The sequence below is a fragment of the Perissodus microlepis genome, chromosome 11, assembly GCF_051167445.1.
Source record: "Perissodus microlepis isolate ML-2025 ecotype Zambia chromosome 11, ASM5116744v1, whole genome shotgun sequence".
NCBI lineage: Eukaryota > Metazoa > Chordata > Actinopteri > Cichliformes > Cichlidae > Perissodus > Perissodus microlepis.
The window spans coordinates 32932261-33068491 of NC_140471.1; the positions used below are offsets into that span (position 1 = coordinate 32932261).

General features: G+C 40.1%; 1 protein-coding gene across 1 annotated transcript; it reads left to right on the forward strand.

Moving 5' to 3' along the window:
* Positions 1-15828: 15828 nt before the first annotated feature.
* znf385d (zinc finger protein 385D) lies at positions 15829-108463 on the forward strand. The gene is made up of 8 exons (XM_084944257.1): positions 15829-16124; positions 27297-27439; positions 58623-58730; positions 75342-75510; positions 96800-97147; positions 98650-98831; positions 102531-102632; positions 107320-108463. The coding sequence occupies exons 1-8, from the start codon at positions 16103-16105 to the stop codon at positions 107569-107571; spliced, it is 1326 nt and encodes a 441-aa protein (XP_084800383.1). The 5' UTR covers positions 15829-16102; the 3' UTR covers positions 107572-108463.
* Positions 108464-136231: the final 27768 nt, after the last annotated feature.

Consider the following 136231-nt stretch of genomic DNA (forward strand, 5'->3'; position numbering starts at 1 on the left):
GCTATGTTAGCATAAAATAAACAGTGAAGCTGGAGGATGAACGCTAACTTTTTCCCCCTCGATAGTATTTAGCGTGAGGGTTCCTGATGGTTAGGGACAAATGAAATTGTAAACAGACCAAAATGTCAGTCAGGAGAAAAACTGAGACAATCCATCCACAATACGAGGTTAGTCATTAATATACTGCAACAACATGGGAATAGATTAATGAATCAATGGTACGGAAGTGTAGGAAGCGCAGTTTTTGGCTTTTACTCATATTCCAAACGTGCTTCGTCTCTTCGCTATTACTGTTGCCCAGCATAATTTGCAGATGATATTGCTTGCAGCCGCTTGATAGCTTTTGACCAAAACGGGCACAGGTTGATGACATCATCAACATTCCCTATCGTGGTAGAGAGGTATAGTCAAAATCTCTACCATTGACCAAATCCATATCGTTTCTACTGTATACCGTTTATACCGCCCACCCCTAGCTGATTGTACCCACTCAAGACCACACTTGTGATTTGACCAGGCTCAGAAGTAACTCCTTACTCAAGCTGATTAAAAGGAAAAAGAATTAAACATTTGATGTGCATACAGCAGATGATTAGGGCAGTAATTTTGGTCAAGACCAAGTGCTGACTAAATGCTCCACTCAGAAACATTCTGAGTGTAAGACACAATGTAACAGAGACACACTCTGTGGATTCCTGGGTTAAGTAGTGAGTTTAAGGTAGTCATGGGTAGAAAATGGATTGGAAGTCAGAACAGTACCAGAGCATGGCAATAAGAAGTCATGGCCATGGGAAAAGAGTACCAACATGGAAAGAGTGAAATCCCAGGAGGAATGCCAGACTACCAATAATGTTTTGGCATATTTCAAGCTGACTATCTGCAGCATCATTCAAGAAATCACAATCAAGGAATTTTTTTTATCTGACATCCAAAAGCCTTAGTTTTAAATAAATAGCCTTGGTGTTGATGTACTCTGTGTAGAAAAGATTTAAATGAGATATGGGTGTGGAAAGTGACAAACTTGGGTATACCTAAAATTATTGGGCCATTTAATGGAAAAATGACTCAGAACTACTGAGTGTGCATTGTATTTAATGCAAACACCCAGACATTAACCTGTAGTGTAGCGCTGTCACTGATTATTGTTATTATAACAGAACGTTATTATACTGATACTGAAGGTAAGTGTTGGTTGTGCTCTTAAAGTAGAATAATTATAGTAAGTATCGTTTTAAACTTTCTTAAAGCTTTTCTTGTGTTTCCTTAAGTTCTCTAAAAATGTACACACTTTGATAACAAACAACTATACAACAATTCAAAATGACAGTTTACCGTCCGACAACCCTCAATCATCTCTAAAATACACAATGTGAAGGAAGGAGGAACTCTCATAACAGATACTGCACTTTAAAATGTGAAGACACAAATTATATGCAGGGAATCATACTTTGTATTTCAAAAACACACAGAAATATGCCCCAAAACAAACTGGACAATTTTTAATTAAAAAAAGGGGGATGATTTATCCGTTTACTGCTATCGTCACACCACCTGACTCGGGTATAAAGGCCGAGTAAAAAAAACACTTTTGCATTTGTGTCAGGATTCAGCTCCTATTCTCACACAGCAAAGGCACAATGAATATTTGTGTCAACTCATCCACCCCGACAAGTCAGTGTAATGCAATATGTTGTAACAATCTGCAACATCCATTTTGCCGCCACACCTATCGAGAGCTCCGACCTGAAATGTCATGACAACGGAGAGCTGAAAAAAATAAAACAAAAATTAATAAGCTGAAGCGTTTCATTTTTATTTGGAGCGATTATGAGTCATTCACGGAGAGAAATGTCATAACTGCAGTCGTGGAAACTCAACTCCAGATGAGAACGCTCTGGCTCACGTCGACTCCAGCACTAGTTTGCAGACCGAGTATTACGCTGACAGCGTATGACTGTGATAGAGGGTTTATGAACTGCATGGCTACATAAAACTGCACCATGTCAAATGTGGCTTGTGTGTAACCCACCGACATGTGCGCTGAAGGCATTGCGGCCTGCGTCCCTCCCACTAAGCCTGCTGGGATTGAATCTGGTTTCCCACCATTTCCTCCCCATGTGTTTTACATCATTACGTGAGCAGCAAACAGGGAGGAGACAACTGCTCGTACCTGCAGGGGCTAACCAAAACAGTTAGAGGAGCTTTTATTTTGGAATTTGATATATACCATCTAAAACAAGTGGCCATGCTTTGAAGGGAACGTGGCGTGAGAGTAAAGCACAAAACTGCTTCCAGTTACAGCAATGAGTCACACAAAGGCTTCTTTGCTCTGAATAATTGTATTTTTGAGGATGTCATCAATATTATATGAGGTATTGACCGAAGGTATGTGCTGTTTTTCTCCTCTGAGAGACGGCTTCGATGGATGTCAGCCTGCAGCAGTTAAGGAATAAAATGACACATGAAACTGCAGCGGCAACACTTACGGTTGCTGTAAGATTGGAAATGGAAAAGAAATGGGGCTTCAGGTAATCAGACTGAAAATGCTGCGTCTGCATACTCTCTAATGCTCGACCGCTTGCCAAACTGTTGATTCCATGTATTTTTTTTTTTTTTGCCTTCAAATTTCTCAGCAGAGAGGATCAAAGGGTCCTTGCAACGCCTTTCAAAATCCTCCACGACCAACCCCACACTTTTAACAATTGAAGTAATTGGAAACAGATAGTGTAGTTACAGAGTACTGCGTGGATACTGTGACTGTCAGCACGGAGGATTCAGAGATTCACAAAACAAGAAACAAAAAGAACACTGACCCTTGATTTCAACATCCTGCACATCATAATCAAAGGATGTTTACTCTGGGACATCGTGTACCCAATATTAACGTTTTAGGTTTTTATTGCAGCACGATTTAAAAAAAGTTCCCCATGTTCAATTCGGTCTATTTTATATGGTGTATGGTGTTTCCAAGCACTTTAAGCTGGTCTTAAACAAACAGAAGCTAAAACTGCTTGTTTCAGACGGTGGATGAACTAAGGGCCTGCATCAGCACAAAGTAAAAAACTAATAAATATAATAAATGCAAATCTGGCTTTCGGTGAAAGAGTGCTGACCTTAAATAGCACCGAAAACAACGTCTGATGTCATGAAAATCTCAAGACATGGATTGTTTCTGCTAAAATAAATAGAGTTTTAGAACAAATGGCCCAAACAAATTATAACAAATAACACACACATGGATTTAAGCTCTTGGCCGAAATATTCACTTACTAACTCAGTGTATGGCAAAATGTTTCTATTTAAGAGTCAGTTGGTTTCTCTGTGGCGCCACATGAGTCTATTCCCCACAAGACTTTGATTTGTTTGAGGCCAACACAATGAGAAGTCCTCCTTTGATTCAGTTGAGGTCTCATTCCTCTCCTTTCTGTTTCTACAGCTTCTCCCTCACTCCTCTCTTGGCTGTTGGTGGACGGCTTTGAAACGTCGAGAGTGCGCCTGTTGATCAGATACCCTTATGACTAATGAAAAGCGTCACGGAACTGACAGCAAGATTAATGAAGTATCCCAGGCTGCACTCGCATGCGGCGCACTGGGGCTTTTCCTGCAGGGCTGCTGCCGCTGCTTAACTGCTATTTATGGTGACAAATAATGCCCCATTCTGCCACCGACACCTGCGAGTCAAGGTTAAAAAACACATTCTCCACAGCCAGCGTGCGGTTGTGGATGACATGCTTAAAGGGGTGGAAGATAGAAGACAGGGGAGGGCAAAGATGAACAGAAAGGGAGAGCAGCAGCTTCAGATACAGAATACACTTATTTTCTGTAACTGGGCTCAGCAGGGGGATCAGGGAGATGGTGGGGGGGCGGACGGGGAGAAGGGGAATTCAGGATTAATTGAAAACATATGTGCTGTGCAAAATGGCTGCAGCAGTAGAGCCTGAAGGCAGTGATAGCAGGGAGGAATCTCTCACAGCACTCGAGAACATTTATTATATTTGATTCTGTTTTTATTTATTTATTTTTCACTCTTGAAGAGGCAGCTGATGATGTCACCAACCGTCTGTCTGTCTGGATAGATAGTGTGTGTGGGTGTGTGTGGGCAGATATCGCTTTGATCAAGGAAAGTGTCTCATTTGTAGTCGATACTGGCGGCCGGAGCTCAGGAGCGGTCAATGCCGTCTGACCTTCAGCAGCAGCAGCGTTACAGTGGGCCAGTCTGCGTTTGTGTGTCTGTGTGTGCCAGAGCAGAGCCAAAACCAGGCAGAGGTTAAGCATGTCTGGGAATAAGAAGCCACACTTACACTATGACATGCATAGTCACACACGTACACACTGGTACGATCCTGCTCAGACTGCAGGGAACATTTGAACTTCAGCTGTGAAGCCATACAAACACGACACATCTGTGAGGAAGCACAGGTGTAAATAAGCATGCTTCTTGTATACAGTATGAAGTCCATGCTCAAACACACAGCCACACGCATGCAAACATGCACATGTATATACAGTTTGTCTTTGCTGGCATGTTTTTACAGCTCAAAAAATTGTTTCCACATGAGTTTAGTGAGGCAAGTAAGTGAAACATATTACCGTAGCAGCAGTCACAAAGTATTTTATAAAGTCAATACCAAGCAACCTCTGGAGCTGGATAATGTAGACAACACAAATATAGGTTCCTGCGTTACCTGGATTGACCACTGAAGGTTGTCTCCGACAGTGAGTCAATCAAATTAGAACCACTAAAAAACATGTTTACAGCCTTTAAAAAAACAAAACTTCCCATCTGGATTTTGTTAAAGCTTAACGTTAAGGGCATGGACACTTTGATAGGTGCCAGCAACTCTGTAACACGTTTGTGATATGTTTTTTGTCTTTTGGAGCATTTAAATGGCAAGTAATATGATTTACCTGCCTGTCATTTACCACTAATTATCTGCTTTTTTTATGGTCTATTTGATTCACCTTTTATTGTTTATTTTATTTTATTTTCACTTGCTAAATACGGGACAGACTGGACTGGGGAAAAGAAAGGGGAGAAAGGAAGAGGGAAAGAAAAACAGCAAGGAAGAGGGACGGGGATAAAGGGCAAAAAACAAAAACCAACAAAATAAGCAGACAAAAAATACATATATCACTCACCTGGATCACCTGTTGAGAAAGAAAAAGGAGAAAACAAGCAGAAGAAAAAAAAAGAGCAACATAATAAACAACATCACGATGATCTATGGGAATATCACAGTAAATACTAAATATTAAACATTATTGTGCAGCACGTAAGATCGACAGCGCACAGTGTGCTTTGAGGTAGCAGCCAAAAAGGGTGTAGTTTGTGTGTGAGCACCCGTGTGTACACCCGTGAGTATGAGCGCACCAGTTGAAGAGCCCCCCAGGTGGCTCGATGCACTGGCGGCACCCTGCGCCAGGGCTGGGCCCCCATACACCCACCCGCCCACAACCCCGGCAACACACCAACCAGGACCCAAGCCCCCAAGACCCAGCCAGGGCCCCAGCCCAGAGATGGAGCACCCCCAGAACCCCACGCCCGTCCCGGACCCACCCAGGGGCAGCCAGGCTACCAGGTCAGTAACCCCCGTCCATCAGCACAGACCCTCCCCTAACCCCGCTGCACTCAGCCACGAGGAAACCGTCACCTAAGAGCCATTTTCAGCAGCGAGCATTTCCACCTGCTGCTGGCTGAACTCCAGGGATTCTCGCAAGGATTTAAATTCCCGGTGAATAATCTCCACCAAGGACAGCCTTGCATCGAAACTGGACAATCGTTTGTCAATTGACTCCAGTATGTCGGCAATATCTTTGCCGGCTGGCGATGTTGTGCCGGGGGAATCTGCCGGGCCACATCTTTTCGACGACGGCGTCTCAGATTTGGCCGGGGAAGATGCACTCTGAGCCTTCTTCATTACGAGATCCTGGAAGCACCGATCGATGTCATCTTGGAGAGCCTCTAAACTCTCCCCGTTGTTCTCCAGGGTGTTGGAGATGATTTAGACAAATATTGTTAGTTATAAGACAATTGATAAGTGTATTTGGTAATACTGAAGCTTAAAGGAATTTGTTCAATTCTAAACTACCATTCGCTTTAATTTTCCGCCAAAATCTCCGGAGTCTGACGTCAGTTACAACATGAGTCGCTTACCTTGTCCGTCACTTCCGTGTTAATTTTCTGGTAGCATGGTGTCCTTGACGTATCCTGTGTTAAATTGGCTGACGCTACTAAAAGTAGCGTATGGAGAGAAATAAAGCAAGCATGAGCAGAAGCACTGAAGCACACTCCCACCCCCCCACTAATTATCTGCTAATTTCATCTTACATTAGTGTCATGTTTTACCTCATCTAGGTGTGGAAGAAAAATAATTTGGCCACATCATAAACAAGTAAAAAATTTGTAAAATTTGTTTACAAATTTTGGGGAAATCTGCATCTAAAAGAAAAGAAAATATTGGCTGATATCACCAGATATCAGTAATAGTCTTAAAACTCTACTGACTTCTGCTGGAGGGAACATTTGTGTACGTGTGCAGGTACACAGGTATAGAAGGATACTCATTGGTAATATAGCATAGCATAGCATAGCATCTTTATTTATAACGCACTTTACATCCAACAATGTTGACCAAAGTGCTACAAATATAAAACAGAGAGGAAACAGTTTAAATTACATATAAAATATCTTAAAATTAAAAATAATATAATTAATAAGAAAATATATTAAGAGACATCAACAAGTCCTGCTGTGCTAAAAGCCAAGGTAAATAAATATGTTTTAAGACGTGATTTAAAAACAGATAAGGAAGGTACCTGTCTAACATGTAAAGGCAACTCATTCCACAATTTTGGTGCTGCCACAGCAAACGCCCGATCCCCTCTGAGCTTACGATTAGTCCTGGGCACACTCAGGAGGAGCTGGTCTGCCGACCTGAGGGACCGGGAAGGTATGTATGGATGAAGAAGCTCAAAGAGGTACAGAGGGGCAGCATTGGACAAACATTTAAAAACAAATAAAAGCAGCTTAAAACAAAATATAACAACAACAACAACAATAAAGGCCACTCAAAGAGCTAACAGTATCTGAAGAATGATGAAATATTACTCAGAGCCCTATGACATGCATGAATGAGTCATTTTGTTTGCTCAAACTGCAATCAGCAGTTCTCTTTCTTAATGTTGACATGCTTCACAGATCAGAATTAAGGCAGCTTGTGAAACTAATAACAGAGGCGCAAATTAAGTTGTTTTGCAGATCACAAATCCAATTAGGTGAGACTAACCTCTGGCTTCCATTGTGATATCACTAAGGCGTAACTGCATCATGTACATTTTTACACACTAGCAAGAAAAAAGGAAGATGAGTCCCACCTTATTCCACTAACACAGGCAGCAAAGCTATAAGTAGCAGCAGAAAGCGAATTAAAAGCAAACAATGTTCATTCACAAAGCTCGTCTCAGCCTGGGGACAGTCGTGTTTGTTAGTGTTGGAAAGCCCTGCCTAACTCTTTTACACATTGACATCAGGTGTAAAAGCAGGACCCATGAGTCAGATGCGCCAACCTTTTTCTCTTTTCCCAGCTTCCAAATGAGCTTGGCTCATCTGTGTAGTCTAACACAAACAAGTGGAAGGTTAATTTGCCTGAGGCAGTGTAAAGTAAGTTGTTGACGTTGTGGTGTAAAATGAATCTTGGGTTGAGAACAGATGTCTCGGAACCATTTTTCATTTTTGGTGTAACAGTCTGCTGCCACTTCCCCTATGAGGGGCTGATGACAAAAAGCCTACAACAGACAAATTTACAACATTTTATGACAGTAACCAAAAAAACAGAAAACACCCAAAAACATTTAAAGCAGCAATCACATGTTAAATTTTACCCCAGCCCTCAGCCTGTAGGGTGCACTGATGATTTCGTTTGAACCACACCAAAAATGCAAGGCAAAGTTTGAAAAGCTAGATACTTTGTTTGACAGGACTTACTGTTGTTTAGAAGAGATTTCTCATCACCTAACAGAGCCTTTTATGCTGCTGCTAAAGTAGAACTTTAACCAAACTGAATGTTACACAGAGTTTGACTACATGTTGTTTATGTATATTTTGGTCTGTGTGTGATGACAGTTCTTTTGTACACCTGTGTATATGTGTGTATGCATGTGTGTGCCTTACAGTAGCACACCTGGACTGCAGAAAAAAGGCTGTAAAAATGATACATATGAGTGTTTATAGGTTAGGCTGTAGTAAACAGAGCAGAGCCTGTTCTCAGGTCCACAGGGTCAGATACACCAGTTTTATTTAAGCTGCTGGCATCTCAGAAATAAGCACAGGGTGTCTGGTGTCGGTGCTGTGCAATCGTAAGATCAAGCTTTCTCACAGCTTGTCATAAATGGACACTCGGTCGGAACCCCTCTGTGGCACATTTAAGCCAGACTGTATGTGAAAGATGGGTGTAGCCTCTGGGTGTGAAAAGTGGAGCCAAGAAGAACCTTAAAGTTCTTTTCTTTCTAATGGCACCAAGAGGTGACTCCTCGGGTTGTACAAACACTTTCAGTTGTAGAGAAGTCTTTGAGAAAATGACCCTCAGCTCCCTCGATGTGTGACCTCAGTAAATGCTTTCCGTATGAGTTTATGGGCTCAGTCAAAACAGGACTTCATTAACTTTAAGTTAATATAGATATATTAATTGAGCATTCCTTTCAGTGCTCGGGGTTAATACTCTTTTTGTGACTGTCTGTGAAAAGCGCTTAATAAATAATCTTTACATACTTAATGGGTACATTTTAACCTAAACCACAATCTTCTATTAAACCTTACATCAACACAACTGATGCTCACAAGTGGATCATCCCAAGTATAAAATCAACCAAATCTGAAAAAGTTCTTAACTAACCCCCTCAAAATTAAAATTATCAGCATTAACATCAACATTATCATGGTTATTTTGTCACTTAAGAAATCAAAACTAGATGATGAATCTGATATCAAAGTGCAGATAAAAGGGAGGCATTTCATATAACTTGTTTTGACTGTCCACCTACCACCATGGTGATATGACTCTTGAAAGCTTACCCAAAAGGCAATTTTTGAAGTTTTCTCAACGGAATCATCATAAAATAGATACAACAGTCAAAGTACTGATGCTTGTTTCTGTTGTTTTACATCACAGACTTTAAATTGGTGGAGGTTTGAAACTGAAACTGATATTCAAAGTAGCAGGAGTAGCAGTAGCAGTAAAACTATTTGGTTGTGGTTTTCAGCAGGCCTTTAATGCACTTTTTCAGTCCTTTGTGTATGTAATAAGTTAACAGGGTTCAAAAACAGTGGAAATATAAGGTAGATTAAAAAGTCCAATTTCAACCCCTGACCTCAAAGGGACTTTTACTTGAAATATTGTCATGGTCTGCCTCCAAAAGGAGCCTTAGTTTTCCACTTTTAGTTTTCCGCTCTGCAGCTTACTTACAGCTACTTGTCACTAAACAAGGGATCAAAATGAGTTTCCTTCGTAGGGTGGCTGGGCTCAGCCTCAAGCTTTATTCAGACTTCTGCAGCAAATGTACGCACTAACTTTCGTAGTACCAGAAACTCCTTTTTTAATGTATTTATTTTTATTACAACCTGTCACGCCATCAAGTTGTTGTGGTATGTGTCAACCCGATGTGGACTTGTGGTGTAGGGTTAAAATCGGGTTCCTGTTATGGCGTTCCAACATTGATCTGATGAAGAAGTATAATTCACATTTCAGAAGCAGGGACAGAAGCTCGTACATCTGGAAAGAGCTTGGAGTAGAAATGTTGCTCCTCTGTGTTGAAAGCCACAAGTTGATGGGGTTTAGGCATCTTGAAGGATGGTTCCTGGGCGCCTCCTGGGTTCTACTCATGCCCAGGACACCCTGGAGAGATTATATATATATATATATATATATCCTGGCCTTGGAAGGACCCTTCAGGACCAACTGTAGATTTTTGGTTCCCTGCAACTACCGCCATTTCTCTAAAATGAATTTCAGTTCTAAGGTGCTCTGCAGAGGTACCCCTGCAATGAAAAGTCCGGTGAGAGATCTAAAAATACCAGTAGTGCTGGAAGTGGTCCAACAATGCACAAGGAGACGACCTTGAAGGGAACAAACTTAAATCTGGCAGGTTTTCTACTGTATAGGTGGAGACCTGGAACTTTCTGATTGCACCTTCTATATGTCACAGTGAGTCTGTTTTTATATTTGACTGTGGGTAGAGTAATCTATAGATTATTTTGTTCCTGTGTTTCATTTCTAGAGACCCTGTGTGTGGGGTTTTTTGTGTGTGGAGAGCAAAGAGGAAAGCAGCAGAGCAGCAGCCTCATATTACCTCCTGTTGAGTCTGATTACAACCAGCCAGAGAGAGAGAGAGAAGGGGAGAAGAAGAAAAAGACAAATCATGAAAAAAGTAATAGAGAGAGTGACTAAGTGAAAGGAAAACAAGAGAGAAGTGAGAGAAATGCAACAGAATGACTTTCTAGGAATGAGTGTGTAGGTATTTGAGAGAAAACAAAAGAGGAAAAAGAGGAGAGCGAGAAAGACAAACAATAATCAGTCTGGCTACTCAATGCACATAAGTAACTGTGATACTGTTGCCTCACTGCAGTGATTTCTTTAACATAACAAAAATAAACAGCCTGCAATTAAGGCAGGTGATTAGAGAAACCTGAATAACAGGAAATACAGTGGTGGGAAAAAGTCTTTGTCTCTTCCTGCTTTCCTGTGTTCTTATATGTTTGAGGAGCAGCACAGTGGTTATCACTGTTGCCTTACAGCAAGATGGTCCTGAGTTCAATTCCACCATCAGGCTAGGGTCTTTCTGTGTGAGTTTGCATGTTCCCACACTGTTTATGTGGGTTCTCTCGGCGTACTCTGGCTTTCTCCCACAGTCCAAAGACATGGGATTTGGTTAATTGGAAACTAAATAGCTGTGAATGAGAATGGTCTACGACAGCTGGGATGGGCTCCAGTGCCCCCTCACAACCCTGAAAAGAATACATGGAACAGAATGGATGGATAGATTCATATGTTTGGCACGCTTAAATGTTTCAAATCATCAAACAAATTTAAATATTAAACAAAGATAACACAAGTAAACACCAAATGCAGTTGCTAAATGAAGACGTTTATTATTAAGGAAAATCCAAACCTTCATGTCCCTGTTTGAAAAAGTGATTGTCTCCTAAACCCACATTTGGTTGGGTAACCCTTGATCACAGCAATGACTGCAATCAAGCATTTGCGATAACTGGCAATGAGTCTTTAACACCACTGTGGAGGAATTCTGGCCCTCATTATCTTGGCAGAATAGTTGTAATTTAGGGTTTTTGAGTGTGATCCACCTGTTTAAGGTCATGCCACAGCATCTCAATTGGATTCTGGTTAGGACTTTGACTAGGTCACTCCAAAGTCTTCATTTTGTTTTTCCTAAGTCATTCAAAGGTGGACTTGGTGGTGTGTTTTGGATCATTGTCCTGCTGCAGAACTCAAGTGTGCTTCACTTTGAGGTCACAAATGGATGGCCAGACATTCTCTTTCAAGATGTTTTGGTAGACAGCAGAATTCGTGGTTCCATTGACCACAGCAAGTCTTCCAAGTGATGAGGCAGCAAAACAGCCCCAGACCATCACACCATCATATTATACTGGTAGTATGATGTTTCGAAATGTTGTGTTGCTTTTACGCCAGATATAACGGGAACCAAACCTTCTGGAAAGTTAAACTTTTGTCTTGTCAACAGGATATTTTCCAGATGTTTTTTTTGGCAAATGTGAGATGACCCTTTAGGTTGCTTTTGGTCAGTAGTGGTTTTCTCCTTAAACTCTCCCATTGATGTCATTTTGATGCAATTTTGGCCCAGTCTCTTTCTTTTTGTTGAATCATGAACTCTGACCTTAAGTGAACCATGTGTGGGGCGATCGTGGTTCAAGAGTTGGGAGTTCGCCTAATCGGAAGGTTGCCGGTTCGAGCCCCGGCTTGGACAGTCTCGGTCGTTGTGTCCTTGGGCAAGACACTTCACCCGTTGCCTACTGGTGGTGGTCAGAGGGCCCGGTGGTACCAGTGTCCGGCAGCCTCGCCTCTGTCAGTGCGCCCCAGGGTGGCTACAATGTAGCTTGCCATCACCAGTGTGTGAATGGGTGGATGACAGGTTGTGTAAAGCGCTTTGGGGTCCTTAGGGACTAGAAAAGCACTATACAAATACAGGCCATTTATCATTTATGTGAAGTCTGCGGTTCTTTAATGTTGCTCTAGGTTCTTTTGTGACCTCCTGGTAAGCCACTGATGTGCTCTTTGGGTACTTTTGGTAGGGCAGTCACTCCTGGGAAGCTTCAATACTGTTAGATGTTAGTTATTGTCATAGATGTTTGTTTCTCCAGTGTTTCTTTGGCTCATGTCATGATGTTGAGATCTTTTAGCCTGCTTCACTTTGTCAGACAGGTTCTAGTTAAGTGATTTCTTGATTCAACAGGTCTGCCAGTAATCAGTCCCTAGTGTGTTTAGTGACACTGACCTCGGCTTTCCAAAAAATGTGGTAAATAACAGTTAATTCATGATTTAGCAAGAGGGGCAATTACCAGGTATGTTTGGATAACCTTTGTCCCTTAAACACTGAAATCATCATTTAAAAATTCCATTGTACATTTACTCAGATTATCTTTGTCTAATATTTGTTTGACGATTGTAAACACCTAAGTGTGACATATATGCAGAATACTAGGAAATCAGGAAATCAGACTTTTGGGACTTCAGAGTGGAGACATCATTAGAAGCAAGGCAAAATGTTTCAAAATCATTTATGCTCCATGTGAATAATAATGCTGAAATAGATACAAAGTGAAGTCTTTGAATCTTAGATGTTTGTAAAATTGAAAACTGAAAGCACTACTTTTGAGCTTTCTGTACCATTAGTCCAAATCATCCAAAAAAAGAAAACAATAGATCTAAGGATATGGAAAAAATCTAATTACTGACCTGCTGCATGCATGTGTGTTTTTAACTAATGGCCTGTCTACCTACGTTACTGCAAGGCCTCATATCCTTTTTAAATGAAAATTCAAACTAAAAATAAACACAGCACATGGGAGGTGTTGAGAATCCTAACAGTTACAAAAATACAAACTCTCCAGGTGGTAGCTAATCTTCCTTGGAACTTGGAGAGAAAAAACAAGAAGTGGAAAAAAAGTGCAGTGCACTCAGCTTGTGATTAAAATAAATTAGCCACCCATGGCAGCAATGAGCACTGCTGAGCCAGTCAGTGTGAGAGAAAGAAATCCCTTCCCACTGTCTTTGATTTGATAAGGTCTGACGTTAATGGAAGTCAGAATAAATAATGTTTTTTGCTGCTTTACATCAGCCAAACATTTTTATCCTGGTAATCCGGCATTAATTCATTCTTTCACTCGCGGGTCAAAACAAACAAGCTGTAAACATAGCATCAACATGTTATCACCTCATTAAGTTGCCATGGTAAACATGTTAGCACACAATGGCCTATTTAACATTAGACAGATATGAGGCAACTAAAACCCAGAGAAAAATCTCTGGATATTTAACCACCTGCAAATTTTGTTGTTGTTGTTGTGATTTTACAAAATTTCCAAAAAGTCTGGTACATTTTAAATCTTGAGTGCTGATATGTGTGTGCCTTTAGATCATGTGTCAACCTCAATGACTGGGCAATAAAGTTTAAAACAACTCTTGCCATTGAGTTTGGCTCCAAAAATGAATCATTCTTGATAGATGTCAATATTATAGTTATCGACTTTACAGCAGAAAAACAAAATGTGGTTACTGGTACAAAAGCTGTTTTATTTCGATAGCAAGATTTTATCTTTATAACTGTTCTGGGTATATTTATTTTATACCTCACCTCTTTAAACTTTAAAAATTAAAGTTTGCATTGTTAGGTGTTTGGCTGCTTTGAGTGGAAGCTAACCCTATTACTGGCTGAAGCAGTTAGCTGCCTGCTAAACTTAAGCACAGCTAACCTGGATCTGCGAACTGGACTCTCGATCGAGTTTTTTTGGTTTGTTGTGTGTGTTGGTGCCTTTTGAAGCATTTTTAATAATTAATATTATGGCCTGCTGTGCTCTTAACAGCTTGCCCAAGATGGCTGTGCATCAGTCTTGGTGAGTCACATAAAAGCATTTCATTTGCATGTTGCTTATTACTAATTAGCAGATGTCTGTGTTTGTGGCATGCACCCACACAGTTTATGGATGCAGCTTGCTAATGAAGCCTATTAATGTTATCTGATAACTTAGCACTCCATCTTCCCATTAAATGTAATGACTTATGACTCCAAAAAACAATGAAATAGTGTTAAAACCAATTTAGCACTTCAATAGGTCACCATGGCTTCATGATTAATAGATTAAAAAACAAAGTAGGAAGCTACCACATCTTTATAGAGTTGCAGAAATTAGTCCTAAAACTTGGATATTAATTAGTATTTTTTTCAGTTGTCTGTTGAACACAAGCTTTATATGTCTTCATGTTATGTTCGACATCATAATGCACAAGTAACTACTTCTTGCATCGCTCTATATAAAGTATTGTCACAGGAACTTTGTTGTAGTGACTGGTGTGAGTCCATGCACATGCCATCGTGCAGCAGGTGCAGTGCTGGAAAAAAAAAAATACTGCAGAAGTCCAGTTCCTTTATTTAGTGTGTATGACGTTTCATGCACACCTGCACTCTCATTTAGAGAAAGTGTTTTTTTTTTTAACTTACATGATTGTACTTACACATCAAGAATTATAAAATTACTTTATCTCTATTCTAGAAAAAAAATGTAAGTGGGCGCTCCGTCCAGGACACTATGGAAAATCCCACTGGCTGTGATATTGGTATCTTAAAATGGTTTATATACTGAATGTTTTGTGGTTGTTTTTACACAATTTGTATTCATGTATATGTTGGTATCTTTCAAAATACAGAAAAGAGTTTGCACTTGGCTCGTCTTGCTCTGCTGTGGAGTTACTTTGTTCACCAGCAGGGCAAAGAAACCAAAGATAATAAGAAAAAGATGGGAAAAAAAGCCAAAACATGAGCTAAAAGATACTAAAATGTTCTGCAGAGCTTTAATTCTGCCTTGACTGAAATATTTCCCATGCATTTTACTGTTGTTTATATGAAAAAAAATACTGTTGGTTTAACGAAATTTGACTGCCACAATTTAGTTCATATCGCAAAGTTTGTTCTTAATGCTTGAGTGCCTGAAACGCTTCCATGAAATGCTTATCGAGAAGTTTGATGCCTGACATTTTTGTCTGCTTCCGTGTTGCTAAATCTCCTTCATAACCTGATTTCTCCCAAGTTTTTTGTATGCATGCAAATGTGCGGTGTAAGAAAAAGATGTTGATAAAAGACAAAATGTGAAGAAAAGCAACAAGAAAGGGAAATAAAACAAAAAACAAGGGGCAAAGACATTAAAAGAGGTGGAAACACAGAGAGATATGAAGAGAAAGACAAAAGAGAGAGATGGGAAAAGTCAGAGTAAAGTAAAAGTAAATGGAGCGAGCTGGAGATGGAAGCATGGAAAGGAGAATACGATCAAATAAAGGAGTGACAGCGGGGAAAACCAGAAGTGAGAAAGCGCTGGAGAGGGAGAGGCTTGGTTGACACATAAAACAAAGATGAGACAACTACAGAAAGCGAAAGAGGCATTTGTGGAGAAGAAGCTGTTGCTGGAAAATGCAGATACACACCTCGGAGAGAGAAAAGAAAGAAGCGCAGGGATTTAGCTCGTGGAGGGGCCAGAGAGGAGAAGGAGGAGGAAGATAAGAGGAGGAGGAGGAGGGAAGGGAAGCGCTAAAGAGGAGGGGAGGGAACGAAAGAGGCAAGGGAGGACCAGTATGAGGAGAGAGGGAGAGAGAGGCAGATACGGAGGTCCACAGACAGCAGCGGCGTGCAGAGTGCAGCATGCAGACTGGCCACTGACGCTGCTGTTGGATTGAACACACATGCGGACACACACACACCCCTGAGGAGTGTATGAGACATGCCCAGGCTGCTGTCCATGGACACACACACACTGGCAGGGCACCAGAGAGGAAATACAGCAAACCCCCGAGCCTGAGGAGCTATGGAGAGCAGCATGTTCTTTGGTGAGTGTCTATATTTATGTGTGGTTGTGGAGTGTTTACACAGAGCACCTCCTCATCGTGTGTGAGAATCAGTGCAAAGTCCTTCCTTTAAAAGCATGGGAGTAAAAGCACAGGTTTCCTTTGCAGGAAAAGAGCGTGAAGTTACAAACCTAAGAGACCTCTTTTTGTCTGCGTGTGTGTTTTCGCTGCTTTATCACAGTCAAATGCAGAGTGAAAGTGCACATTTTCTCCTCTCCAAAATGTAAATATGTTACAACCTGCCTGTTACTTGTTCTGGAAACTAAAAAAAGGCGGCTAGGGGAGCTGCTCGCTGGAAGCGTGAAGTTGCTCACGGAGGGCTCCTAAAAATGTTGAATGAACCTGCTCATCAGGTAAACGCCTTCCTAAAGCTCATGTATGAGTTTATTGGACTCAATCCTGGGTGGCTGAGAATCCAAGCTTTGGATTTCATTGTGGATGTTTAACCAGCTGACACTCTGGAGGAATCTAAATAAGACTGGAGTCTCCTGGCTTGGGCGCCACTTGATATTCAGTGTAGGTTAGTTAGAGAAATTGACGAAAGGCCCCTTCCATTAGTTTTTATGGAGAAGACTGAAGGAGGCTTTGGAAGACTTAATGCGCGAGCGACTTCAAGTCAAGTGCTCTTCTCACGGCTGGCTTACAGTCACATCGGAGGAATAATTACACAGGGATCCGGAGTTCTAAGGGGGCGATTTGTTAAATGAAATACTTTTCTCTATTCAAGGGATTAAAGCGATCTGAAGTTACAGACCGTGGCTTGTAAGCATCAGAAGGATTTTCTCTTGTTATGCCATACACAGAGGAGGAGGAGGAGGGAGGGAGGGAGGAAAGGAGAGCTGGAAGCTTATAAATGAATAAGCTGTCAGGTGTAGAGACAGCTTGAGCTCTTTGAGATCCACAGTCGATGTCGGTCAGGTGTGAAACTGCTGGATAGCGAAGAAAAAATAAAGGTAGTGCAGGTCGGGCTGGATGAGTGGGTTTCAAGTTTGGGCCCGTTTAACCCAAAATCATAAGAAGTGAAAGTGAAAACGCCAAGAAGAACTCAGAGGTTTCGTCAGAAGGTCACGCTTGTTTTCTTTTCATTCTCATCAGGTGGAATACTAAGAGCCACTGCTCAGTGTAAAACAAATGAAAGGGTAAAGGTCACTGCATACTGGGTGTGCATCGGTTTAGCATTTATGAACGCAATCCTGAGTGCACTCTATGGAGAAAATGGATGGTATCTCTTAAAAGATTAATAATGCTGTTTGTACTCTCGCTCTGCATTGCTGCAGTTTTAACTGGAGCTTGTTTTCCATTGAGGTGATTAATATCAAGTGACTTATGCTGACCTCTTCGAAACAAGATTCCAGTAGTGTAGGAATAAAAATAAACAGAGCAGAAACAAACGCTAATCTCTCATACATCACAATCAGTAAATGAACTCTGAGCGGGGTAATAGGTGCTGAGTGTGGGCTGCAATCATACAAGCTATTAGCGCTGTTGAGTCAGAGGCCCAGAAGATATCTTGCCGGTGTGTTTGCCACTGTGGTCGGCGTTTAGCCTCACATAAACATCTTTTTGGTTAACCTCAGATTACAGAGTGCATGGGAAGTGATTGTTGGAGCCAATTCATAGACAGCTGTGTTTATCAGTGGGCTAAACTCATGACAACTACAGTATGCTAATCTGAAGGGACTAGAGGTAGCATGTGTTATGTAGCTGGAAGCCAGATTTATGCCACACGACGCTGAGATTTATGAAATTTCAAGAGTACAGAGTTTATCCTGTAAAGGTTAATTGGAAAATGGGTGAACGTGTAGCTTTCAAAAAGTAAGAATGTTCTAAATCTACCCTTTGTACTCACTTTGTTCATTTTAATGGAGGTGAAATGATTTTATGCTGCGTGCTTGAAGGGAATTGCTGATCTCACAGCATGTTAAGGGTCACAGAATACAATCAGGAAACTCCACAAAAACACAAAAGTGTTAATCACATCTGGAACGTCATCAGCATATGAATGAGTTTTTAGGGGAATTCAGATTTATCTAATAATTGGATTTATATTTGCTGAGAGAACTAGATGGCCGCGCGAGAGCAAGCTTGTTATTTTGAGACTCTCTGGCAGCGCTGGCTCTCGGTCTCTCTGGGCAGATCTTATCGGAGGAACTGCCAGGTTCAGGACAGTAAGAGGAGGCAGAAGGTGGAGGAGAGCGAGCACGAGATGATTCATTATTAATGCCAGTCGGCGTCCTCCAGACATCATTTTTACTCTCTCCCTCTCTCGACATAGTGCCGCAGGAGTAAAAAAAGCTTGAGCCCCAGATACGCGAATCCTTCAGGAAGGGCAATGCAGAGGACAGACAGAGTCTGAAGCACAGTACGATACAGTAACCACACAAACACACACATCTCGTTCAATGAGCTGCTTTTAACATCTCATACTGTGTGTGCAGCAACACGGTCTCAAAGGGAATGGATAAGCAAAGGGCGGTGGGTGAAAACTTGAATCTATTCCAATCTTGTTTCCAGAAGTCAGATCTCATCTCAGCTCTACATCCTTACGCTTGTGGGCCAAGCGGGCAAAAAAGCGTCTTCAAAAGCCCGAGGTTGAATGTGTATCAGCTCGATTGTGCCTAATTTGATTCATTAAAATTATGTTTTAATAAAATAAGCCCTAAAGCATACCTTCAGCTGACACTAAAATGTTATCAAGCTGCATTATGCTGATGTGTTTGCATGTCCTGCAGACACAGAGCATCATTAGCATTGGATTGCACTCATGATGTGGGGAAAAAATGACAGCTGTGATATTATTTTTCTTTTAGCTCAGCTTTGGGCACCACCTACTCTTCAGCGAAATCTTTGGGTTTTTTAATTGTTATGTTCCCGTACAAATCGCTGACTTTGTCTGCTTGGATTTTGGCACTGGGCAGCATCGAGTGTGTTTATCACGGCCTTCTGTGGTGAACACAACTGTCTGTTGTGGCTGGAAATGATTTGATGAGACCCAGTGAATCCAAACAGTAAAGCAATGGGCAAAAACAATGAACACTTTGTTGAGCTCGAGGAAACAGGGTCAAGTGCCAAATCTCTATGAGATTATCACTATACAGTAAGCGATACTTATCCATTTACATACACTTAATTTAAAATACAAATTAGAAAAGAACGTAGTTCTTGGATTCAGTTTTTCTGGAAAAAAATCCAAGTCCAATGGCTGTACTGTGATTTCAGCTACATTCACATGTAAAATGATCTCTCATGCATAAGATAAGATAGCCGTTATTTGTCCCATAGACCAGAATAAATAAATAATAAAACATAGGAATAAAAAAAAAATCTAATAGTAATAAGCAGGAGCTGCTGTAACAGGCTGCCACTCCCCCGGCGCCAGATGTTGAAGCAACACTGAGAGAGCAAGAAGTGGCAAAGGATGAACAGCGGCTAAATCTAGCGATAGAGATACTAAATTAACAACAATCAAGTGAACTGAAGCGTGACGGTCACTGCTGAGAGCGAGAGCGATGTCAGGTGGACAAGCTGAGAAAGCTAAACGTTTCCATTTTAATATCGCAAAATCAAAAATCCAGCGCACCAATAGTTGGGTACAAATAAAGAAAGTAGTATTGGTCTAATTAAAGCAAAATTGCACAGAAACACTGTAAATGAAGCCTATTATCAGATCTTTGCTGAGACTTCATTTAAGCAACGATTGCATCTTATTTCATATTTTATTTGATTGATTTCAGTGGTTTCACATTTTGCAGAGGGAGACAGTAAGCTCTCTTTGCAGTTTTCTGTGTGGCATCAAGTACAAATTTGCGGTTACATTTCATAAACAAACATTTTGCAACCTCAACAACTCATAAATCTTACATTTAGCTCTCGCATACTTGGTGCCATTGCCTGCACGAGAAGCTCACAGAGAGGTCTTCATTCAGCTCCAGCACTTTCCTCACTATGTAAACAGATCAGTACCAGAGAGATTGTTTAGAGGCCACTGTCCTGACATATAACCAGGCTTCTTATTCCAGTGACCTTTACTGTTCTGTTTGTTTGGCTTTTGCTTGTTTACTTTAGTTGTGATGATTTCAGCAGATACTCCTGACAGAAAAATAGACAACTAGGCCCGGCAAAGTTCGTCATTTCTGACTTGTAGGCTTTTCAGTATTCAATATAATGAGTGTGACCGGATGACCTTTCAGAGTGGCTCCGGAGAGAGACTTGATGCAAAGTAGATGACACCGTCACCTGGATTTACTCAGTCACTAAGTCAGGCACACAGAAGTTCTCTGACATGTATGAAACATGTATCCCATTTGTGCTTTCACAGCCTCCTGTACTTGACTTTTTCTGTCACTGTGTTAAAGTATCATGAAAGGAGTATGGTGCTCAGTAGCTGGGGTCAAAGTTTACTTTCCTTGTTGCCTTTTATGGTGACCTTTTGCTGGTGGTGACAGAAGATCAGGTTTAATACAGGCATGTTTACATGTGTTTGGGCATGTTGGCCAGGTTGCGATTGTTGCATTACCTTTTACCTTTTTACACCTCAGGCTTAGGAAATTATGGAAGACCTTAATTCTTTACTCTCAGAGCTCTTTAGATTATTAGCCGCATTGATCTACAATATGTGTGGGAATAAGGCTGGAAACCAATCCAATGCTGTGGACCAGATAAAAAGTTTATTTAATTTATTGGCATGAAATTTTGCACAAAAAAACCCAGGGAATTTGTCCAGTGACCTTGGTGATCCTGTGACTGTTCATATTGCACCACAGTGAGAAATATCTCAGAATAATTGCATCAGTTCCTGTAAAATTTACAGATATTCAACAGCGGGACAAGTACTCATGTCTGATTCTCTAAAATCACCATACACACATGTTAAAGACGTTTTACATTTACATGTAAAGTGAGCTCTCAGAGAGCAGCAGGAGGTCTCTACTTTTTATGTCTCACTCTGTGCACCGCTGCTCTCTGTCACTCGCTCCACCCCATGAGCACATCAGACGGGGAGAGAGCGAGAGCGCATCGTTACTGTGCCCGGAGAGCATGATGATGTGCAGCTTTAGAGCTGTTGCTAGGCCTTGTTTGAAAAGACGTGATCTGCCAAAGGTGTATGAAAAAGTGACGAAATCTTGTGACAAAGTTGCTAAGACAGCAACAAACAGGTGAAGTGAAGCCTGATTATTACTGCTGTGAACCAGATGGATGTCAGGTGAAGAAGCTGAGAGAGTTTTTACAATTTAAAAAGTATTGAGGAGGCTGTTGCGATTTATAAAAGTAAAACTGAATTGAATTGAACTGAATCTGGTCAACCAGTTGAGGCTGAGGAGAGGGGTAATAATGATAATAATAAAAACCAGTAGAATATTAGAGGTTGTCGGCAAAAAATAAAACAGAATAAATTTAAGAAAACTAAAGAGACTGAAAAATACTGCATGAAAAATAAATATTGTTTTTATTGTGAGGCATGTGAATAGTGTGGATTAAAGATGCTTTATTTATAAGCAACAGATTCTATCTCGAATGGTGGAAAGAAAGCTAAGTACAGTTACTCACCTTTGAAAGTATTTTGCTTTTATCCATTTCAGTCTTTTTTTCCCCCCCCTTCAACATTTAAGGTCGAGTAATAGAAGGCAGTGCCACTGATTTAATTTCACAACAGTACATAAAGCTACAGTTCAAAATATTAAAGCTGTTACTCTTAATTAAGTACTAATAATTCAAAAATCTTGAGCTATAAAACACTCTAAAAGTGACCACTTACGAAAGGCTTTTAATGGAGATGTTTTATGTGTCTCGAAATAAAATTGCTATTTTTTTCCCACTAGTAACTGTGTCAATAAAATAACACAACTTTATTGCGATTTCCTGTTCAGTGATGGAACAAATCAGTTACTTGTATATAAAAAAATCTCAGACTTCAACCATGGTGGGAAGTCAGATTTCATATCCTATCACTCAGCAAACCAAATGTGACCCTATCAAAAAAATTCAGTTTGTCACTCCTCATCTCACTGCAGACTAATCCGACACATCATTCCCGGTGTCTTTGAGCGGGCTGTTTTGACTGTGCGCGTCGAGCTGATGAATGGTGGATTTTGGCTGAGAGAGAGGTGAAGCGAGCCTGCAGGCTGACGTCAGGCCGGCATGTTGAGAGATGGCACGGTTGAATGATCCCTACAGAAGGACATGGTTTGTTAAAGTTGGGACTAGGACGTGCCTCCACATGAGAGACAGCATGTGCTCTTTTTTCCAACAGATGGCAGCGCTCCGGCAACTGGAGGGAAAAGACAGAAGACAGAGTGGGAGAAGGGGGGACAAATTGTGGGTTTTTTTCCCCCTCTTCTCCTCTCATCTTTATGACTTTTGCTTTTTATTTACCCCTAACCACTGCCTGGGGACTGAAACGTGGCAAAACTTGTTTTTATTTGTCCCAAGACAGTGGTTTGATATCGTATCTGCCAGCGCTTTAGAGCCACGCTGGCCCGGAGTTCCACTGTTGTTAAATGTGCAGTGATTTAAAAAAAAAATCATCCCTCTGGTTTTCATTATAGCTTTACGGAATAGCTTCTTTAATTCCTAATGTTTTGGAAGCTTGTGACCGTTTTTTCTGCTCTTTTTCATTCGGTCCTGGCCGTACTGAAATCAGTCTTGTGCTGTTTCTAATTGGTGGTTTTAAAAGCACTCTGCTGGCGTGGCGCGCTCACATGACAATAAAAATGAAATATTTACTTTTATTTTTCTTAGAGATGTGTGGGCCAGACCTCACTTGCCATTGACTGATTGAAACATTGCGCTCGCTGCAGTCATTCCACGTCAGCTATTTGTGGTGACGATTTCAGAACGAGAACATCTGTTTTGAAGAGATAAACATCATTGCAGAATCACACGGTAGTTATCTGCATATAAAGCTTGCTCTCGGTAGACAGTTTGGGTCTTATTGTGATTACAAGAAGGAAATGAATTCAAGGAATTCACAAGACTGCAACCTGAATGAGTAAAGTGAAACACTGAAACAACTCACAGAGTGTTCTCTTAACCGTGTAGTAACGCACATTAATGACTGCACTTGCAAGATTAGAGTAAGTAAAACAGTTAGAATGAACCCTTCCATAATGATATAACTTGTAATGGTTATTGGCGAATTGTCGATATGATATTGATCATGGAGGTGAGTTCTTGACTCTGAAATCAACAGCCATATACCTAATGGTAAGTTTCCACAGGATCCATCATTTCCACGTTGAGTTTATTATCTGTGCAAATAGCTGAGCAATTGTGGTGCAGCTGCATTTTATTTCTGAACAATAGAGCAACGAGTTGCATAATGTTGAGGTTTAAACTACTTGACTTGCCTCTGAGAACTACATAACTTCATGATCAGCATGGATTATTTCTCATGTTGAAGATTTTCAAGAACACTTTCTTTGCAGTGACAGAGAAAATCTGTGAAACAGCCATGGTTTTTGTTTAAGTTTGAATTTCAGGAGCAGAGAGTCTATCAGATGTATTCATCCAGTCAGGTGCAATTGTAGAAGAGGCTGTAGGGCATGGCGAGTACCTGTCAGTTATATGACGTTAAACTATTTAGTGGCTCATTGAGCAAGCATCCAGGGAGCATGACCCCTCTTGTGCCAAAACGGCAGGGACATGTAGTAACAGTTTCATTAGCTTTGGCTGAAGAAAAACGGAAAATGCTGACTTAAGATTTAAAACAAACTGATACAGAGAAGGATGATGTATATATTTAAAACTGAATGTGTGGCATGCACAGTGTTGGGACTAACGCGTTATTAAGTAACGCGTTACAGTAACTACGTTATTATTGTGGTAACGAGCACGGTAACTAGTTATTATGCCAAAACCGGGAACGCGTTACTCGTTACTGGGATTTAGATAGGCTCGTTATTCGTTACTTCGTGTGGTGGCTATCGCGGAGCTTCCACAGATTCAATAACATTAGCAAGTGGTGGAAGCCAGCAGGTGGATGAAGGAAAAGGGAGGCAAGAGGAGAGACCCGAAGCGGCCGCTGGTCCGAGTGTGTCAGGTGAACTGAACTTCAGGTAAGAAGTTATAACCTGCAGTCCATCTGGGTCAGATATGAACCAAGTTTAGTTGCAGTTTATTTTCGTTATGCTGACTTTTTCGTACTGCGTGCTAGCTAGCATGACGGAGTTTCTATACAGCTGGGTGGGTGCTATGTTACTGATGTTGAACTTTATTTTGTTCATAAGGTTAATTATTAGAGTTGCCAACCGTCCCGTAAAAAACGGAATCGTCTCGTATTCAGAGAAAATATTACGCGTTTCGTATTGAGGTGAAAAGGAACAGTTTGTCCCGGACTTCAGCTACAATGAAAAAGACACAAAGCTGGAGTTATTCTGTGTTTACGCTGCACAGCTGCCTCTTCTTCTCTCATTCTCTCCCCTCCCTCTCCTGTTTCTACTTCAATCATGAAACTGATCAATGATCAGCTGATCGGCTTTTCTCTCTTGTTTATTTATCGCCCACTTTGCGCCAGAAAGAGGAAACCAGCGGATGTCGCGGTAAACAACAGCAGCACTTTTAAGCTTGATCAGCTGTTGTTAGAATTTATTTAATATTAATTTCTAGTATCAGCTGATGTTTGCTGGAGCCACAGCTGTAAACCTGCTGGTCATGATATCGGTTTGGTTATGTGATGAGAGGGAAACATGAAGATGAAACCAGGAGATGTCCTTGCTGAATCATCAGCGCTGTGATGGAGAAACAGGTTTACCTTTTAGTTAACATGAATGAGTTGAAGGGAAGTTATGAACTGTTTCTGAGAGACAAATAACACCAGGATCCTTTTCTAAGTAGCTGACAGCTGGTAATTGTGCAGGGGCGGGTCTAGCAAAGTGTTGCCAGGGGTCCATGTAGGGCATTAAAAGGGAAAGGGGGGCACCAGGAAATACTTTCTTATTCTCATTTAAAATGTCTCACTTTTAAAAAAATAATTATCTGAGTCTTGCAACAAACAATGGATAGATTGATACATATATACCATCAGAACAGTGTACATCACTGTCACAACAGTGTTTATTTTCATTCAAAGGCTTTATGATTTTTCCTATAATGGTGGGCCGGTCTCTAGTCAAAATGCCCGGGACGATTTTTTTGTCCCAGTCCAGCTCTGTATGCAGCTCATCTTCAGTCTGGTGTTACCTACATCTTCCTATTCAGAAGGCAGAATTTCCGAGTTCTGAGTACAATCGAAAGCACCACGACTGCAGTTTTTGTGTTGGATGTAAAAAGCAGGCTAGGATAGAATCAGGTGTGGGATTTCTCTCGTGGAAATGTGCACATTATTTTTTCCTTTCTATTGGTAGGTGGCACAGTGCACTTGTGGCAAGTAAGCAAGCTAGAAGACTGGCAATCTTGCTGGGTATCCAGTTACGGAAGCAACACATTAACAAGAGAATTCTGAGTAAAACCAAAGTTACTTTCCCTAGTAACTAGTTACTCTGAAAGTAACGAGTAACTTGAAGTAACTGAGTTACTTTTGATAGAAGTAACTAGTAATGTAACTAAGTTACTAATTTAAAGTAACTTACCCAACACTGGGCATGCATGACGGACCTCACATAGTTCGTTCTTTTTTTATTCTGGTTGCTGTTCCTCTAACACACGGCCACAGCTTTTCAGCTGCGTCCACACACAACAACAACAACAACCCCAACCTCAGGTCCCTGCACGTTTTATACAAGGGAGGCATGGTGAGCTGATGGAGCTCCGGTGTGTCAGCCTCCCCTGCAGCCGTGCAACAAACCACGCCCTGCCAAAGAATGAAATTGTAAATCTTATTAGTTTGTTTTTCTTTAAAAAATTGTTCAGTCTTCACTATTGACAATATATGAAATCCAACAGCGATGTTGGATTTCTTTACCTAGACGATACCATATTTAGATGAGAAGGTGGAGTTCTACTGTAAGTCATCATCATTCCCAGGCGTTGGTTACAGATCTCTGTGTTGAGCAACCAACCAACAAAAACAGCCACAGCCCTAACTTTAAAGTTTATCAGCATTTAGATGGATAAGTTCTAAAAACAAACTTTCCTACGAACTCCTGGTACACTTTCTCGTTTCGGTCGCTCTGTCTAGCTCTCTCTGGATTCTGTCGTTTATTTGTGTGTAGGCTTTTCAGTTAGTGACAGTTTTCAAAAATGATTCTTGTGAAGGAGTTCCTCTCATGACCCCATCCAGTGTTGTCACTCCCTGGCGAATTAGTGGCAGTTTGTTGATTTTTGGCTCAAATCAGCTCACTTGGAAACGCTGCCAAAAGGGTACTAAAAAGTACCTGGTACCAGGTAGTACAACCTAATGGAAAACCCTATAAACCAAGGGTAAGTTGAGTCAAGTCGAGTCCATTGCATGCTATTGGAAAATAGGCTATAGAGTACCAGGCTCAAAACATCTTTTACCTCAATAGCCATCAGAAGGACCGCACTGTTTAGAACTTTTGGACTGTCTTCATTTTTCCTCCGGAGGTTAAAGCACAGAACAGCAGCACAGAACAGCAGAAGACTTTCATATTCTTCTTCAGTTGAGATGTGATTAAAAGTTCCAGAAGAAGGTTGCAATTGGACCTGAAGTTGAAACAATGTAATCACAGTTCAGTGTTAAAATGTAAAAATCCTCAAAACTGGAGAGAGGAAATTAGATTATGATGAGTTTGCACTACAATAATAAAACCATTGCTAGAAAATGATGAAAAAAATTACTTTGAAATAATGGAAATCCCCCAAAGGGCATCAAGGTTTTTCCAGCTTTAAAACATTAAAACCAACTCAAGTGGAGATTTGGGGGGATTTCTATGCCATCAGATGAATTACAATGTATTTCACAAGCTGCCAAAAATACTTTTTTACTTCTGGCATTAATTTAAGTTCAATCAATTTTCACTGTAAGCTCTGGAGCCAATGTAAGGAATGTCTTGCCTTGGCAGTTGTGGTGGCTGAGGTGCTTAAGTGGTAGATTAAATGATTTGTACAAACCGAAAGCAGGGGCATCATGATGTCGTAGACCCGAATAAAGCAAGCACTGAAGGTTAATTTAAATGTACGCTTCCAGATTTCGGCTTGTGCATCTTGCCCTGTTGCTGTCTGTAGTTCAACATGTTGCTTTTGCTCTCCCTCCTGCAGGTAACACATGTCAAAATGGCCTCATGCCTGCATTGGTGCGTCCCACCCTGCCTGCTGTCCAGACCTCGCTGGCCATGAAGCAGTTTCTACCTATTCCTTTGGATACAGCCTCAGCGGTCAGCCTCTTTCCAGGATTCAACACAGTGAGTGTCATCCTTATCTCCTTGTGTCATGTGATCGGCTTGCTGGTTTTCAGATTCTCTTTGACTCCTGCTAAGGTCACAGTGAAGGACACCCTCTGTGATCTCAGCAGCACAGACAGATTTTGTATTTCAGTTGTGTTTTTGCCATATTTGTCAGCATGTTTGTTTAAGCTGTTATTACTGCCTCAAAAAGATACAATGAGGAGCTTTTAGCTTTGAGGCAATAAGGTCCAACCTTTTTTTCCACGTCTTTTTATCAAACACTCTTTCACACAGTTGCGCATAAACCATTTAATTAGGATGATTCTTTCAAAGTTTGAATGTGAGTTTGAAAGGGAAGGAGTATGTGTAATGTGGCTGACACTTCTCTGAAAAGGCCTATGTCTTTCTATGGATTAATGAATGCTTTCTTATGCAAACATTTAGATAGAAGCCATTTACGTTGATCTCCAACCATTTCGTTGTATATCTATTATAGAACCACACATTTTGTCTTTTCTCAGTGCTCCACTAATGTGTTTCTGCATTTCTGTATGTGTGATTATTGTGATTATTGTGCACTTACTCTGCAAAGAGTTAACCTAATCTGTTTTATCTTTATGTGATTTATAGACAGCTCTGCCTTTAAGCTCCAAGTTCAAAACTCATAAAAACAGAGGAGGTTACTTCTCTTGGAAGAATTTGTCTGCAGAGGACAACTCATCTCCTTGTTAACATTCACATCTGTTTTTATTTTTAACCCAGACGCAGACGACGATGTAGCTTACTGTAGAAAACTGTAGCTTACTGTAGAAAATGCTGAAAACTAGTGTTCATCCAAGCAGTGTAAAATGGCACAATCCAAAATGTGTCTTCAAAACCAGCCATTGTTTCTTTTAAAAATATGGCTTCTTAAGTAATTCTTAGAGCACAGTGAGCCTGCACAAGCATGCTTCAAGATGCACTCATAATGGTAGCAAAAGTCCGGCTGCAGAAGTGTTACAAATAATTTGGCTTCATTTTATGTGTCTGTCTTTGTCCAAATAGTTTGCTGATAATCACCAAGATGTTTCCTGGAAAGAACTGTGTAGTTCGCTATTAATTATAGGAAAACAGACGCAGTGTTCAGAGGTTACTTTTTCAGACTTGTATTTGTGAGTAATTGCTGTCAGATCGAGAGTCAATGCACAGCTGGTCAGCTGAACATCAAAAACTGTTAAATTTGTTTAGAAGCAGACAAACATGAAATTTCTCTCTAATTAGTAACTTCTTACAGAATCACTCGCAGAAAACTTCAGAGAAAATATTAAGACTTTACACTCAAAGTGTTTCCAATTGTTTTTCACATTCTCCATTTTTCACTGTGTTTGGCTCACATTCTTTCTTTGTTGTTCTTAATCAGTGCTGGCTACATCCATAACACCCTTTGAAAGCTTCTAAAGCTTCAAAGCATCTAACATTTTTGACCAATGTTATATACTTGTAGACTTGTATACTGTACCTCTTTTCCAAGAAATGTTTTCAACAGTGATGAAAGCAAGATAAATCTGTACTTTCATTCACTGTATGGTTTGCAGCATTATTTTGAAGCCAGATAACAGTGGTGGGTTGCAACACAACTGAAATACCACAAATTGTTACGTAGATATGTATGCATGTAGTGGACTTACCTAATGCATAAGTTAATAGGAGCGATATAACCTGAGTATATGACAAAATCGCAAATAATTAAAATTTCAATCGATCACCTCTTCTGTGAACATGATTTCTACTTGAGTCAAATACGGTTTTTATTGCATAAGCGGTAAAAAACAAAAAACAAAAAAACAGTTCAGATCCCACAATGCAGCCTCATGGCAGTTTGTCAAACACTCACAACCTATAATCTGTTTTCCATCCTTATTTTCATGTAGCCGAATGTGATTTTTCATCTGTCCAGTCTCACATGTACTATTTTGAGTCCATGAACAGCACTATGAATAAATCAAAAACAGAGTTTGTAGAATTTCAACGAGTCAATATTTGGTATAACATCCTTTACTCTTCAACATAGCCTGAACTCTGTGGCTATGTTGTAATTTCTTTAAGACATCTTCAAAAATAGTTCTCCAGGCATCTTGAAGACCATTCCAAAACCCTTCTTTAGCATTAGCTGCCTTTTGTTCTTTTATTTTGGCAAGATGATCCCACACTGCTTCAATAATATTGATGTCTGGGCTCTGGGGAGGCCAGTCCATGACTGATAGTATTCCATTGTGTGCTTTTCTGTCTAGGTATGCTTTTACTTCACTGACAGTGTGTTTGGGATCATTGTCATGCTGAAAAATGAAGCTATTGCCAGATACTTTCCAGATGGTATTGCATTGTTGATACTTTTTTAATGTTCATAATTCAGTCGGTTTTGGCAAGATTTCCAAACCATGACAGGCCCTTCACCATGTTTTACAGATGCTATAGACACTTGCTGTTGATGACTTGAATGAAAATTTTGATTCATCATTCTATAAGATCTGTTACCACAGATTTTTGGCCCAGTTCTTGTGTAACTTAGCATACCTCAACCTTTTCTCCCCATTTCCTTTCTTAAAAAACAGCTTCTTGACAGCCATCCTTCTTCTGAAACCCTTTCTGATGATGCTTTGGTGAGCAGCAGATGGATCAGCTGCAGGGCCAGAAGCACCTCCCGGGTCCTTGTCGGGTCTTTGCTGGATTCTTTACGATTTCTTAAAGATGTGACTTTCACATACAGTTCATCTGCTGTAGTGTTTTTAGTCTTGCCACGTCGTTTGTCCTGTACCTGTTCCACAAATTTTATTAAGGACAGATAAGAAGAGATGTTAAAATAAAGAATGAAGCCACTAATGTCCAAAGATAAACTTTGAAAGACCCTCAGAGAGCCTGGAGAACTATTGCAAGCTGCTTGGAGGCAAAATATAAAGACATGACAGCACAGTACTGTACATGACATTAATGTTTTCTAAAAAGTAGGAAAGAAAATCTAGATTTGGAAGCTGGAGGGTTGCTGGTGGGTTGAACCAATGTACTTTTAACACCAGATAACAAAGTTAAAACACAGTAGTTTCCACTTCCTTGTAAAGCTGTGGTTTCCCGGTTGCCAGGGTGACACATCCCTACAAACTATATACTGCAGACACAAAATGTACCTCATGACTCTAAATTGAAAAAAGTGGAGGAAAATGGATGAATGGATGGCAAAGCAATGCCGACTGTTACAAAAACATGTTATTTTGTCTCAGTAGCTCCATGGAGTTGTGGCGCTAACTAGCTGATGCAACAGCATACTCTGGCAAGAGCAATGGCAGAGGGCTCTACGTTTATTTAAATACTGAGTACTACACAAACCAAGTCACTATAGGAACTTACTGCTCCCCAGATTTGGTATACGTAATTCCCAGATACAGGCGATTTTACTTCCTGAGGGAGTTTTCTGTTCTTATCTACATTCTCACTCAAGCTAATGCTAAGCTAGCACAGACTTACATGGACTTCCGCTATATCAGTTGTTGAGCCTTGGTCGTACGTTTTTTTCCCACCAGTTGCAAAACCTCACCAGGGGATCAAACACGCTTAGCAAATACAAAAATATTACAGATCCCTACAAAGCACTGCCTACCTCAACCACAGATAGTGACAGGTGGTCACTATTTCTGCTGCCTGCATGTACACCTCAGAAACAAATCTGTCCCAGACCTGGAGTAAGGGTCTGTATCCACACGTGGCTCTTTGGAGAAGTTGCACATTGAATCTCATTGTACTGTGTACAGTGAAAATGAATCAGAAGACTTTATTTATCCCCAAGGGGCAATTAACAAACAACAGAGCAGCATAACATTGAAGATAAGGACAATAAGAACAGGCAATAAGAGTGAAATAATAAATACACTGAAAGGTTTGTAGCGTAAACCTATTCGCTGGAACGTTAAGGACAATTTGTTACACAGCAAAACAAGACACGAGTAAGCAATGTTCTTCATGTTTCTTGTGCACGGGAGAGAACCGGACAAACGCCGTTCCTTCGCTTGACCCCAGTTGCTCTCGTCCGCTCCCCCGTAACACTGCTCTTTTATTGAGGTTACATGAATATGCATAGGTTCATTAACATACGACGTATACATACACACAAAGAGTACCTTGCCTTTGTGTGTGTGTGTGTGTGGGGGGGGGGGTCAGAGTGTGACCCCATTAATGACTTCCCTAAACCTGCTGGTCTGGAAGTCCAACAGTTCATCTAAACAAAAGGCACTTAGCCTAAAACAGATATAGCCACGTTTATCCTACCATAAAACAATAAGAGAAGGTACGACCTCTCCCATGCTCCCAGAGTGCTCTCTAATGCACGCAAAGTTTGCAGACTATTAAGGATCAAACCTCTACCAATCTAAAACTAATTATAAAACTCTAAGCATATATAAGTAGATATTTCTAAGCATAAATGACAATAAACGATACAAACCCTAACATACACAGAATATACAGTATATACATTTTTTAAATTACACAGCGAATACATTCATTTCAGTTAAATTCACAAAGGAATATAATCCTTTGGTAATGTCTCTCCTTTGTCACAAAAACAGCTTATGTCGTTGCCCATACTTCTGATAGAAAGAACAACAGAGGCAGAAATTACGTACTGTGCCTTTAAACCAGCCTGTCTTTCACTTAGTTTGAAAGTGAAACACAGGCTCCTGATGTGAAAGGAATTGTGTAGCCTCTTGTTTTATGACAATGAATCTAGTAGCTTGTGTACAGACTTCCTACTATCTGCTAGGAATAATTCTTATCTGGATTATTATTACATCAACATAAGAAAATGCAAGAACAACTATTTCAACAATATATTGGTTCTGAAGTCAATTTTCAAGCAGAAATCCTGAAAACAAGTCATAATTTGAAATTCTATTATGATGTTAAACTGATTATCTCTGGGTTTAGGATTGCTATTCATCAGTAATGTTTTTTGTTGCGATTGTAGGTTTAGTTTTGACAAACTAAAGCACATCAAAACCTAAACACAATATATAATTTATGCCCAGGTACTCAAAGCACTTTCTAATTTCTTCAGTGACTGTTTTGCTGTATACCTATTCTCTATATTTATCTGTTAATACTTTTCCTTTACAGCTCATCCTTTTAAACAGTAACAGTAGTAAACAGCTTTCTGGAATGCAGTGATAGCATGTGACTGCACAGACCTTATTAGATTTGTGACCTGTGAGGAGCCACCTTCTAAATGGAGCACTCACCCGACCTTACTGTAGCAGGATGTGTACACCCGTATGGATCTATTGATTTTTCTTTTTGAAAGTAGAAAGTAATTATGAGAAAAAAAATGTGGCCTCACCAGCTCAAATCAACAAGGTCATCACAAAAATACATTGACTTCTGGAAGAAAAAAACTCAAATAGATAACCTATCCTAATTTCTTTCTTTTATTTTTTCTCCCTGCTGCCCTTTTGAAACACCGGGATAGCTCAATTCAAAATGTGCTCAAACGAAAAGGGCTGAAATATGGAGCACAGCTGGATAAGAATGAGGAAAAAAAACATGAAGGGTGAAAAAAGTGGGACATTACAGAGAAAAGCCCAGATAACCCATGGGAAGACAGATTGTTTCTGCAAGGAGAGTTTCATGAGAAAGTTCAGGAATACTGTGTCCCTTTACTCGCCCTGTCTAATCTGTATTTAACAGACTTGTCTGCAGATAATGAGTAATACACTGGGAAGCCTCCAAATGGTGGAAAGCTGATACTAGATTAACACAAAGTAATCACCTCTTGCACTCTGTCGCACAGACACACTAACACACACCATCTCAGTCTTTCAACCTTCTTCTTTTCTTTTGCGAGCTTTTGTTTCCCTCCTTGTCTCATGTTCTTTCAGACTTTGCTCTGAGCTCCTGATTTCTTAATCACCAGAAGAATGTGGTGCGCTTTTAAAAGTTCGAGCACAAGTAGAAAGTTCATGCATATACTGTTCTGCATGCTGTTGTTCTGCCTATACAATCCCTTTGTAGCGCTTTCAGCACCGGTGTAAGTTTGGATTCAAAGGTGCAACAAAGGAGCCTGTTTGCCAGCTCACAGGTCTGATCAGATTTCTTTATGTGTCACACAGCAGGTGGTGTGCTGAGTGGGAAGAGATATTTTTCAACTTATACAAACAGTGCTGGAAATATCGAAGAAGAAGAAGAAGGAAAATTCTGAATTCAAGTAGTTTCTAAAAGCACAAACACTTTTCTATAATGCTTGCCTTTATTTTTCTTGTGTTTACTGAGAAATTAGGAGTAAAAATACAACATTTCCGCCTAAAGTCGTAGACTTTAAGTACTAAGCTGCACAAGTGGAAATTTAAAAAGAAGTAAATTACATAAGCAACTTTGTTAGGATTAACTAAGAAGCTGCTTTCCCCCTTCTGCACATGTACGATATGTCTTCACTCTAGCAGATTATTAGAGGAGCTCTGATTTTAATTGTGCACAGAAACCAAACAGCTGTTTGATTCGGTGGAGCAGATTTAGTGAGTTACGGATCAAGCTGAAGCTAGTTTCCATCTGTACTCCCACTGAAAGCAGGCGCTTTATATCTGCCCAGATGAGGTCAGATCTTCTTATGTGCCACCGGGGCTCAATAAACATTTAAGCTCCCCTTTTCAAAAAAAAAAAAAAAGAAAAAAGCCACATGATCCTATAGGTGATGATGACAGTTCTTCCATTAACGCACTGCAGCAGTAGGAGCACACTCATTCTTGGTAGGATTTGTATTATTGGATGGATTGTGGTAGAGTAAAAAAAGAAATTGTGTAAGTGTTTGCATGTCCACACCTGCATGCAGAGGGAATAATACCAAAGTCTCTAGTTGGGGCTTTGTATATTCTTGTTCTGGGATGAGTGACACATTCAGGAAGTCCTTAGCCAGAGGGGAAGAAACAGCGTTTGTTTTCTCTCTCTCGTCTACTTTCTTTTCCCCCAGTGGGGCGCCTTGATACAATAAAATGTAACAGGAAATATGTGGCTTCAAGCCATAGAAGAAGACTTCATGCATGCAACTACATGTGCTCAGAAACGCACAGGGGAGAAATTCTATTAGGACAAGTTTTCCAGTTCACAAGGAGCTTTAAGACACACACAGTGATGTTAGTAGTTCAGAAAAGGGTGAAAATGAGAATGTTGTTATGGTGTCATATACGGCACCTTACATAATATTTTACTATACTATTCCCACTTAGGTAAAGCTGCTATTTTTTGAATATTTGTACCATTGTGAGCAAAGTTGCAACAACAATTAATACGTATTACTGATTTTGCATATGGATTTTTTCATTTATTCTATACAGATGTGATTTACTTGATTATCCAAAAACTGCAAAAAATGTGCACAAGTAGTAGAGTTCTTTATTGATTTTGCTCTTGAAATATACAAGTTTTTCAACGTTGTTTTGCTGCAATTATTAATACAGCGTGATAATTCAAATATATCCAAGATTATTCTGAATACAATCACGTGTGAGATTATTTAATTGTTCAGTATATTGATGCATTTCACAGTGAAGATTTGCTTTTCTTTCTATCATGAGAGTTTTCTTGTTATATAACAAAATTGTTTTACCTTCATGGGGCTGTCCATATCTGTGCCTGTATGTACGTGTGTGTGTTTTAAAAAATGTGGTGCTGCAGACCCCTTACTATATCGGTACCTAACAAAGAGATGGTTTTGAATAGTCTGAGAGGTGTTTCTGTCTGCCTGTCTGCAGACAAAATTGTGAAAGCTGCAGTCACTCTTTGAGGTTTTAGCTGGTGCATTGTCATTACACGCTCCAAAAAAATAAAGGAACACTTTGAAAACATCAGATATTAATGGGGAACATATCATGCTTGATATCTATACTGATATGGTTTGGATAATGTGTAAGGAATGAAAGGACACCACACTGGTTGATGGAAATGAAAATTATTAACAATCAGAGGGCTGAATTTAAAAGAAAGTGGAAAAAAACATGCAGCAGACTAGTCCATCCTACTCAAAACGGTACTCAGCAGCTCATATGGTCCCTACATACTTGTGTGTGTCTGATATTCTCATAATGAGATGACAGATGGTGTCCTGGGGAATCTCCTCCCAGATCGGGACCAGAGCATCCTTGAGCTCCTGGACACTCTGAGGTGCAACCTGGCGGCGTCAGATGGACTGAAACACAACGTCCCAGAGGTGTTCTATTGGATTTAGGTCAGGGAAGATGTGGGGGATAGTCAGTGATATCAATTCTTTCATCCTCCAGGAACTGCCTGCATACTCTCGCCACATGAGGCCACACATTGTCATGCATTAGGAGGATCCTAGGATCCACTGCACCAGTGTAGGCTCCAAGGATTTCATCCCATTGTCTTTTTTGAGCAGTGTAGTTTGTAGTTACTACTCAAGATGTTATGTGAATGATCCAGCTTGTCTTTTGTCTGATCCTTACCAGTGGTAAGACTTGGTCCAAAATCCATCAGTCCATCCATGATTGGGAACTCAAAGTCACTGGTGCATGTCTGTGTACAGTAGGAGGAAATAACAGAACATGCGAACTCCACACAGAAAGACCCTAACCAGCCAGAAGGACTGAAGTCAGAATCATCTCGCTGTGAGGCCACAGTCCTAAGTACTCTACCACCATGCTCACCGTGGCCCAGATTAAAAGGAGGAAAATGACTTTGGGAGGATTCTTGGCACCTCTGTGTTTTTTTTAATAGAACAAAGCTACACTTGAATACACTGAAATATATCAACCATTCTCATTGATATGAAACTTTAGAAATGTCACCCAAATTGAAAAAACAAACACATTTTTTGCTCCACAAATGTACACTTGTTATGTTTGTTTGTTACAGCTGACACCTCACAGAACTTGACACACACACACAGAAATGTGTTGAAGATAACACACAGTTCCTTTTCAGCAAAAAGGCCAGTTTGCAAACAGCTTTGAAGAAGTTTTTGGAATTGCTCTGCAACTTTCAATTGATTCAATCACGGAGAAGTTATTGAAATTGCTACCTTGAAAGAAATGGAGCAAACCAGAGAAGAAAAGGGGGAAAAGGAGGGAGCGCGTGACAGAAACGGGAGAGTTTTGGAGCGTAATGAAAGAGAAAAGTGAAAGGGGGAGAAGCAGTTTTCGGTTTAACAGAGTGGAAGGCCCTGCCGAAGAGGAGGTGTGTGTGTGCCAGTGTGTGTGCATTTAGGTTGTCTTTCTTTGGCTCTGGAAATAAGATCTATCTTGCCTGGAGCTTACATTTGTCTTGGAGAAACAATACAAACTCTATTTCCCCTTGCAGAGTAATCAGGAATGTGATTTATCGATTCTGGGCACAGATCTGCACGCTGGGAAATTGCTTTGTAGTCCTGCAGCTGCAGTGACACACCGGCCTCCGCCTGCATTCAAGACAACATCACAGTCCATTTCAATGTGTACCTACCCTCGCTAAGTCAATGTTAGCATCAGTGACTGTAATGGAAATGTGCTCTTTGACAAAGCACATAACACAGTAGCAGTAAAGCTGGAGGAGCTCTTTTGTTTATTTGGGCAAAAGTCCTCTTTATTTTCTGCATAGTTTTTTGGTGACTGACAAGTGGAAGACTTCCAAACCGGCTTGAGCTCCAAATCTCTGCACATATTTCAGATTTGCAAATTGCATTTTATCAGCTTATTCATAATCTCCATCTTTGCTGACCTTTTCACCTTGCTGCAGTGTTGTACAGGTGCACTCCAGGAACCTTTGACATCACTGTTGGGTGCATCTGTAGACTGTAAAAAAAACCCACTTCTGAACACATGTAATGACAACCAGCAGCAAAACTGTATTTCAGCCTGGTGTTAATTTACTCTTTTTAACTGATGATTGTGGAGCAGCTGCACAGACAATGTCATTAAAAAACAATCCTGTGCAGATATACATATTAGGGAAGAATGTTTAAGACAGTTTAAAGCTTTCTCTCTACTAATACTGGCAAAAGAAACCTTGTGATATGCACAAAGCATCTGACATTGAAAAAGCGTCTGCCTGCAATTTCACCAAGGACCCCGAACTTACACAGAATGAGAATTTCACTCCTGATGTTTGCTCACCCTCGAATTTGTTGGAACAGAAACTCCTTCAGTGGTATGATAAGAACAAGTACAGGTGATGTCCATGTGCACATCTGCAAAGAAGCCTTAGCTAGAACAACTTCAAAGGTCATAATATTTTGGTGTTTACAGCTACTTATGCTCTCCCTGAGCAATTTAACAACAATGTTCTGCTTTGAGATACAAATAATTTCAAAAATAACAACTATGTTATTTCTTAGGTTAGATTATAAGGGTTAGGTTATAATCTACCCTAATCTAAACTGTGGTATTGTTCTATACGGGACTCTAAAACAAAAAAAAGGAATTATAGGGATAAAACACACTTAAAGATCCAGCATCCACTCCAACTCTGCAACTTTCATTAAAATTGTTGCCTCATAAATGACAAACGATTGTTCAAAGCAGGCTTTGTACCATGTTAAAAAATAAAAAGAACAAAGGGTGAGTTAAGCCTGCTTTGCAGACTCTCATTTGATTTATACATGTCCTATAAACATCTAATGGACTCTATAAATTGTATTCCTGGGGGAAGCATGCAAGGCCGCAAAACAACAGCGAATGATCAAAGGTAGAGAGAGTGAGCGGACCACCACAGTGCCAGCCGCTGCCTTCCAGCCAGTCACACCTGGAGCAGAGTGGAGTGCATATCTGTTTAATGCGTGGCGCAGCGGTCCTTATCATTTAGCTCGTGCTCTGGGGCTTTTTAACCCCCTGAACTGAGTGGAAGCTTTATGTTGGCAGAGCTTGTCTCGATGTGTTCTCCCACGATAATATTTCACTCTTTTTGGGTAGCTGCCAGCTCACCGCTCTCTCTGGCGGAATGCAAAGAGCTCAAGATGATTTTTTATGGAGGTGTTTAGTGCCAGCTTCCCAGGAGAGCTGATGCTATAGTGCAGCGCCTCCTCGTTGTCTGAGTGACCTGCTCGTACTGTACACTACAGTCGGCCTAACAGCTCTCAACGCTCATCCGAGTGTTTAAATTCCGAGTGTTTAAATTCTGGGAAGTATCAACTGTTTAACAACTGAATGCCAGGGTTTGAGAAGAAGGACAGTTTCTCCTCCTGTGTTTTAGAGTTCAGGATATAAATGGAAAGAAATGGAAGACGGGTACAATCTGTTTTTGATTTGATGGTGGTGCCATGTGCCTGGGCTCTTTGAGGTGATAACAAAAATATGTCAACTTTAACTGCCCATCTGGTCATCTTAAAAAGCAGGAAAACTACTCAATTTGAGAATTCAAGACCGTATGTAACAGATAAAAAAGGCAGAGTGTGTTTCTGATTTGGATTTTAGAGGAAGTTAGTCACAGAGAGTATCTGGCTTTCCGTAAACAACAGTAAAAGCAATAGACATGTAAGGATTTGAGGTTCATTGAAACTGTCATCTCATAGCCTGACTAGTTTTAAAAGAGCTCATGTTTGTGCAACAAAAGCACCTGAAAATGCCGCAGTCCTTTCCAAAGTCTGTATTTCTAGTTATTGCACGCATGACCACAAATCTAGACCAGATTATCACGATGCTGACACAGCTGTTTTGGGAGGCGGGAATGCTTACAGTTTTGGATCATTATTGCAGCAGTGTGCTTATCCAACCCTCTTCTTGACTCGGGGGATGTAGTTAAAATTTAATCATGATTAGCTTCAACTAACTAAGCTGCATTAAAATTTACTGTCTTAACTATGTGACCATGCTATGGTTCAGTTAATGGCTAAACTAGCTCTCACAAAGGCACACAACCACCCAACTACACCAAAGACAAAAAGCAGCTGAAGTGAAAGAATTTCACTTTACAGAATTAGACTGTTATAATCAGCAGAAAGAATGTTTACCCAGTGCTTAACTGATTCATATATAAAATAAATTATCATATAAGCAATCTGACATCCACTGACAATTTAAAACCACCGATTAACCTAACATTAAGATTGTGGGAGGAAGCTGGAGCACCCAGAGGGGCTACAGGGATAATATGCAGGCCCCACTAAGGGCTCAATCCCAGACCCTCTTGCTATAAGGCAGCAATCCTAACCACTACACCACCACTTTGAGTTTTGTGTCACTGATTGGTGAAAGTCCTGATACTTTTCACCAGGTTTCATGCACCTCACTGTATGAGTGGCTTGGTGAAACTGGTGGGGAATTCAGGTGGTACTGAATGAAGTCTATAACTGACATTTTTGATCTTCCCCCATATTAGAATTTATAAAAACATTTAAACATGTTCACAGTACTTTTTTCATCTCATCTTTAATAAAGCTGACATCAACAATCTTCCGACAGATGCTTTCCTGGAACAAATAATTCCTGTTTGGTAGCCTCAGAGGAGTTCCCGAGGTCATTAAGTCAGTTTCATGGACTATATACCAACTGCTTTTCCACTCGAGAATTCATAATGGTATATATACCATTATGAATTCAACTAATCATACAAGCACTTTTTTCTATACTTTTGCAATAGATGCATCAGAGATCAGCTTGTGCTCATGCAGACTCGAGCAGCAAAGGATCAAACCATCAACCTTCGTACTAGAAAACTACCTGTGCTGTCTCCTGACCTGCAGTCACTCCTAATCACAAAACTAAAGGCTGCACCTTAAATCTGCATCCGTTCTAATAATCAGCAGGGGGTCAAACTTCTGGATGGAAAAAGATTGTACAGGAAAATAAAAAGACTCTTTGGCTCCCTTTCTCTGTCACTTTATGGACTCTTGTCTTACTCACTGCAAGATAAATTTCATTTCATTAAAATTATTTTGGTCCTTTTTTGATCCCAATTAGAGTCAAAAAGAATAATGAAGATTTAAGGCATTCCTTTGTTATGATTATAAAGTCACCACTGTATGAGCATGCAGTGTCAGATTTACCCCTTATGTCAAGAAAGCCAAAACATTCAGTTTAAGTCTTTACAGTTAACTAACCAGTGGGTGATGTCATAATGTCTACATCTATCTAGTTCAGTCTAGATCTAGAACAGTTGTCCACTGGGAGGCACTACAGAACCCCCCCCTTTTTATTTATTTTTTGTCTGCTGTTATCTTAGGAAATCCAGATTGGGCCTGACAGCCTCTCATGTGGACGAGATTTATGTGGCCACTCTGTTGCACTTAGTCTGAAACCATAAATACTTTAAACACAGCCAGAGCTTCGTCAAATTTGGCACTGATCATCTTTTTTTCCTCTTTTAAAGTTTTCAGAATAATTTGGCAGTAACAGCAACTGAAATCTGTGGCAAAGTGAAAAAAAAGTACATGAACTTTATGAATCGACTGGCGATGTCTTACTATCGATACCTGCAGCCACGTTTTTCACATTATCAGATCAAGTTGCCATAGTGACTATGGCCCACTCATCTGCTGGGGTTCCTCTTCACAGCGTGAGCTATTTTTAGCGGTGACATTATAAAATGAAAACTGACAGGAACTAATGGTGTCACTGGGGAAAATACTACTGAGGAACAACAACTGGATTTTTGTAGATAACAAAAAGTAAAACTTTATTTTTTTTTTCATCACAGTAAGCTGGCTAAATAATTTATATCAATAACTTATTTGATTTGAAGACTTATATATTTCAACTCTTTATGTAGGTAGTTCTGTGTTTTATCGTTTGCTTATCGAATATGATATTTTTTAATTTACTCTTATTCAAAATATTCAAATAGATACATAATTGGTTTAACTTCTCACAGCTCTCAGTGCTCTCAGTCCTTTCGATCTAAAAAGATTTGAAACCACTGACCTGCAGTGGATGACTGATTCAGCACAGCTCTATTAAATGTGGAAAATACCAAACGATTGAATTTTATCAGCTTATAAGGAAGAGCATTTGTGTCACAGTATTATTTTCTCTCACGTTAACAGTGATTCTCCCTGCAGACCTAAATCTGATGTTAATTAGCCAGAAAACTTGAGTTTTTTGCTTTGCTCTCTGAGCTCAAACTTAACCAGAGATTCTGCCTCACAGAAGTGTTTGCATCATTGAAACGTTATTAATTTAAACACTGCAAACACAGCGTTGGTAAATCAAGTGCTGCTGCTCTTAAAGACAGCTGTTTTTCAGTTTCCAAGAACTGAACATCCTCTCAGATTCAGTCATTCAAACATCCGTCCCTTAGTAATCTCCTCCACAGTGTGTGTTAGCGTTAGCTTCGTGCTTTACCGTGTTTCATTGTCAAAGTAGAACCAGCTGGAGCGCTAGTGGGAACAGTTTGCACCTGCAACACCATCGTTCCTTTAATGAAAAGCACACGAGTTCCAGAGGGAGAGTTCAGCGGTGTCTTTTTTTGCACGCAGACAAGGTTGACTGGGGATTTACGAGTGTGACGGACTCCCAGGACTAAATCATAATTTTGATGAGGGAGCCTGCGGCTCGCACAGCCTCGTGCCAACAACACGAGGTCTTCGAACACACCCTGTTCGTATGTAGCGATAGTTCCCCTCCGTTCTCATACATAAATTTTGAGTACTGTTTTTCTCTCCGTGAGCTCACAAAAATGTGTCCCCTGCGGACCCAGAGAACTCAAACAAGGGCCAACAATAAATCATTCATACTGCAAAGCTCCTATCAGAGGGTGGCAGTCGCTGTGGAGTTAAAGAAACTGGGCTGAGACACTCAGTGGTTTAAATTCCTGCTTTGCCTGGGAAAATACAATACTCAGCTGACATTGTGTGCAGTTTGAGAAGAACACATAACCACAGGGGAGGCCCCCAAATTTCAACTTCTGAGCGAACACAGTTCATATTTAATAGCACCAGGCTTTACTGTAACAGATAACATGTAGACCTGGATAAATGAGAAGCAGGGAGGCTTTGATAAAGAGCATGCTTGCTCAGCAAATGTTCCCAGCATTAAGCAACGCTAAAGAATACCAACATCGATGAGTGTAGGATTAGAAAGTTGAATCCCTACAGGCCCTTTGAGGAGTTACAGGGAATACGGCGCATTTGTTGCATTGTTAAGATTCAGTGTCTGCAGGTGGCTCATGTATTTTTATATTGGAGGGCATCGATTTTGGAAATCCAATAGATGGCCACGCTCCTCGGGCTCCTCTCTCATCACCACAGAATCCGCCTTGTTTGATATTCATGGTGGAATATTATGAGAAGATAAATCGTTTAATCTTAGATTTTATTGAACGCTGTCGTGAGTGAGACACTCCCCTTCATTCTGTGGGAGTAGCTGAAGCAGTTTGACAGAATGACGGATTAGAAATTAGCCTGCGAGGGAATTTAGCAAAAACACAATCGAACAGCAGTTCCAGTTTGGTCATTTATATGCAAAAAAGACTTTCATTGTCCTGACGCTGCACTTTTCTTTAGCTTAATAAGATGCATATTACAAGGTAAATACATGCAGTTTTTGAGTACGCACTTATTCTACTTCGTCTTCATACAGTTTTTTTCAGTGACAGTCTTAGTGCAACACTTTTTCAATAAAGCATATCTGGTATATCCATAGCTGATGATTTTGGACAATAATTTTCCATCGTTGACTTTTCAGTATTAGCATATATGTTAGCTGATATGGACCAATAAGGTTTTCATTTTTTTATTTAAAAATTGCATCTGGACTGAAATTGTATTCCCCTAAAATTTACAGCTTTACTCAAAAAAAAAAGACACATTTACAGGCAGGGTTTATAAAACGACGTCGACAGAGAAAATGATAAACTCAAGACTTTAAAATGTGCGTACATAAACCGAGAGTCATGTCCCGGTGACTATAAAGTCTGTGCTTTTGCTTTTTTATTAGGGTCACTTAGTAGTAGTAGGAAGTGCTTTGAGGTGATCGTTGTTGTGAATCTGGTCTACATAAATAAAATTGACTTGAACTGAATAGTAACATAGTTTGTTGAAGAGTGTCTCTAACTGTTTATGATACTGTCAGCTCTGAAGCAAATGTGCTAAAGAAGCACCACAGCTGAGGACAGTGCAGAGTCAGTGGTATCTTCATGTAAGCTGCTTACTAGCTTGTAGACAGTTCACTGTTCTTTGAGAATGAAACCTTTCCTTATATACATACATGTGTCCGTGCAGTATTATATGTGATGAATGTGTATTTAAAGATTTTTGGTCTCGCTTTCAGCCCCAAAATACAGTGCAGTGTTAGTCAGGCTCCAAAACTGAAATGGCAGCTAGCCCTGCCCACATATTTTAACAGATGTTTCATATTTACATATCGGTACTGTGGTGGTACTGAATAAATATATCTCAGTGATAAATATTGAACATTTTATGTTTGTAGTTTTCTTCACATTGGCTGTCTGAGATGCCATTGCTATTAAATCCAGAATTTTACTCATGATACAGGTGTGTTTGTGTCTAATGGTAAAAAAGCAAAAACTGGTGAAAAAGATTTAAATGAAGACAATTTTGGAATTTGTCTGGTCTTCTTAAAAAAAGGTCTAGTAGCCCTATATGATGTTTCAGTAATTTGAGCAAAATCCATCAGCTGACAATCAATGATAAACACAATCACATTTTTTGTAGTATACTAAACATGCAATTAAATTAAATTGTGGAGGCTTCTGTGCAAAGAAATTATGATATTTGTAGACATGTAGTTAAAGGCAGTACAACAAAGCCTTAAAGAAGAGGTGGAGCCATGCCATTAGTATTTCTTGAAAGTACGTTGGAGCATTTAATATTTTTCTACAAAAACTCAAATCTGTGAACAATCAAAATGCCAACATGTTAGCCCACCCAATTGTTTGACCCGTAAAGCTCAGTGCTGAAAGATTATAGGTTTAAAAAGTCATGTGCAGATGAAAGTAGGACCTTCGTTGATTCAAGGACCAAGATTAAGTATTGATCCTGCAGAACCTGCACAGAAACAAAGGTTTTTGTTTTCTCATAATGCAGTAATGTTGCCCAAAAATTAGAAAAAAAATAAATCACACTTATATTGTTTACATGGAAATCGTTTTTAAAAGCTTTGATTTAAAAGATAGGGAAGCTCGTCGGCTTGTTGGCCAAAGAGAAATACAAATAAAGCTCTAATAAAACCAAATTCAAACATAATTACTTTAAATAGCCACAAGAGACGAAATCTAGAACACTGTGATAATACTGAATGGGATGTAATGGCTGAAGGCTGTGGGAGGACTTGGCGCAGAAGTGGTTATGGTGTTACATTTTTATATTTCATCTCACCTGGACTCACGAGGGAGTGTGAGGCTGCCAAATGCCTGCTGAGAGCTTGCCCAGTTCAATATTTCATCCTGATGATGGCCAGTGGTTTGAGAGGGGTCAGTGGGGAAGAGCAATGGGAAAATGTGAAAGGAACATACATACCTGCTGAATAACACCATGTCTGTCAGAGAGAACTGCAAAGAAAATGCAGGGAGGAAGAAAAAGAGTGCAGAAAAAAACGAGGTTCAGGGTTAGCGAAAAATGGAGAAAAAAGCTGAAGTAATGGAAGGTGGAGATATGTTCAAGCAAAAACAAAGAAAAAGCAACAATATGTCTTGGAGAGTGAAACCAAAGAGAGTGCAGTGCTCGGCCTTCAGTGTAAAACTCATCCACTCACAAAGAGCCTTTCTTTTCCATAATTGCACTGCTTAAATCCCATCAATAAGGAACTTTGCTTTAAAAACTGTGATGAGTTCATTGGAAGAAGTGAACTTTTAGTTACTTGTACTTCTGTTAATCCATTTTAATCAATTTGACTTGCAGAACAAATGTGGAAAATTACATTTTACTCACTTTGTTGAGATTTTACTGTCTGAAGAGCCTCCACTCAAATGAAAAGCAGGTAAACAAATATAATCATCAAGTGGAAACAGACTTTCCCCAAAGGCTTTAAAGAGGGAAGCTTAAAGTTTTAACAAGATCAAATCGATTTTTAGTAACCCGTTTAATCCCATCAGAATATGTACAAAGAGTATCAAGGCAGAACGTGGCTTTTATGAATATTATTCAAAGTGTGAATTTTCCTGCTCAGTGAAGCCCTCAACAATGAAATTGTTCTTTTCCCCCCCTTTTATCTATCTATAGTGAATATATGTTGGAGTCATTATATTCATTAGACTTCACATAATTGCTCGCATAAGTAAATGGAGCATGTATACAGCAGAAACATGCGGGCAGAAACATTACAGCCACCCGGCCTTCCACATAATTGGGAGGAACAAAGATAACTTTAATCTAAAGAATGAAAGCATGCAAAACTCTCTGCTTTTTTGTTATTAAATTATAAATAAGATCATTTTAATAGTGCTCTTTTTACTTCATTTAACAAGTCGGGGAAGTTAATGGAACATAGTGCAGTGGGCAAGTGACATCTTTAACAGAAACACTACGGTGACACTGGACAAAGTCAAACTGCCAAAGTCAGTCTCTGTAGGGAGCCATGTAAACTTATGCAAACAGTAGCCTGTTAAACGAATGACCACCACCCAGTAGGCACAGATCTATAGTAAATGCTCTGATAATCAAACATAGTAACACAGATGTTATTTGATGAAAGGCAAGTAAGGGATGACTTTAGTTTGGAATGGCTGATTATACTTAGACACATGGAGGAGTTTGTGAATCAGGTGGGGTCAAATATTGTCCATTTTGACCCCATTTTGACCCCCCCACTTTTGACCAAGTGTCTGTATTATTTGGGAGAAAACCCAAGCCGGCTCTGGTCAGTACAAACAGTACTGCAGGTCTGCAGTGTGGCCTGGCTTGTGCGTACATTGGTGCAAAGTCCTTTACATACCAGACACGTAAAATGCTGTGATTGCAGCCATTCCCCAACTCTGTGAATGGTACTCATGGCCATTGGTCAGTGGTTGTTGATCAATGATCATGAGAATTTGCATATTAATGATGAAGGAACTGACCTCCCAGCCCATTGTTCCTTCAGTGGTGCTAGTTTCGGTCATTATGCAAAAATGTACTGTTTATAAGATTGTGGAAACCTGCAGTCAGCTGAGACTGAAGAAGTCACTTGGATGAGCGACGAAACGTTTCTCCCACTGAAAAAGCTACGTCCAGATGAACAGAATCAAACTTTGGGGATATGTTTTTTTCCACCATGCTCGACTTTTCCGATGTATTGCACCTAAATAAAGAGATCTGACCAATCAGATCACTGCATTTGGCAACAAGCCTGCCCATACCTCAAAACGCGCAATGGCACTAAACACGCATAGATGCTGCTCCGAGCAAATGATTTCTCTGCCTGGATTAAACCATGAAATTCTCCCTGCTGCTGTTTTCCTTTGAGAATAGGATGGACCCAGATTCTCAATTTCTTAAATTTTCTTGTTTAGAAACATGAGGAGCAGCTGATCATGGCTTAATCTTCAATTTTTTTCAGTTTGTTTTTGAGGACAAATTTTTCCTCAAAAAAGAAACATGTTTGGTGTGTAATGGTCTAAAGTCTCATTGTCTATTGCTCTGTTTTGGAGTGAGAAGCTACTGGACTATTTTGTCAGTTAGCTTGCTTAGTTTGGTGGAGTTTCTTCTGCAGGTTTGGCCGTCTGTTACCCACTAGCTGTGTGAGCAACTTTTTCTGCTCCTTCTCAGCAATTGCTATATTTATAAATTTTATGTTTTCAAAACATATAGTAAAAGGTTATCGTGTCTCTTTAGTGTTCCATTTTAATAATAAAAAATAATAAAATAAAAAAATATATATTTTTGTCTCCAGTCACTCACATTTAATTGCTTATTCATTTTCTCTGCAAAGCATGTCCTTTCTTCACCACATTTCTATTTCCCTTATGCATACCTAATGATAATGGGCATGCCCGTGGATGAGAAATGACTGGAAGATAAAGAAAAATGATGCCACTTAATATGTCTATTTACACATTTTAATTAATTTACCAAACAAGATTATTTTTAGGTGCTTAACCTTTGTTTTGTTTTGATTTTTTTTATGAGTGCCTGTGGTGGAGTCCTTTCTGTGTCGCAGCAATCTACAGTGTTGTCTGATGATGAAGTAACGGACTGGGTCAGGTGCTGGATGTAATTGGGAGACACATAGAGAAAAGAATTAGGTTTGACAGGTCATTCTTTCCACTTTAGTGAATAGTAAGTGAGTTGAATGATGGTGAACAGAGCATTTAGACCTCATTAACCAGTCATTCTCTCTCCCTCTCTGTATCATGTTTAAACACCATGTTAAACATATAAACATATTTAAAATACAGCACACTGTGTGCATAGAGCTCCTGTCCTCTGTTATGTATGCACTGTGTATGTGGGATTGGGCAGTTATGTGCTATCTTGCTGCTTAAAGAATATGCATATAGATCACTTTAAAGAATCCACATCTACAACTGCTACAAATATAGTGAAAATAGCAATAACATCAAGCTATAGCTATTAAGATTTAACAATCCTCATGTGTTAATACATGATGTGTGTTCTTTTTTTAAAAAAAACAAAAAAAAGCATTAACCACAAAAACTTGGGACAGTGCAGATTCAGATCCAGTCCTGTCTGTTGAGCTCCAGTTTCTAGGACAGTGATGTTGTCCAAGCCATAATCAGGTATTTTAATATTACGCACTAAATCCAAAATGTTCATGTATGGAATATTGAGCCTGTAATGTCAGAAGAGTCGATTCTTTTTCTGTCCAGAGTCGGTGGATTTGAAAACCAGGAATGCTGCTGTGCACAGAGAGCAGATTTCCACCTATAAGAACTTCTAAGCTGCAATCTGTAATTTGTTTGCTCACATAAATTATGTATATACATCCACATGCATAATGAAAAGGTCTGAGTTATACTGCATAGTAAACCAGCATTTTGTTTTTTGCTTACAAGATGATAAAGCAAAATAGAGACGTGCTCTACTGGTGTAAATCAGCCAGAACTGCAACACATCTGAAATAAAGCTTACAAACATACGTTTGTGTTAACAAAGTATCAGTTTCACAGAAAAAATGTGGAAAGAAAAAAACTTTTTGTTTATATGTGCTCTGTGTGTGTTTGTCATTTGTAATGGGGTATTGTATTATACCCATACTAATGATAATCATGCAAATTAAAATAAAAGAAATGATCACATTATGTTCACATGATGTTATGGTAAACAATCAGGTGCAGCTGGGAGCCGCGGTCCTGTTTATAACGGCTCTCTTCCCTTTCAGTAACTTCTTTACTGCAGCCTCAGCTTATCTGCACACTTTATGGCTGACTAAAGTAAAGTGACTACCACTCACAGCCTTCAGTTTTCTGTGGTTGTGAGTACTCCTCTCTCTCTCTCTCTCTCACACACACACACACACACACGAATACAATTGTGCACACACACACACACACAATTGGAAAGACTCACCTCCAGCAACAAATCTACTAAACTGAGTCGCACAGGTGCAGTTAGGCTGTGAGGCACTGTGGACTTCTTAATGTAATTACCAGTTTGTTCTCTGCCCTTGCTGAGGCTTCTCATCATTGAGCTACAGCGAGCTGCTCTCTTAAAGAGCGCCTCTGTGCACTACACCTGGAGACACTGGCCTTATATTTTGGCTGTTCGGTGTATTGATGCATGCTCAATCGTCCAGGTAAGAAAATCCCAAAAAGTTGATTCTGTTCATCTGGATGTAGCATTTTGAAAACCCTCAGTCCAGATGAACAAAATCAGCTTTTTGGAATTTAGCTGCGGTTTATGGAGTTCGAATACAGCTTTTAGCATTTTTCCTTATCTTTTTCCTTCATTTGTTTCATATGTTTCAATATACTTTTATTTTATTATTTCTATTGTTCATATATGATTTCTTCAAGTTCTGGTCATTATGTTTTGTATTTCTCTCAGTCCTCTGCACTTCCTATTAGCAGTCTATCTATTCCACATAATTCTGTATTTTATACAGCTGGTACTTGTACTTTGAAGCAAGCTGATATACTCCAGGTAATTTTTAGTTACCCTAACATTGGAGATCAGGATTAGCGGGGACATAGAGTTAGTTATCCGCTCACTAAGTTAAACCAGGGTTTCCCCTCTGCATTCACACTAATGTTATTGAGAAGTGTACTGGCAACAAAGTGGGTAATTGTGCAGAGGAAGATGAAACTATATTATGGAGAAAAATCAAGAGATTAAAAACAAAATTGGAACAGAGACTGAAGCAACACAGTCGCTGCAGACAAAGCGGAGGACAGTGAGCACGTGTGAGAGGAAAAGCACTGTAGAGTAATATAAAATTTAAAGTGTGCATTTTAAACGATTGGTCACTTCAGAGCTGTAATGTGCAGCAAAGACCTCAGAAGTAGGAGCATTCAGAGCTAAAAAAAAAAAAAAAAAGAAAAGAAAAAATTAAACTAAAATCTTAATTTTATTGCTCTGTGCAGCTACTCACCAGAATAATGATTTTCTGCAGCATTAAACTTCTGTTTTATTTGCAACAGTGTTGCATTTTACTGTTAAATTTCTATGTTCTTTAAATATTTTTAATCATTTTATCAACATCATCAACATCTGAATCGGTGGCAGTCATAGGGATCATTTTGTATGCAAGTCAGATGACCTGCAAAACATCCCTTTTTATATAAGTGAACACAGACAGACAGGGCTACATGCAAATGGAGGACTGACTGAATAACAAGACACAGGTGGGAGCAATGAACCACATGTGAAAACAATGCCAATTCTCAACTGTCTTAACATAATAAAGATGAAAACATACAAATGCAACACAATCATTTATCTCAATTGTGAGGATTCAAATCCAACATAAAGGTACATATACAAATGCTGTTGCTCACAGAGAACAGTGACAAAAACATTACATTAAATGCAAGAATCTCCCTGCTGGGCCATTATTAAGTTATTGGTATTGACTTACCAGCCTCCTGCAGTTCCATTGCAGCCATTTTATGGTGTAGATCAGTAAAAATGTGACATACTGCTGCTTCAAAGTGATTATAATCTCCCTGAAAACAACTCAGAGGGACAAATTAATCCAAAATGTCAAATAATTGATTATGTGATGCTCTGTGTGTGTATTTCAAATCCAGCCTATTTGACTGGCACTAACTGCTGTCACACACAAACCCATATCGGCGAGTAATGGGATTTGAATCCTTGAAAAGCCAGAAAAGACAGCACTCAGTGTGTGTTTCTGACCCTTTTACCAGCCGTCCGCTGTAAACGTCAGCCAGTGTCGACCGCCATCTCAGCTCATCACTGTCATGTCCTGTCACAATTTCCGGCAGCGCTGAGTGGGGTAGCGTCAGCGGCGGATGCTGTGCTGAACTTTGAGATGGACAGGCCTTCTGTGGGCTGTCAGATAGCATCCAGCAAATGACCTGCTTATTCTCCCTCGCTGTCGACACTCTGCCGACGTCTCCCCTGACACAAAGACATCAGTAGAAATCAAACACAGTCCGAGGAATGAAAGGAGACACCAACAGACAGAGCGCCGGGGGGAAGAAAAATACATTTACTTTTTTTTGTAAACAGGAGAAAGAAACAGAAAAGGCTTTTCTTAAACTTAAATATAGACGTGTTTAATCTCACATTAGGCTTGCAATCTTAAACCTGCAACATTCACCTAAATTTGCTTTATCAACCCTGTTAGGGATGTTTACGTGACTGCAAGACCTATTCAAAAAGCACCGCAAACATTTCTTTTTCTCTAATTGCAGATTGGTTGTGCTCGCCATCTGCTCACTGATCGGCTGTGGTGGCTTTACGGTTACCTCAGCCCGGGGCGAGAGGCTGTTTCGAGGCAGACAGCTCATCAGGATGATTGACAGGTTTTGGTGCTGGAAGTCGACCAGCTGAGGAAAAACTGCATATTAGAGCTTTAGGAAGTGATTTGAAAGATGACACTGAATTTGCTGCAGCTGGAGATGGTGCACTGCACACTGCTGCAGGCTTTAGAATGAGAGTCTGTGATATGCCTTTGGTGTGTGGGTGTTTGTGCTTTGCAAGTGGATTATATGTGGGTCGTGGTACATTTGCTCCGGCAACATTTCAGTCTCTGGCAGGCGTGGTCCATGTGGAGTGTGTGGCTCCGTGGGTGGTTGAAGGGAGCAAAGGAATAACCTAGCTCTGGCATTGCAGCTGCTCTCTGCAGACGAGCCCCGTACACATCGGCGTGGGGAGGAATTAAATGATACATGACAGGGGGATTTCTTAAAAAGATACGTGCGCAGTGGCGGGGGGGTTTTTGATAGAGAATTGTTGATAAATTAATAGCCCAGCCAAGAACAGCACAGAAGAATAAATTCAGATAGAGAGTCCTGAGTCTCCTTTTCACCACGTTATGCCCAATGATTAATGATATTTCCACGAATAGCTACAAAAATCTTCACTGATTATGCTACTTTTTGTGGCCTCGTCACTGCGGATTCATTTCACAGCATCTGCGCCAGAATGAAAGAGGAATAACATGTTTCTCGCCCAGTGCGTGTTTCTAGTAAGAGGTCACCCATTCTCTTATGGCCCAGATGTTTTTAACTGGCGTTAGCTTTCCACAGCACAGGCTCCACTTTCCCAGCGGGCTGCAGCGAGTGTGATTCTCTGCTGTAGAGTTTCCTGAGCCAGAGAGCCTCGCCAGATCCCTGTGTCATCTTCTTCTCTCTTTCCAAATAACTTGGGCAAGATTTACAGTACAAAGGTAGACAGTTGCATAACTCTGTCTTTCTGTCCAATTCAGCAACAAAGTGTGTCAGGGCAAAGGCTGAGGAGAGTCCCTTCTCTGTTAATGCAGTGCAGAGACAGTGTTTTAATGTTTCCAGGCTGATCTTCGCCAGGCTTCACATTTCACTGCGTAATACCGAGTGTGTTTTGGTTAAAAAAAGCGGCCATTATTTTCTTTTACCTGCTTGACATTGCCTACACGACTAATGCACTTCAGCAAACATGCTTGAAACGTTGACATTTTCTTCCCAGTCAAGACTGTTTGCAAACACTGCACTGTAGATGTTAATGTTAATTCTACTTACAACAGTAGTTGAGTGAGACCCTCTCTTATAAATCAATAAATATTGATATTATTGCAATAATGGAAGCAAATTCATTAAAATTTGGTTTTTAATACGATGTTCACTTTGCACCTGTGTTTTTGTGTGTTTCCTTTATTAGTCTATGACAGCGTTCGTCTGTCTGTCAACAATATACTTGTTATATGCTGATATATTGATCCCCATACTGGTTTGCAGAATCACAGGTTCAAGGATGCCTCATGATGGAATACCTTTTTATAGAAAAATATAAGTTACACAGACTTGTCCTAGCTACAAACTCCGTTGTGGACATCAGACAGACATCATGTAAATGATCCCATTTTCATTTAGGAACTAGTTTTAGACTCGACGTCTAGAAAAAATGCTCAGAAGTCCTTACAAAACTGCTGTAACTCGTCATGGCAACTATCCATCCATCCATCCATCCATCCATCCATCTTCCTCCGCTTACCTGGGGTCAGGTCACGGGGGCAGCAGCCTAAGCAGAAAAGCCCAGACCTCCCTCTAACCGGCCACCTCCTCCAGCTTGCCTGGACCAAGGCATTCCCAGGTCAACCAAGAGATATAATCTCTCTAGCATATCCTGGGTCTGACCTGGGGCCTCCTTCCGGTGGGACATGCCCAGAACACCTCACCTGGGAGGGCGCCCAGGAGGCAACCTTATCAGATGCCTGAACCACTTCAACTGGCTTCTTTTGATGTGGAGTAGCAGCGGCTCTACTTTGAGCCTCTCCTGGATGGCTGAACTCCTCACCCCATCTCTAAGGGAGAGGCCAGCCACCCTTCGGAGGAAGGCCATTTCCGGCACTTGTATCCACGATCTCGTTCTTTCGGTCACTAACCACAGCTCGTGACCACAGGTGAGGTAGGGACGTAGATCGAAAAACTGAGAGCTTCACTTTTACACTCAGCTCTCTCTTCACCACGACGGACAGGTACAGCATTCGCTCCACTGCAGCCGCAGCCCATTTGTCAATCTCCCGCTAATGCTGGAAACATTCCTAAGAATATTTTGGTTTCTTTTGGTCCATACTGACAAGATAGCATCACAAAGATGCAGCAGGTTTGCAATTCTCCTTCTCCACCACATCCCAAAGGTGCTCTGTCCATTTGAGATCTGGTGATTGTGGAAATTGTTTGAGGACAGTGAAATCATGGTCATGTTCAAGAAACCAGCCTGAGCTTCGTGACATGAGATGTTATCCTGCTGGAAGCACCCATCAGAAGACGAGTACATTGTGAATTGTAGCCTCAGTTTTCTGTTCTCAGCTGCTCTGCTGCTGTAGCTCATCTGTTTCGAGGTTCAAGTTGTTTGGATTTCATACCTTGGTTGTAATAAGTCATTATGTGAGTTACTGTTAGCTTCCAGTCAGCTTGAAGCTTATTCTCTGACCTCTGACATTAACAAGGCATTTTCACCTAGAGACCTGACGTAGGATATTTTCACTTTTTCAAGTTCATTTTCTGTAAATTCTACAGATTGTTGTGCAGGAAAATCCCAGTAGATCTGCTTTTTTGGAAACAGTTAGGCCAGCCACTCTGGCGTCGGCAACCATTCCATCCATCCATGTTCAAGTTACTTGAATCCCCTTTCTTCCAGTTCAAACCATGTGGCTGATCAGCCACATTGTGCTTCATTGTGCTTCAATACATACAGCTGAATAGGTGTATGTATGGAAGTGGCCAGTGTAGACTGGGCTGTGTAGCTGCTGGATGTTAAAGAGTTTCTTTATTGATATCAGAAATGTTAGAACTGCCTTTGTGTTTCTAACATTTAATTTTATTTTTATTTTCTGTCAGTACACTCTTCATTAAAGCTGATAACATATTCCAGTTTCCCATCTGTTGAGTAGGCGTGTTAGGTCATTCTACCTGCTGAGAATACTGGTGGAGATGGAAAAGCTTTTATTAGTCTGCCCTCTTCTCTGCTTCTGTCACGGAATAATCAGAAGTCGTGGAACTCAGAATAGCTGCACACTTCAGTGTAAATGTAAGTATTTTTCTACACAAGAAAAGCAACTTTGCCTAGGTTTCTCACACCTTAGACTGTTTGCATTTTGTTTTCCAGCCAGTCTGGAAGCACTTTTAAACAACCAAACACACTAAAAGTGTCACATTCATCTTTAGGCAACATTAAATGTTTCAAACCCCTTAGGGACGCTCTGTAAATACACACAAGCCTGAAACAGGGAAAGTGTGGGAACTTTTAAAGTCCATTATTCACTTTCCTTTTGGCTCTATCCTAACTGTTCCCCTGTGTTTACCACCTTGTCCCTAATTTTGATTCCCTGATATTTAATAGTGTACAGTTAGAGTGCCCCTGGTTTGAAATTAAGTAAATAAGGGCAGTGTAAGTTAATCAAAAAATCACATTAACCCAAAACAGGATGTTCAAAGACAATAAAGGTAACTGCAGAGTCTGATCATGATAATAATGAAACACAGTTGCACCCCTCACTGATGATTGCTACAGTGGATTGAGGATTACTTTGTGATACTGCTGATTGTCTGTGAACAATAGTGAGTAATTTGTCAGAGACACCCTCATTTCTGTGGCAGCTCAGCTGGTACAATTTTTCTTGTATTATTATTGCAGGACTTTGATTGCCAAAGCGACAATAATAAGCGATTTCAACTCTATTTGAGACAAACATTTCATGAAAATACAAACAACTCAAACTATATTTACAAAGGCACGGCAGACCAAGTAAAAGCAAGCATGTGTTATTACATGTACTCTGCAATCAAAATGGATTTTGATGTAAGACCTGGGTCTGCAGTTTTTTTTTTTTAATTTGCTACCTAAACTTTAGATGGTTGTGTTTAAACCTTTCTTTTGTCTTGCGGTCATCTGGTCATCTGTGCTTTATACTACTAAGTTAAAAACCCTGCTGTAATACAGAGAAACCTCCAATGAGCACATGACCCGCACATGACCCCCTATGAGCAAGCACTTGGCAACAGTGGCAAGGAAAAACTCCCTGTTAACAGGAAGAACTGTCTGGGAGAACCAGGCTGAGCGGTTGGGGGTAAGGGGGAGGGAGACGCAGCAAAAGACACACTGAACAAGAGAACCAGTAATTACCCCATCTAATACTGATGTTCTCTAGAATACACGCTTGTTACAGTGTAACATGTCATCAGGGCATTTGAGTCAAACATATTAACTTCATAATAGAATTAAAATCTAGTCATGACTAGAATAGTTGTTAAATCTTATGGAAAAATAGAGATTTTTGCCTTGAATGCTCAGTCTGCTCAGCATCTAAACAAATTTGACAGTCTGTAGGCTAAATATTTTAAAGCTATGCAAGTAGATACAGTTACAGTAATGTGACTGCTTTGAATATTGCTTCTGTTTGCCATACAGTGGGTAATAAGCGGTACTTTTCAGTATTACAATGATCTCCACCAAGATGGCAATTGTGAAGCACTTCTTGCATTAGGCTTCATGATAGTCCTGACATTTCTATGTCCGTAGTCTTGGTCTCCCCAATACTTACAAATTTGTCCTGCATACAGACAGGACAAATCTGTAAGACGTGTAAGTTAGAGCCAAAGGAAAATCCACTGCAGTTTTCTTATTCTTATTCTTAACTTTTGGTGACTGAGTTTGCATTTCCTCTAGGATAATGCAAATATTTGCATTTCAAATGAACAAAAACAGCATTTCTGATAAGATTTCTGTCAAATAAGGCAACACATATTCATTCTCTTCGCTGTTGACAGCCCAGTCGTGCTTACTGTTGTGCATTTGCAGTCACTCACTGCAGTTCTTTTCTCTTCCAGGAAAAACTTTGGATCATGACCTCACAGTTTACTTAAGGGCATATCTTTTAACACACAACTCTAGGGTATAAACTTGTTTTTTCATTTCTCTGTTGTGGTTTTGGTGACTTTATAAAACTATACTAAAAGCACCAAACTCCCATTACAATAGTCTTTCATTAAAGCAGCACATCTGATTCTGCTCTGAGCCTGTTGCCTCTGGCTAAGCTTCAACAAATCGTGCTTCCCAGACAATGTCTTGGGTTTTAATCAATAGGAAATAATTCACATGAACTACGTTAGAAATCAGAAGTGTAATTCGCTGCTCCAAAGTGCTTTACTCTGCTCCAGAATATTTGCTTCACCATTAGGTCAGTGTGAACCTGCTCATCCTGTGTCTAGGTTCCTGGAGGGATCTCTATCATCAGAGCAGGATTTCTGTCAGGATGATGTCTGAACTCCTCCTCCGTTCTTTTGTTCAGCAGTTTTCTTCTCCCACTTTTCCTGTGTCTTCCCTGGAATTTTCCATTGCCTGTCTTACGTCAGCTATACTCAAGTTGCCCTCAGAGAGTTTACCTCCTCTTGAGAACAGCTGACCTTGCGGCTACTCTGCCCACCCACTAGGCATTCGTTGAGTCCCAGCAGAGACACAGTTTTTAGCCGGTCTTTTCCAGATTGTTGCTGCCAAGCTGCTGTAACGTTCCAGTCATTGCTGTCACCTGCACACAATTACTGCCCTTCCTGTTTTAGTCCTTTTCAAGTTGTTTGTCTGACTCCTGCTGCCTGCCCATGGCTGACATGGGTGAAGATCAAAATGTCAGTAATCATTGTCAGTATAGACCAATAAGAGGTAAAACTTTTTAAAGATGACCAAAGATTTGAATTTTTTTAAAAAAGCCAACTGCCTGGTTCCACTTTGTGGCACCGCTGTTCGTCTTTTTCTTTTTTTTTCTAATCCCAATAAAAAATACATCAAGCTTCTTTTTCTACCTCTGCACACAAATACTTTTAAAGTAATGCTTCAGTTCAGCTGAACAGCTTCCACTGAAAGCGACAGTGTAACATCACTGTGCCCACCTTCTGCAGCACAATTGTCGAGGTGTGTTAGTTAATCCTCCCACGCGGAGCCGGCACCTTTCCACTTTCCCCAGCCAAGTGGTGCCTATTCAGACTTTTTCATAAGAGAGGCAGATGTGTTTGTTCATTCCCCAAAGCTCTGTCAACACACAGAGGGAGGCACACACACACCAAACAGACAAGCAACACGAAGCTGTGCAAGTTCTAAAGTGCAGTCGCTGTGCAGCTGAAGGGCATTTGCTCATATTTGTGGGGTTTGGGAACTGGTATTCTGTCTTCTGTCAAATGAACAAAGAATTGATCGTGCTAACAGTTATTATCTGTGCACAGCTTGATATCACTTATGCCTACACACTAAAGAATTGCAGTTCACAATAAAGTAGCTGCATTTCCAATATCCAGAGAGTAACACACACTGCTTTGTTTTTACAGTGCTTTTGGGGTTTAATGAGTTGAGCTGAAAGTGAAAGAGCAATTTGCTTTTTTCTGGTCTCTTTCATATGTGTATGGTACATGGAAAGTAGGGAAAGCAGCAGCAATGTTTCAAGCTGGAGCCTATCCCAGCTGTCGTAGGGCACGAGGCAGGATATACCCTGGACAGGTGGCAAATCTACTGTGAACATGTTTATTTCTGGTGTTAGCTCCTTTATTCTCAAGCGATCACCACAGCAGGTAGTTCCACATTTGTTTTGGCAGATTTTTTTTTACCAGATGTTCTTTCTGAGGCAGCGCTAAAGATATTTGTGTCTCTTCCCAGAATCAAACCTGGGAATCTTTGATTGTTAGGCAAACGTGTTAACCACTACACAGCCACTGTGTTTATTTTTGCTGTTAAGTTCTGCATGTTATGGTCGTCTACAGAGATTGGCTTGAATTTGGAGCCAAGCTCAAGTGGCCATTCAACGACAGTATATTATCTGAGATTTGGTAGGCATAGGAAAGATCTCGCTCACCTTCTAGCAAGTTAAATTTAATGTGCTTTCAGGTGAGAACATGCTGTTAAAAATAGTATTAAAAAAAGCCACAGGTGTCCTTTAACTGTTCCCTTGAGGGAGTTTGCCGAAAGCCATTACAGTAAGATTAGTAAAGAGTGGTGGCGTATGCCTAAAGTAAGCAAATAGACCATTAATTCAGTTTTAATGTTTGAGCCAGAAATCACCTGTTGAAGGGAAAGATGGATGTCTGGCTTTCTAGAAAGCCCCAGGCAGCCTGTTTTCTTTTCACAGTCAAGCGAGCGAGCGGAATGAAGCTGATTTACAGGTCGGCTTTAGCACCGTTTTAATTATCCTCTCTCTGTGTGTCTTTCTCCATCCTCCAGATGGACCCGGTGCAGAAAGCCGTCCTCCATCACACCCTCGGACTCCCTCCCACCGCCAAGAGGAAGCACGTCTCCTGCAGCGTTTGCCAACTGAGGTTCAACTCACAGGTGAGGAAGTTTTCTTCTGAAGAGGAAAGAAAGTTCAAAAGTCACAAGTACTCCTGCAAGAGATGAACACTGAAAAGAAAAAGAAAGAAATGAGAAAAATGGCATCACATCACAACCTGCACAGGAGAAAGTTTAAAACTCTTCCTGCCCTGCTGTCAGCCATACTGTCTTAATGCTCTGTTGAAGTTGAAGGTATTCTATTGCACACGGTAACACATACTGTCACTGTGGCTAAAGGGTAAGATTAAAGGGTAACATAGAAGTTTTAAAGAGAAAAAGTGGAATTTTCTTCATTCACTGCGTGGGGACAGTCAAAGAGCGATTTAGCAGTGCATTAAATGTGTGTGCATTTCGTGCTCTGTTAGGGTTTGGCGTTAGCTGTGAACCAGACAAAAGGATGATATAAAAAAATATCTTTGTGATGTAAATGAATGAAACAGGACAGAATGACAGGAACGCGGCATTCTAATAACCTTACGAGCCAATGCGTGCTTATTATTAAATCATTATAGACTGCATATAAAAAGATGGCCTTGATCTTAGGGTCTGAAAAGTGAAGTCAGTGTGGGTGGGTGGGCCTACAACCTGCTTTCTTTTAAATGCACTTCAGTGGGGAACCGCTGGGTTAGCAAGCTGCATAAACTGCATGGGTCCAATGCAGTACAAGAGGTCATCTCACCAATCAGAATCAGAATAGTTTATCAATACCTGAGGAAATCATGTGGTCACAGTTGCTCCATGACAGTAAGAACAGAAACTAACAGAACTAGTCAAGTCAAGTCAAGTCAACTTTATTTGTCTTGACTTGACTTGACTAGTTCTGTTAGTTTCTGTTCTATATTAAATAATAAAATATATTATAAAGATACAAAATTTAATAAAATTTAATAAAACATGTCTAATAGATACAAATAGCTCTAATTATGATTATCCCAGTATATTGCTCAATTTAAATATATATGGCTGACACTGAGATGCACCTCATATCATACTGTACTTTCTCATTTTCTCTGTAGTAGAAAATACAAGCTTTTTGTATGGTGGGTACTGCACAGCAGCCAATATTAATTGCATCAATAGGACGAACATGGTGGAAAGGTCCATGTCAGTGAGTCCAGTTAGTGCAGAGGAGACTTACCAGGTGGCGACAACTGCCCATCACTGCCCTAACCAGGCTGTAAATATTTCAGTTGCATTTTAACATACAGCTCTATGGTGTCTTTTGAAGTCATCCTCGAGTGGCACCAAGAGGAACTGCTTTTTTTTCTGCTTCCATGTTTCTTCATTTTTCAGCCCTGGAGGTTTCATCTTGGTTTGCAGATGGAGCCCAGATTGTCTATGATAAACTGACTCTTAATTAATGCCTACCAGGATGAGTTTAGAGTTGTAAGTATTATTTTTTTCTACAACATGGCATTTATTTTGTAAATCATAGTCCAGTGTTACCAGATGGGTGCCTTTGATTTCTCTGAGCCGGGCTTTAATTCTGCAAAAAAACACCAGAAAAAAGCTCCACCTACACCACGTCGTTGCTTTACAAACAGCCTGCATCAGTGCATCATCTTTGGCTCTATGGAGAGCATGAATTTAAAGGGTTTATGGAGTATTTCTAAATCTGATAGAATAGCGTGTGATTTGTGCCCTATATCAGCTGAAATAAGGTGTACCGCCCACAACAACAACAGTTAGATAAGAAAAAGAAAATGTAACCTATAATTTTTTATAAAGTATATTCATATTCAAAATCGACACACTCGAAACACGGAGTCAGAGCCACCTGACACTCTTCTGGACCATGTTTGACCTACAGTTCAGCAGCTAAAACTGCAGCTGACTTCCTGTGATTAAATCCTGATAATAATTCCTGTCAGGCTTGTCTCCTGTGTGGGGAAAACTTGCTGGAATCCACGGCACACCTGGTGGAGGAAATGTCCTCTTCACACCCCAGGAGAGTCTCCATTTATCCACTGAAAAACACAATTAAAAGCCTCACTACCTTGTTGTGAGAGAGGTGAGAAATAGTGAGGAAGAGAAGGAGAGAAAACAATTTGTGCACCAAACAAAAAAGAAAAAAGCATAGTGCTCACCTATGAAACAGAACATGTACAGATAAAACTGTCATGGATATTCACAGTAGACATACACTGGCCTTAAATATCAGTGCTCTCATCAATAAAATGGGTGCAAACATCAGTCTCAATGCTTGATTTAAATATTCTCCTCCATTTTGCACAAGATCATTGCAAAAATGATCTCTCACCTCGGACACACAACCTTGTCACTGTGGGTTTTTTGTAAATACCGACCATTTCTTTTTCACACCAAAACCCAGTTTGTACTGGTGTAACATGTTTGTAAGTCTGGCCCATAGACTGCACATAGATCTAAAACGTGAATGCAACATTAAAGGGCAACACTTGATTATTGCCTCAAGAACATTTCCTAATGAGTTCATGATCGCTATCATAAGTTGAAACCTTACTTAACAGAGAATTGTATTCATTTTATGGACAGATTTTGGTTATGAGACCAGGCTGGCATTTCTTCATGCATTTCTCTTCCCATCATTCTTCTACGAGTCAATCTCAGTTTGAGAAGTGTGCCCCTCTTTTTAGCGTTTTCTAACAGTTTAATCTGATCTCCTTGCTCTTGAGTGCAACCACTGGCTTTCACCTTGTCGTAAACTCTCTGTGATTACACTGATGAAGACATCTTTTAATTGTAGACATCGACAATGATAACTCGACCTGCTTGAAAGTGTTCTAGAAAAGATTTTGTGATTATTCAGTGTTGTTGTTTTCTGCAGACTTCTGATGTTGCTGAACTGGATTGTTGTGGCCGGGTTGCTGAGCAGGACGGTGCATTCCTTCTTTTTACAATGTACCAGATTGTTGATTTGGTTATTTTGAAAGTTTTTGCTGACTCTCTGATAGTTTATTTTGGTTTTTCAGCACAGTTATGGCCTACTTCACTTACATCAACATATCTTTAGAACTCATAGAAAGAAGCCCAATGAAAAGATGCCAAATTCTAATTTAATACTTGGAATCTGTTTAATCTGTCATGGAATAACACGGGAACAGGCCTCATTTGGCTGTAAAACAATCTATCAGTCAACTGTTCAGTTACTTTTGAGCCTATGAAACAGTTAATTCAATACTTTTGATAAAACTCTTGTATTAAAGTTTAAAATCTGCACTTTAATCAGATCTTGAATATTTTGTGTGGTGGTGTACAGAGGTAAAATTGCAAAAATTGCATTAATATCTAATTATGGATCTAACTATATACAGCTACAGTGGTGGTAATGGTTTCTAACTGTTTTCTGTTTTTGGATCTTAATAACATCTTTATTATGGCCAGTCACAGTAAAGTTCTTTTAAAGTGAAATAAAAGAGCTTTAATGGACAGAGGATGAAGTAATGTACATAATTTAAAGTGATTCATGCAAAGTTTTTGTGGTCCAAAAAATATCAACACAAAATTAGAAATATGGATAGGAACAACCCTTTTTAAAACGGGTAATCATTAAATTTGTGTTCCCAAATCATCTGGAGAGATTGGATACAAAACTTTAGTGTCTCGACACGCTGAGGAGTTTCAGAATGCCGTGTAGCTCTCTTTCACTCGGAAAAGCTTATAACAGCTCCAGTATGATAGGATTTCTTGTCCTTATATTTGTCATCATCACACTGAGTTTCAGTAATATATATCATATGTTCCAAACCGAATGTATTTTTGCCTTCATTAGATTATATGTGCTCGCTCTAATATGCTGTAATGAAATGCATGGCAATGCTATTAGCTCGCTAAATTTAAATGACAGACAGGCAGATGGGTTTCAGTTCTTCCTGCACCTGATTTCCATACCATTTTCAAAGTAATCAAAAAATTTAAAAGGAAAATCACGGCTCCTGCTGCACGCCGTTAAATCAGCTGTATCCCCAAATAGCAGTGTGGCGGCTCCATGATTAAATGAGTAATCAATCCTTTTCAAACACTGAATGGGTAGGTGATTACTCAGAATGAGATTATTATGTTTTACATGGGGAAATCTGCCTTAGTATATATTTACTATCCATCAGCTGCTAATTTAAAGCTTCATTAGAGAAATAGAGCCTGTGTTCAGCTGTCAGTGGACAGGTAGCACTGTGAGAGAGAGGGGGTTGAAAATGAACTCAGGAGCTGTTTTCTTCTATTTTATTCAAGGATACAACAGGGAATTGTTTTAATTTGCTCCAGTGATCGTTTATCATAAATGTGAGATGATGCAGGGAGAGAAGCTCGACCTGTCCTTCATACTCAATATGGAAACATTCTGAGGACGGAAGAAAGTCGAGTTAAAAACCAGTTAATGGCCTGAGATCTTAAAAAGAAAAAAACCTTCTCAGCTTTAATGGATTTTAAGATCTTTCTGCTTTACTTTGCAGTCATGTTTATGAGTTAGGGTCATAAACATGCCTCAAGTCTGCAATTTGTTAAGTGCGAGTGAGTCACCAGATAGTCTCATCTGCTCCATCACAAGAAACACTTTATTTCCAGTTTACATCGGCTGCATTTCAAATAAGTCCTTCATTTATTTACCTTGACTTTTGTTTTTGTGGATTTTATCCAGTTAACGTTTTAGCCCTTTTACAAGCTAATAGGTTTTCTTTCTCAATATTCTTTCTTGAAACGCAAAGGAACAAATGTACACGTCACAGTAAGCGTGTCAGGAGAGGCTGAGACCAAAATGATCTTGAGTGACATTAGTTACTGTTTTGTGTGTGTGATACAGAGAGAGCAAGCAAGAAAGAATGTGAGCCAAACACACACAGAGAAGCTGCTGATTATTAATTCATATGATGATGGTGTTTACATAAGCAGAAAAAAATTCCACTGAAAATTGCTTTGCCAACCTGTGCAGGATTTTGGTGCCAAGTGCAAAGGGAGGGAACAAAGGGGTGGGAGGTTTAATCAAATAAGGTAATGAAGAGAGAATCGCTGGTATTTTGGTATTTGTTGTCCACTGCTGCTTAATGAAAACCGCTCTCCTTTACTTCATTAAATTCCTGCAGCCATCTGAAGAACACATGTTGATAAGTCTGCAGCCTCTGGCCTGAGAAGTGTCATGCCAAAGTGCAGTAACATTACACATGATGATGTTCCACGTTGTTTACCTTTTTCAGTGATGTGCAAATGATGATGTGCAGGCTGTTACAGAACAGCTACACGCACACGCACACCCCTGTTCTCACATCTATAAATCCTGCTATTTGCACTAAGGAGAAATAAACACTTTATGTATGTCACGACCTTGTTTTACTACACAGTGCACGAATGCTGTTGTGTGCACAGTACAATTTACTTTCTTGTTTTGATTAATTTGTTCCATTTAGGTTACCCAAATCTGTCTGACCACACGACAAATGTTATTTGTCAAGCTCTGAGGATGGCCTGTTTTAATAATTATTAGGTTCTTGTCTCGCTCATTGCCTGCCTGCCTTGCGACCAGGGCTGACTTTTTTGTGTTTGGGAGCTCAGATAAAAGCAGGAGTCACTCAGGAACAGACCTACATAGAAACCAGAGTAAATTCACTTATTGGGCCCCAACATCATATGAATTGTTGATCTGAGAACTTTTATGTCTCAACGGTCAAATAAAAACATTGAGCAACATTTGAATAAGGGTGGGTGTTTTTTTTTTTAAAGGAGAGCTTCACGTATGTAATACGAAAGATATATCAAGCTTGCCTCCTTGAAGCCTTAAAAAATGAGAGACAAGGAAATCAAGCAGTCCACCTGCTTGTAGGCAATTTTAAATCCCCAGTTAACCACATGCATGTCTTTGGACTGTGGGAGGAAGCCAGAGTACCCACAGAGACACAGGGAGAACATGCAAACTCCACACAGACAGGCCCCAGGCAGGATTCAAACCTCGAACCCTGTTGCTGTGAACCGTTACTTTGTCAGTACTCTGCTGTGTTCTGTGCTGCTGTCCTCACCTCCAGCTTTCTGCCTTTGCACACATGATGGAAACCACAATCTTCTTAAAGTGGTCCTGACTGAAGTAAAGGTTGTGAATGATTTATTTGACTGGACAAGGAATCCTTTCTTTAACCAGGTGAAGGCCTTGGTGAGGGGAAAAAACATTTTTGGACTTTCATTCACGCATCCACTGATTTCTTTTCTTAACAGTGTATCTATCTCGGGGTTCTGGGGGGTTGTTGTCTGGACAGGTTGCCAATATATAACCTAGGAAACAAGTACAAAGACATAACCTGCAAGAAAGGTGTGTGCTGATGTGTGTTCATGTATATCCATATTTCTTAAAATCAGTACATGGGAAAAAAAACGCTAGGAAATGCTGATGAGCCCATTGTTCCCTAGTGTTTATGTCCTAAAGCATAATGAAATAGTCATGCTGTGGAGGTCACTCTTATTTTCCACTTGTGGAGCTCTTTTCTCTCCGTTTTTCACAGACAACACAGTGATTCTGTGTTGCCTACTTTTAAGTAAACAGAAGATTGTTTTTTGACCCTGATCTCGTATACAGAATACAGCTTTCACAATTCTAAGGAACAAACCTGATGTTTTATCATGTTATTACTTCACTACTTTTCCCAGGTTTATGAGGCATACTGAAAATGATTTTTAACTGATAATGTGTCAGTTGGATGCAGAAAATTAAGCATCACCACTGGACTCTATCCAAAAATATGCTGTTCCTAAATCAAGTGCATTTTCATTCTTTAAATCTGTGAGTGGCATTGATTGGGATTTTTTACTCAGCACTGGCTGTTCCAATTCCCCAATAAGTCTATTTGGGTTTGTGCTTTTGGTATTTTATAACAGAGGGTTAAGCAGGATGCTCTCTCTGTCGTTCTGTCTGCACTGCGTGTTGTATGGTCAGCCTGTGTCGCCCATCATCTGTCAGTTTCAGAAACCAACACTCCAACATTCACACCCACTCCATGCCATGAAGGTCCAGCTGTGATGATGAGTCAGGCTTTGTATTTGTGTTTTGATCTTAACGTTTTCATTTTCTATTAAACCCGAAGCAACACTATAAATGCATTCATTAAGAGGCTGTCTGAAAATGTGTGATATCCCAGAGTTTAAACAATTATGGCATCTTCTTTTTCTTTCTGAGTATGAAGGACAAGGCTTTTCAGTCCACCCTGTGTAGCTACTGTTTTCTTCAAAATTCATACTGACAAACCCTGGCGTTGATGTTATTATTATGACAAGTTAACATGTCGGTCTCATGTTGGAATAAACACTGTAGTCTCTTTAGGTGCAACACAACAGTAATAATATTTCCATAAGCAGTTCGGCAGGAGATGAGATTGAATTGCCTTCTCTCAGATTGATGTAAAGCTGCAGCTGTGCTAGCTCTAATAAATGCAGATAAAGACAACTCTACAGTTTGGATTGTTCTCTGTGATTATTGTGATGGATTTTTTATTTGACATTTTATCATGCACGTGCACAACAAAAATAATATTGGTGAAAAGATGTGAATGAACTGGTAGATTTAAAAAAAAAAAAAAAAAAATATCACGTCAGTAAATAAAAATAATATTCCCAACATAGCAGAAGAAGACAAAAACAGGAAATCTGGAACATCTACTTATTGCTTTTACTTTTTTTTTTTTTTTTTTTTGCAAGTTATTGCAAATCCACCAAAACCCTTTGCACAGCGTATGAATTAAAACTCAGCTTAATGTTCCTTGTGCTCATGATGACAATTAATTAAGGCTTTAATGGCAAAACAAGTTTTAAAAAACTATCAGTCACGCAGCCTCTGAGCTTTCAGTGACATTTTTAATTCACTGCTCTGGCAACATGAATTGTCACCACTTTAATAGTGTTTTTATCATTATTGTGTTATTAGTTGTATCAGCATTATTTTGTGGAAAAGAGAAATCATTTCCTCTCCGGAGACCTTGCTTAATAATCTCAAGCCTGTTCTTTTTTTTCCCCTTCCATGTTTTTCTGTCATTTGAATAACAAGCAGCGATAACGCCTGAAGAAATACTATTACGTAGCTTCAGGAAAAAGGAAAGCAATTATAATTTACCAAAATGAAGACCCAAATGCAGACTACTTAACAAAAAGTGAGCTTTAATACAAAGCCTACTGAACTTATAGAAAGTCAGAGAAAACACAAACTCCAGAAGGCTGATAAAAAAACAAATGAAATATAATTGGAAATAGTGAGAGGTGGAAAACAGAATGGCGACTAAAAGCGGAGCACAGGATCTTGAATTCCAGCTCTTTTAGCTAATATTTGTCATTTAAACGCAGATTAGTTTACTTTATCATATTTATTTTGGTTTCTGACTAGTTGTTACCTGTCTCAGATAGTTTTGCTACATTGTATTATTTACTGACATACATCATTCTACTTCTTAAAGCTATGTGTTATATTTTTGTTGTGTTTATTTTTTAAAATGCTGTAACAAAAGAATTTCCCAAGTCAGTGATAAGTGAAGTATATCTTACTTTATTTGAAGACTTTCAGTCTAGATTTAAAGCTCATCATAGAACAAAAACAACACTAGTGAAATAATGATCTTCTTGTGGTCACTGACAGTGGGCTCATCTCTCTGCTTGTCCTCATAGACCTTAATGCAGCATTCGATAGTGCTATTCACAACATTTTCCTACAGAGACTAAATGACGCAGTATTAAAGGAAACATGTTGCACTGTTTTGAGTCATATCCATCTGACTAGTTCAAGGGACTCCCCCTTGAATACAGATGTTATTCTTGGAGTTCCACAGGGTTCCGTGTTGGGACCAATATTTTTTTTTCCTTCTCTTAGGGATGCATGAAAAAAGACAGTTTTTACATTTCCATTGCTGTGCACATGATACCCAGTTCTATTTATCAGTGACGCCAGATGACAGAGATCAGTTAGTTAAACTACTATCAGGCATGTATTAAAGAGAAAAGGATAAGCAGTACTTGAGTACTTATACTATTTTGTCCTAAAACCCTCAGAAAGGTGTCCAACCACAGGCTTACTCCAGATGGCATTACTTTGGCATTGCACAGCAACACTATGAGGAATCTTAAAGTTATTTTTGACCAGCATATTCTTTTCGGTGGGTACATTAAACAAATAAAGATGCACTCTTTCATCTGTATAACATTCCTAAATTTAGAAACATCCTTCTTCAGAATGATGTTGAAAAACAATTTCATGTATTTGTTACTTCTTTGGTAGATTATTATAATTCCTTCTTATCTGGCTGTTTTAAACATTCTCTGAAAACACTGCAGCGAAAGTACTAGAACTAGGGGGGCTTAGTTAGTACCAGAGGTCTTTAATATTGAAACCAGAATTTAATTTAAAATCCTTCTTCTCACATACAAAATCCTGACTCATCAGACCCATCATATCTGCAAGAACTGAGAGTATGATATTATCCCAATAGAGCATTTTATTCTTATCCCATCTGGCCTAAGGTAAAAATTAATTTCATGATAATTCTAAAGGCCGCAGACAGAGAAGGCAATGAAGAAACCGCCTTGATAAGAAGGAGATTTTGTTACAGCAGCATAATGTTCACAGTTCAGCTGCTGATTTAACAGTCTGCCAGTGAAAATTCAAAACCTGTCAACAAGTTATGGCATTAAATGGAAAGCTCACCTTTAATTAATATTTAATGATTAGATTTGTGCCACTCATCAGTTATACTGATTGTTTTTGTAAGAAAGAAACCATTAAAGCACCTTTTCCTAGTACTTAGCTCATTTAAGCAGTTCGTTTTAAGACTGTCATTCAGATACGTTTAGGTCACATCACTCAGTTAAAAACCTTCCACAACAAATTCGACTACTTGACTGCACCCACTGACAGAAACAGGCAGAGAAAAAGGACATCAGAAACACAAAGCAAGACCCACCTGTGGAACAGGTGAACAATAGCTGACTTACTTTGGCTTCAAGTGGTTTTATACAATGCGTCATAAAATACCTGCTTTCCCCTTCAACTTTACGTTTCAGTACTTTATCAATACTTTGCTACTTTCGGTCGATTCCTTATTCACAAAGTTCCCCACAGCAAACCCGTTTGAGATTTTTCCCCCAAAGTCCTTTCTGACACAACACGAAAGGGATGTGTGTCTCCTCCCTGGGGTTGTATTAATCCATATCAGGAGTAAAGAATCTCTCAATCCAAAAAAAGCAACAACAAAAAAAACCCAACCCCAAAACCCCCACCATAAACCTTGAGTTATTTATTGGTGCCGTGACTCTGATTTTTGGCTCCTGGGCTGGTGTGGAGTGCTTCAAGAGAATCATTGCCTGCTGGCTCTGTTCTTCCTGGACCTGCTCTTAGTGTTCTTCATGGTGTTGGCTGCAGCACCATTGGGAGTGAAATCAAGAACTGCAGCTGCCCAGGATTTGGTGAGGAAACACATGAAGCAGCTTCTTCCACTTAGCAAACAAATGAAGAAGCTTCAGGAGTTGTTCTAAGAGTTGGGAAGAAAAAAGGGATTTGTTTTGGATTGCTTGTTGGACATCTTGATTGGGACAACTCAACTCTTTATTAAGGCACGCTCAGCATCTGCACAGTTTTGGACAGTTTCTTCATGTATGCCATATATAATGACTGGAAAGAGACTCCCTCATATATATTAATAATCCTGGGTGTCATTGTTTTTCATTGATCTTGCTTTGCCTGATTAAAACCAGTAATAACAGCCACATTTTGTTCATCATGAGGGCCGAGGTTGACATGAGTTGGTGTCTAAGGAAAAAGTCATTATTTTAGTCTTAAAAAACGGCTTCATAGTTACAAGCTACAAGAGTGTAACACAATTTACTGATGTATTAGAATAATTAATTGACCTGTACATGTCGTACAGTAAATAATACATAAGAATGTCATACAGATATTTTACTTTGAATTAAACATTTATTCACAAATCAGTTTAATCCTTAAAAATTTATGACCCTACCCTACAGCAACAATCTGTGCAGGAACCATCAAGTTGGATTTAACTTTATTGAGGGAAATCTAATAATAACTCAACAGCAACCAGGTGTTGGCTGCAGGCTGGTACCAGATGAAAATGTGTTTTAAGAATGTGTTTATTTTCATTTGGTTTTGACGTAAGTCGCAACACATTTGAGTCACACTATGAATCAGACTTGGGAGCGGCTTCTTGCTGTGAGACATGCCCTTGCTCCCCATCAGACTGAGGCCCGCACACTGGCTGTTATGGGTTAAAACAACGACTGGTGCTTCTTTGTTGTGACTTGGAGTAATTTACTGGGGTCTTAACTCATCCACAGGAATGTGAATGGGTGGGTTTCTGGTTGAATGCACTGTGTAAGAGACTCAGCTCTTTTCAAAATAAGAACTTAAAATCTCCTAAAACAACATCACTACAGACTTTCTGAGTTCTATTTCCATAGCGTGCACTGTCATACACACTGTGTAAATCATAAAGATTTATGGCAGGCTAAAAATGGTGTATAAACTTAATACTACACATAAAAGTGGTAGATGGTTCCATCTCCATTAAAAAAGAAATCTACATATGAAAAAAAAAAAATACAATGAATAGATTTACTCTCCATTGCATCAGTTTTGGGCTTTGGAGATAATTTTATTTGAATATTACATTAATCATTAATGTTGGATTGTGAACTTTCCCCTGAATTGAAAGTTTCATCTGCTCCGAATCACCAAAAACAGCTTTTCTGTTTATGGAAGAAATGGGTCATAGTCTTATTTAAATGATCTTAAATGAATTGAATTGTGAAGTCAAAACCAACTAATCTTCTTCTTCAGCAAGACAGTGGCCAGTATAAGGATTCTGGTTATTTTCCTTTGACTTTCCTGACTTCTGTACAAATGTTTAATTGAATCAGCTGAACTCTTTAAATGTCCCATACATGACTGAAAAACTGCAGTAGCTGAAATAACAGTTACTTCACAAGATTTATTTAAAATTGCTTTAAATGCATAGACATACAGATAATCAAAGTAGAATTAATATAACACAAAAAGGGAATGAAAAGAACATTTATAGTATCTTTGAGATGTAGGTTATGTTTTTGTCTGTTTTCCTCACAAAGGGAATTTTAAAACTGTTCTAAAGTTTAAAGAGAGCATTAACATCACATTTCTGGTCACCTGGACCAATATTCACTCTCATTTTAGACTGCACTAACAAATAAAGGAGATAATTGGCCTTTAGAGTTTAAACGCACCATTTAAAGTTAAAGTAAAAATGGAAATGGAGTAAAAATGAAACTGGAAATGAAACTAATTTGAGGTCTGAGAATAAACCAAAACTAAATAAGACTAAGATCTTTTATGCAACAACAATGAGATGGCTTTTCATTAGTGTCAGTTAGCTATTCAAGCTGCCCTTAATAGGGTCAACAAGGGATTTAATAAGAAGAGTACTTTTCTAAATATACATATTTAGAAAAGAAAAACGTGTGTAATGTGTAAACACTGGTTAAAGTAGTTGTACTGTGATGTGTCTTTGTGTTTTGACCCTTTACTGCTGTGGTTTTTCCATGAATATGGTTGCACACCTTTCACAGAAAAGTTGCTAAATTCTCGTCATAACTTTTCCCATCGTGACTCTGAACCTTATTCAGGCTCTATGTAGACAAAACAATCAGGCAACATGCCAGCCTAATGTCACGGCAAAACAAAGCTTAGAGTTTCCATTTTATTTTTCCAGCACTTTTATTGAGGTTTACTTATGATGCACAAGGGGGCTGAATTGTTCATGGCTGTTGATGGATACACTGGAATTTAAACTGTGACCTTTCGGTTTCCAGCAGCCTCTCTAAATCCTAAAGAAACCCTGCAACGCTGGTTTGTTTGATGTGTTTTCACCCCTCGCAGAGCACCTGAAAGGGAAACAAATGATTTCCATTCTAGTTTTAATCATGCATGTGCCAGACTCGGAGTTCAGGCAATTCTTCCACTTCATTGCTTTAATGAAAGATGAATTATTTCTGTGGTTGCATTAAACACCCATCCATATCAGCTGTGTCTCATGACAAACGGTAACTTATGTCTTTGATACCTGGAGGGTGATGAATGCGGGCTAAAATGAATGGTTTCTTGCCAGAACAAGATGCACACGCTCTTTGAAAAAGTGAGGCTTCATCCAAAAGTGGTTCCTAGGATGAAGGGGGAATGTTTGAGGCACTCCAGCAATTTCCTTTGCCAACAAAATTACTGAACTATGAGTTCTTGGCAACTTTATGCACCTAGTGTAATGACACCTCTTTACTTGTCTCATCCTATTAACTTGTCACATACTCTAGTGCACCTTCTCATGTTATTCGCCAAAGTTCACAGTCTGCACACTATATTGTGGACCATTTTAGGTAATATACTGAATGCCCAAAAGGCATGTTACAAGAACTTTGTTATGTGATCCCGATTTCCTGTTTTTCTTTCATTTAAAAATAATCCAAACCGCTGCACACTAATTACTGAAAAGGACAGAAAGAAACAATATGCTAATCCACAGATACTACCTGGAAAGGGCTTTCTATCCCAGCAGTCTTTGGTAAATATCCCCACCGCGGTGCATAAATAAAACTGCTTACCGGTGTCTTTTGGGGATACATGCTTGGCGTATTTATTTATTCCAATTGGATCCGTCCTAAAACCTTCATTCCTGCCACAGGCAAAGTGCGCAGAGGTAAACAAGGGCAGCTCAAAGTCTTTGCATATGTCCCCCTTCTGTGCGACTTGATGAATCTGTTGTGAAGGTGAATCTTGGTGGCGTTACGTGCTCAGACTTTAAAACAAATGGCCACTGCATAAATTAAACTTCATGGGTCACAAAAATTTCTTAATCACTGACATCAAGTTATTATTGTTGTAAAATATATAGTGTAGATATGTAGATGCATGGATTTAGATATAAATAGCTGATCTAAACGCCCAGGTTTCTTCCCCATTGTGACTCTAGTGAAAATGGATGTCCTGAGTACGATCATATCAGGCACACAGGTGTGGGTGAGCACAGAAGCCCCACCCACCTGCTGTTCAAACCTTCTGTTTGTAAGTCCAGCAAATCAAATGAAAGATGGCTCCAAGGGAGAGAAGAGGAACTAAAACATCTTGTTTCAGTCCTGTCTTCCTCCCCTCACCCCCAGCCGCTCATGGCAGATGGCTGCCCTTCTCTGAGCTTGTTTCTTCCTGTTATTCTGACGTTTTTCTTTCCCCCTGTCACCAAGTGTTTGCTCACAGGGTCTTGTTTGATTGGTGGGGATTTCTCTGTATTGTTGTAAGGTCTTTACATTGCTATATAAAGCACTTTGAGGTGACCACTGTTGGGATTTAGTGCTTTATAAACAAATTGAACTGAAATGAAATTGAATTCAGAGAGAAGGTGAATTAAAGGGCTGCAGCAAGGCTCCGTTTAGGATAAATAAAAACTGTTTTGGTCTGTGACTCATGCAAAGTTGTTCTAGTAGATTCCACAAATACAAATCTGGAGCTGGAAATACAGGGAGTGCAGAATTATTAGGCAAGTTGTATTTTTGAGGAATAATTTTATTATTGAACAACAACCATGTTCCCAATGAACCCAAAAAACTCATTAATATCAAAGCTGAATGTTTTTGGAAGTAGTTTTTAGTTTGTTTTTAGTTTTAGCTATTTTAGGGGGATATCTGTGTGTGCAGGTGACTATTACTGTGCATAATTATTAGGCAACTTAACAAAAAACAAATATATACCCATTTCAATGATTTATTTTTACCAGTGAAACCAATATAACATCTCCACATTCACAAATATACATTTCTGACATTCAAAAACAAAACAAAAACAAATCAGCGACCAATATAGCCACCTTTCTTTGCAAGGACACTCAAAAGCCTGCCATCCATGGATTCTGTCAGTGTTTTGATCTGTTCACCATCAACATTGCGTGCAGCAGCAACCACAGCCTCCCAGACACTGTTCAGAGAGGTGTACTGTTTTCCCTCCTTGTAAATCTCACATTTGATGATGGACCACAGGTTCTCAATGGGGTTCAGATCAGGTGAACAAGGAGGCCATGTCATTAGTTTTTCTTCTTTTATACCCTTTCTTGCCAGCCACGCTGTGGAGTACTTGGACGCGTGTGATGGAGCATTGTCCTGCATGAAAATCATGTTTTTCTTGAAGGATGCAGACTTCTTCCTGTACCACTGCTTGAAGAAGGTGTCTTCCAGAAACTGGCAGTAGGACTGGGAGTTGAGCTTGACTCCATCCTCAACCCGAAAAGGCCCCACAAGCTCATCTTTGATGATACCAGCCCAAACCAGTACTCCACCTCCACCTTGCTGGCGTCTGAGTCGGACTGGAGCTCTCTGCCCTTTACCAATCCAGCCACGGGCCCATCCATCTGGCCCATCAAGACTCACTCTCATTTCATCAGTCCATAAAACCTTAGAAAAATCAGTCTTGAGATATTTCTTGGCCCAGTCTTGACGTTTCAGCTTGTGTGTCTTGTTCAGTGGTGGTCGTCTTTCAGCCTTTCTTACCTTGGCCATGTCTCTGAGTATTGCACACCTTGTGCTTTTGGGCACTCCAGTGATGTTGCAGCTCTGAAATATGGCCAAACTGGTGGCAAGTGGCATCTTGGCAGCTGCACGCTTGACTTTTCTCAGTTCATGGGCAGTTATTTTGCGCCTTGGTTTTTCCACACGCTTCTTGCGACCCTGTTGACTATTTTGAATGAAACGCTTGATTGTTCGATGATCACGCTTCAGAAGCTTTGCAATTTTGAGACTGCTGCATCCCTCTGCAAGATATCTCACTATTTTTGACTTTTCTGAGCCTGTCAAGTCCTTCTTTTGACCCATTTTGCCAAAGGAAAGGAAGTTGCCTAATAATTATGCACACCTGATATAGGGTGTTGATGTCATTAGACCACACCCCTTCTCATTACAGCGATGCACATCACCTAATATGCTTAATTGGTAGTAGGCTTTCGAGCCTATACAGCTTGGAGTAAGACAACATGCATGAAGAGGATGAAGTGGACAAAATACTCATTTGCCTAATAATTCTGCACTCCCTGTAATCATAACAGGTCCCATTTGGAGGAAGTAGCCTCATATTTAGACTTAATGATCATTTCATGCAAACTTTTATGGATATAGCTGGAGTAGCCAGAAAAATTCAACTTTAGCAGCTATCCAGGAGGTGCAACAGCAACTATATTGTTGATATAATGAGCTGATTTAGCAAAATTCCTCTTATAGGCAAAATATTTGACATCCAGGCCTTATAAACTAGTCATTGGCTGTGGAACAACAAATTAATATTTGATCCAAAAATGCTCCCTTTACTAGCATATGTGGAGGAAAGGTAGTAGCTATTCAGTCAGTCATAAACCACATAAATAACTTTGAACGTCAGTGGTACCTGGGTGTATTAAACATTTAGCTTTAATACTTATTTTCTAAAATTGGCTGAAACAAAGTCAACACTTTTTGCTGGACTGAAGGGATATTGAGCCTGCTAATTATGTTTAGTCTGCTTCATTGACCCTGACTGTGTTCTTTTAGTTTTCATATTTTAATTCATCCAGACTTTGTAGCCACTTTCCCACAGCCTGTTATTTGTTCTTCTCACAGAGCCAGGCCCTGGCCCACTACAAGGGCACCAAACATGCCAAGAAGCTAAAAGCCCTGGACGCCCCGAAGAGTAAGCTCAAAGGCTCAGTGGTCACCAAGGAAACCGCCAACCAGGAGATGGCCAAGGGCATCAACACCTCACAGGTCCCCAACAACACTGAGAGGAAAGGTTTGTATTTTCCTGTCTGCATATTCCTAACGCAAGACCTTTGTTGCTGTTCTTTATGTAGATGGAGCCCTTCTGTTGGGAATCATTATTAAACCTCCAAGTCTTCCTATTTGGCATTTTTGATTTGCTGCACTCAACTTGTAATCACTTTAGGACCTGGATAGACTCACTGTTGATTATATCAGCCCTGTGTTGGCTGGGTTGGCAATGGGAGGGATGAAGTAGGGCCTAATTGTGCTTTTTGTGTTATCTAGTGCTGACAGGCAACAACACTTTCTGACAAAACATGTAATGCCCGCTCATTTGCATGAGATGATTCCATTGATGCAACGTGCTAGGCAACTGGAAATCATCACATGGTAATCTGGCAAAAAAAAAGAAAACATCAAGCTCAGGCACTTTGTTACGTGCACACCAGTATTCCTGCTGTTTACCTTGCAATATATTAACCAAAGCTGAAATGACTTGCACCATAACTTTCCACTGCTGTAATATCCTCTCTGATACATTACAAACAGATGTGATATGTTTGGGCACTTCTAATGGATGAATCTAGACTATAATTTCTGGATTACACCTCACTTCCTGGTACAAAGCACCCTGTTGCTTTTTTTGCATCTTCTTCTTCTGGCTTTCTACTTTGCATCTGCCCTTATTCCATTTTTAATTTTAATTTTCTGGTTCACATTATTGTGTGCTGACTCTGTGTATCTTAAAATTCATCATGTTGCAGCCAGGTGGCTTTCTAAATCCAGTCATCTTGGCCAGGTGTTTAGAGTCTGGGTCTCTGTGGTATTCGTCTGCTTAAAACATGTTTAAAGGTAAACACAAACTAACTGGAACTTTCAGTGCCTGACAGGAACCAGATGTACAATATATTAAATGGTTTTATCTTCTGTGTCCCATATTGGCCCTGTGGAGGATAACATTTTTGGCACCTGAAAGCACTGCCGAGGAGCCCTGCCCTCTCTGTCTTCTGAAGCGTAATATTCCTTAAGCTGCCTATTATTATGTCATAAAATTGGCCCAATGAAAGTCTTCCCCTTCAACTGTAACAATAGAAGTTTTTTAGAGTAATTAGAAACACATTGAGCTATTCTGCTCTGGAATTAATTTCAACCTCCAACCATGTCTTCTTCCAATGTTCCAAAGTATTTAAATTAGGAGCACATTTCTGGAGTGCATTTTGCATTGTGACCTATACATATGTAGAACCTTATACAGCCCTGACGCCTGAAGTTTAAAGCACCCATGTGACATGTTTTGTGTTTTTCAAACAGAGTTAGTCTCATCACTGCCTCACACATCTGCATTCTAACTTGCAGTTACTTTGAGATACCCTCAAAAAAGAAGCTTCCTCACTGCCCATCATTTTTAGTTACTTGACAGAGTCTGTGGGTTCTCATTCATCGAGGTCATGTCTGTGAAGGTTCTCAGTCATCCAGGTCATCGTAGTCAAAGGAGCTTGCAAAGAAAAGCGTCTGGACTTCTTTAAGTTACTTGAAGACGTTTCACCTCTCATCCGAGAAGCTTCTTCAGTTCTAAGGTCAAATGGTGGAGAGTCCCAGATATAAACCTAGTGGGAGTATCCCCCCACAGAGGGACAAAAGGACCCCCTGATGATCCTCTAATCGCCTGAGCCAAGGTGTGAAACTGGGTGTGGGTCCCAATCAGCCAGAGTTTCGGGTGTGTTCATTGTGAAACCTGGCCCCACCTTATCATGCGAATTCCTGAGGTCAGATGTCCCAGGATGTGAGTGGGCGTTAAGGCGTCTGGGAAGGGATCTCAAAACTGGATTATAGATGGCAGAGAGTTGGTGTCGTAAACCCCCGCCTCTGTTCAAAGATGGTCGCTCACAGTGGACATAGATGGCTTCTTTCACTCCTCTTTCAAACCATCTGTCCTCTCTGTCCAAAATGTGAACATTGGCATCCTCGAAAGAGTGTCCTTTATCCTTAAGATGCAGATGGACTGCTGAGTCTTGTCCTGTGGAGGTGGCTCTTCTGTGTTGTGCCATGCGCTTGTGAAGTGGCTGTTTGGTCTCTCCAATGTAGAGGTCTGGGCATTCCTCGCTGCACTGTACAGCATACACCACATTGTTAAGTCTGTGTTTTGGCGTTTTGTCTTTCGGGTGAACCAGTTTTTGTCTGAGCGTGTTGCTGGGTCTGAAATGCACCGGGATGTCATGCTTGGAGAAAACTCTCCTAAGTTTTTCTGGTGTATCAGAAAAACTTAGGAGAGTTTTCTCCAAGCATGACATGACAAGTTAAAGTTGTAATGCTTAGGGCCAACCACAAATTGTGGAACCTTTTAGCTTTTTTGTTAGCATTCGTTGATGTTACATGTTAAAAACAAGAAGAAGAACATTTGATTTAAATTTAGCGGATTCTTCCTGCCTCTCAACCAGGTCACATGAAATTTAAGTTGATACTTTTTTAAACAACATAAACACAAAGAAATACAGATTTAACGGTCACAGTAAGTAATTTCAGAAACAGTATTGAATGAAATCTCTGTAAAATCTATAATGTAAGGATTACATGAATGCAGGATTCTCTTCTTTATCTGGGTCTAATTTGAGTTCAAACTGGAATGAACTCGAGGATTTTGTCAGCCACGTGCGCTACAACCACATTTGTAGACCTTGTAGAAACTAACTAACACCTAATTTTGTTGATGGCGCTCATGGAGAGCAGAGGGAGATCTTAAGGGCACAACAGCTAAAACTGAGCATTTCAGGAAAAGATTACAAATTAAAAAAAAAAAAAGAGGTGCAGCAATGTTTTTCCTCACATTGAAACATGCACATATTATAGTAGACTCACAAAAAATGAACCTGTTAAGCCACATACGGGCATTTTAAAGAATACTTGAGGTGAGACGTTATATAACAATGTTTGAAAACTGTGTCAATTCTCAGGGGGAATATCCTGTGAATCTGTCTAGGGTTTGGCCCCATGATAGTCTGCGTAAGCTCTAACCCCCTCGTGGCATTTGAATTGGATAGGTAGTTAAGAAAATGGATGAGTGGAATATCCAGGTTGCTCAAATAAGCCGGATAACAATTCTCTTCTGTATCCCCTAAAACAGTATCATAAAAGAGCATTAACAAACAGGCAGTTTAATCTTATATATTTCACATGGTGCACATCATGTGTTAGTCTTTAAGTTATATTAAGAGCTTCACACCTGGCTGCAGTCTGTCTCGTACCCCGCAGAGTTACTTAGCTACTATACAAATGTCAAACCATTAACAGAAGCAATTTGCACTCAAGCTTCCCTGAAGCCAACCCACACTGCAGTCTATCGACATTTACCGTAAGAGAGGGGATGTGATGTGATGTAATGCTAAGTCGAGCTATGACTTTGGAGGTCACACATCTGAAGGGACAGTAGTTATTAAATCTTAAATGCATTTCAGAAATTATGGCTACATTTATAATACTTATATTATTCGCTAAGTAAATTTACTTTGAGCTAAAAATCTAAGTTTCTCGTGTATTTATGTCACAAAAGAGTCGACGCACTCTGACCAACATAGGAAACATGTTATATCTAATATTCCTAAATATTTAATGCACTGAATGTGTTTTTTCCCCCCGGCTGCTGCTGAGAATTAAATTTTAATTAAATAGTTATTCACTGTTTACTCTTTTGATGTGAACTGTGGGAAGTTCAGATTTTTTGGGAGCTTTGAGCATTCAGGACTCAGTAATTAACCAGCTGGATTTGAGTTTTTGTGATTAATAATAATGGATTGGATTTCTATAGCGCTTTTCAAGGCACCCAAAGCGCTTTACAATGCCACTATTCATTCACTCTCACATTCACACACTGGTGGAGGCAGCTACAGTTGTAGCCACAGCTGCCCTGGGGCAGACTGACAGAGGCGAGGCTGCCATATCGCGCCATCGGCCCCTCTGGCCAACACCAGTAGGCGGTAGGGTAAAGTGCCTTGCCCAAGGACACAACGACCAGGACAGAGAGCCCGGGGATCGAGCCGGCAACCTTCCGGTTACAGATGCGCTTCCCAACACCCTGAGCCACGGTCAGGGGGTTACCCTGAAGTTACTTAAGAATACACAATAGCAGATATATATATGTTTGAAAATAACGTTTGCAAAGTTAAGTTGTGAAGCATCTCCCGTCATCTTTTGCTTCCATCGAATTTTTAAATGTCATCTTGAACGAATCCCACATTAGATAATGAATTCATCAACATGTAATTTTGACAAACATTTCGACTTAATTGCTTTTCATTTTTGTCTCCACTTTTATTTCATAACACAATTTTTCCTCTTGAGCATTTCTGTCAGTCATTCAGGACAAACATGGCAGCGGCGGTTATGCGAGTTATCTGAGTAAAGCAGCAGACAGAAGCACTAAAGCCCCGTTGATGAAATGTCACAATGAAACGTGTCTTCTGAAATGTAATGGCCACTGAGGAAGAATTAAACTGTAAAATAAACAATCTGGAATTTTAAAATAGACACAGCTGGAATCAACATGAAACAATAAATGTTGGACTGAAATAAGACGAGGTTGTCTTTAAACACTGATTATGTTGTTCTTTTAATTAGACAATAAGATTTAATAGACTGTATCAATAGACCACTTGTGATTATGGAGCCGTCTTTGGCTCGTGTGATTGTGGAAAAGTTGTTATTTATTTATTTTTTGTATTATACACTAGCATCCAAAAGTTTAGACATGCTAATCTGTGCAGTGAGTCCAATCTCTTGACTTTATTTATCATCTCTGTTCATGACTCCTCATGTTTATCCAGCTGTAAAAACGTGTAGCCTAAATTTTACCAATTGTTTTCATATTTTGTCAATTAAAATGTCCATAGCTATCCACGTTCTATTAGTTTTGATATACCTCAACACTGGTGGATCGCAGGGATGTATTCAATCAAATGGCTGGTCCTGAGTCCCTCTAGCTGTGGATTCCTAATCCACAAAAAGAAAATCCAGGGAGGAAAAACAGACTTTAACAGTGTGTTTGGACAGAGTTGTGTGCTAATGCTGCTGACTTACTCTCACGCTTGAACCACAATGAGAAATTAGCAAACATCAGAAAAAAGTAATGTGGTGAGACGTTTCCAGAACAAGCAGAATATTGTTTTTACAGACCTAAAGGTCAAATGCGATGTGCAGCTGAGGAAAACAGAAGAGCTTTGCCTTCAACATTAGTAGTTCAGTAGTAAATATCGCATTGCAGAGTAGTCTCATGTGGTTAATGATCTTAATTATTCACACCTATTAGTGATGTTGATAGGCTAATTCATACTTAATAGGCTGTATCACCTTCATTATAAGGCCCAAATAAATTTTGTGGCTCTGACATTTTTTTTTGGTCAAATTGGCTCCAAAAAACAAACAAAAAAGACTTTTTTTTTTTATTGTAAAGTTGCTTTTTGAAGTAAGAGCAGTTTGATCAATTGTAATATTTATCACGTATGCTTGTTGAAGACCACCTTAGCCACAATAGCCTGTTTCCTTGCTGTGCGTTTGTGTCCATCATTGTCTAACATCATCAAAGTCAGTGTTTTTTTTTTCTGTGAAGTAGAAAATGACCCTGTAGAAAGTCATTTAGAAGTGGCACATCTGTGATTCATTCTTTCTTCAGCAAGTTTGAAATGAAAAGATGACTTCTAATTTACCTCCTCAAGCCCTGCTACACAGCATATCAAACCAATATAACTCAATCTGACTGAAATATTTCCAGAGATACAGTAACTATGAAAGTCAGCTATGCAGCGACGGTGATTGAATATTTTTCTATAAAATCATACAGCCTTTAGTGGAAAAAGTTGATAGATGTGAAGACATTCAGACCTTAAAGGAACAGTTCCTCCTGAAAAGCCATCTGGATTGCTTTGATGTCAGTTTTGCAGATATCTCTGTAATGGTCGCCTTCTCTTGAATAAGATTAAACTAAATATCGTTTATGTTGCTGTGCTAAAAGTTGCAACAGTAATAAAACCAACAAATTTGAAAAGCTGATACAGTTAAGCCACAAAGTTTGCAGATTTCTGAGGTCTTAATCTCTGCAATGAGCCGTTTCCCCCACCGACCCCAGAGTGAGAACTGCAGTACTATGCAAAAGAAAGTGTGCATGAACAGTCTCATGTTCCTGACACTGAGACACGATGAAAGCATCGATGATGGCTCGTTGACGTGAGTTGTCCTACTAATGTTCACCAGCTGTACACTTTTTTGCGCTGGCTGAAAAGAAGTGTGCAGCTGGTAGTCATCAGAAAGTTCTTCAAACTTATATATTTTGTGCTTTGAACATCACAAGGCAAACATCCTTCAGTTGCATTATATTTAAGGGAAGAAAGGAATCTCTAAAAACTGGCCAACCGACACTGAAACAATTTAAAGCGCGAAATAGCGCTGCACGCCAGAGGGAAAAGCACGTTTTCTTGAGATAAAAAAATAAAAAATAAAAGGCCAAACAACAAAGGTAGGGCTCAGACATTGACCTCCTCTCACTGCACCTGAACTGAGATACTCATCTGTAATGGATTCTACACAGCTCTGACATTAAACTTACACTCAAGCCTGGGGAAAATTGTAAACACATTATACACAGACAGAGACCTCTGGGACCTTAAACAACAAGCTGTCATAACCACACAGACAAATGGCTATTAATCATTTCAATGCCCTTAAAAAAAGAGAGGGGAGAAAAAAACAACAACTATATTTCTATACAGCATCTCACGATCATATCTACAGCTTGTGGGGGTGGTGGTTTGTCACAAGTGGCATGGGGTAATGAATATTAATGTACTCAGATGTCAAAAGAATTAATTGTCGAGGCGGGTAAATGCTGCATTATCTGTAAGGCTTATCTGTAAGTATTTGATGGTATATCAGGGTCACAAAGCTGGCGCTAATGAAATGCCGAGATCGCAGAAGAGTAATGGCCGTGGTGAGAGTCGGTGGAAAAAGGGAGGCAGAGCTCGGTGCACGTTTGCAGGGTGGGCTTTCAATTAGATTGTTTTGCTCTGTTAGCTACAAGTGAAAAAATATATGATTTCCATTATAATTTCAGTACAACAGATCCATGGTGGAAACAATGTAATCTGATTGCTCATTTGTGTTTGGTAGAAATACATCTGATTGCAAGTGTTCTGTAATGAGAGCTCTGCAGTTGGGTGAATATTTGATTAATGCCGAGTGTTTTTTACTGTTTTGTTTTGTTTGCGAATACAATATGAAACTTTTGAAGCTGGTTAAACTTGTCGACTTATACACCAGGTTATTTTTTACAGCACCTGTTCTTCATGTTTCTGCCTGTCGACCACAAACTTTAAATAGCAGGAAAATGAGGAGTCAGAGCTGAAAATCTTCACCCTGCAAGAATTTTCCAAAAAAGGTCCATTTTCAGTTTTCTCCCTCCTTGATATTTCTCTCCATTGCCCCTATTTCTCGGGATTCCTCTGACCCAGAAATTGATCTCACTGCTCATCTCAAAGGATATCTCAAATCCAAAAATGCATCTCAAGGAGAGAGGAGGCGTGCTGAAGGAGCTATGAGCGTGGATGCATAAAAGACATCACGCACAGCTGGAATATACAAATAATAGTGGGAGAAGGACTCCACGAACAACCTCTGCATTTGTATTCATAAGCTGTTTTTGCTATTAACATCATTTACTGCAAAAATCACACTTTCCTCCCTTCACCTTTGGTGCGCGTGTGGGTGGGTGTTAAAACAAAAATCTGTGATATCCGTCACATTCTGCCATGTTGTGGATTTAATTAAAAAATAAGCTGCAGTAGGCTTAACAAAACAACAGGTAATGCAGCTGTGGTCCACATCACATTTAATTGACACTGATTTAAACTGACGACACTGCAATAAACGCTCCGCTCTCGTCTTATGTCATCCTGGCCTCCTCTGCTTCTCAGGTGGGCGGGACCAAAAGTGTCAGTGTTTCTGATTGGCCAACATGGCAAGGGACTTTATCCCTGCCTGCTGGTTTTTCGTGAAGTTAACAGCGTTTCAGTTGTGTCATGTGAATTAGGATTTTAGCAGTAAGTAAAAGTAAATAACAGATGAGGACAAAATAATTAGCCTCCCTATGAAATTTAAATATTTTTCAAAACATTCCTGTTTTTTTTTTTTTGTTTTTTTAACAGAGCAAATAATTTTTAACACAACATTTCTAAAAACACTAGTCTTCTTTAAAAGCATAAATTATATCTGTGTGCACACAATGACAGAATTAGAAAAGAAAAACAAAACCAGTATTATTAACTTTTTTTACTGATCGACACAACAAACCACTGCTGTGATTTAACTGTATATAAACTTCAGGAAAGGTTTGAGCTGTCCATCCATTCGCTTCCGCTTATCCTTTCCCAGCTGTCATAGGGCGAGAGGCAGGGTACACCCTAAACAGGTCGCCAGTTTGTCGCAGGGCCTGGGACAGACAACCAGTCACACTCACATTCACACCTAGTGGCAATTTGGATTAATCAATTAACCTATCCCCACAAGCTGCATGTCTTTGGACGGTGGGAGGAAGCCGGAGTACCCACGCAAACTTGCTTTACTTACACTGCAAACACGGGGAGAACATGCAAACTCCACACAGAAAGACCCCGGCCTGATGGTGGAACTGAACTCAGGACCTTCTTGCTGTGCGGCAACAGTGCTAACCACCGTGCCACCGTGCTGCCTCGGTTTGAGCTGTCACTTGAAATAAATCAGTTTAAAAATAAGAAAATAATGTTAATGCTCACAAAGCAGGAGATATAGACACAAAGTTATTGCAGTGTTTCCAGTTGTTAAGAAGTAAGAAGTATCGTCAATAAATTCAAAGAGAGCCACGCTGTACAGATCAAACCTGGCAGAGGAAGGATGTGAAAAATTTCAAAGATTCTGGAAAGAAAACTAGTGAGAGATGTGTCTAAAGACCCCAGAACAACTGCCAAGACACTAGTGAATGACACAGCCAAGGCAGGAATTGTCATCTTAAAAAAGGAGAATAAGTAGAACCCTGGACCAAGGAAAACTGCACATTTGCAGAAGAGACACCTTCAAGCTATACTAAAGTTTGCTAAGAACAACCTGGAGAAAGATTATGCAAAATGCACAATGATTATGCATAATTTAAGCTGGTCTTTGGGTGGACAAAACAAGAGCTCTTTGGCCACAGAGACACTGCCAATGTTTGGAGAAAGAAGGGAGAGAAATACAACCCAGAGAACACTTTCGCCTCAGTGAAGCACGGTGGGGGGAATATTATCCTGCAGGGAGGCTTCAGTGCCTCTGTAACACGCTAATCTCATGACGGTGGACAAAATCCTAAAGGAAGAAGGAAGTAAAAGAAAGAAAAACATCAAGCAGTCAGTGACCCAAACTGGCTTTGGGTTGTTGTTCTGGTGTCCAACACAACAGCGACCCAAAACATTGTTGACTGACCTGCACAAAGTCCTGACTTTAATCCTTATGAAAGTCTTTGTGTTGAACCGAGGACAAAGAACCATGATATGAAACCATCAAATGTGGAGGAGTTCAGAGATTTGCCAAAGAAGAATGGGCCAGGATTGTTCCGGAGACGTGTGTGAGACGACTGCAGGCTGTTATCTAGCAAAGAAAATAATTCTGTCATCAATCTGTACGCACTAAACCCTGAGAGCATCGGGTTTCTTCATCCTTCAGCATGTAAGAAAATATTCTTTTTAAACACACTGCAATAATTCAACTGCTAATTTCAAATTAGGTCAGTTTAACCGATGTTTAAATCTTTCTAAAAACTCTAAATATTACACTGAATTACTGTGAAATTGCAAAAGCATGTTTGTATATTTAGTGATTATAATTCATTGGTTTAGCTAAATGTATTTGCAGGTTAGGGATAACATTTTCCAGGCTTTTTGAAATAACCAGAGCAAGCAAACACCACTTAAAAAAATACATTTCAAAGAACATCAGCCCATCGTTTATGGGTCTGCTTCAAAGTGTGTACTTACATTTATAGCATCTAAATTCTTTACATCATAACGTTACTGTACCTGCGTGCTCTATGAGAAGAATGTGCAACTGGACACTGTAAGATAGCAGATTAGCCAGATGACTCAGCCGCTGCCTGTCAAGTGTGTTTGTGCGCGTCCTTACACCAGCACCAGAGAGAGCAGTGGTAAAGCGAGAAAGGCAACGTGGGAGAGAGAGAGAGAGAGAGAGAAATGCCCATAGCACAGCCTGCCATCTCTCAGTTCCAGTCCAGTGCCTGAGGAAATGTACCCTGATATTAGCTATTAAAGAGCAGATTGTCAGGGGAGCCATGCCAGCACTGACAGCAGCTGTACAATGGGGCAGGCTGCAGGGAGGAAGGAGGCTAGCTCCACCGCCCTTCCACCCCACCCTGCTCTAGCCTTTGTGTATCCATGTACACGCGCAAGCTCGAAAAAAGCCTCTAACAGATGTCAGAGGCAGCAGCATACCTGATGAGCGTGTGACCAGATTGGCTCCATACCTGCGCAGCGCTGCAAACGTTCTCATTTGTGAGGTTTCTGCACGCCAACGTGTAACCACAGGAACATTCCAATAGAAATTAGATACGGATCATTTGCTTTGGAATGAAACTGGAAAGAGATAAATCTGTGTGAATTCAAATCAATAACGCCTGCTGTGTTTAAGTGTCTGAGATAATCCAGCTTTTTTCCCCTTCGACAAAAACAACAAAAAAAAGATGACTGCAAGCACTGACGCACACTTATTTGTAAATGCAAATTTGTCATCTTATCAGTCTTCTGTGCTGGAAATATTCAGCCTTGCTCACTTACTCACTTTGAATACTGACAAGAGGGGAGGAAAAAAATCATGGATGTCAAATGAAATTTGACAGAACTCAAGGGCCATGAGGGATTTATGTCCTTTAAATTGTGACAGCATATAATAAGGCCCAATCATTTTAATTAAAGAGCTTAATCCAGCTTCATTGAGGAAGGTAATCAGATCTCTGGGGAGTCTTGTGACTGCCCGAAAGCTTAAACAGGGCAGAAAGTTTTCCGAGCCACGTTTCTCCTCTATCGCCACAGGAAATGTCAGGGGAGTCGGGAGAGGTTGGGGTACAAACAGAGGAAAGAAAAGAGGCTGTGTCCTGTCTCGAAGGGTCACGGCTTCTTTCCCCATCTGCCTTTCGCTCAATTCCCTTTATCATTGTTGCCTTCACCACTCTCAGCCTCTCAGATTCTCCCTCTTTAATTGTGTCCTTTACTCGATTGCTCCCTTTTAATGTTATCTCTTTCCTCTCACCTTCACACGCCCCTCTATCTACCCCCTTCTGTCATTCGTCCTCCTTCTTTCACACACTTTGTCTCCCATTGTTTTGGTCTCACAGGTTGCTTACTTTTCTCATTTCACTTTTTATTTCACTTATTTTTCTCTCGCTCCAACTCAATCTTTCTGTGTCTTCAGCCCTTTTGTTTCTTCTCCCTTTCTTTTACCTGGCCCTCAATATTTATCTCTCTCTTTCTCTCCCACATACCCTGCCCGGCTCGCCCTTACCAACTTTAGATTGATCACAGTCATTACCTCTATTAATGAGATGGGATTGAGTTCTTAACTGGGCCTTGCACAGCCAGTTAGGTCACACTGACTGGGGATATGGATTACAAGAGGCTTCCCGGAGAGCAGGGCGTCCTAGGCCAGCCAAAGTACACTTTAATCACCTGGTCCTCGAACAGCAAATGGCTCTTTAATGACACCGTGGTAGATGAGTTCACCCCAACACAAGGGCAAATACATGCATGACTTAACATGGGATGGGCTCACCAACCAGCTTCTATAGGAAGCAGATGAAGAAGAACCTCACAGATTTCCTTTGCATTTTTATCAAACGTTAATGGTTAAATATATCCACGAGCTATAATTCACACAGCTAAATAAAATTTAATGTATCGATGGATTTGATTAAGTAGGCTTAGCATAAAGACTGGAAGCAGGTGGAAACTTCTATCATCTGTGCAAATAAAAATATGCCTAACAACATCTTTGAAGCTCACTAGAAATGAGCCAACCCAAAGCTTTAAATCCTAAATGATATATTATGTTTCCCCAGGTATGGCCACTCAAGTATATTGGTGTATGTTTTAGCAGTGTTTTCATTTTCTATGGAGAAAATAACATTGTATGTGATTTATGTACTTGAAAACACATCGCTCTTATTTTGAAAGTTCAGTTGCTGCTAAGTAGATAGACCTGGCCAATAATATCTTGTGTTATTCTACCAATTGTTGTGGTAGCATTAACCTGGGGCTGCACTCCAGAGCCGCTGTTCCTGAATGAAGCTTGCATGTAGTAAAGTGTAGTCTCTCTAAGTGGAGGGCCATACCAGCCAGAACCTGCACCAGGTGGAAAACCACTGACTGAGCTACACATTGCTGCAGAGCAGAACCAGGACTATAACAATTCACAATGCTGGAAGTGAAGTTCATCTGCAGGATTAAACACTCACTTGAGAAGCAAGCGATACTGACCTTTCACACAAAGCACTTGGCAAGTAAAATATTTGCTGAGGAGAAGCTTGTGAAGAGAAACACAAACAAAATACATCTGTGGAAATCGCTGAACATCAGCATCCTCACCTCATGAGGAAGTTTTGGCTTTACTTTTTCTCCTACATCTGAACAACCCCCTAGTAGTTCTTTAATGTGGTGTTTACTGATGTTAGCAAGCTGACACTCACCATTCACTACCTCATAATACTGGAACTCTATAAAGGAGCGCTTTATCTCGTGGAAGCTAATTATTTCCTTCAGCTTGAAGCCGCTGTTTTAAACTATACCAAACAGATCTGTCTCTTTACCAACTTCACAAAGAGAACTGGTTGATGTCTCTCTGAGGATGTTGGATGTTGCCAAAATGTTGAAGTTTTGTTCAACAAAAGCACCCTGCAAAGCTGTTCATTAGCCTGTCAGTTTTCTGACTGATACAGACATTTATTCTCCTACAATGATGTTACTTCTGATACACAAAGGACAGAAAATCCCCAGTATAGACCCGAGTATCTCTGATTCTGGTGGTGCATCTAGTTCAGCTCTCTAATTGTGAGAACCCCTGCCAAAATCAGTTAAATGATAACTCACAGGCATAGAATTGCTGGCTCGCAAGAATACTAAAACCTTTACGTGAACTTGTTTTGAAACTGCACTCAGACTGCTCACCACGCCATTGAAAATCTGCCCAGAGAAGCAGGTGTGATGGCAGACTTTTGGTAGCTGGTGAGCGCAGCGAGGCTGCCCGAGTTAATCGCTGTGATTTCAGGTTGTTTTGACGCTTGGCAAGCCCAAGCGGACTGGGAGAAAGTGGTGGGTAATTGCAGGGGGCAAAGAGGTCGCTTTTCTGCTCTGCTTGTGGCATAAACATTATTTATCTGGACTGGGAGGGTCAGCCGTATCATAAATAGTTAACTAATTAATTATTGTGCTTGTAGTAATGGTTTGATGGGATGCGATGTAAAGCCACATTCATGCTGAAAATTGCTGTTAAACCAGTTGAAGTTCCTCGTGTTTAATTTAGCAGCGGATGCCCTTACTCGCACTACTCCAAAGGGATTATTTTGTCTCCTCCCAAGATAGACTTTTTCTTCTTTGACAAATTAATTACTTCTTTAGGTATGGTGGTGTTTTGACTGTGCTGTGATTGACAGGACTGGGTAGATTTTCTCGCCCTTGTATAAAGTCTGCTTCAACTGAAAATAGGATATAAGTTACACACAGCTAATTGGTGAAGTTATTTCCCCCTATCAAGTTGAATTTAAATTTTTAAGTAAATGTTTAAGTCATGTTTCTAACTGCAGAACCTGGATATTATAGTCTTTTAATACCAGATGTTCTTCCTTAAATCATTCTGCAGGCATCCAAAGCATCTACTGACATAACAGAAGAGTTTAGATATCCTCACGTGCACACTGTGCCATGCTCAAAAATGTGAAGTTAGTATAGTCGGTAAGCAATAGACTCTAACCAGGGTATCTATTGAGATCTGAGAGGACAGATCAGATAAAAGAACTGCAGCAACACAAAAGTGATTTATTCATGAAAACATTGTATATTAATTTATAAGTATCGGTTGTATAAGACTCTTATCTGATGTCTAAAGATGTTAAATATGTTTAAAATATGATGTACACATGTTTAACAAACATGTGGTGGCAGCACGGTGGTTAGCATTGCTGCTAACGATGAAAGAAGGTTGTGGGTTTGAATCCACCTGTTGGCTGTGGCCTCTCGTTGTGAAGTTTGCATATTCTCCCCATGCATGTGTGGGTTCTCTCTGGGCTTCCTCCAACAGTTAGTGGGGTCGGATTATAAATTACCTGTAGGTGTGAATGGTTGTCTGTCTCCATGTGCTGGCCCTACGATAGTCTGGTAACCTATCCTGAGTGTGCCCCACTTCGGATAGATGGATAACTGTTCAACAAATATTTGAAGGGTAATAATAAAGTTGGAAAAGGAAGATCTTCATGTGTTTTAATGTTTTGTTATTTTGACACAAAGGCATCTGCTGTGATGCTTACATCTCTGATGAAGTCTCACAAGTTTCAGCTTTCTTTTTGTAGATCTAGAAAAATCGATATGTAATCATAAATGATCAGAATTATAATATTTCTGGCTGTCTGAGGCTAAATTTCTCCAATTCAAATCGAATCGAATCGTGGATTATATCGAATTGGGACCTTGTGAATCGGAATCAAATCGATTCTAGAAATCAGTGACGATACCCAGCCCTATGTGCCAGTGATACAAATCACATGATTGTGCACCTGGAAACTGATTCATGTTGAGTTTAACTTTCACTCGTTGCTTTCTTTCCGTTTACTAACTGGTTGGCTGGTTTTTAACTACTCATATGATGTCGTGATAATGGTCTCAGAATTCCGTGACACAGAGTTTTGACTAAACACTCGACTAACCGTATTATTTGATGCCCATGCAGTGAGAACAGGCTCGAATGTAATTCTTATTCTTTCTTAACAGCTCTGACCAAAGGCATACTACAAAATGAAATTCATAAAATAATTTGATTATACAAAATTAAATAGAAATAAAAAAGTAAAATTCTTATAATTTAATTGTAAATGCTGTGATGGATTGGGTGTACCAATGATAGCAGCTCAACCCGTCACCCATCCTCCTGCAACCCTGAATTGGATTAGAGGTTCACAGAAATTAATGGATAGATATTTGTTAACAGCAAAAGCTGCTAGCGATGCGCATCTAAATGATGTTCTGCGTGGCTTTTTGGAAAACACTGTTTTAAAAATAAGTGACTGCTTTGAATTTTGCAGGGTCTTATTTATACGCGAAGGAGTCTGAAGAGTGTGAGATTGATAAGCAGATTGGTTCTGAGTTGTCAGCGGCTCGGTTAGACTGCCGGGGTAAAGAATAAATCCAGTCTCAGGCAAAGCTTTTAGTTTCAGTGTCAATCTGTCAGTCACGAGCTGATCAAAACCAAAGAATGAGATCAAAGGTCTGAGCAGCTGTAATGAGTTTCAAACAGTGTACGGCTTCAGAGCAGACGCCCGAGAAAAAATAGCTTCAATGTGTTCTCATCTCACGGCGTCAAATACCGCCCCGGCATGTGACTGAAGATTGCCCTGTCATTTGTTGGTTATCTTTAGGCGCTGAAAGCTGCTTGGCTGTGTGTGGTTCAGGTTGAAATGTGATCTTTTATGACATTAAATCTGCTCAGTGGAAAAATAACATGTTTACCCACGGTGCACTGTTGTGCAGGAACAATGCTAAAAAGACGCAAGCAGCTTTTACAGAATGGCAGGATTTGGCACCATGGAAACGAGAACGCGCCAATAGTTTTCGTAGGATACTGAAATGGCGTGGATGTTGAACACCAGCAGAAAATGGCTGACTGGGATGCTACACTAAGCATTTTTCCTTGTAAAATAGGAAAGATGATTTCTAAAGCTCTGAATCCAGAAACATAAAATTAACTTTCCTATTTTTCTTCTCTTTCTTCAGCAAGATCAACAACAATCTTATAAATTCTAAAATCCCCTATTTTGCTCTAAATCCCCTATTTTGTTCATTTTTCTGTAAAATTAGGAGGAAATGCAACACAGCATTGTAAAATTAGAGGCTTTTCTCTGCACAGTGTTCAGTTGGTGTGCAAAAACCCTGTTAGTAAGGTAATGAGGTCAGGTGCTTCAGGATCGAGCGGATTCTCGGATGCTTTCCTGCAAAAGTGTTCCAGGCATGTTCAAGGAGAAGAAGAAAATCCTTTAGGCAGCAAACACCCCAAGGACTACACATCCCAGCAAGAGCTGAGAGATGTGGCTCAGGGGAAGGAAATATTGGCCACTTTGCTTTGCTGGCTGCCACTTTGGACAACTGTGAAAATGTGGAAAAAAGTGGTTGGATGAAGCATTTATTTTAAAAAAAATGACAATTTTAAAAATAGACGTTCCTTGTGGCTGTGGAGAAGTAGATTCATGGAGTGGTCTGTGTTTTTGTTGGTGGTTCAGAGAAGACAGACATGCTGCATGAATACAGTCAATGCCAGGAAAATTAGTGTGGTTTCCAATCAATACTTTAATGGACAAAAGTGTACTGTCTAAAATTTACAGTTAGAAACCATTCAGCACTCACTAATTATACGCAGTATTCACCTGATGCAATCATTTTAGATGTAAAGCATATAAAGCTCTGTCGCTGTAGGTCTGCTGCTTTCAACTCTGATATATTTTGTAACCTTTGGCTGAAGCGATCTCAGTCACGATGTACGTTCGGAGGGTTTTCTGGCGCCAACTGGCGACATCTCCACTGGGATAAATAAGAACCCACAAAAATGGCCCACAAAAATAGCATGACATAATTCACTATTGATTTGCTCTCCTGGCTGGCTGATCTTCATTTTGTGACACTGGAGTGCGGGGAACTGTGAGGCATTGGCATCGATCAGACGGAGCCGCCAAGGCAAAATTTCATTTTCGCAGATGTGGCAGCAGTCTTCTGTATTCCATACTGTGACACGTGGTGTTGTTTTAGGAGTCAAATATATTGATCTGCTGCTGTGTTTGTTCCTAAAAATATCAGACATGTCTTTCAGCAGCCTCTTTGTACACGTTAATGTGATCTCTCATACAAATAGCAGATTAGAGGTGCAACTGCTTGCATAGTTTGTTTCATATTTATGTGCCTGATCTGGCATGTAATCGGTAATCGCCTGAACAACTCATCTTGGAGCAATTTTAACACCTTAGATAGAAATCAGATCTTCTTGCCTTTGGTCTAGAAAGTCATGTGCGTTCTTTTGAGTCTGATTGTACGGCTTGAATCAGTTTTTGTGCCGATGAAGTAAACATTTTATTTTAAACTTTAATACTTTCTTTCTTTTGCTTTAGTCTTCATTTTATACTTAAGTTTTTCCATGTTTAGAAGAATGTGGTATATTTACAGTGTTGGGCTGTACTAATATAAAGCAATAAAATTTATATTCCTGGTTACTGAGCTTAGAGACTGTGGTGGAGGTGTGGTCCCTGGCTCAGCTGCAGGGGAGGGGTGGTACAGAGACCTTAAGCGGGCATTGCCGGGAAGGCAGGTGAGGCCACAGGTGGTGACGATCTGCTTAATAAGACGTCTCTTTTCTTATAGTGAAGCCGGAGGCGTGTGTGCCGAGACAAGCTGCGAACAGAGAGACTCAACCTGTGAAAGTGCTATTAAAAACCCATAATCGTGACAGTGTGTTGGGTCCGTCTTTACAGACACTAAGCTAAAAACAACCAGAAGAGCTGAGTGTGTAAATCAGAGACATCAAACTTAGTCCTTCAGAGCTCAATTCACTCCTTTGAAAAGTTTGAATCTAGTCTGTATATCGCTTTATGTTTTGGTCCCCTTAATTGTAAGCACACCCTGTATATGAAAAATGGATATCAGTTCCACATGTAAAGAGTGAAATCATTTGCCAGCAGTGGATAACTACTGCGTTTGCAAAAAGAATAAGGATCATAAAGAAGTCTACGGCTCCTTTGATCTGTAACCTCAGTAAACACTTGATCGTCTTTTGTTCTCGTTGATTCTTCATTATGTAAACATGATAATGACGTTGCTCATCGGCAGGCAAATCTTCTGATTAGCAAAGCAGCACCTCTCCTCAGTCGGATCCTCTCCGTACTCCTGATGTCTTGTTTTAACAAGCTAAGATAGCAATAGCAAAAAACATCAGCTCAAAGTTTCAGAAATGTAACAGAGCAAAGCAGTGTGTGACAGCATGGTTGCCAAATCCATCTTTTATATGCAGTCTGTTGTTGTAGACATCAGCAATATCTACCACAAAAGGCAGGAAAAAGAGAAAGGTTATTTCAAGAGGTTCCTAGATGCTTGTCCAAAAATTTGGGTTATTACCTCAAAATAGTGTTAGGGTTGGTCTGAAAGTTTCTCACTCCAAATGCTGAGAAAGTAACACAAAATCCACAAAAAAATAAATAAAATTTGCAATAATCCCAAATTTTGACCAAAAAAAAAGAAAAGAAAGAAACAAGACAAATGTTTAGTGTTGGAAATAAGCTTCGATTGAGAAACAATATTCAGTCCTGAAAGAGTGATGTATTTGCTATGACACATCTGTTTTGCAGGAACACAATCTGAGTCATCATATTGATGTTCGAGGTTTTGAAAAAACTGACTACAGCACAATATGAGATTCAGCTCAGATAAATAAAGCGATGGAGCAAAAGGCCGTTTAAATTTTATGAGCAGTCTATTTTAGTGGCAGAAGGCTGCATGGTACATATAATCTATGTAATCAAAGGTCGTTTTTTTTTTTTTTTAAATAAAATGTACCACACAGAGTTGTCATGTTCAGGCCTGTGAAACAAACTGTGTAAAACTTTCAGACACACATGCAAGAACAAAATGAAAAGATTCTCTGGTTTGCTTTACACCTGGATGGATGGATGGATGGATGCATTTGGTTTAATAAATGACCCAGGAGTCATATCCAGGCTTGTGTGTTGTGAGTTGGCTGTATGGTAGCCAACTTGTATAATTGTAATGAGAACGCATTATCATTATTTTGCTTGACTGAATGATATAATGGCTAAACAACTTTAGGAATTCAGTTGCATTTACTCTTTCGATAAAGTTAAAGCAAGTCAACAAACGTCTGTGCCTTCATGTGATTCTTATTTCCCACAGTGGCCTTTAGTGAAACTGAGGTTGACACCCCTTGTAAACTGTTACACATTCCCTCAGCTATGAAGTTCACATCTTGTCGCTTTCATTCATCAGTTAAAATCTCTTTTTGTTTTATCCTTCAGGGCACTATTTGTGTTATCATGTCAGAGTCTCCAGTGAGTGTGATGGTGTTTTTCTGAGCGAAACACTAGAACAAGTGACAAGAGCAAGTCTGATGGCTGCCATTTGAAACTCTTGCACTTGCGTTCTGTGTGTTACTGGATGGTGATGCACATGCATCAACTTGCAAGTGTTTGGAAGTGCACGTCTCCATTCTGTTTCATGACAGATGTCTCGAAACCGAGCAGGGTTTATGTTGCCAAAGTCACGTTGCCACGTTTATCTGCAGTATATGTTTAAGGCTGTTGTGACTGTGGAGCTGTTCCTTTCGGTGCAGTTTGTTTCTCCAAGTTTTAGCAACAAAACATGTTGCGTTTGTAGCTTCTCAACCGCTCCGTATGTGCTGATTTTGCAAAATGACGTCTGTCTGCTCCCAAACAACTAACATGTCTGGATGGAAAAGCTTTTGGATGTTTGTTTTTCAAGGATCCGCTTGTATATAGTTTGTACCGTTCAGCTTTGTTTATATAATTAATAGAAAAAAATAACTTGATCTGAATCCAGCCATCATAAGCCATCATTTCCAAATCTCGGCTTTCATGAATTGAATTTACTTTGAGGTTTTAGAACTAAAAGCTGGCATGCCCCAAAAACAGACCATGTTGGAGTCTTGAGCTGGCAAAGCAGGAGCCAGTAGTGGGAAGAAGCTGGAGTAACTGTTGGAGAGTGGACAGGCACATGAACGGTGTTGTTTTGGTGTGAGACTGGAGCAGGCAGTGAGCTGTGACGAAGGACAGAGCCAAGTTACAACTAAGAAAATCTTTATAAAAGGGCCAGGAGTTGCTACCACACCAGTGATGCAAACAGTTTGGCAGGAAGTGAGTGAAAGGAATATAAACACTGCAGCTTGATGAGTACTTGATTGAAGCCATGTGCGGCAGTCCTGGTGCCGGTGGAAGAAAGCCACACCCAGGGCTGCACACAAACACTAGCCTGCCTTCTCAGATTGTGCATCCTTGATTCCTTTCCTCACCTCATCTCCATGTGTGTCAATCCCTCTCATCAAAGACTCAGTAGTGGAAGAGATGCAAGGAGAGAGGAGTCGAGCTTTAACACGTTTAACAAAACGAATTGTGCTAGCTTCAGAGATATCATTTTAAAGTGATTCAGGTGAATCTATTAAATATGACGTGTGGCTCATCTACACCATCTACCACTGCGAGTAGCACTGTTCATGTCTGAATATAATTAGGCCTGCGGTGAATGAAATTCACAGCGTGGCTAATTAGTGACAAGAAGATTGAGCTATGATATATTCATGTTCTTAATTTATAAAACACACATATGGCCTAGACACACAAACAGTGAAGGGCAGACAGTTTGATTACACAGCTGATCATCTTAAATACCTGAAACAGCTCATGAATACATATCTGCAGAGTCCCCCTCTCACCGTGGTTTTTATTTGAGATGCAGCTTTTTCCATTTGCAATATGATACAGATGCCTTGCCTTCAAGTATCAGTCAATACTAGTGCTGAACTAGTTCCAGTTTAATGAGTTATGAAATATTGTTAGGAGTTAGAGTATCTCCTAACAATGTATCCATAGTTTGTGTATATTCTGCAAAGGGTGTTATCCTTAAGGATGGCACACTGAGACTGATTTCTGGCTGGACACGGCACGCAAAAGGATAGAGAAAAGAAACAAAGCTCATGAACATAGAAAAGGAGAAGAGCAAGAGACAGAGGCAAAAAAAGTAGGGCAGCACTGCAGGCATGGGCTGCATAGCAGTGTACAGCAGTACCTCTTTTACTTTAGATCAATATTTCATGTTGTGTTCTTTAATAAAGCAAACAAATAGAAATGATCCTGTGAAGTCTCAATAAAAACACATTAAGCCACCTGTTGGGTGAACACCACATGAATAAAACATTTCTGTCCGTGAATGATGGATGGAGCAATATGATTCAAATCAAAGACATTTCTTTGTGTGATTTATTTCTCCCTACAGATGGCCTCCCTGGAACAGCGCCCCTAGCGCTTTCCCCCGTGCTCAGAACAGCACAACCCCTGGCATCCTTGGCGACCCCTACCACGCCGACGCCAGCACCCGTGGCCTCGCTGATAGTGCCGAGCAGCACGGTGGCCGCAGCCCCAGAGACTACCTCAGCTGCTGGGGGAGACGAGGGGCACTCGAAGCTAAATTCCCCGTCAGAACCCGACCTCCCGGAGCCCGATGCCGAACCCGAAGCGGAGACAGACGCAGAAACGGAGGAGGAGAAAGCTCGTCGTCTTCTCTACTGCTCCCTCTGCAAAGTGGCAGTCAACTCCGCGTCACAGCTGGAGGCTCACAATAGCGGTGAGAGACGTGTGCCAAGATTTGCCGCAAACGTGGAGAGTTTGAGTGGATGACAGACCTTTTTTTTTTTCCCCCAAACTTTAAACAAAACAACAAAAATAAGGTTGCCTCTGCTGTACGAATGAGGTGTTTACCTGCTGGTTGTGTTTTTCTCAGTGAACACGGACTCTGCATGATTGTTTCATTCCATGTTGTGCAATTTCCATGACAGGATCTGTGTTGAAATTATTTTTTCAGTGAGTCAGTGCTTTTTGTGGGGAAGGTTGTTATCTGCTGGGTTCCTTCAGTGTTCAAGCGTTTGTTTGTCGTTATTGTAGAGTTATCTCCGCTGTCTTCAGCAATCATTCCGGGGCTTGAAAAAACACAATTCTTCAATTATCCTGTGGTAGTTTCCATAGGAACCTTTTATCAAACTTTGATCAGGTATTGTGAGACATCCTTGCTTTTGAAAACAAAGCAGTCATTGTTTCAAACTAATTTCTCATACTGCATTCACACACAAACACACACACAACACAGGGAAATGACAGTACACTGAGTCATCTTTGCTTTCAGTCTGAGGTTGTTCCTCTGCTTCTGCCTGCGATATCTTTGTGTTTTAAACATTGACTTTTTCATTAAAGTTTCAACAACAGAAAACAGTCAAATAAAGATTTCTAAACAGTTTGTCCACCATGAAAAACACCGAACACTTACTGAAATACTCATCAGGCAGCTGGATTTCGCAAGTGACCACAAAGCTCCACATGAATTCACACAAATCAAGCTTCTTCATTACAGAATATTTGGTCATCTCATAAACATTCGACCAGCTTTGCAGCCCATTGTTGTCAACAGTATTTTTAAGCAGTTGTAAAAGCTAAAATATTCCATTTGCTTTTGATTAAGGAAAAGTCTGTCTTTGGGTTCAGTGCTTGAGTTCAATTGGCAGTGACAGTTATGCATAAACTTGGATCTCCTTCTTTTAGCTCTTCAACCTGTTGGATTACACCACGGAGCTACAAGAGCTGGACCTAAATATATCTGGATTAAACGAATGGCTTTCAAATAGCAGTTGCATCGTTTGCCAGAAGTTTGCCCAAAAATCATTTCAATTTGAAATGTAGTGATTTCCTGCTGAATAATGAACAGCTTAACATGCTAATTTACTGCATAAGTGCCCCATATTAGTGACATCTGTGTTGGTGACTTGAGCTTCTGTTTGAGTGAAACTGAAACAAGTTCAGAAGAGTTTTTGGTTGAACCAGTGAACCAGTCTTGGCCCTTGTAGCTAAGTGCTCGGGGAAGTATCGTTCCAGGGAGTGACGAACAACCGGGCCCTTACTCCCTAGCCCTGAGGAGTATTTGGTCAAAAGGTCAACTTTCAGTGAGTTTAATAGGACTGTTCACTTACTTTGATCTGTGACATAAGGATAATATAAAAGTTGACCCCTTTTCCTCAGGTGGCCTCTGTTGAGTCAGATTCATGTACTGACCAAACTGCTTCCTGTTTGAACCTGCAGGTACGAAGCACAAGACGATGCTCGAGGCCAGGAGCGGCGTGGGTTCCATCAAGTCTTTTCCTCGAGCAGGAGTCAAAAGCAAACTGGCTACATCCTCCAAATCATCCACAGGCCTGCAGAACAAAACGTTTTACTGTGAGACATGTGACGTGCACGTCAACTCAGAGACTCAGCTAAAACAGGTGAGAGATATAAACGGAGCCCGAGACACTCGCTCAGTAGTAAACTGGAAAATGGATTTCTGTGTAAAATTGATCACAAGATCTTATTAAACAAGCAAAGCCGGATACGGATTACACTGACATAAAATCAAAATTTTTGTAATAATATGGCATTTTACTCATCATGTTCATCGTGCATTATAAATATCAAAGAAAATTAAAAGTCATCAATGTCTTTTTTTATTATTCAGTGAATCATTTGGCTTTTGAGGGAGCAGTCTAGAAATATTCTAATTTGTGAAAGGATTGATTTCATTTCCATATCTGTCAACCACATTCCCTGCATTTGGAAATGGAACTAAAACCCAGTGCATGGCATACAATAGCTAAATGAAGCTTAGCTTCATATTTACTTTGTTTTATGCCATTGTGACTTTATTAGATCAGACTGGGGGAGGATATATAATAAGTTAAAGTAAAAACAATATGTTTGATTGAATAAATGTGTATCCAAATGAGTCATTTCACAGTTTAGGGGAAAGGAGGATGGCTAGACTGGAAAACTGACACAAACATTAGAACTGCAATTTTTCTATGACTGCCTTTCACTAAGGGTACCACAGTGGTATTATGGTTCGTGTCAGTGGTTTGACTCTCCTGATCAGTTTGTTGTGCGTAGGTTCCATTTTCTCCTTGTGCCTACGGTGTCGTATGGACTGTTGAAGATCTGAAACACAGAATGCAGATAACGCAAACAAAAACCAAACTACTTTCAGCTGAAAAAAGGTCAAAGACACAACAGAAGAGCAGAAAATCCTGGAAGATAAACACAAGAACTCAGATTATAAATAGTAAGCAAGGTAGCATAGAGAAGCATTCGCAGACAGCTCGACAAGGACAAAAGGAAACAAGGCTTTACATACAGTACACAGCAGACTGATTACTTATGAGAAACAGGAGGGAGAGGAAAACAGGTGAACACAATTAACAACAGGACAAAACAGTCAGGGAATCAGGGGAAGACAGAAAGGAAGCAAAAGTGACACAGGACATGAAGGAAAACAGGAACTAACCAAAGGAGACACGAATACCAAAAAACAAAGATATACGAGGACGGGAAACAAACACATCTCATAAACACAGTATGAGAGGGAGAAACTCTCATAAAATAATTACCATTGGCATCTCAGCCTTAAGAAACCGAGATGGTTGTTGGGCCTTGACACCATCTGCTACTGCACTGCAGGCTGACGCATGAAGTCTGTGTTACAGTTGGTGCAAATCAATTGGGAGGTCCTGGTTTCGGTGGTTGCCACAGGGCGCGTCCTCTCTGCAGTGACCTGACCTCTCCAAAGATCGCCAGGCAGCGGAAGAGCTTTTCCTTTGTCCTTCTTAAAACATAGTGTGGGATGACTGACTTTTCTGGTGCTCTGAGCTAGCTGTCCACAGCTAGCTTCTTATCCTCCATATGACAAACATACCCCAACCAACGCAGGCAGCGTTGGTTCAACAAGCAGAATGTGCTTTGCTGTTTCAGGATGTCTTGGTGTGCAATGCAGTCCTGTCATCTACCAATCTTAAACCTGAATATATTAAATAACAAGTCCTTGTTTGGTTAATTGGTGATCTTTAACTTGGCCGCAGGTGTGAGTGTCTGTTTTTCAGTGCCATCTGAGAATGCAGATGAAGGCAGGAAAGCACAGTACACTACATTATTATTTTAAACGTATTACTATAAAACTTGCATTTACCTGCAGCTGCTGGGAGAGCAAATTCATCCTCACCTCAAGATATGACCCTGCCGCTTATGGATGTTTCTTTCAGTTGAGGATTATTTTATTATTATTATTCTGTGACGTTTGAATGTCTGAATCTGAAAAATGGTATTTTGTTCCTCTTTGAAAACGAACTTATATAAGGTCACGTACGAGCCAGACTGGATTTAAAGAGCAACTAGTAATGAGTTTTACCTTTACTCCTGTTGGATATCTGTCTGAGGTCTTTATGAATGCAGAAATCCTTAAAAAAAAAAAAGCTGGTTAAAGTGTGCGGTCAAGGAGTTGCCTGTTTTAATTCAAGATTAAGTGAGGTACGATAAGAGGTGACAAAGATGCAACTGTGACTGAAATAGCTTATAGCTTATAGCTTTATAGCTCCTGCGGGACACTGTGCAAATCTTCTTTTCTTGTAGTGCTGATCATTCTGTCATGTGGGGAACGTCTTCTACAGTAGCTGAAGACCACTCTGTTTAGTCTGAGCTAACCTCGAGTTCTCTCCCTGAAGACAGACGGGATTTGTATGAATTTTTCACGCGAGGACTTTTGCTGAGTACTTCTGAACAGCAGCAATTCTCTGTGAAAAGAATCCAGCATGACGCATTTTAGTTAGAGCTGAAAGCAGAAGAAAAGTGTGATTGTTAAGCCCACTGCAAGGACTTGTGAAATTTAGACACAGCCAGAAATTTTCCTTTTGTTGTCAGCATGTACCCACTCTGAATTTGCTGGCTTTAGGTCAGACTGTATTTCTCTGTCTTCTATTTTATTGGTTTATTCAGATCTGGCCCGATGCTCCAAGGGTTTCAAAGTGAATTGTATTTAACGATGGAATATACTGTGGCATTTAGTAAAAAGCTCTGCAGTGTAACTTGCAGCGATAGAAGTGCAGACATTTTCACCACAGGTGTGAAAACCACAAAGCTGTAAGATCTTTTGCCATGAGTCAAGAGGTATATTTCTGGTCCTTGTACCTCCTTTTCTGTTCCCCATGTTCACTCCTCAGTTCATGAAAAGGATGTGGAAAAAAAGAGAGGTGACGATGATGAAAAGAGCTCAATTTTTCTGTTTTTTCTGTGCACTGGCCCGTTTATGGGGGTATTAGTGTAGCAGTATCATTTGCAACTGTGTGCCTATTCTGAATCTGCACTGTGTGCGCGTTGTCTGGTTTGTTTAGGTGTAAAGAAACCTTCAAATGTCTGCTCAACTCTGAGCACACATCAGAAACGTTTAAACGTGATTTACGTTTATCTCATTAGTGTGATTTTTTTTTTTTTAACCTTTTGTTTGTCTTAGATAACCTATCAGCAATAAATAGCAAAATTACACAGATTAAAATGCATATATGCAAATTCATATTCAGTTTTTAGATTTTTACATTTGTCCGGAGGTTCAATAAACACACCAGTTTTTAAAAATGTGAATTTTCTGGAAACTATTTCATGGTTCAGACTTTACAGGGTTAAGAAGAAAAAAAATGTACATTTCCATCTCAGTGATGCCTCCCAATCTATTTTCATTTGACTCTTTCTGTACAAGTACAAGCCATATTCACATTAACAGATTGGTGCACACATTCAAAACACTTTACCACATTTGCACATTTTATTGCTGCAGTACTGCAGTTTTAGGGTAAGAGGCTGTCTCAGACAGACTGTTATGAAACTGAATGTGGATATTTTTCAGTAGAGCATGAAGAGGACTCCCTGCTCTGTGTTGAAGGTGATTTAATGATTAAGTCAGAAAAACAAATGACTTAATAGTCCTACCGAACCTGCTCTGTAGCATAAACATTTTTTTTTATTCATGTATACGAGTTCCCTGATATAAATCCCAAATGATCAATCTGTTTGTGTTACTTTGATGCCAAAAATTTCATATTGGAATAACCGCAGTAAAAGGACAACATTAAAGTGTGACTCGTTTTGAATCTGTCTCTCATTTCCAGCACATCAGCAGCCGGCGTCATAAAGACCGAGCAGCAGGTAAACCAGCCAAACCGAAATATAGCCCCTACAGCAAACCACAGAAAGGCCAGACCAAGCAGCCGGTGAGTCACTGCACACCTCAGTTATCTTATCAGCAACACGGGTCCAGACTGCTGCGTTACAAAGCAGGATTTAGCCAGATTTAGCCCTGGGTTTTTTTAGCAGAGATACACCAATTTCAATTTTCTGGGCCGATCCTAATTTTAGGAAATATAACTTACAGCGTACACCATTCTTTTCTTTGTGGGAATTTCTAATTTATATTCACAGTAAAACACTAATCATGTGATAACATATCAGTTTTTCTCCAATTGTGCTCCAGGTTAGAGGAACTTTTATCATTCTTACCCAAACAAATCTCGGTATAAACTGATTCTGGTTAATATTCAGAGCAGAAAAGAAGTAACTGTAACTAACTGATCTAACATGCTTTACATGTTTGTCTCGTAATGCTACTCTGTGGTGGTGTTACTGACTGATAAGAGTTACAGCTGATAAATGGTGAATAATACTTACTGTACCTGAAATTACTGGAATACAAATAAAGGAAGTCTTCTACGAGCAGACGCAGGTCGAGCTGTAGAAACTGAATGTTTCTGCCTTGACGTTAACAGACTATTATGTATTACATGTGTTTTATGGAATATCTGTGTGCCATTCATTTTTTTTTTTGTATCGATTTAGGTGTTTACACAGCACATTACTACCAAGCGTAACAATGGCAGGTTGCAGCAATCAAAACTCAGCTTATAGCCCGACACATGTGACCCTGACCAACGGAGCTTTGTGTGAACAACGGCGGTTATCAGCTTGCTTTGTTAATCCACCTTAAAAAAGGTGTGCTTGTCGTGTCATTTCAGTCTCTGTAAAAATGGACTGAAGTGTTGCTTGCTTTGGACATAGAGGAACAAGTGATGCAGATCTTTAAATATATATATATATATATATATATATATATATAATATGAATGCATATAAATAATATGCAGGTTAAGAATATATGAATAAAAAGAAAGCAATGGAGTCGTGCTGGCAGAAAATGGTTAATCCTGTGGATTCACAAGTTAATATATGGATTTTGCCACTGTCAGTGCTGCTGTTTATTTCTGATACATGATAGCTGCATATTAAAGGTGTGAAAGCTACACAGTGCGTTCAGTTCTGACGCACTCCTTTAGCCCAATGACAAAGGTGTCAAAACACTTCATCTAGTTTTTCACAAGATTAAAGTGAAATAAATGTTATTGACTGAATGTTCTCTGCAACAAATAATAGACTAATTGATTTTTCTAATCTGGTGGCTGCGACTTCAGCAGCATAGAACAGACGTGGCAGCAGATTGGGAATTTTCTGCATCACCAACCGAATGCATGCAAATTCCAGACAGTTTGTGCTGCTCAGATTTTACTGCATGGCTTTATTTAGCAGTGTTACTAACGGCAGCCCATCAAGCTCCCTGTAAAATAAAAAAAAATATCGCACAAAACTATGAGCAGAACCCGCTCTTGACCATGTCACATGCTTAACATAGGTCACCATGGCGACCTAGCCAGGCAAATAAATAAAGCTGTTATCGTGAAATCTCTGGCTTTAGGCTCAGCACACCTTACTACCCCATTAATCTCCAACTAACCCCTCGGGGTATGTTGATCCTGCTTTGTATAAAGGCCATCGGTATCAACACAACAGGCAAAGTGGCTCACAGCTAATGGGCTCCTGGAAGACAGACTCATCAACCCACGAGCAGCACTTTGTAGATCCTTTGTCTTTCGCTCCTTTTCTAGCCTCTTCCAGGTGCTGCAGCTTCTTGTTGTCGTACTTTGTTTTTGTGGGAAAGAACAGAAAACAAACCAACACTCAGAATTTCTTTGTTTGTCAGCACAAAATCCTGCGCATCTCTACTAAAGTGTTTTTTGATTAAGCATGCTCAGTCCACTCGACGGTTCCTGTTTCAGTAAAATGTCAGCTCTCATAACAGGATCACCCCTTATCCAGCTTTTATTAAAAACCTGTGACAGTGTGCGATGCCATTTAATTTGAAAACTTGATATTTTATTGACAAAAATGGCACGGCTGAAGGCTTTTCTGAGCCAGCGTGCTGGAGGTGGAAGGCAGGCTCGCGTTGAACGCTGTTTAGACTTGATTGTAAATGTCAGTTTTAACTTATTTGGAGTGCCCCAGACTGTGGTCTTCAGCATCACAGCAGTTCATATTAGAGTCAGGCAAGCTGACAAACCGCAGAGTAAGAGAAATGCACTGAAAAGAAAACTTTCAAATACTTTCTTGAGGTCATTGTTTAACTTTCTGGCATTCTGTAGAAAACTCGATCTCTCTCGCACTCCCAGCGAGTTGAGACAACTGCTAAAGGATTTTTGAGTGTCATATGACACATGATTAGCAGCATGCAATAATGTGTCATATGGAATCAAAGTGGGGAAGATAAAGGACAGCCGAACTTTTCATCTTACAAAAGAGGCACCAGAAAAGCGCATTCATCACACCCACTGTTTGCTGAGACGAAGCATGGGGGTTACCAGTGTGGGGGAAATGACTTTTTCTGAAACCCATCATTGACTGAGTTAACGGAGAGGAGCTTCTCTGATGAGCACAGAGTAAAGAATGCATCCCACAGGGCTTCGGTGCCTGAATCAGTGATTTATAATCCATGACAAGTGCTGCCATACTGGTGCTATGAGAATACTGATACAGAAGATTAAGCCAGATAACTTTGGTGACCTTTAAACCCTTTTTTTAGGCTTTTCTTGGAGGTCAGGCACTGTTTGTGTCCCTGTCACATCATGAGTTTTACATCTGTCTTTAATTCCATTTTTTAGTCATTTTCCTTCTCTGTTAAAACTGTGAGAGTATATTATTAAAGCAGTTATCTCATTTTTGGACATAATCTCGACTATACGAAACACTGCCACTGAATTATTCTCATTATTAGATCTGCAGAACTGGTTAGTAAGCTAAGTTGAGTTGATGATAACGTGGCTCAACAATATTGGACACACTCTCATCTCAGCTGTGGCAAATGCCAAAACTGTTTCAATTAGCAGCTGATTTCCAGCACCTGTTTGATGCCCCATTGAAGTCTCTTGCCTCACCTCACAGCTTTAGCAATGCTGTCAGTTTTCTGCTTTTATTTACTACAGTTAAGTTTATCCCAGTTTAGAGTTTGAGTATGTTGCAAACACCACAGCACATCATCTGCCTCCGTCTCACCCTCTCTTTTTGTTGCCTGCCCCTCTGCTTGTTCTCCATCGCTGTAGCTCCATGACCCTTCCTTGCTCCATAATTAATGTCCTTTGCCCAACATACCCGCTCTCCCTGCTCAGTATCTGTTCAGACCATCTCAGCTTTGCCTCTCTAACTTTAAATCCAAACCGCTCGACCTGAGCTGCCCCTCTGATACTCTCATTTCTGAAAATCCTGTCTCTCCTTGTCGTTCAAACTAGAATCTTAGCATTTTCAACTCCAGCCACTTCAGCTCTGCCTCCTGGCGGCAGAGCAGCTGATTTTACAAAGGAAGATAAAACTGGAATATTAGAAAAATATAAAGAGCTTAAACACAGGATACAGACTGGAAGTAGCACAGCGGCTGTAGAGAGAACAGCGGTGTGAGCATGTGAGAGGAAAAGCTCTGCACATTTAGTTTATTTAGCCTATTGCTGTATGAATGTGTGAGACCTTTAAACAGTTTGGTCAGTGATACTGGAAGAGCTCTATTAGCTTAATAACGTTTACCCTATTCTAAGCCACAAAAGAAATCCAGCATAAATGCAGAATGTGGAAGTTATTAATATCACAACTCTTTCATTAAACTCTGGGAGAATCTGATGAATTAATATTGAATATTTCATTATATAATTAGACTTTAGTCAATGTGCAAATTCAGGAGGTCCAAATAGATGTCCGGCTTTAGGATAACGTTCATGCTTATCCAACAAAAAATAGTTTCCAGCCAACAGAGGAAAAAATATGAAGGAATAAATTTGTACTTTTTTTCATCTGGGAAAAAACATCCACTATCCATGCAGAGATCTGAGAATTGATGCTATTTTCTGGAGAACTGATTGGTCAATAGGTCATGATTTCATATCTATTGATAACTAATCTGGAATGTAACTTGGGGCTGGAACCCCCTTCTATTACAGGAAATCCCAGGTTAACCCTGAAGTTACCTGGAGAAGATAAAATCCTGTTTCATAATAAAGGCCTCACAACCAACCTGTAAACAAAAACAGACATACTTAAGCAGGAAAAAGTAAATTTAATATGTTCAGTGAACAAATACAAAGAGTTTCCGATGTGGTATGCAGGACGTATTTTAATTATCCAGCAGTGTGCTCCGTTGATTGTTGAATAAAATGTTTGAACGTTGTAAAATGTGGGTCCAAGCAGACCGAGCAGGATTGGTAGTTTGTCTAATTTACAAACAGCAAAGCTTGTCTTGATTTTAGCAGTTTAATTTAGATTTATGCTCCTGTCCTGGACACCTATTTGCTCTAACTTTAGATCACATTCAATAACCAAAAGCCATCTTGTTTTTTTAAAATGAAAGAATATTACATTCTTGTATCGCTGTGAAAACGTAACATACTAGGAATTGTATCCTGCCTGGTTTAGAGTATACGTTTACTTTGTGTGACAGCTTTGCAGAGATGTCTTGATTGTACCGTTCCCTTGCTCTCTCTATCCTGTGCACATATAAGGCTGTATTAACTGTCTTTTCCCCTGTCTCCACCAGATAAAATTGATTTTGGGGAAGGAGCGTCAGTGTCACCCTCTGACCACACAGATCATACCTGCTCACCTGGCGGCAGTGGCAGCAGCTGCCGCAGCCATCGGCAACTCTTTCACGCACCGCACGAACAGCGCCACTAATCACACCCCGACCCCTGCGCTCTTTCAGACACAAACCCTGCCTGCTGCACTGCTCCGCCCAGCCCCCGGGCCTGTCAGGACCTCCCATCCACAAGTCCTATTTGCCCCTTATTGACCCGTTCGACCCAGCTGGAGCTACTCTGCCTCTGCTCAAGGAACTGACCATACGGGTCACCCAGACCAGACCAGGAGTGCTTTCGGCAAACGTACTCCTTCTATGCATCCAGAATACTGAACATCATCGTGTCATTATCGGACCTGTACTGTTTCTCACCTCTCCTCATGTGGATTAACCTCCATTCAGAGCATCGGGTGCTTTCTCATGCTGGATTTGTTTCTCTAATCTCACTGGACTTTACATGCTTTCTGTGCCATCCTGCTGCCCATGGCTCATGCCTAGACCCCGGACTTGAACCTACATTGTACCGCAATAATATATAAGACTAACCCCGTGAACTATGCAGAGTCATTATTTCATGAAGCGAGGCGCCGTTTGAGCTAAAATATGGTGGGGATATGCTTTCTGTAAAGATGCAGCGTGGCACTTAGATCACTGCTTTGGTGGAGGATTACTGTCACTCATAATTTAAAAGGTTGTTACAAATTGTAAGAGTGAGCAAAGCCCTCCTCTGTTCCTGTATGCACTTTAAGCCCCTCCTCCATTGATGTCTACATTAGATGGTTAGACTATGTTAGATGGTTAGTATATGTTGTACTGTGTGTTTTTTGTATCCGTTCTTGCATAAGTGTGTGTGTGTGTGTGTGTGTGTGTGTGTGTGTGTGTGTGTGTGTGTGTGTGTGTGTGTGTGTGTGTGTGTGTGTGAGAGAGAGAGAGAGAGAGAGAGAGAGAGAGAGCTTTCCATCCACCATAAGCCATCCCAGTCGATATCCAGCACACGTTGTCACTGACCATGTCTCGGGCCAGAGGGACCACAAAGGCTTGTCTGTGTTAACTGTCAATGTGTAAAAGGTGAACAGTTTCAAATAAAAGAGCCCTAATTTGTTAATGCTGGTGGCCATGACCAATTCATTGGATAAAATCACAGTTACAGTCATGGTATTCATATGAGCTTACAACATTGAGTTACATCAGCAAGTTCTGAATAATTTTTAACAATATTTGATCAACCAGTGTACAGCTGTGTAATTTCAATAATATTCATCCAGTTTTCAAACATTTCTAAAGAACACCACTAAAGTGAAAAGAAGATTATTTCCATGTGCAATAATTTATATGTGCTGCTATGGCTCTGTTCTGAGACCTTCCAGGCCTTCCACACGCATACGAGCATAATGGGATTCTCACATGGAAAGTGTCACGAGCATCTAATTCATTTTTAATAAAAAGCAGGCGGGTGAGATGGGTGGTGCTAGAGCCAGCGGGCGTGGTCCTGAAAGAGACTTGCAGTTTATGCGCATGAGTCGAGAACACGCCCACCCACGTTGAAGATCAAGAATATTGGATATTCGAGTTGGAGATGATGCTAAACTTCAAGGTGACAAAATGGGGAAAATGAAATTCTGGCTCTGGCAGAACAGCCACTGCTGTATAGTGCACATATTAAAATTTACAGGGACATAAAGAGGTTATTTATGATGGTGTTGGAGAAACCTGAAAAACAGCGAACAGTTTTCAAGGAACAAAGTAGGAAATGCAACTATTTCGTGTTGTCAAACTCCACAGTGTTGCTAAGTTGGTTCCATCTTGCACCTGACTGATGCTTGCGAGATAAATGGTGTCAAGCAGTCTGGCTGCAGTGGAATTCTATGTGAAAAGTGTGCGAGGCTTGGAGAGCATAGAAGATCCAAACACATCACGAAGAAGATGAGCAGGATTGCAAAGTGACTTGCAGATGCCGCAGCAACTGTAGGCTGGGTAAAACAGCTTAAATAGTATACTTTGAATTAAATTTACCAACAAAAAATATTCTACCTGAGCCTTGAGCTGATGTGGGTTGGAAATAAATGTCATCACCTATCTGTTGGGATTTTGGGCTAAGCTTCACTTTGTGGCTTTTTAAAACTAATTCTACACTTTATTTTAATCTATTCTGAGCAAAAGTCAAGTTCAGAACACACAATCTAGAGACAGCAAAAATTAGTAAATCACTGTACCTAAAAAACAAACACCACATATAGTTTTTGCAAGGTTTGGATACACAGAGCGACAGTAATGCACATGCATACACAGTCAGAATACAAAAATCAAACTGAAAACATAGAATTGAAATTCATCGCAGAGCACCATCCCCACAAAAAACAAATATGTTTCTGAAGAATGTTTGCTCACCTTATTTGTATCATAGAGTGTTACTGCAGACACATATCTATAATCCTGAGGGTAAATATGCTACCGGCACATTTGCATTCTGCTGAAATATCAGAAATATAATGTTGGTTTTTTTCCAGGGTTAGCGAGCACAGTTGATTTATTTTTAAGTGACATGAAACTTATTAATTCAGTACAAAAATTTGCCCAAACAGGCTGCTATGGTGTGACTGACAGATGATTAATTGGACTAGTAATACAGCAAAGCTCATGATCTTGATAATTAGCTGAATGTAGTTATGTAAAGTCCAGCCAGTCAGGCACAGAGTCATTTCTTGTCATCTAAAATGGAAAACTTTAAAACTTTGAAACTGTAGTCCAGATAAAATGCTAATGAAACATTGGTGAGTTTAGGACGTGTTAAGCAAAGTATACACTTTGCAATTTCTTGGTTAGTCCAGAGGTGCGCAAGGATCTTGGTGATGCTGTTGGCTGCGATCATACTGTGAATGAGGGTAAAAATGATCACTGTCTGGAGTTAAAGGGAGCAATTAATGAATTAATAACAAATAAATCAAATCAGGCAGTTTAATACATAATGATATAAACTGAGTTCCTTTTGTATGTGCTTCTACCCAGACGTCCTTCTAAGTGATCTCATAGAGATCAGCAAGTAAATTCATCTCATGGTCCCACCTGCAAGCTACACACACATCTGGTTTTTTCCTCTCATGCCTGATCTGTGTCCATTCAGTTGTCAATAAAGTTGTGCTCACTTCAGCATCTAGGTAGGGCACAGGAGCAAAAGCACAAAGTAATTTAACACGCAACCTTTCTCTCAGTAAGTATCGCCAAGCATATATTGCACAGCTCTGCATATGTTTTGCTAAAATGATCTGGTTATTTCACACATACACAGCAAACTGAATGATAATAATTTCATGCAGTGTGAGAATAAGCCGTGTTCAGACACATATGTATGTGTTCTATGCACTGTGAAAAATCACACTCAGGGATCAAACCACAAACCGTCCAATTAGCACACAACCTGCTCGACCGTCTGGGCCATCACTGCCTGGTGTCGCTCATACCGGGTTAGTTCAAGGGCGGCAGACGTCAGTTTGAATTTAAACTGATGATGCTCACAAGAAGTACTCGCCAATCGGAAAGTAGCCACGATAGCTCATGCAACATCTGCTTATATATCGTGAAATGTATTTGGCTAAATCCACAAAGAGAACTAAACCTCAGAGCCAGCAGCCAATCTATGGGAGCAGCACAGGTCAGCTGACTACAGCCTGTTCAGAGTCTGGGTGAATTGGAGCTCACATGTTTGGTAGTTTTGAGATGACTCATTTTTTTCCTCACTGAAAACTGAACCGCTACCAGGATCTTATGGTTCCTCCACCTGCCAGAGCCCACTTTGAGCCCATGTCATTTGTAATGGTCTTGAGAACAAACAGCCCAAAACAACACCGAACAGACTGGATGTTTAAAAAAAAAAAAGTTGAGTTGTAGCAGCAGGTGCTATGTTCGTATGACGTCATCGTAGTCTAGCATTCAGTAGAAATGATCATTGTACAGCCTACATGTACAAGTTTATTAGACCTATGCCACACAGAGCTCGCAGTAAACTAAACAAAATTCTGAAGTCTTACTGTGTGTAGACACCTTAAGGGACTATTGTCAGCCATGAATAATTACACATTTGGTACTCTCTAACCATTAGTGGCAGCAGGGCGGCAAATGTGGGAATGAGTCAAAATAAACTCGAGTGTGCGTGCTTATGGTAATGAAGGAATATGTCAGCCAGTGCAATGCTGTGGCTTACTGAGCTAAATCTCTCCTTTTGGACAAGACTTCTCCATCTTTATTCTCTAAGACGTTCTTAAAAGCCACAGTAACTGGCCATTAACATTTTTCTGCCGACATTAATCCGGTTCTGTCAAAATAAACACGACAAATACATTTTACAGCGTGATAAAAATGAATGCATCCTTTAATAAAAACTCATATACGTGGCAGACAAACATTAACAAGTGAGCGTGCAGAATTCACAGACAGCGTGGCATGCATGCACACACACCATAAATACACCAATGAGGTCTGACATCTCAAAGCCCCGATGGCTTTCTTCCATCCAAGAAACAAAATCACTGGCCAAAGCAGGGCTGAGAGCTTTAACATTTTGGAGAGACTGCAACTCACGACAACACCATAACTCTTGCACTAGGTATTAAACTCAGTTGTTCAGTGTGTGAACTTTTCCATAGACCCATAAGCTCATTCGTTCACCCCTCGTTTGTAGCACATCTAGCCCCAAACTCCCTGACGCATGAAAACTGGCTCTCTACCCAGACGAGGGAGCTTCTTTTCACCAAAGCTCTGCTCGCCCTCCAAAACCAATACAGCAGGCCGCCTGAGGACCAGGCCACTGCTCTGTGAGTTGAATCTCTGGCCACCGTCTCGCTTCCATTTAATCTCACTGGAGCGATGATCACAAACATCTGTAAGTGGGATGCTCAGCTTTTCTATCTGCTGTTCAAGAGAGCTATCAGCAGAAAACAGCGCCTGGCTCCTTCTCTGTCAGCGGGGAAAATGCTGCGAACAGCTGGACGTCCAACCAAGCGAGCACTGGAATGTAGATTAGGTCTGAGTGCGACTCAGAAAAGAGAAAATCTGCTCTAGCTGATGACCAGATTGAAACCAAGTGAACCTTATCTAAGGCTTGTTTCAAGACAATGAATTCGATAATGAGCAACAAACAGTGACATGAAGTGAATTTTTAATAATTCACTGCACACTCTATAATTAGCATGAAAATGGGAAAACAACATCCTCGGTATTTGTTTTTATCTAAGCTCTCGGCATCTATTTATTTTCATTTCTCATCAGGCTGAGGAAGTGAACCCAGCAACGGGATTGTTTTTATTTGTTGTTCAATGTCAAAAAAGAAAATGAGGAATAAGTAATCAACCAGTTTCTCCAGTTTTCTTACCTTTAAACTTTCTATAAAATATTATCTTTAATAAAACAATACATTACCAATAATTCCATTTTTACCAAACATTAAATTTAATGTATCCCAAATTATCCTTTCTACACTAACTATTGCAGGAGACGTGTTTTATTTATTTTTGCACTTAATTTATAGTCTGCAAATTTAAGCAGACCAAATTATTGAAAATAACAGAAGCCACAAGATCAGCAACCACTTTGTTGGGTACACCTTAGGTACATGCAGAACTGCCTCAATTCTTCATGGTGTTCTTCAGCAACAAGGTGCTGGAGACATTCCTCAGAGATTTAAATCCATGTTCAAGAAACCCGTTTGATGATCTGAGCTCTGTGACATGGTGCATTATCCTGCTTAAAGCAACCATCAGAAGATGGGTGCACTGTGGTCATAAAGGGATCTGCATGGTCACCAAGCCATCATGGCATTAAACAACGCTCAGCTAGAAATAAGGAGCCCAAAGTGTGCCAAGAATGGCACACTTTGGTAGGATGGGTCCATACTTTAATGGTATTTGTCCAAACTCTGAATGTTTCAGTGGAAAAGGTCAAAGTCTTACATTGTCCAACTTTGATGAATCTGTGTGAACTGTAGCATCAGTTTGCTGTTCTTAGCTGACAGGAGCAGCACCTGGTGTGGTCTTTTGTAGCTCATCTGCCTCAAGATTCAGCGTGTTGTGCATTCAGAGATGCTGTTCTGCATACCTTGACTATAAAAAGTGGTTCCTTGAGTTTCTATTGACTTCCTATCAGCTCGACACAGTCTGGCCATTCTCCTCTGACCTCTGGCATCAATAAGGCATTTTTACCCAGAGAACTGCTGCTCACTGGATATTTTCTCCATTTCGGACCTTTCTCTGTAAACCCCAGTAATGGCTGTGTGGGAAAATCCCAGCAGTTCAGCACTTTCTGAAATGCTCAGACCAGCCCATCTGGCACCATCAGTCATGCCACGTTCTAAGTCACTTAAATCACTTTTCTTCCCCATTCTGATTCTCAGTTTGAATTTCATCCTGCATGTTTACATGCACTGCGTTACTAGATTAACATATATTTAAGTAAATAAGCAGATGAACAAATGTACCTAATAAAGTGGCAGGTGACCCAACTTGTATTTTGAGCCTAAAGCCAGTTTTGAATCTCACAAAGTCTCTCTATTAACCTAGTCTAATCATCAATGTAACCCATGCTGAACACCTAACCTGCTGTTGTTTGAGTTTAAAATCAGCACCAGCGTTTCATTAATACTCGTCCTGTTAATATGCTTTAAGAGTGGCCCCTATATAGAGTGGGATAGATTGTTAGCAGCTGCACTACCTTATGAGAAAACCAGCTGACCCACAGATAACACACTGGTTCTAGTCCTGGCCAACATTCAGGAGAACACCTGACTTTAAGGGGAAACAGTTGCCTTGATACTGAAAAGCAGAACAGTTCACTTCACTGTCCCACTTCCAAAAAGAACAAAACACACAATCCAAGGCAAGGATCAGCTATGCAACAGGTCAGCTATGTTCTCTAACACGCTGACACCTGCAACAGGGAACAGCAGTTGTTTTCCCAGACCCCATTCGGAGTAGGTCGCCAATCCCACCTTTAGGCAGCAGCATGGGCCCTGGCCTGTGCAGAAAGACAGGGAAATGTAGCAGCAGTGTTTGAAGTGTGAAATATAAGTAGAGTAAAGTATAAGTACAATTAAATGCACATGCCTTCAATTAATTGCCCCTTTGGGATAAATAAAGTCTTTCTGATTCTGATTCAACCCAACCAATCACAGCCATATTAGTGCCAATGTCGCACAGCAAACACATGGGAGTCAACTGTGATACCAGTCTGCCATGTTACACACAGATTGGTGACTTCAGCACAACAGGACAAACGGTTGCTGCAGGAATTCACATGTGTTGAGTAATTATGCAGAAAATGCATGTACTGTATAGATTTCTATGCTTCATCCTGATAACAATACAACGCTGTTACTGCAGCAAACAGAACAGGGGGCAGAAAATTGATTTCACTTTAATTTTACTTTATTTTCTGGGTGCTCTTCACTTTGGGACAATCCAGACTTAAATGAGCTTCTGGAGTAACATATTGAAATGTATCAAGTTTAAAGTCTCAGAGCTTTTAACGTGGCAGCTTTAGAACAGCAGCACTGAGCATGCACTCAGGGGGGAAGTATGAATAAATATTGCTTTCTTGCCTTATTTGTGTGATGTTATTATTGTTTTGGATTTTTCATAGTGTGACGTGTTCCTTTCAGCTGAAGCACAGGGCGCACTGTGCGTCGCTACATGTGACCGCAAACAGAACCTGGAACAGACAGCCTGGGTTAGCAACGACCACAAACTATGATATCCATTACTTCTGATTTTAGGTTGTATTAAGCCAGCTAACACAAGGAAACCCTGCCTGTGAACTTGCCCCTCAGGGCTTGTGCTGCACAGTCTGAGCTTTGTTTGGAGCATTAACAATGAGGACATATTTTTTTCTCTTCCCCACACAAAAATGTCAAGAAAAAAAAATGCCATAAAAACAGCAAAGTGCATGGGATTAAATTTAAGCAACACTGCAATAAGTCACCAAATAGAAAGAAACACAAACTGTTATATTCCTCTGAGCTGCTGCTGCTGATTTTTGTGTGTCAGCTCACTACTGGGGAGAAATAAAATGGTAATTTGCTCTGATTATCTGACTGTAATAATATCCATCCATCCATCCATCCATCTTCATCTGCTTTATCCGGGTCGCGGGGGCAGCAGCCTAAGCAGAGAAGCCCAGACCTCCCTCTCCCCAGCCACCTCCTCCAGCTTATCCGGGGGAACACCAAGGCGTTCCCAGGCCAGCCGAGAGATATAATCTCTCCAGCGTGTCCTGGGTCTGCTCCGGGGCCTCCTCCCGGTGGGACATGCCCGGAACACCAACCCCAGGAGGCGCCCAGGAGGCATCCTTGTCAGATGCCCGAACCACCTCAGCTGTAATAATAGTTTTTAAAAATATGACTGGTATTTAGTTGAGGTAAATATACTTTGCACTTTTTGTTGATGCAGAAATTAACAGCCATAAGGTGCTGGTAACAGAAACAAGAATGGTTAGAACATTTATAGCTTAAAAACCTGGAAAAACTGAACTGGCACAGAAAAATCTGCTTTGTTTCATTAGTTTTTAATGGGCAAAACCTGTATGTCATTATCATCAGGCCTGATGAAGCTGTAGGCAAAACACACAGCTCATTATGATCCAACAATATAAAAAGGATTCTTTTCCAGCAAGGCTGTTGTCATGCCTCTTGAGTCATAATGATGTGACATTTTCAGCTCCTGTGATTAAAAAAAGGGTGCTATCCTTGATAGATTTGACATTTCCTTATTCACAGTGTCATACAAAGAGAACAATGGAGTGAAAGAATCAGCTCATCGACTTGGTTATCTGCTTATGACTGAATTACAGCAAGTACTGACTGCTCAGCCTATAAAAAATAATAACCACACAGTTATTTATGGCTGTTGCCAAATTTACAAGCCCGCAGTAACTTTTAGAAGTTTGTAGACATCTGGTTTTTAAATACTGGGCAACAGATAACTTGTCCAGTTATCTGTTGCCCAGTATTTTTACACACAAATCTTAGCAGAAAGAGATGTTTTAAAGACGACCTAAATGCAGCACACAAGGAGACAGATAAGCCAGCAGCAGGCACTGAAGTTGATCTCACTACTGTGTTTGTCCCTTTTGGAGAATTTTAATGCAAATATCTGATGAATAAAATTTTTACAGTAACTTTGATGTTAATTGTACCAACAGCCAATCATCGTTCAAAGTGGTGATGGTCATAGCAACAAAGCCGAGGCTTTAAATCAGGGGTGGGGAACTTCAGGCCTCAAGGGCCGGTGTCCTGCAGGTTTTAGATCTCACTCTGGGTCAACACACCTGAATCAAATGATTAGTTCATTACCAGGCCTCTGGAGAACTACAAGACATTTTGAGGAGGTAATTTAGCCATTTTCATCAGCTGTGTTGGATCAAGGCTACATCTAAAACCTGCAGGACACCGGCCCTCAAGGCCTGGAGTTCCCCCACCCCTGCTTTAAATGGTCTTTTCACAAACCAGTGGGTGTTGTCATGTTAGCTATGTCCATCCTGTATATACAGAATAGGTTCATATAGCTGGCGAACAAAAATCAAGGACTATTTATACACGAGAAAACGATTAGGGTGGAGCAGAAAACAAAGGAAAGAAAACAACCAAAGACGCGCACATAAAGGGATTCACAAAATAAAATGGAAAGTGTCATGGTACAAAAACAGCAGGAACACAGAAGGGGCAAGAAATGCAATAAAACACAAAGTTAACAATAAATATAAGTTAATAATGAGACAGGAAAGTGTTAAACTGAATCGCATCAGTGGTACTAATCACAGTGAAATTTCAAACTAAACATTCAGTGTTTTTGGAATTGTTAAACTGATGATTTCATCTTCAGCTGCATGTGGTCTTCAGCTCTTATTTCAATTCTCTCTACAGGGAAGTGATTTATAGCCAGGCTACCTGCTTGGCACAGTTGGAGTGCGCTCGCTGGCCAGGTTACGCTGTCAGATTCATCACTTTGTGTTTTCATGTCACTCCGACACGAAAGAAGTTCATTACTTTTCATTAGTTGTATCGAATTGTTTTTCATTTTTCATTTGCAGCCGGTCGAGAGGAGAACCCCTAAAGGCCACAGCACTCAGGATGTTGTAACACATACTCAACATGAGCTGCGCTGACAATCCCTCGAGGACTCCAGGCAGGGCCAGGGAGGTCTGGGCAGCCCATTTCCATGTCCTTGTAAGAGCTTTGATTCAACATTGTGATAAATGCCTCAATTAACATTCCAGTCCATTAAGGCTTTGACATTTTTACTTCATCTGGACATTCACGGTTTACAAAGACACTCGCTCCCGGCCAGCGATCCTCTTGAAACACTGTCCTGCTTGTGAATTTGAAATAACACCTGCATTAAAAGCGCCCTGGTTTTAGTGTCCTGTGTGTTTTTGATGAGTGCTTTTAGGCTCCAGTAACAAAAGATAAAGATTTAACGAGAGGGGAAGTGTGCAGAGGAGTCGCTGAAAGGTTTGCTCTCAGAGCACCTTTGCAGTTTTTTCAAGAGACTCACTAAAGCTCAAAATAGGCTCAGTGCAAACGGTAGGTGACTTAATATATGCACACTCACACTGTACAAACACAGAAATGCACAACACATGCACATACACACACACTAACCATCTACCCATCCATATCCACCCACACACAGTCACACTGGAATGATTTTTAATAGCAGCACCTGCGGGATTTGCAATAAGAACATCCTATATACATTCATTTTGAGTTGGGTTCACCAACCTTCCATGAAAACAAATTCCCATGGTACCAAGAAGCTAATTTAGGCCACTGCTGTCAAAGATTTTTGGCGTAGAACTTGTAAAATGGAGCAGTGTCATGTACAGATCACCACGCCTATAGGATAAGAAAAGTTTATTACACTCGTACATATTTAATCAAATCAGGCACAACCTTTGGTGATATTGGGTTAATACTATCCCAATAGCCTTTCTGGTGTTTGCTATTTACTGCAAAAGGACAATAAACCTGTGATATGCACAAATTCTGCAGTGCAAACACAGCTACAAACTGACTTTATAATATCAATATAAAATGACTCACTGTACTATAGAGCAGCATTAGCTGTTAACTTCTGTTTATGTCTTTGTCGCACAATAATAACATGAGTGGTTAGCCTGAACATAATGACAAAGTTTGTTGCTTCTTTATGTTTACGGTTTTAGGTAATTTTGGAATATTTCGAACTGTTTTTATCCCTGCATTTGAAATGGTGTACATTTAAGTATATGTCTGTGCCAAAGATTGTGTGCTGTTATGAGTAAAGGGCCTGCATACACTGTACTTGCTGCACCACTTTGCCAAAGTCCTGGAAATGTCCTTGGAGAGGAGAGCCTCCAAGCTGTCAATGAACAGCGTAGTTGCTGTTTTTGTGTGGTCAGGGGCTTTCCAACCTCTCCATCACTGACAAAGCCTCAGTTTTACTCTATAAACAGAGAAGTGTTTACATTTGTTTCTAGGGCTGGAAGTTGTATCGCTGATTGCTTTAAATAGGCTGCGTTAATGATGCTTGAGTTCATTTGAATGACCCACTGACAGGGTTTGCTCAACTTTGTAAAGGGAAAACTTAATAATTTATGACCAGAAGCAATCAGCTTAAAAACTAATGAGATATTTACGATTTTTTGGCTTCTCGTGACTTCGACCGCTCAAACACAAAGCACAACATAAATGTTTATGTGAAAAATATAAATTTAGAAAGAAGCAGAAGTCAGCCGTGCATACTTGTATTTTTCATCAGTCACAATCAGTCAGATTACAAATGTTTATGATCACAGAATACACATTTTGACCCAAAATTATAATTTTTTTAACCCTATCGACACCATTGTAAAACAATTGTATCAATTTGCTCTCAGGAATGTGTAAATGTTTTGTTTTTGTTTTGTTTAGTATAAATTAAAATGAACTCAAATGTGTTTTGGTCAAAGTAACCAAACTGAAAAACAGACCCGACTTGCAGATTAAATTTAATAACATAAAGGTACTGAAGTGTCTCCCTGTTGGATATTACCTTCCATCTGGCTCTTGAAAAATCTCTGCTGACAACGCAGCTACATGAACACTACGAGTGCAATCAAAAAAGTTTCAAGGACTAGTCTGACAGCTATGTTATCACAGTGCTCATGAATATAGACAGCATTGCCTGCTCTCGTAACTGTGACTGACACAGGTAACCACGTTCCTCCCTTTGACTGTGGTGGTGTTTGCAGCCCACGAACTGTACATTCATAATAGCACAGAATCAACCAATGATGGCCGCATAGCACATATGAGATCTTTTCCACACAGCAGTGTAAAGAAAGCTTTGTGCTCTTCTGTGAATCAATGTTGAAGGTGCCTAAAAGAGCTGCACAGACCCTGCTGAGGGCAGTGAATGAGAAATCCTCTAACAGCTCCAAATGCTGCTGTTGAATTCTTCCTGACTTTGAATGGAAGTTCTTAGTGATGACTTTACAATGGCATCCAGCTGGAAAAGGAACGAAATAAAACTGAGAAGCATATGATCTTTACAAAATGGAAAATGAATGAGCCAGCTCCCCCAGAGCTAATGCATCTGTGTGAGGAAAAACATAAGATTTTATTTCTAAGTTGCTCTGGTTACTGAGAAAAATCTAAAGACAGGGCACCGATTCCCCCCAATCAGCGAACGTTATGACAGGGAAATGTTTTACCCGTTGATGCTTAACTTGAATGACTCGGCTGAGAAATCTCAACTTGGAGTCATCAAATTTTAACAGAAAGAACAGGATATACAGGGAGTGCAGAATTATTAGGCAAATGAGTATTTTGTCCACATCATCCTCTTCATGCATGTTGTCTTACTCCAAGCTGTATAGGCTCGAAAGCCTACTACCAATTAAGCATATTAGGTGATGTGCATCGCTGTAATGAGAAGGGGTGTGGTCTAATGACATCAACACCCTATATCAGGTGTGCATAATTATTAGGCAACTTCCTTTCCTTTGGCAAAATGGGTCAAAAGAAGGACTTGACAGGCTCAGAAAAGTCAAAAATAGTGAGATATCTTGCAGAGGGATGCAGCAGTCTCAAAATTGCAAAGCTTCTGAAGCGTGATCATCGAACAATCAAGCGTTTCATTCAAAATAGTCAACAGGGTCGCAAGAAGCGTGTGGAAAAACCAAGGCGCAAAATAACTGCCCATGAACTGAGAAAAGTCAAGCGTGCAGCTGCCAAGATGCCACTTGCCACCAGTTTGGCTATATTTCAGAGCTGCAACATCACTGGAGTGCCCAAAAGCACAAGGTGTGCAATACTCAGAGACATGGCCAAGGTAAGAAAGGCTGAAAGACGACCACCACTGAACAAGACACACAAGCTGAAACGTCAAGACTGGGCCAAGAAATATCTCAAGACTGATTTTTCTAAGGTTTTATGGACTGATGAAATGAGAGTGAGTCTTGATGGGCCAGATGGATGGGCCCGTGGCTGGATTGGTAAAGGGCAGAGAGCTCCAGTCCGACTCAGACGCCAGCAAGGTGGAGGTGGAGTACTGGTTTGGGCTGGTATCATCAAAGATGAGCTTGTGGGGCCTTTTCGGGTTGAGGATGGAGTCAAGCTCAACTCCCAGTCCTACTGCCAGTTTCTGGAAGACACCTTCTTCAAGCAGTGGTACAGGAAGAAGTCTGCATCCTTCAAGAAAAACATGATTTTCATGCAGGACAATGCTCCATCACACGCGTCCAAGTACTCCACAGCGTGGCTGGCAAGAAAGGGTATAAAAGAAGAAAAACTAATGACATGGCCTCCTTGTTCACCTGATCTGAACCCCATTGAGAACCTGTGGTCCATCATCAAATGTGAGATTTACAAGGAGGGAAAACAGTACACCTCTCTGAACAGTGTCTGGGAGGCTGTGGTTGCTGCTGCACGCAATGTTGATGGTGAACAGATCAAAACACTGACAGAATCCATGGATGGCAGGCTTTTGAGTGTCCTTGCAAAGAAAGGTGGCTATATTGGTCGCTGATTTGTTTTTGTTTTGTTTTTGAATGTCAGAAATGTATATTTGTGAATGTGGAGATGTTATATTGGTTTCACTGGTAAAAATAAATGATTGAAATGGGTATATATTTGTTTTTTGTTAAGTTGTCTAATAATTATGCACAGTAATAGTCACCTGCACACACAGATATCCCCCTAAAATAGCTAAAACTAAAAACAAACTAAAAACTACTTCCAAAAACATTCAGCTTTGCTATTAATGAGTTTTTTGGGTTCATTGAGAACATGGTTGTTGTTCAATAATAAAATTATTCCTCAAAAATACAACTTGCCTAATAATTCTGCACTCCCTGTAATGTGGAGCTGAAAAATAGTGACCAGGAAAGAAGCTTTAACAAAAATTGAACCTGAGCTGAAATTGAGGGAATTGTAGGATCCAGAGGTTGTTGTTCAATTCAGACCCTCAGAATTTATAATTACTGAGGGTGAACCAAAGGCATACAGAAACCCAGTGCAAGAACTTAAAACTGATGGTTGTTTGATTTTTTTGTGACTATTAAAAAAACATGACTGGACCATCTAAAGAAACTTTATTTATTTATGAAATGTTACCTTGGATTTCATTTCACATGTATGTCAGGTATGGTAACTTTGTAGCTAATGAGAGTGGACCCAAGTAGTCCAGATGAGGTCCCTCAGTAGGGAGTGCCACACAATACAATGTAACAAAGCTGGTGATTGGAACACCCTTACTGAGTGGGCTTTGTGATTGGCTTCAATCAGGACAATTATAAAGCTGTGGTGGAGAGGAGGTCATTAAACAAACTGTTATCCCCTGACTGGACAAGCAGATGATCATCTTCTCTAACAGGCAACCTCAGCTCCACTGCTACAACACAGTAATGTAACCCATTATTGTGCTAAAATCAGTAATCACATCACGGTTACAAGGCTAGATTATTACCTGTGTTGCAAAGTTTACTTAATTATCTGCAGGATGGGTGGATAGAAACAAAAATCCATGCACATACAATAAGCTCACTGGGAGGAGGAACAATCTACAATTGTCGAAGACTTGAGGCATTAGTTTTGTTTTTACTGGACGTCACCACATTAAAGTAACTACATACAGTATATATATATATACAATGGAACCCCGACTTACAAAATAAATTCGTTCCAGAGGGTCTTTCGTAAGTCAAAATTTTCGTAAGTCGAAGCACCTTTTTCCATCGCCTTTTGAGTGAGGCGATGCTGGCTGAAGACGAAGTTCTTGGTGGAGGAGGAGGTGGCGGAGGTGGTGGAGGCTGAAGAAAGCATACGTATGCATACATACGTACGTGTACATGTACGTGTACATTATGGAATTTAATTCTAAACATTAAAACTAAAACTTACATTTACGTCAATGCACGATAGGCTAATTGCTAACTGCAACAACAATACGTCTTTCACGTGGAACAGCGAAACGCAAGTACGGCATTGGCATTATTCGGCATTATTCGGAAGGCATTGTGGGCATTGTGGGCTCAGCCAATCAGAGCCAGCGGATTTCGTTACACAGGCATATTGCCGTCAAGTGCCTTTGTAACTTGAATTTTTCGTTAAATGGGGTCTTCGTAAGCCGGGGTTCCACTGTACAAAGTTAGCAAAGAACCCAGAGTTATGTTAAAGCTCACTGTATGTTGAACCCTGCTAAACAGCCAGAACCTGATCTTCAACAGGAAACAGTGATCTGGAGTCAGTGTTGTTATCAAGGATTGGACACAAGTAGGACTCACACATAGCACTCCGAATCAAAGTGCAGTGTGTTTATTTACAGTGAATAACAAAAGTTTCCAAATGATCAGAGCAGCTGTGACACTCCCAGACTTGCCTGTGGCTCTCCACAGTTTTCAAAATCTCAAGTAACAGGTACGGATCTCTCTCACAGGGAAGCAGAAACATAAACTCAAGCCAGGTTGCACTAACTGTTGCGAGACAAGGATCCAGTGAGGACTGAAGATCTGCCATTCCCAGATTTAGAAGAGGGGTTTATATTGCTAACTAAAAATTAACAATATATTTTAGGCTGTGTAACACTCTAATGCTAAAGTCATGTCATATGTAGTGAATTGATGTCTCCAGGGATTATTTAATGAATGCAATGCATAAATTTTCTGAAAAGGAAGAAGTAATATGTAATATTTTGGAGTAACAACACCAGACCAATCCCCAGCTTCATTCGTTAAACGGACAGGTTCACAATTTTACTCTCTATAGGTAAATACACAAGCACTTCTAAAGCACTTTTCTACCCAAGCATATTCTACTTTAATTATCCACACACAGACACACTCTAATGGATGCAGCTTGGATATTTCAGTATCATGCCCGAGGACACATGTGGACTGGAGGAGAAAGTGCTCAAACCACCGATCGCCTCGATTTCCTGATTTTTGGTTTTGTTAAGTGTAAAAGTTAGGGACCTCGCTACTTTAATAGACATGTGAGTCAACAGTGGCAGATAACTCGAACTCTTGGCTGTGTTTTGGTTTTGATATCTTTTGGATTATTTGTTTTGATGAGTGAAATTCGGTTATTTTATTAGACTTAGCACCAGCAGTAGGACGCAGTAAGATGGTGTATGTGCACCGTCAGTATAAAAAAACACGTTGCTCACTAAGCTTGTTAGCGCCAGCTTCGCATCCCAACCTTTCATCTAAATATGGATATTCTGGATCACAAACACAATCACAAGCAGTAGGAAAAATATCAAATGAAACTGTTTTAAAACAAAGGAATTTAGTAAATGAAGTGTTTATAGTTGGACTTATCTGTGGTACACTGCATTTATGGCGTGAGTACTCAAAGTAAATGATCACAAATGAGTGAAAGTCAAGCCTATCACTTTTAGTCCTTCATGGCTTTCAGTGTTGAACATAAAGAGTTATTATTCGACATGATTCAATGATTTATTGAATCCACAATTTCATTGCACATGTACAATGACAATAAAATGCTATTTTATTCCATTCAACATGAAACAGTCATCATTTCTGGGATGCCTGAGCATTCAGTATCAAGTACTGCAGAGGTTATTTGGTAACCATTAACGTGCATTACTGAGTGACCTAAGCCCCTCGGTAATATCCTTGCCTATATGATGTGCACATCAATTATCAAGCAATTAATAATTGGCTCAAACAGATGTCAGTCAAGCGAGACGGATACTTTGACCCTGATGAATAACACAGAGCTATAAACACACGGCGAGTGTGTCTGACCGTCCGACCATGAGCAGTCGTGTATGAACACATTCGCGAGGTGCTATAAATTTCAAGGACAGGGAACTAGTAAAAGGAGAGCTTTCATGACAATGACTGACTCATACATCAGCCTGTAGGATGGGTATAGATACTTACACTGCTCCATTTCACCTCAAGGAACCAAATAAGTACCCAGGTAGAAGACATTAGCAGATTTAATTTGGCCCATATGGAGGGAAAGTATCTGTTAAGGAGCTGGGAATACTTGATGAAAGATCTACTGGTACTATGCAAGGTGGCAGTGGCGGGCGGTGGCGGGGAGATCTCAATCTCTTAATACAACCTTCCTGCGGAGTGAAAACAGCTCAGCTTAGAGAGTGATTTTATCTTCTGGTAAGGCTTATGGAGCTTATTTCAGTCAGGTCAGTTGGTGGAGAGATGGACTAAAGCTCTCAGAGTTCAGGCTTTTATTCCTCCTGGACCAACTAGTACTACAGTGAGTACTCATCTTTCAAATTTGTGGAGTTTTGGATGAAAGTGGACATTAAGTTGTAACAGTTATACAGTTTTACAGAGATACCTGAAGATGTTGTTGCTGAATGAAGATTTCTTTGGGAAAACAAAAGAATTTTCACACTAATGGTCTTGTTTTTGCTTAATAAAAATGCCACTAAAGAGGGAATTAATATTTTGCAATTAGCTGCTGTATTTTTTACTCTGGTATTCATATATTATACTAGCACCTACTTTACACCAAAACTTTCAGTGTCTCTTAACTTAAAAATTCTGATGATCGAACAAACAAACAGTGCTTTATATCAACGCCTTTGTTATAATACATCTGTATTAATGATAACTGTGATAATTAAAGAATTTTAATAAACACATGTCAACAATTCTCATCTTCCTAGTTTGTCTGTTTCTCTTTCAGTGGAGACTTTAGTGCACCCTCAGCTTCTCTGCACACTTTCTGGTTGACTAAAGTAAAGCGATTACCACTTTTCTGTTGCTGCAGCAACTTTTCTCACACAGCAGGAGAGACTCATTTCCCACAGCAAACTCACTAAACCTGACTGAGTGACAGAGCTGCAGTTAAGCTTGTTGAAAGAAGCACTGAAGTTGAGTGAACTGTTGAGAACTTAATTGCTAATTTAATAACCCATTTGTGGTCAGCTTGCTGCCTCTACTCTCCGAGCTAAGGTTAGCTGCTCTGTTAAAGAGAGCTACTGTGAGTTGTGTCTGTAATCTCAGGCTTCTGCAGGTTGTGGCTGGTCTGGTTGAATAACCACAGCTCTCCTTAGCTCCAAGGTATGTTGAATTTTTCCTTTATAAGAAAAGTATGTTTTATGTTTTAAAGTATTTAATATGGTTAGCTTTGGTTAGCTAGCCATTTGTTTTTCCAAAGTCCTGTAGATATGTCCAGTATCACTGTGAAAAATGGTTGACACCAATAATTACTAAGTTAAAATCTGATATCTTGTCTACTGATTCTTCTTTTTTTCTGTCTTCGTGCAAAACTAAGCCAAAGCGTTTCTTGCTAAAGTCAAAGTGACAGGTGTGGGAATGGTAGCAATCTGTTATATTTAGTTTGATTTTATCTGACTTGATTCAATTCAATTTTATTTATCAGGTAGCAGTTCTCAGCTTTATGTTTTAAGTCAAAGACTCTACGATTAACAAGCAAACCCTAACAATCAGAGGGCAGACTGTAACCAAAGCATGCTAAAAATTTACTGTAACATCTGATCATATTTGGGTCCAAAGTCTTAGTTAACTTTACAGCAATATTTGTTCAAAGTCTTACAATCTAAATAAAAAAATAATAATTTCTCAGTTCAGTCTACATTTTAAGTTAGAGATAAGTTAAAGATAAATCCATCCATGCATTTTCTTCTACATGATCGGGCTGGGTTGCAGCAGCTGGTTCAGCAGAGAAGCCCAAATCTCCCTCTCCCTAACCACTACACAGGCCAGCTAAAAGATACATCTCTCCACCGTATCCTGTATCTGTGCCTGGGGGTCTCCTGGTGGGACATGCCCGGACCACCTCACCAGGATGCACCCAGGGGGCATGTTTGTCAGATGTCCGAACCACCTCAACTGGCTCTTTTCACTGTGGGGGAGTAGCAGCTCTACTCTGAGCCCCTCCCGAATGGGAGAGATGTTAATTAGCTTTACAGTTAATTGTGAAATCTATATTTACTCGATGAAACTACATTTTCAGCTAATAACATGTATGTATGAATGAGATATGTACACAGTTTAGCAGCATTACCCATTACCCAACCATACAACCTAGCCAAACTTACCAGTGCTGTGTTAACATTGGCTGGCTTTGCTAATATTGGCTATGATGGACCGCGTGTATTTGGCAGCTTGACTCCATTAAATCTCAAAATAATAGCAGACTGAGTCAGTGTTATTATCATTATTGTGGTGCCGATGTGATCTCCGTCTTGACCAAATCACAGGTTATTGTGCATGGTTGCAATAAGTCATGCCATGTCCATAAAGTGACATAACCTTTGTAACCATATTCCTGCTTCTGTTATGAAGTGATGTGAAGAAGACTCTAGTATATGTTTGTTTAGTTTGAAACATAAAGTTCATAAAAATACAATAACCATGAGAAACAGGACCACGATCAGAAACACGATGATAGGTCTGACAAAGACAAAAGGGGAGGGCAGGGCTAGTTATACACCAAGGACTAACTGGCGATTGGAAACAGGAGAAGTGAGGAGGAGAAATTAGAGAAAAAACCAAACTTAAGCTCAACTTAAGTTGAAGAGTAATAGAATGATAAGGCATCAAAACAGGAACCCATAACTCAGCTTACCAAAACAGGAAAATCTAAACTTCAACAGCATCTAAAATCCCAGGATCATGACAGTTTCTCTCTCAACTGCCAACTTTTAAATTAAAGCAGAAACCAAAAAATGTATCTCTCAAAAGTACTGTATAATATATACATTTTCTCCATCTCTCAAACCCTTAACTCTGTCCAAACCCGTCTCATCTTATGACAGCACACATTTTGCAAACTCTATCTCAGGTAGAACAAATCAGTCTCATTATGAAACACTTTTTTTTTCTTTGCATGGAAATATGTCACCATGTGGCCCGTGTGTAACCAAGGTGGGAGACACTGGAGAGCTGGGTGGATTAGATAAGCGCTATCCACATAGTGATAAACCACAGGCGCTTATGAGCCGGGGCTGCTGTGGTTTGTCGCTGTGGTAACAGTTTCCTCTGCACCCTCTTTAGCCTGCAGGTTGTACGTGGATGAAATATCTCACAGCCTGTAGCCGAGGACTTAAAAGTTTGCAGAAGTGCCCCTCCCGGGCCATCACTGGAACACTGCACATCACAACATCACCAAGAACATAACGGAAATATTTTCAGTCAGTACAGTTATCACTGTAATGAGGCTGTCACCGTGGCGACATCCCGGGGTTACCGGTGACAGCCAGGACAGGTGACGCATGCCGTCGGCTATGGAGATCACAGCAGGCAACAGCCGTGACTTTCAGGAGGTCTCACCTTGTGCTCTGCCTCAGCATTTGAAATGCGGGCAAGAAAACAACACTTTGATGTTTCCTGTCTGATGACATTTCTGTTAATTGGCAGGAAAAGGTGGAAAAGGTTGCTATTATATTTCATAACATTTTCATATTTCTCTTTTGCTGTTCACTGCAGTGACCGGTTTAATGAAAACATTTTTGCCGTCAGGGCATGAAGCTTTTGCATTTCTAAACATTTTCCCTGGGAAAACTAATATTTCTGGCAACACCAATAGCACAAAAGTGATATTTGATACATAGTTAATAATCAAAGTCAATCAAAGTTGCTGCTAAACCGGTATCATGTTATGGCTTATATAAACAAACTCACTGACTAATTTAATGGCTGATTTCTCTTGGGCTCAGCACCAAATAGACTTCCTATCGTTTTTTGTTCTTTACCTACACATAGTAGACAAAACCGTCCTGCTCCATGAGTGCAGCCAGGACCTGCAGCGACTTGTGTTCCTGTGGACTTATGTGCAATTTCCCAATATGAACATACTGTCTTTTCACTTACTGATAAATTCAGAGTCTTGTGAATAATGAACGTTTCTCTCGTTGCAGGTACTTGTTGACTTTCTAACGCGATTGCTCCGGTAAATTACTCAACTTAAAAACTGCAGACGTAATGTATCCTAAAACAGATTGCCTCTGAAGTGAATATCAATGCAGTAAATGTATTTATTTTCAAACATGCCTTTTGGATGTGTGGACTGAGGATAATGGCAGATAAATACAGTGCATTGCTGCCCCCACATGGTCACCAGCATGAAAGACAGTACTGGATGAAAGTGGTAAAGGATGAATTGCGTGTGTCTAACTGAATGAGAACAAAACAAGTTGATGTATTAATACTGTGTGCTAAATACATTTTGCAGCCCTATATAATACCCCATTGGCCCTGAAGGGAATCTTTGAAGCCTTTCACCTAGTTTGGGGGTCCGCCCCAAGTGCTTCGATTACCACGGGGACCACTGTTGCTCACACTCCACATCTTCTCTAGCTCCTCTGTCAGCCCTTGGTACTTCTTGAGCTTCTCATGTTTCTTCTTCCTGATATTTTGTTGTTCTTGGTATCTGTCAAAATAATAAACATGGTTTAAAATAATAAGATATGCATATGCATAGAGATGATTGCAAGTCAACTATACCTAAATATAATCATCTCTGGCAGGGAAGTTAAAAGGGAGCTAAAATTGATTTTTTTCAGTATGGTTAAAGAAGAATCATCCAAAGCTACTCTATTAGAGAGGAAAAATAAAAATAGATGGAGCTGAAAATGACCATAACAGGTTCAATCATTTACAGGATCATTTGTGTGGGATGGACATACCTATGAGAGCTGTGGAGTTTTCTGTTTCCCAGATCTTTGCGGTAATTACCAGATATGGTCCTGAAATTGGCCTCTCTGAAGTGTTTTTTTCCCTTCATGAAATGTCAAAGGATCAGACTTCAGAGACGTCTAAGGGTGGGCCTTGTGCTCTAAATGTTAGACACCAAATAAAAAGCTTATATAGAAGCCGTTTGGTGTGGGGATCGATCTGTTTTTAAATCAGCAAGATTTTTTTTTAATCCCGCATCCATCCTTCAGATACAAGATCGTTTTATGTGACACTTCTTTTTAAATTTAACTGGTGATGTTTAACTGAGGAAAGTTAAACATTAAGATATTGTGGAGCAAGGTTTGCACTGATTATTGATCTTTTTTTAATTAAATGCATTTCTCAGAAAAAATCATTTTGCTGCTTTCCATTTCAAAGTCTAAAAATTTAATTGGTGAACAACGTAAAACTAGATGTGCATTTCTTTGTTTTCTTTAAAGACAAATTTTCTTTGTTGACATAGTTTATTGCACTTGTGAATTAAATGTTTACACTCAAATTGAGTTTTATTTACAGTACCCATCACTCAATAAATAAGAAGAAGCTGTTTTCCCTTTTACTGAATGGAGCAGTAGTTTCCATTTCTACCTTAGGAGCAGCGCAAAAGAATATGACGGGCCAGATTTCTATCATTCGCAATCAGTTCACATTCTTACAGATAGCACTAAAAACTAGTACGTCTGTTGGGCAAGTGGAGTTACAGAGTCTTTAATACACGTTGTTTAGGTTTGTGGCCAAGATTTTACTTCCTTTATTTTCTGCTTTGGAAATCTGCAGACGGTCACATCCTGCATGGTTCACAAAGTGATTTTTGCTGCCGGGTAACTGTGGAAAGGTTGACAGCTAAATTCAGTTTTAAAAACTTTGACGTCTTTAGGCAAGAAGAAATGTACCTCACTGAAGCCAGAGAAGTGAGCATTATACAAAAACCAGTCCCGACATCACCTTCACGTTTCATCTGCTACAATATTGATAGTGGTTCGTTTAAAAAAGTTGTTTTTGAAGGACTGATTTGCATGAAAATGTAACGATAACAATTAACATTTGAGCTTGTTCTGGATCTGAATGCACAAGTTTTTGGAAGACTTCTTTATCAATACATGATACAAAACTTGATATTTTCTATCATATCTTCACAAATATACATGAAATAAAAATAAGTTCTTGAGAAAACATCACAGGCTAATATGGACTGGATCCAGGGAATCAATTCAGGCATGACGTGGAGTGATTTTTCAGTATTTAGACAGGAATGCAGATTCAAAAAAGAACTTCTATGAGAATCTATGAGTTCCACATTTTGGCTGTCACCATCTTTGTGTTTACAAACCTGATGTGAGGAGCGAGACATGGCTCTAACTCAGAAGACATCCGATGATCACCATCAATCACAAAGTAGCCGTCCCCTAAAGCAGCGGTCTCCAACCTTTTTTGCACCACGGACCGGTTTATGCCCGACAATATTTTCACGGACCGGCCTTTAAGGTGTCGCGGATAAATACAACAAAATAAAACTAGTACCGGTACCGGAAAAAAGAAGATTTATTCATAACACACGTGAAAAAAACCAGGAAAACCGAGTAAACGATAAAAACGATAACAAAATAATGCTGAAAACCGATAAAACCCTGAAAACTATACATTTCACACCTGAGCCTCAACTCTCGCGGCCCGGTACCAAACGACTCACGGACCGGTACCGGTCCGAGGCCCGGGGGTTGGGGACCGCTGCCCTAAAGCAAACCCTGCTGTTCTTTAGGGGAACGCCATGCTTGAAACTAACGACTGACATGATGTACTCATCATGAAAGTAAGCACTGAGAGTGAGTATAGACTTCTATACAACTAGAATTCTTCTTGTAGTTCATCCTGCTGCCCGTTGGTAACTAAAAAGGAAAGAACATTTGCTTCTCTTCAAGTAGCCAAAACTCTTTTAGTAAGTCTTTAATCGTGTTGTTTAGAGTGAGCCTCACGTGGCCATTTGAGGTACTGCAGTTTTCTCTGTTGGCTTCATTTTTCAGCCCTGGAGGTTGCTGCTCAGCTTTTGAGTGAAAACTGCTGCTTTTTTAGACTGAAAACTGAAACCAAAACAACCCTTTGGTTCACTGAAGATGTAACACACTAAAGGAAGGCCCTCTGCTATGAATTCCATTCCATGCGAAGTGACAGTATTAGTTCTGGACCAGTTTTTCAAAACTTCCTCTCCTAAGAAAACCACCAGAGAGATTCTGGCCCACTTAAAAAGGCCTGTTCAAAGGGAGAGCTCAGAGAACCAGTAACACGTCTGTGTTAATTCGGTCAGAGAGGGAGAAACTTCCTTCCATAGGATGATTCAAGTTATTTCCCTGGACATAAATAAAATTTCCAGAATCATCTGGTGGGCTTGATTGACAGTGGAAGGTCAGGAGTGAGAATCTCCCAGTGGAAAGATTGCAATCACAAACTGTGGTCAATATTCATTTTATGTTTGAACTTTTTATCAAAGGGCTCGGATTTAACTTTCTGGATGAAGTGTATCGACAGCTTTTCCAGTGAAGCAGAATGTGACATGGTGACTCACATTCTGGCCCAACGTTTGTTTGAAGATTTTCTGGCAAAGCTCGAGGCTTCACTGCGACAAGAGCAGAATGCCACTCATCTTTGTCGGTAATGGTGTTTTTAAACATGACAAGAAAAAGAAAACGTCAATAATTTCTAATGATGAGAATAACACTCAAAGATTATTAGAAGGTTAAACTTTAAAATATAAGAAGCTTTAAAATATATGTGTTGTAAAAAAAAGTAATTTCTTAAGTTGTATTTATCCATATCGACAGTTTTGTTCAAGTGAATTTGTGCCAGTGGAAACTGCAATCTCACTACCAAGTCCCTTCAATAGCAGTTATACAGACATTGATCGAATAAACAATCAGACTTCATCAGCAGACGGAGTTCCTCCAGATGTCATAGATTTATAGACAACCACTTTCCGTTGGCTGATGAGGATGCAATATTAAAAAATCATTTTTGTTTTATTTTTCTGAATCAGTACTTGAGTTGAAGCATTTCAGTGAGGTAAATAAGGTTTAGTGCCGCACACTGACTCTAGAAATGAAGGGGTTTCTCTTCAAAAGGTTTACGGATACAGTTTTCAACTTATAACAACTATGAAATGTATTCTTGAATAAAAATATTTCACTGCATAAGCGGATTTATTGATAGATGTAGACAATACGCCTGTTGCATGACCAGTCCAGTTTGTTGTCCACCCACAGCCCGAGGTACTCGTATGTGTTGACCACCACCTCCACCTCCTCTTCCTCTATCTGAACTGGCAGTGGACCTGCTCTGGACCTCCCGAAGTCCACAACCAGTTCCTTGGTCTTTGAGGTGTTGAGTTGCAGGTGGTTGGTGTGACTCCATGTGACAAAGTTCCTCACCAGACTCCTGTACTCCTCTTCCTGATCATCCCAGATACACCCCATGATGGCCGTGTCATCTACAAACTTCTGAATATGGCATAATTCAGAGTTGTAGCTGAAGTCAGAGGTGTACAGGGTGAAGAGGGGACAGCACAGTTCCCTATGGTGCTCCTGTGCTGCTGACCACAGCCTGACATACTGTGGTCTGTCAGTGAGGTAGTTTGAGATCGAAGCGACCAGGCAGGGGTCCACCTGCATCCTGTTTAGTTTTTCCCGAAGCAGACAGGGCCGGATGGTATTAAAGGCACTTGAAAAGTCAAGAAACAGGATCCTGACTGTGCCTTTTCCCTTGTCCAGGTGTGAGTGGGCTCTATGTAGGAGGTACAGGATGGCATCCTCCACTTGTCTGCCTGCGTGTCTTTTTTGTATTTGGGATTCTAGTCTATTCTTTAAGTTCTACTTTTCCACGCTGTTGGACTCAATTCTGCTGCCAACACTATGGACAAGTCACTTTCTTGCCCATCTTCTGAAAGCCAATCGAAAGATGAACCACCTATTACTTATCTTATACATTAGTTGAGTAAATAATTTACTACATGAAGTAAAATACATAACTAGTGTATAATTAGTATGCTAGAAATGACATAATGCAGTGTGAATCATTTGGTTTATCCACATTTTTAACATGAGTTCAGACAGAGCACATCATAACAGCTTGGCACTATTTTGTACTTATGTATTTATCTATTATTCTTTTCTTTTCTTTTAATATCTGTTGATGCAACTGATTGTACAGTAAAATATTTTTAAATGACAATTTGCTTAAAATTCCTTCAGACACCTTTGAGAATATGCAAAAATGTGGCTGTGCTTTGTTCTACCTCCTGCAGGAGTATCTTAAAATATACATTGTTTCATATTTTACTACAATTGGAGAAACAGTGCTTCTGAGAACGTCTGACAGTTCAGTGGACTGACAAGACTTTATAGAAATACTGTGAGAAGCAAAAGCAAACTCTTTCTCCATGATGTTGGAGTGAAAGTTGAAATCTTAAAATGACTGACTTTGTACCAATAGGGAATGATTTGTAATTTTGTGCAATCAACCTCTTATCACAGCGCTGTCAAGTTGAGGGGCATCATCAAGTTCTCCAAGAGGTTTTTTGCCACTTTAGCCTCCAATTTAATTGGATATTTATCCCTGTATTATACAGCCTTACCACTCTTCTCTCTATCTGCCGCTTCGTGCCTCTGCAGTGTGTGGGCAGAACTCGATGAACAAGCTGTTAATAAGGTTTTAAGAACTGTAATTTGAGTCCTATCCAAACGTGATCAGGCTGAGAGTTCACATGACTCATCTATGTGGACTTTAAGGATAGAGATTGTTGAAGTGTCAGGATGTCATCGAGCAAGATGCTGAGAGAAGAGGCTGAAGATGGGAATATATACTGAAGCACGGGCCTGGAAGTGACAAGAAGTGAGCTCAAGTGAGAAAATTTGGTTGGATGGTGGTGCGAATGGATGGGTGTAGACCAAAACTCAAAGCTCAAGTGTGACAAATTGGAGGTGTGAAATTTGATATGTATGTACAAAACAAAGCTGTTGACCTCAGTAGACTACATTTGAACTCACCGGTCACTTTACTAGGTGCACCTGTTCAACAGCTTAGTGACGCAGATATCTAATCAGCCAATCACATGGCAGTAATTCAATGCCTTTAGGCATGTAGACTTGCTCAAGTTTAACCTAGGCATCAGAATGGGGGTAGAAATGTGATTTAAGGGACTTTTAGAGTGGCATAGTTTCTGGTGCCAGACGGCTCATCTGAGGATTTCAGAAAATGTTGATCTACTGGGATTTTCCCATGCATACCATCTCTAGGGTTTACAGAAAATGGCCCAAAAAAGAGAAAATATTCAGTGTACGTTAGTTCTCTGGGTGAAAATATCTTGTTGATGTCAGAGGTCAGACATGGACTTCTTCAACTGATAGCAAGTAACCTAAGGTATGTACATTTGGATGGTAGGATCAGAATTTGGTGTAAATATTGGGGATGCTTGTGTTGGGGATATTTTCTTGGCACACTTGGAACCCCTTAGTACCAAAAGAGCATCATTTCACCTACGTGAGTATTGTTGCTGACCATGTCTATGCCTTTATGAACACAGTGGTGGCTCATATCATCCAAACCTTGGTGCTTGAACATGACAGTGAGTTCACTGTACTCAAATGGCTTCCACAGTCAGCAGATCTCAGTCTAATAAGAGTACCGTTAGGATGTGGTGGAACAGGGGTTCATGGATGTGCAGCTGACAAATCTGCAACAACTGTATGATGATCTCATGTCAAGAAGGACCAAAATCTCTGAAGAATGTTTCCAACACTTTGCTGAATCTATGCCATAAAGAATTAAGGCAAACGAAGAACCAGCATGGCATTAGCAAGGTGTAGCTAATGAATGGACTGATGAGTGCATGAGCACTTTTTCTAGTAATATTAACCATATAGTAAAAGCCACATACACATAACCAGTCACTTTAAAGCTTTTTAAAGATGCAGCATTCACACAGCAATGACACATCAAAATGTATCACTTTATCACTTTGACTTGCAGCCTGAAGAAGCTGCAAGTCATTCTGCCGCTAGATTGAAATTACAATTAAACTTAACTAAGATCAGTTTAATAATTTGTGATTTTAATGACTGAGACTTTGATGCTGACCTGTACTACAGAATATATAAACCAGGATATCTCAGCCTTATTTATTTATTTTACCTTTTCTATGTCAAGTGATTTGTGGGTCACTGCAAAGGAAGATGCACAGCTAAATTCACAGGGATTTTTAACTTATATAGTAATCATTTATATCCAATATACGGAATAATAATTATTGCATATTTAGAATAATTATATGAGTAATATGTACAGTATACAAGTGACTTCATACAAGCAGGAGCTTACTCACTTGATCCTGGGAGGAGATGCAAATTCCTTGGAAGATGTGTCGGGAAGGCCATCAGGACTCTGCCACCTCAAATATGTCACTGCTTGCTGTGCTGACCTTGTGAATGAGGGAACAGCTGAAAGTACTTTTTAGTATATATGGTGTCTATAAGAAAAATATGAATGTTAGTGTCAGTAATGTTTATATAGGTGTATTTTTACACATGTGCATGTTGTACTACAAAAACCAAACAAAGCTGACGGCATATGCAAACAAGGAGCCAAATGCTTTGGCCACAGAGGTGTGGACTTTAAATGGTTTAGATAA

Coding starts and splice junctions, on each gene's coding strand:
- znf385d (XM_084944257.1), top strand. CDS start 16,103: ATGGAGAGCAGCATGTTCTTTG. Junction 16,125..27,296: donor GGAGAGCAGCATGTTCTTTG/GTGAGTGTCTAT, acceptor TCCCTCCTGCAG/GTAACACATGTCAAAATGGC. Junction 27,440..58,622: donor TCTTTCCAGGATTCAACACA/GTGAGTGTCATC, acceptor TCCATCCTCCAG/ATGGACCCGGTGCAGAAAGC.